The sequence below is a fragment of the Acinonyx jubatus genome, chromosome C2 (genome assembly GCF_027475565.1).
Source record: "Acinonyx jubatus isolate Ajub_Pintada_27869175 chromosome C2, VMU_Ajub_asm_v1.0, whole genome shotgun sequence".
Lineage (NCBI taxonomy): Eukaryota > Metazoa > Chordata > Mammalia > Carnivora > Felidae > Acinonyx > Acinonyx jubatus.
The window spans coordinates 12917208-13060138 of record NC_069384.1 but is presented as its reverse complement, the minus strand read 5'-3'; the positions used below and the strand labels follow the sequence as shown (position 1 = coordinate 13060138).

The 142931-nt window shown below is 48.0% G+C and overlaps 1 protein-coding gene across 2 annotated transcripts; it reads left to right on the top strand.

Moving 5' to 3' along the window:
• Window positions 1-25576: 25576 nt before the first annotated feature.
• On the top strand, window positions 25577-139091 carry HUNK (hormonally up-regulated Neu-associated kinase). 2 transcript variants are annotated; one of them, XM_053220637.1, is made up of 11 exons: window positions 25577-25967; window positions 70264-70556; window positions 83597-83652; window positions 89682-89817; window positions 102822-102949; window positions 109547-109682; window positions 115358-115520; window positions 119511-119594; window positions 124727-124774; window positions 129466-129646; window positions 132424-139091. In XM_053220637.1, the coding sequence occupies exons 1-11, from the start codon at window positions 25707-25709 to the stop codon at window positions 133080-133082; spliced, it is 2145 nt and encodes a 714-aa protein (XP_053076612.1). In that variant the 5' UTR covers window positions 25577-25706; the 3' UTR covers window positions 133083-139091. The 2 variants fall into 2 exon arrangements, with proteins under 2 accessions (XP_053076612.1, XP_053076613.1); XM_053220638.1 differs by lacking the exon at window positions 119511-119594.
• Window positions 139092-142931: the final 3840 nt, after the last annotated feature.

Here is a 142931-nt window from a genome sequence, read left to right as displayed (position 1 = left end):
ATTAGTTATTTTGTCTTCATTCCTCTCTATTTGTTAGCGTCTCTACTGTTGGCTGGACCATGGAAAATGTGTCATAGGAAACACTTAACAAAACTGTTTAATAACAATCCTTAACATTTAAATTTATTTTAAATTTTATTTTGACTCCAATGTAGTTGACATACAGCATTATATTAGTTTCAGGCCAATCATTAAGATCTTTGATGGGACTGTAATTGGAAAGATACAGGAATGGTGGGCTACAACAGGGTCTGAATCTTCACCATCTCTGCTCTTGTCCTCTTATTCTACATAGATGTGAATCTGATCACTGAACCTGAACCCCGCTACTGGACTATACTGTTACTATGCGAATGTTCAACTCTGCTCTATAGAACTATACAGCTCTCCAGAGAGTCCTCTTTAAGGACTCTTTATATCCTGTAGGAAATAACCTATCTGTTTATTTATTCAACAGATATTCACTGAGTGCTGGCTAGATGTCTGGCACTGGGTTGAGTGTGGTCATTGGGGAGATAGAACCACCAAGTTTCTGGCCCTCACTCTTTCAACCAGAGCAGCCCTGTTGGTATCTGTTTTCTAGTTGGCATTCTGGGTAAGGGGGTTCTGCTGTGTAAAGAAAGTTTGAAATCCTCTCTCTGTGATATAGCGCCCTTATTTTAAAAGAAGTTTCTATTAAGCAAAGATATTTGGGGACCATGGCTTAATAGCTGTATGTATAAATAAATTGTACACCCAGCACAATGATGAACACCTAGTGGGTATGTGTGTTATTCAGGGTGGCTATCATTAGCTGCTATAAAAAAGTGACCCCAAACATATAAGGTTTATTTCATGTTCATATTATATGTCCATTGCACATCTGTGGCTGTGTTTCACGTGTCATCCTACTTTGGGACGTACGCTGACAGAGCATCCTCTATCCTCTTTCCTGGCCCATGGCAGGGGTGAAAGAACTTGCCAGAACCTATATTGGCTCTTACAACTTCTGCCTGGAAATCACACATGCCACTGCTATGGACTTTTCACTGGCTAAAGCCAGTTATATGACTTTGCCTGATGTCATTGGCACAAGGAAATATACTCTTCCCATAGGGAGGGGCCGCAAATATTTGCAAATGATAATGCAAAGTGCCGTAGCACTCAGAAAATATTTGTTGATTAAACAACTCTATCTAATACATAATAATGTATCAATGCATTCTCAAATCCCAGCCAGAGGAGTCAGTCTCTTTGAGTAGAAATGCACAATTGTGTGCTTTTGTGAATTGTGAGAAGAGCTGAACTCAGGTTAAGATAATCTCAACATTTTTATTACCACAACACAGTAACAACTACTCTTCAACATCAGGTAAAGAAGCCATAACATCCATCCCCCGGACCCCACATCCCTTCTGCCTTTTCAAAATGAGTTCTAAATATTAGAAGGAAAAAGGTCTGGGACTTCTAAGGATTAAGAAGAAATTTGCATCAGCAGAAAGTCAGGCTGTAAACCCCAGGGAGTTGAAGAGCTTAGTTCCAGAGCCAGATTGTATAAAACAGGGCTTAAAAAGTAATCTGGAGCCATCCTATGTAAAACAAATGGTCCGCCAACAGGAAGCCTCAAAGGGTTGCAAAGTATGAAGGAATGAAATGATTTCCAGACTACCAAGAGGATTTTCTTGATTGAACCAAGACCAACTTATGGAGTCATGTTCTCTGTGAAGCTATGATTTTCCCCTTTTGTGCAAAAGCACGAAGGAAAGCATATAGAAATTTTTGCCGTAGCTGGACTACACAGAGGGAACATGTATCTCGGTGCAAAGGGAAAGCTATGATTGGACTCATAGTGCAAGTGATTGAAATTTGACTCAAGTCATCTTCAGCCAAAGGGACTCATACTGGTTCTCAAAGCTGAAAAGTCCAGGGGTGGATTTGGCCTCAGGTATGGCTGGATGCAGGAGCTCACGCAATAATGTGTGGCCTTTGTCTCTGTCTCCCCGTCTCTCCTTATTTCTGTTTGGCTTTATTCTGCAGGCTGGGTTGTATCCATCTGGGTCTTGGATTTTGCATAACATACCTGCCTCAGCCGAGCATTCAAACATCTCTGCAGAATTAGGTCTTAGCCTGCTGCGGGCCTGTGTCCGTCCTTCCTTTGTAGCTGATAGGAGCCTCTCTGTGAACGCCCACCAAAGCCCTCTGGCTCCTGCCACCTGCCATTTGCTGCTGGTGACCAGCTATCCATTTCCTTCTGCGAGGCGCCAGCATGACTTAGCGTCACTTAGCCAACGCTGCTCTCTCTGTAGGTTTTGTCCCCCAGATTTTTAAAAATGCCCACATCATTGCACCTGTTACAGAAGCTTCTTCCACTGGGACATTTTCCAGGCTACCACTGGTGAAATCTAGCAAGTGGGTTGCTACCTTGAGGCAGACTGTCCTTCCCCCACCTACCAACCCAGAGGGCATCCTCTCCGCCCACCAGGTGGCAGGTGGGGGAGTCACAGATTCCCACTTTCCGTCTGTGCTGTCTGACCTCTTCTGGCCACCACCGAAGCTAGCCTGGTCCTCCAAGAAGCAGACATTGAAAGGGGCTTAAGCGTGCAAGGATTTTATTAGGGCAAATGACTGTGAGAAAATGGGGAGAGAGACCAGCCAAAATTTGGGAGAGCTTGCAGACCTTGAGAGAAGGGAGGAAAGGTTGGGTGGGAGTGTCCCAGACCGATTTGCAGCTTATGAAGGTTCTGCAAGGATGCCAAGTAGTCCTCAAGCCCATTTCGGCGGGGGGGGGGGGGGGGGGGTCACCAGTCTGCCAGGCAGGACCAGCTACATGATTTGTGGGGCCCAGGCTGAAACGAATATGCAGGGGCCCTTGTTAAAAAGTGGTTAACCACCAATCACTAAACCAAGCACAGATCTTTCTGAGTGTGGGGTCCCATGAAGCCAGCCCTGCTCCCAGGAATTGGCTGCCTTAGTGTCACCACTGTGCTCAGTCACTGCCCGAGAACAGGCCTCGGGAAGGGTGGCCTCAGCTCCATGTGTGATGAATTGCAGAGCTTAGCAAGCAGGGCCCTGGGTCATTCATGCTTCCCCATAACTGGACGTCTGTGAGACACATTCTCACAACCTCCACAGATGGGGTCACATTTATCTTTTTTTTTTTTTTGGTGGTGGTTTTTGCTTTTTGTCTCTTAAGAATGCTGAAGATGAACATATTATCCTCCATTTACAGCTAACACTTTAAAAATAGGGTTTTACTCCTGACACAATTTATTTAAGTGGGGATTTAGTTTAGGTTTTTTTTTCCCCCTTCAAGTGATAACCTTGTGTCCTATCTCCATTTCTTAAATGGCCAGCCCTTTCCCTCCTGATTTAAACACCCACTGTGTCAAATGTTAAATTCCAGGGGCGCCTGGGGGGCTCAGTCGGTTAAGTGTCTGATCAGTGTCTGAGTTTTCCGCTCAGGTCATGATCTCACAGTTGTTGGGTTCGAGCCCCATGTCAGGCTCTGTGCTGACAGCTCGAAGCCTGGACCCTGCTTTGGATTCTGTGTCTCCCCTTCTCTCTGCCCCTCCCCTGCTCATGCTCTGTTTCTGTCTCCATCTCTCAAAAAAAATAAACGTTGAAAAAAAATATGAATTCCACCTATACATAGGTGACAGGAGGTGATAATGCAACAATTTTGTCTTATTTTAGCTGGCTTCTGAAGAGAGCAGTTTCCACATCTCAGGTACCGTGTGGGAATGCCACAAAGGGGTGGCAGAAGGGTGACTCAAGCTAGGTTTTGTGATCCCGAGCGTCTCAAAAATATCGGGTCTGTAAAGAAGTAAGATTGCAGCAGCAGGAGGATTTTCCTAGAGAAGGTTGGTGAATTTGGAATCTCTCCCCGCTTTAAGGGTGATGGGAGGCGCACTCCTCTAGGGGCTCCCGTGGGACCACTCAGCTTGCTCTGTATATCCCACAGATGGAGGGACCTGGCAGGCGGGTGTTTGACTTGAGCCAGGAAAACCTCAAGCTCAAGAGTGCCGTGGCAAGCTGGCTGCTCTCTGGGGCAAGCGGAGGTGGCTACCCTGCGTGGTCCCCTTCCCTTCCCCACCAGGGCTGCCCTCAGCATTCTCCACCCTCCTTGGGGCTTCTTGAAGGACACCACCCGGCTCCTTGCCCTCTGGATTCCCATTGGGTTTGGGCATCAGGAGGCCCCAGGGGCCACGGAGAGAGAGGAGGGGAGACTTTGCCCCCCAGCTGCCTCCCTGGTGGGTGCTGTTGATGAAAGGGCTGCAGTTGTCCGCCTCAGGCCACGGCTTGATGACATCCGTCCGTGTTCTTGTTCCTCCAAGTCCCAGGCTGAGAACTGTCCCCTCTTTCCCCAGCCCCAGCAGGCTTCCCTTCCCTTCCTGGGACTTTCCCTCAGCTCTGCCCACCCTTTAATTGACGATCCTCCCTTCATGGATTTATCTTCCATTTTCCCTTCCCGGTGTGCCAACTGTTTCTAATGGCAAGGAACTTCAATGTGACGCACTTTTATATTTTAGACGATGATATTTATCCCCCCCCCCCCCCCCCCAATTCACATCATCTTCCAGGTCTTCTCTTCTGAGCTCTGGGTTTGCATGTCCAAAAGCCTACTTACATCCCCCTGGTGTCTGATGGAGCTCCTGATCTCTGTGCCCAACTGTGCATGCTACCCTCCACCAGACACCCTGCTCCTCACCAGGCTGGCCGGTGGTGGCCAGGCACCCCCCACCCCTGCCCGGCTGCCAGAGCCCCACACTCAGGGCCACTGCTGACTATTTTCCGTTTCTCCCCCTCTCCCCTCTCCCGTTGTCTTGCCCACACCGCATCTCTCATGAAGTCCCGTCAGCCCGATTCCCAAAGTAGATGTCAAATCTGTTCCCCTCCCGCCACTCTGTGTCCATGCCACTCCCCCCAGGGGCCTTTGTCACTCACTCATCTGCACAGGAGCCTTTTTAGGGCCTTCCCGCTTCTGCCCGTTTCCGAAAAGCCAGACTCGCATTGTCAAAGTGTGGGTCAAAACTCATCACTCCCGTTGGTCCTAAGAACAAAGTCCAGGCTCCTTATGATGAGCTATGAGCAAAGCCATGGGGTACAGTTGGGCAGTGAGGGTCCTGCTTGGGATGCGTGGCCGACGTGGTCCGGGGGCTGACATCCCACCTGACCTGTTTTGTGTCCTGCCTGCTGGGTGAACCTCCACTCCCAGCGGAAGGTGCCTTTCTTGAACTTGTGCAAAGCTGCCTTGGCTGCAAGGCTCTAATGGCCGCCTTCTGCTCTCTCTCTGTCACCATCTCTCATTGCCCTTGTTCCCAGGGCTCGAGCCACAGGGAGCACCTTCCTTCTGTGAATGTGCTCGCTCCCACCTCTGTGCTGTGGCAGTCGTGGGTCTCTTTGTCTTCAAGGCTCTTCACGTGACTTACTCCTTCTCAGTCTTTGGGTCTTGGTCCAGATAAATTGCTACCTCTGAGAGGTCTCCCCTCCACACCCCAATAAAGTGACTGTCCTAGTCAATTCACACGCTTACTTCGTGATTCCACAAATATCCAATAAGTGTCCACGATGTGCCGGGCATGTTTTATGTGTCGGAACAGTGGATCCAACAGATAAGAATAGCTGCCCACAGGGATGTTACTTTTCTAGGGGTGAGGGTCAAACAACAGATGTGATTGTTAATTTTTTTTAATTATTATTTTAGAGAGAGAGAGAGAGAGAGTGCAGGCAGGGGTGAGGGGCAGAGGAAGAGAGAGAATCCTAAGCATGAGGGGCTTGATCCCACACCCCTGGGATCATGACCTGAGCTGAAATCAAGTGTCAGATGCTCAACCGAACGAGACACTCACGCACCCCTGTGATGGTCAATTTTGTGTGCTAACTTGGTGAGGCCATGGTGCCCAGATTTTTGGATCCAACACCAGTCTAGATGTTGCCACGAAAGTATTTTTCAGGTGTGATTAACAAGTAGATCCGTAGGCTTTGAGTAATGCAGATTATCCCCCACCGTGCTGGTGGGCCTCACCCAATCAGTTGAAGAGATTGAAGAGAAGAGACTGGCCACGGCCGCAGAAGAAAGAAGTCTACCTCCAGCCTGCTGCAGATGTTGGGGTTGCCAATGCCTCCATAATCATGTGAGCCAATTCCTTAAAATACACCTCTCTCTTTCTGTGCACACACACACAAACACCACACCCTATTTGTTCTGTTTCTCTGCAGAATTTTGGTGAATAAATAGACCAGATAAATAGGCAAAATAAATTATACAGTACAGCAGATAGTGAGAAATGCAACGGAGAAAACCCATAGCCTTCTATTTTCTCCATCACTGCGATCATCTGTAACTGTCTCGCTTGGTTTGCACGCAGCTGAGACTTTGCCAGCAGCACCTAGGCATGGCCTCCCATGGGACCTGGGTGTCTCATAGGGTGTCTGACAGGACGGGTTCATAAAGGAAGTTTTCGAGGGCTGTTTTTGGACACTGAGGCTTCAGAGAGAGCCAGGCAGGAGTGGCTTGGCCTGTTATGACCTAATTTCAAAAGCGTATCACCTCTGTCGTACTCCAGTGGTGGCAACCATCTTGGACTCAGATTCAAGAGGAGAGAGCACAGATCTCTCAATCAGAGAAGATTTTAAAAAATTGATGAAAAAAAGATGTGGCATATACACTAGAATATTATTCAGCCATAAAAAAGAAGGAAATTCTGCCATTTGGGGACAACATGATGGACCGCATGAGCACTATGCTAAGTGAAATAAGTCATACGGAGAAAGAAAATGCTGTATCTCACTTATTGTGGAATCAGAAAAAAATCCCAAAGCGTTGACACATAGAGTACATCGGTGGTTCCAGGGGTTGAGGGTTGGGAGAAGTGGGTGGTGATGGTCAAAGCATGCAAACTTCCAGTTATAAGAGAACAAGTTCTGGGGACCTAATGCACAGCGTGGTGACTCTAATTAACAATACTGTCTTGTACACTTGAAATTTGCTAAAAGAATCGATCTTAAGTGTCCTTGCCCGACCTCCCCCCCACCCAGAGTAACTGTGTGAAATAATAGATGTGTTAACTAGCCTTATTGTGTTAATTATTTCATTATTATATATATACCAAATCATCACATTGTACTTTAAACTTGCACAAAGGTCTATTTCCAGTGCGTTTCAACAACACTGGAAAAAAAATTTCAGGTGATATGTTCACACTATCTCACATGCTCGGCACCTAACACGGTTCCTAGTGCATAGAAGATACTCAAGAAATGTTTGTTGATTGCATGCACAGAAAAGCCTAAGCCAAACAAAATAAATGTTACTTATTCTACTCCCTAGCGATAATTGCTATTAAAATAGTTTCTCAACACATGGACTGTCTATGTTCTTTTTGCTCAACGATTACTTCTATAAGTGCCATTAGCATTATAATGTTTTCCACTTAACATTATGACTTTCCCACGTCCCCAGGTTTTCTTCCAGTCCAAAATAGGGCTCTGTAGTTGCACGTTTTTGGAAGCACCGTATTTTATTTATTTGATCTGCTGGTGTTAGGCAATTGGATTTTCCCCAGTACTTTGCGATAAAGTAAATACTACAATAAACATATTTGTGTGCATGTCTTTGAACTCTTTTCTAGAAATTCTTTCAAGGACAAATTCCTAGAAGTAAAATTTCTGGGTCAAAAGGGATGTGTGTTTCCAAGATCTCGGAAATATATTCAAACACCATGATTTTCTCGCTTTTGAGGAATCAAAACTGAACATTCAACAAAAGTCTTTTTTTTTTTAATTTTTTTTAACGTTTATTTATTTTTGAGACAGAGAAAGATAGAGCATGAACGGGGGAGGGTCAGAGAGAGAGGGAGACACAGAATCTGAAATAGGCTCCAGGTTCTGAGCTGTCAGCACAGAGCCCGATGCGGGGCTCGAACTCACGGACCGCGAGATCATGACCTGAGCCGAAGTTGGACGCTTAACCGACTGAGCCACCCAGGCACCCCATCAACAAAAGTCTTATAGCGAGTTTTGACATGCATTTATTTTCTTTAAAACAATAAAGCATAAATGTATTTTCTTCTGTTTTTAAATGTTTATATTTAGGGCTTTTTTTTTTATAGTTGATATTGCAATAAAATCAGAAGTGCTTCTGAAAAGAAACACCAGGAGGTTGTCTAAAACTATCACATCTTTGCAAAAATGTTCGGATTTAAAATGGAGTGTGTCCCCAGTAATTGAATCCCACTGCAAACCAATTCATCTCAGTTCTAAGGAGCAAAGAAAATTGCACGGTGAGAGGCGTGACTGTTACACATTACCCATGACTTGTAAACTTGTTTGAACAAGATCCCAGAGTCTAGATGTACACTAAGAGAAAATTCAAGTTTTTAGTTTCATGACAGTGGTCTTGACACTTTATTCCTTAGAACACGAGAGTAGTCCGTGAGTTTTAATCTTGTTGGGGATCATCCAGGTTCTTTCATTTTTGCACACCCTTAGTTATATTAATGGTGGGTGTTATACTGATACATAATCTAGTTTTTATAGTCTCACTAAAGTTTCAGAGTAAAGAAGTATGTTGTCACGTATTGCATCATATCATCGTATCATAGCATATCTCATATATCTTAGGTGGCTATAGCTGCAGTTACAATTTATGATCTATGTGTAATCAAGCTCTCCCTAAAGCGGTTTTTTAAGTTCTACATGCTTAAAATTTGCACATTCTATGAATCAGGTGGTTTCATAGCTTAGCCAGTGTGATGTCTAACTTCTTTAACGTATCGGGAAGATGGCCTCTAAAACACACATCTATCTGTTTGCATGTCTCTCTATCTTCCTTAGAGCAAATGAGATTGGTGACATAAAATACTAAAGGCTCCAAGTCTTTATATTAAATATAAAATGATTTATAGTAATTTTCTTTTTGCCCAGTTCTATTGAAATGTAATTGACATATAACATTGTCTTAGTTTAAGGTGTACAATATAACGATTTGACATATGTAGGTATTGTGAAATGGTTACCACAACAAGTTTAGTTAATATCCACTACTCATACACAGGTAGTGACTTTTTTTCTAGTAATGAGAATTTTTTTTTTTAGTTTTTAAAATTTTTTTTTAATTTAATTTTTTATTTTTTAAAATTTACATCCAAATTAGTTAGCATATAGGGCAACAATGATTTCAGGAGTAGATTCCTTAGTGCCCCTCCCCCATTTAGCCCATCCCCCCTCCCACAACCCCTCCAGCAACCCTCAGTTTGTTCTCCATATTTATGAGTCTCTTGTGTTTTGCCCCCTCCCTGTTTTTATATTGTTTTTGTTTCCCTTCCCTTATGTTCATCTGTTTTGTCTCTTAAAGTCCTCATATGAGTGAAGTCATAGGATTTTTGTCTTTCTCTGACTGACTAATTTCACTTAGCATAATCCCCTCCAGTTCCATCCACGTAGTTGCAAATGGCAAGATTTCATCCTTTTTGATTGCCGAGTAATACTCCATTGTGTGTGTGTGTGTGTGTGTGTGTGTGTATATACATATATATATATATGTATATATATACCACATATATATATATATATGTATATATACACACACATATATATATATATATATATATACCACATCTTCTTTATCCATTCATTCATCGATGGACATTTGGGCTCTTTCCATACTTTGGCTATTGTCAATAGTGCTGCTATAAACATGGGGGTGCATGTGTCCCTTTGACACAGCACACCTGTATCCCGTGGATAAATACCTAGAAGTGCAATTGCTGGGTTGTAGGGTAGTTCTATTTTTAGTTTTTTGAGGAACCTCCATACTGTTTCCCAGAGTGGCTGCACCAGCTTGCATTGCCACCAACAATGCAAAAGAGATCCTCTTTCTCCGCATCCTCGCCAACATCTGTTGTTGCCTGAGTTGTTCATGTGAGCCATTGTGACAGGCATGAGGTGGTATCTCAGTGTGGTTTTGATTTGTATTTCCCTGATGATGAGTGATGTTGAGCATTTTTTCATGTGTCGGTTGGCCATCTGGATGTCTTCTTTGGAGAAGTGTCTATTCATGTCTTGTGCCCATTTCTTCACTGGATTATTTGCTTTTTGGGCGTTGAATTTCGTAAGTTCTTTATAGATTTTGGATACTAACCCTTTATCTGATATGTCATTTGCAAATATTTTCTCCCATTCTGTTGGTTGCCTTTTAGTTTTTCTGATTGTTATGAGAATTTTTTTTAAGTTTATTTATACTGAGGGAGAAAGAGAGAGTGAGAGTGTGTGGGAGGGGCAGAGAGAAGGAGACAGAGACAGAATCTGAAGCTGAACACAGGGCTTGATCTAACGAACTGTGAGATCATGACCTGAGCTGAAATCAAGAGTCAGACACTTAACTGACTGAGCCACCCAGGCCCCCATCATTGTATAAAATGATACATATAATATATAATCTCATTTTTATTCATTCATCTGTGGATGGACACTTAGGTTGTTTCTATGTCTTAGGTATTGTAAGTAATGCTGCAATGAACATGAGAGTACAGATATCTCTTAAGATAATTATTTCATTTCCTTCAGATATAACGTCAGATGTGTATTTGCTGGGTCATAAGGTAGTTCTAGTTTTAATTTTTTGAGGAGGCTCCATACTATTTTTCATAGTGGCTGTGCCAACTCACAGTTCCATCAACAGTGTACAAGGTCCTTTTTCTCCAAATCTTTGCCAACATTTGTTATCCCGTGACTTTTGGATGATAACCATTTCTTTTTTTAAAAGTTTATTTATTTATTTTGAGAGAGAGAGAAAGAGAGAGAGAATGTGCATGAGTGGAGCAAGGAGGAGAGAGAGAGGAAGAGAGAGAATCCCCAGCAAGCTCTGCACTGTCAGAGCAGAGCCCCACGTGGGCTTGAACTCATTAACCATGAGATCATGACATGAGCTGAAACCAAGAGTCAGATGCCCAACTGACTGAACCACCCAAGATCCCTGATGATAACCATTTCTAACAGGGGTGAGTTGATATCTCATTGTAGTTTTGATTTGCGTTTCCTGATGATTAGTGATGTTGAGCATCTTTTTATGTACCTGCTGGCCATTTGTATATTTCTTTCAAAAAACATTCGTTCAGTTCCTCTGCTCATTTTAAAGTCAGTCATGTTTTTTGTTTTGTTTTGTTATTCAGTTGCACATGTTTTTTATATACTTTGGATATTAGCCCCTTATCTATTATATTGTTGGCAAATATTTTTCCCATTCTTTAGGTTGTCTTTTTATTTTTGTTGATGGTTTCCTTTGCTGTATAAAACCTTTTTTAGTTTGATGTAGTCCTAATTATCTATTTTTTCTTTCATTGCTTTTGTTCTTTGTATCACATCCAAGATGTTGTTATCCAGGACCTCACTGCCTATCTTTTCTTCCAGGACTTTTATGGTTTCTTATTTTCAAGACTTAATTCCATTTTGAGTTGATTTTTGCTTATGGTGTAAGATTGTGGTCCAGTTGCATTCCTGGTGCGTAGACACGATCTGTGCAGATTTCCCAACACCATTTATTGAAGAGACTGTCCTTTCCCCATTGTATATTCTTGCCACCTTTGTCATTAATTAATTGATCATAAATGTGTGGGTTTATGTCTGGGCCCTCAGTTTTGTTCCATTGACAGATGTGTCTGTTTTTATGCCAATACCATACTGTTTTGATTACCAGAGCTTTGTAATATACTTTGAATACAGAGAGCATGATTCTTTCAGCTTTATTTCTCTTTGTCAAGATTACTTGAGCTATTTATGGTCTTCTGTGGTTCCATACAAATTTTAGAATTTTTTTCTTTTTCTGTGAAAAATACCATTGGAATTTCGATAGGGCTTGTGTTGAATCTGTATATTGTGTTGGGAGTATGGGCATTTTAACAATATTAATTCTTCCAGTCCATGAGCATGAAATATCTTTTCATTTATTTATGTCTTCTTCAATTTCTTCCATCAATACCTTAAAGTTTCCAGTGTATAAATATTTCACCTCTGGTTAAGTTTATTCCTAGGGTTTTTTTGTTTTGTGTTTTTTGTTTTTTGATGCAATCGTAAATGGGATTGTCTTCTTAATTTCTCTTTCTGACAGTTTGCTGTTAGTGTATAAAAACAACTGATTTTTATACATTGATTTTGCATCCTATGACTGTATTGAATTTTTTATTAGTTCTAACAGTTTTTGGTGGAGCCTTTAGGGTTTTCTATATATAGTATGCCATCTTCATATAGTCGTCTGCAAATAGAGGCAGTTATACTTCTTATTTTCTGGTTTGGATCTCTCTCTCTCTCTCCCTCCCTCTTCCTTCCTTCCTTCCTTCCTTCCTTCCTTCCTTCCTTCCTTCTTTCCTTTTTTCTTTCTTCTTTCTTTCTTTCTTTCTTTCTTTTTTTCTTTCTTCTTTCTTCTCTCTCTGTCTTTCTTTCTTTCTTCCTCTCTTTCTTATTACTCTTTCTAGTAAGTACCATGCTGAAAGTGGAGACTTTCGTCCTGTTCCTGATCTTAAAGGAAAAGGCTTCAGTTTCTCATTGTTGAGTATGATGTCAGCTGTGGGCTTATTATACACGGCGTTTCTTATGGTGAGGTATGCTACCTCTAGACCCAGTTTATTGGAACCTTTTGTCATGAATTTTGCCAAATGCTTTTTTTTTTTTTTTTTTTTTTTGCATCCATTGAGATGATCTGTATTCTTTCTCTTTGGCAGTATTATAAGAGCAGCAGATGACTACTCTGTAGCAGCGTTTCAAATTTTCAATGATCTTGTCACTATTCTCGATGTCAGCCTCTAATGAACAGTATTGAGATCTTTGTTCAGCTGGGGTTTCCTACTATGTCTTTCTAAATTCTTGCCCTTCTAGCGTGCCCTCTTTTGTGTTAGTTACGTGATTTTTGATATCATGAGGAATCCTTTGGTGTAGTTGGAATCTTGGTTCAGCCACAGTTTTCTATGAGTGAGTTTGTGACTATGAGCTCACATCTTGCTTTCTTGTTTTCCTGACCGGTACCTTAGAGGAATTGGCACTTTCTCCTAGTTACTTCTCTGATTCTGGAAAGAAGGTGAAAATTTGTGCATTAAGGGGTATACATTGAGTTTAAAAAGGTAAAATTTAAAAAAAATTGAAGATCTTTAAAAAAATTTTTTTTAATCTTTATTTATTATTGAGAAACAGAGACAGAGCATGAGCGGGGGAGGGGCAGAGAGAGAGGGAGACACAAACCAAAGCAGGCTCTAGGCTCTCAGCTGTCAGCACAGAGCCCGACACGGGGCTTGAACTCACAAACCATGAGATCATGAACTGAGCTGAAGTCAGACGCTTAGCCGACTGAGCCACACAGGGGCCCCGAAGATCTTTTTTTTTTAAATATTTTTTTTTCTCAAATTAGTTCAAATTAGTTCATGTAAATTCATTCAACTGATTGAGGCTTTTTTTTTTTTTTTTTTTTTTAGTCAGACCAACCAAATCTCTGTTATACCGAAGCATTTGTACTTTGTATCAGCTAGGACTTTGGGACTAGAATCACTCAAGGAGTATGCATTTGTAACAAGGTGTCCTAGCTGGGTGAGGTCAACAGGGATTCTGGGATGTTTGGGCTCTGAAGGATAACCATGGATACTTAGGAGTGTTTGTACTATTTCCTGTCATTTTTATAGGATCCAGAAGTCCCTTGGCAAAGAAGTTCACTCACCCTCATAATGATGATGGTTTATATCCATAACTCAGATGCCATGAAACATGGCAACGCAAGTGTCTCTCCTGCTGCCTGTGAGAAGTTCCACATGTTTCCATAGTCCCCACACCAAGTTTCAGGTCCACATGATAGTTGTCTGATCCTGTTTAAAGTTTGCAAAAATTATGAAAAATATTTCTAAAATATCTTTATTCTTTAAAAAAAATTAAAAAAAAATATTTATTTATTTTAGAGAGAGAGCATGAGACAGAGTGCAAGCAGGGGAGGAAGTAAGAGAGAGGGAGACACAGAATCCGAAACAGGCTCCAGGCTCTGAGCGGTCAGCACAGAGCCTGACGCGGGGCTCAAACTCACTAACCGTGAGATCATGACCTGGGCCGAAGTCAGACGCTTAACTGACTGAGCCACTCAGGTGCCCCTAAAATATCTTTATTCTTAATTAAAATTCCAGGAAGCCCAGGAACTCATGGACAGCATAAATAAATTGAAATAGAACTACTCCACTCTCTCAGCTCATGAATGACAGCTCCTTCTCACATTTCTGGGGGGGGGGGGGGGCGGAATGCCCAGTATCTCCTCTCAGAGTATTTCCATTGAGTTTTTGCTTTTACCTTGGTGCCTGGATTTTTCTTCCTCAGTAGTCTTCAACATTCTCTTAAGGGCAGACGCAGACCATTGGCCAGTCACCACTATTTTCTTTTGTACTATGTAGTGTTATCACTGAAAAGCTATACTTCAGGCTGTAAATAAGGTAGACCTCATTGAAATCTTTAATACATGTTTTGCTGCAAGTCTGGACTCTGAATTGGCTGTTGTGCATATAGATTTGTTTGTGCAAGTGTCGATGCACCTATTTTTTATTGTTTCTCTTTTGAGGTTAGTTGTTGCTTTGAATTTTATGCTTTTGATCTAAAGACAGCACTTAGTGTTCGCATTTCTTGGGCACCAGAGAACTCATAGTCTCATCTCCCTGCCTAGGGCTAGGACAGCCCCCTTGCTGGAGGATGATGCAAAGCCTAATCCAATCTCCCTTCCTGGCCAAGAGGCCAGTCGCTAGGGTTAAGTCACAACCTAACACAGCCGGTGAAGGGCTGGTCTGAATAAGGGAGCAATGTGACCATATGTTGAAGAAGCTGTAGGACTTAGCCAACATGTGTTGGCTGAAGCCAAAAACAGAACGGAAGGAACTGGATTGGCAGGTTCTGGATCAGGGAGAGTGGAACATAAAGTTGGATAAGGAAGAGCTTATCAACTTGGGAGCACTCTCTTGGGATATTGGGCCTAACAAGCTGGGCAATGATTATTATTATTTGGGGGGGGGGGGGTGGATCTGACATCAAAGGCATAAGCAACCAAAGTAAAAATAGGCAAATGGGACCACACCAAACTAAAAAGCTTCTGCCCAGCAAAAGAAACAATCAACAAAATGAAAAGGTAATCTACGGAATGGGAGAAAATATGGTTTATGTACCCGAGAAGGGATGAGTCTTCAAAATGTACAAGAACTCATGCATGCAACCCAATAGCAAAGGAACAGACAACCTGATTTACAAATGAGCAAAGGACCTGATTAGACATTTCTCAAAATAAATCACACAATGGCCAACAGGTACATGAAAAGGTGCTCAGCCTCACTCATCATCAAGGAACTGCAACTTGAAGCCACAATAAGATACCACCTCCTACCTGGTAGAATGGCTAGTTTCAGAAAGACAAAAGATAACCAAAGTTGGAAAGGAGGTGGAGAAAAGGGAAACTCATCTCTGCACTTCCGTGTTCATTTCAACAGGACTCACAAGAGCCAAGATATGGAAACAACCTAAATGTCCACAGATGAATAAAAAAAAAAAAAAAAAGGAAGTGTATATATGTAATGGAATGTTATTCAGCCATTAAAAAAAGAAAGAAAGAAAGAAAAAAGAAATCCTGCCATTTGCAACCACATAGGTGGGCCTGGAAGACATTATGTGAAGTAAAATCAGCTCGATGCAGAAAGACAGATTTTCCATGCTGTCATTTACATGTGGAATCTAAAATTGCCAATCTTCGGGCACCCGGGTGGCTCAGTCAGTTAAGTATCCGACTTCAGCTCAGGTCATGAACTTGTGGTCTGTGAGTTTGACCTAGGTCGAGATCTGTGCTGACAGCTCAGAGTCTGGAGCCTGCTTCAGGTTCTGTGTCTCCCTCTCTCTCAGCCCCTCCCCCACGCATGCTCTGTCTCTCTGTCTCTCTCAAAAATAAACATTAAAAATAAAATAAAATAAAATAGCCACTCTCAAAGAAACCAAGTAAAATGGTAGTTACCAGGGGTTGGGGGAAGGGAATATGGGGAGAAGTTGGTCAAGGGGTACAAAGTTTCAGTTATTTAAGATAAGGAAGTTCTGGAGATCTAATGTACTACAATGTGACTATAGTTAACAATGTTGTATCATAGACTTGAAAGCTGCTACATGGGAAGATCATAAGCATTCTCAACCACAGGCACAAAGAAGGCAAGTAGGTGCGGTGATGGACATGTTCATTGACTTGATTGTGGTGAATATGTCAGTGTTTAATATATAAAACCATCAAGTTGTATTCCTTAAATACATGTAATTTTAAACTGTCAACTAAAACAATAAAAGAGGGAAGATGATATTGAGGCTTCTACCTTGTCTTTTCTTTAAAAAGACATTTTTTAAAATGTTTATTTATTTCTGAGAGAAAGAGAGGCAGCACAAGCAGGGGAGGGGCAGAGAGAGAGGGAGACACAGAATCCGAAGCAGGCTCCAGGCTCTGAGCTGTCAGCATAGAGGCTCGAACTCACAAACCGTGAGATCGTGACCTGAGCCAAAGTCAGACGCTTAACTGACTGAGCCACCCAGGAGCCCCTCCACCTTGCCCTTTCTTAAATATCACTGCATATGCGGGAAGCCAACTGCTTTGTCATGAAGACAGTCAAACTACCCTTTGGAGAGGTCCTATGTGACAAGGACCTGAAACTACCTGCTACAGCCGGCATGAACTTCCCAGCCATGCATCCTGGAATAGGATCTTCCAGCCCCAGTCAAGCCTTCAGATGACTGTAGCCCCAGCCCATATCTTGACTGCAACCTAATGAGAAACCCTGAGCCAGAATCTCCCAGGTAAGTGACTCCCAAGTTCCTTATCCATGGAAACTCTGTAAGATAATGAATATTTATTGCTGTTTTAAGCCCCTACACTGTAGGAATCCAGTGGTCTGAGGCCAGCTGGAGTGTGCCCTCTGTAATAAAGGACGCATGATTGCACCTCACACCTCCCACGACAAAGAAGGAAGCACAATGCTTGTAGGTCCTATAATTCCTGGAGGTGGCATATTCCATACCCGGGAATATTCTTCTGACCCACAGACTGGGTTACACAGCAGGCTGCCAGCTGCTAGGCCCAGAAGGAGGGCTCTGGAGGAGATCCAGGCTGCCGTGCAAGTGTCCCTGCTTGCATAGACCATACGAGCCAGCAGACCCCCAAGTTACTAGAGACATCGGTGGTGAGAAAAGACCACTACGTGCAGTTGACAATAAGTCCCAATGGGAGAATCATAAAGCAGACGTCTCGGATTCTGGAGCGAGGCCATGCAGTTGCCATGGGGGAATTTCACATTCTTCAAAAAGGGGCTCCTGGTGCATCATCACTACTGGACCCTGAGAGAGATAGAGCATCTGTATATGGGACACCAAGTGACCATACCTCCAGAACTGCTATTCATAGGCTGGATTCTATCAGAGTCATGAGGTTATAAGACCCCCTGGGCTCAGCAGCCTCCACTGCAAGATAGAAGTTCTGCCTCCAGAACTGAACATGTGTGTGTGTGTGTGGGGGGGGGGGGTCCAAGCAAGCTATATAAGCAGGCAGCTTAGACCTCCATAACCTGCGCCATTGTTTGCAGAACCCGCTGTCCACACCTACGGCTACATTGGGAAGGGAAATCCCCTATGACACATTGATGGAGGAGGAAGAAGCAGGAGCTTGGCTCTTGGATGGTGTGTGTGGGTAGAAGCCAAAAAACAGACAGTGACTACACTGTGCCTGCCCGCAGCTTGGCCTTAAAGACAGCAGCGAAGTGAATTCCTTCTAGTGGGTGGAGTTTCTGTGGTACACTTGCTTATACCTGGTCTAGATGGGGAATATCTATCACCCATCCATCTATCTTTCTATACACAGAGACCCATGGGCAGCAACAAATGGGTTGGCCAGTTGATCAGAAGCCTGGAAAGAGAAAAATTGGAAGATCGGGATTAAGGAGGTCTGAGGTAGGGGCATGTGGTTGGACCTAAGTCAGTGGGCACAAAGTATAAAGATAGTTATAGCCATGCCAGGGACCACCAGAAAACGTCCCCCCTTGAAAGGAAGGGGCGCTAAACAGCCACGTCTTGTCAACTCTTCACTTTATTTATTTGTTTGTTTAGTTCGTTACTGATTTTCAAATTTATTGTTTTCTAATCTATGTCCCAGACACCTTTCCATTTTGACATGAGACAACAATAACCAAGATAGTCTCTGTTTTTGTGGCGCATTCACCTGTGTTTGCCTTATTTTATCCCTGCAAGTGTCCTGGGGGCTAGGAAGGACAGACAGGAGCTATTAGATGGAGAAAAACTGACGATCATAGGTGGGAAGCGCCCTGCTCAGAGTCACAGAGCCAGCTGGTGAGGGAGGTTCCGGTTTCCACACTGGTGTTCTGTCCGTGGTTCCTTAGGGCTTCCTCTCGGTCCGTGGAGCGAAAGCAGAGCCGAGTCAACCGGCAGGGGGCGCCTGCCTCTCCTCAGCTGCGTCTGGCCACCTGACTGCCCAGAGCAGGCTTCTGCCATCAGTCTGCCCCAATGCCCCTCTTGTGACTGGTGACTATTCTCAGTTCCAGAGGGCTCTTCCTCTCACCCCTTCCCCACCCCCTGGATACATTTTAGAGTTGCCCCATTGCGTGTGCTCCTTCTCTGGGTCCCACTGGAGATGCTTAATGCTGCCTGGTTCTGCCTAGTCGCCAGCAAGAAATGGACAGGCAGCAGCACCCATAAGTGGAGGCCATAAGTTTCAAGACTTTAGTGCTAATAATAGCCTTTCCCTTCCTGCCATAATACAAATGTGGAGCTTGGTATGGAGGTTTATCTTTGTGGCATGAATATTGATTTTTTTAAAATGTGTCTTTATGACGCATGCTTTCTCCAGCGGAACTCGGTTTTGTCGTGTTTCTTTTTTTCTACTTTCTCGTGTATTACAGTCTTCTCTGCAGCGGGAGACCCTGTGAATTACAAATTCATTCAACCACAGCAAATCTGTACTGAGTACTTCCTAAGTGCATACAGCACTTAACAAAAATCCCAGCCCTCATGGAACCTCCATCCTAGGAAGGAAGACAGATCGTCAGCAAAATAAGCAAGGGAAAACACAGCTTTTGTCACATGGTGTTAAGGGCTGTGAAGAAAAAAAAAGCAGAGAAGGGAAAATAGGGAGTTGGGGGGGAATTTGCATGGTAAATGAAGAGGTCAGGCACAGGTTTGCAGAGTAGGGACGCTTGAGTGAAGACGCAAAGGTGGTAAGGGAGCCCGGTCTTCAGATATCTGCAGGAACAATATTCCAGGGGACTGATGACCATGTAAAGGGTCCACTGCGGTAACCCGTGGGGAGCAGCGTGCCGGCCAGTGTGGCCGGGCAGCTTGAACAGGGAAAGTGAGGTCAGAGAAGTGAAAAGACAAGGAGCTTGGGTCCCTCATAGGGCAGGACGCTTCGTAGGTCACAGGAGTGATGCTGGTAGTGACTTTATTTTTTTTATAAAAATTTTTTTTTCAACGTTTATTTATTTTTGGGACAGAGAGACAGAGCATGAACGGGGGAGGGGCAGAGAGAGAGGGAGACACAGAATCAGAAACAGGCTCCAGGCTCTGAGCCATCAGCCCAGAGCCTGACGCAGGGCTTGAACTCACGGACCGCGAGATCGTGACCTGGCTGACGTCGGAGCTTAACCGACTGCGCCACCCAGGCGCCCCACCGGTAGTGACTTTATAGAAGATAAGAAATTCAAGCAAGGAGAAACGGTCCAGGGGATTGCGTGTGAGGCCCTCTTCCTGTAGAATATTCTAACCTTCATTCCTTCTTAATAGCCTCTGTCTGGAATTTGGAAGATGCAGGCAAACCTCAAGATGTAGAGTCCTAAAGCCTTGGGTCCCCTATGGCTGGGAGGTGGGAGACACCTTTTTCTTACAGAAATAGCCATGACCTTTGGCTCTTCAGGACTGAGGGAAACCAATCGTGGTGACAGGCTGGCTCTCCTAGGGGCGGCCATCAGCACTTTGTTCAAAGAATGGGCCCTCCTTGTCCTGAACATCAGCTCAGTGCTGCTGAGAAGCAGCCATAGGAGGGCAGACTTGGAGCCATCCATGCTCCATCACGCTCCAGGCGCCATGCCACCCAAAGTCCAGGGGCTCTCTCCTCTCTCCCAGAGCGGATCAGGAGTTAGATGACGTTACACATCATCGGGTGTTGAGCACCCGCAACATGCCAGGTGTGCACTCGGGTTGGGATTCAGAGAGGTCCTGGCTTCGTGGACCTTAAGTTCCGCAGGGAGTGAGAGGCAGTAAACATATAAGCTCATGTGCGCTCTTCTGTAGCTCCTGATGAATGGCTCGAGGAAGCATTGCACAGGGTGTGGGGGAAGAGGACAGCTCTCAGATCGAGACAGCAGAGCCATGAGTGAAGGGAGGGACAGACCATTCAAAGTTCTAGAAGAAACGTGTTGCTGGTGGAGGGAGCAGCAAGGACAAAGGATCTGAAGTGGAAACGAGCTTGGTGGCTTGAAGGAAGAGGGAGAGGGATGTGCAGCTGGTCTTGGGAGGCCAGGCACTGAAGGGGGAGGCAGGGTCCGCCCCAGAATAAGCCCTTCAGGGGATCTTTTTGTGGTGGGGGCCCATTAAAGGATTTGGGCTGGGGAGCTGGTGTGAGCTGATTCCCATTTTTAAGAGATGGCTTTGGCTTTGGTGTGGGAGCACGGCATGGCAGTCAGGGGAGGAGAGAGAATGGCGGCTTGAAGGGGGTGCCAGAGGTGAGGGTAGTGCGAAGAGGTCAGGTGCGGGGGTATCATGAAGGCAGAGCCCGTAGGATTTGCTGAGGGTCGGGAAGGACAGGAAGCAAAGGCTGAACCTTAGATTCAGGGAGCAATTGGGGTGAAGCCCTAGGAAAGGAGCAGTGTGTGTGTGTGTGTGTGTGTGTGTGTGTGGGTGGGTGGGTGTGGAGGTGAGCCCAGGTTCAGTCTGAGATCCCAGCAGCCTTGTGAGATGAAGAAGACTGGCTACACAAGTCTGGATTCAGGGAAGAAGTCCAACCTGGAGAAAATGCTTTGAGTTCCTCAGCAACAGAGACAACTGCGTTGGTGGAATTCTGGGGCATTCTCGCATGACTTGTCTCAGTGTTGAGATGTATTAATGTAGTATTAATTAATTATTAAGTAATTAATCACTAATCATTAATATTTTAAATATGTATTAACATTATTAATATTAATATTATATAAATATTATATATAATATATCATATATAATAAAATATATAAATATAATATTTATTAATATTTTAAAATAATTATTAATTAATTAATTAGTATTAATTAATTGTTAATGTACTATTAATAAAGGTATCAAAAGGAGTATTGATAATGGTCACTAGATGCTTATAAGTGCCAGGCACCAGGCTGAAGGCCTTGGGTGCACAATCTCAATCCTCGTACTTCCTTAATAGCGCAGCTTTACAGATGAAGGAAACCGAGGCACAGAGAGGGGGTGAGTCACGATTCATTTCCAGAGAAGTGCTTCATTGTGGGGTGTGGCAGGCAGCTTGCTCTCCAGCACGACACTAGGCCGCTTCCACACACGCCTTTATTTCTGAGGAATCCTTCCTTCCTCAGCCCTGCACGGGGCGCATTCAGCAGCTGGATGTTGCGACAGAATAATGGCGGACATGAACTCTGGGGACATGGGTGCAAATCCTGCCTCTAGAATTTATTGGCAGCTTCGCTGGGGGAGAATTAACGAGTAAAGCTCACAAAATGTCTTCCAGGCAGAGTTTATTCGTGCCTGCTGTCTTTGCTTCACTCTCGGTTCCTTCTCCAGGCACCAGCCAGCTTCTGCCAGCCTAACCCCCTCTAGCCAACTTTCATTTCCTGGCCGTGCCAGCCTGATTACTTCTAATTGTCTTTGACTGCTTCCAGCTGGGTCTCCTAGCTGGTGTTCTGTGGGAGCACACAGACAGTCGCCAGCCATATGGAGGGAGGGGATGGGAAGGAAGGAGGCGGCTGGTAGGAGTCCATGGGACAAAGCTTTTTGTGGCTTTCCAGGCCACCGTAATCGGTCATGTTTCTTACAGGAGTCACTCACCCAAGTTACTCACTGGCTCATCTTTGGCAAGACAAATGGTTTCAGTCGACCCCTCAATGGCAACCAACAATCTAACTGCAAATGCTTTTAGAACTTACTAGAAATGTTCCTCCCCGGGACAGATGGAGTTTTGCTGTCAGGAGCCACGAAACTCTACTCACTGGAGAATTAGCGAATGGTTACTTTCATTCATTTATTCAACAAATATTTATTGAATAAGGACTGCGTCTTGGGCACCGTGTTAGGTGCCCTGGGGCAAATAAAATATAAATTAAGGCACAGCTCCTTAGGTTCTCAGTGAGCCTAAGAGGGGAGAAAGACACTCGTGGTAAGTAATGCAGTACACACAAGTATGAAATGAGTGATATAGAGTAAAAGAGGTTGGAGCAGTGATGAGCCCTTGGTAGGGTATCATGGGACAGGGAACGTCTGTGCTGGGTAGAAATGGGTCGGCAGCAGACTGGTGCGGTGGGTTTGGCATAAGGAGAGGTGCAGTGGTGAGGAAGCCCTATTCTGGATGAAGATCACTGAAATGCAGTGCCCAGGGAGATCCCTCAGGAGGATGAGAAATCTAGTTGAGGACAATTCATAGAGAATCTTCAATGCTGCACGGTTGCTTTTCGACCACATGTTTTCTGCACATCTATGAGAGCAATAGATTGTTTGGGGTACTAATTTGTTTTACATAAAGGAATTTCTGGGGTGTTTCCTTTTTAACCAAGACCACTTCAGAGAATAGGACCTATAGTTCAAATGCCAGTTCCTAAGCTCAGGCAGGGGTAGGATTTGGACTTCTCTTTGGCATTCATCCCAGCTGATGGAATTAGCAGTGAACTTGAATCAAACCCAGGCATCAGGCTTGAAAAAGATTTAATGGGCCTGGATTTTCTCTCTTCTTCTTCTTATTTCTTTTTACATTTATTTATTTGTGAGAGACAGAGACAGAGTGTGAGCAGGGGAGGGGCAGAGGGAGAGGGATACACAGAATCAGAAGCAGGCTCCAGGCTCCGAGCTGTCAGCACAGAGCCCGACACGGGGCTTGAACCCACGAACCATGAGATCATGACCTGAGCTGAAGTCAGACACTTAACCGACTGAGCCACCCAGGCGCCCCTTCTTTTTTTTCTTTTTTCTTTTTTTTTTTTTTTAATTTTTTGATGTTTATTTTTGAGAGAGAGAGAGAGAGAGAGAGAGAGCAAGCATGAGTGTGGGAGGGGCAGAGAGAGAGAGAGAGAGGGAGACACAGAATCCGAAGCAGGCTCCAGGCTCTGAGCTGTCAGCACAGAGCCCGATGCAGGGCTCAAACTCACAAACCATGAGATCATGACCTGGGCTCGAACTCACGAACTGTGAGATCATAGCCTGAGTGGAAGTCGGATGCTTACCCAACTGAGTCGCCCAGGCGCCCCTGGATTTTCTCTCTTCTTCACCCCTTTTCTGACCTCTACCCTGAGAGCATAATTAAAAGGAAAGAAAATCTCTACTGTAAACATCTTCAACCATTTTTGTGCCTGAGGCTAACTTTTTTTTAAGGCCAAGAAGATAACTTTGTCTCTGAAATTTGCCTTATACCATAATAAAGGAACCTCCAAATTTTCATATACAATGTCCTAAAATTAAAAAAAAATCATACTTTATTAATAAACAACATTGGGGGAAACTCCAAAACGTGATTCAGAATGGTTATGACCCCAAAGGGAGCTCTATATTCTTCATTCACTAGACATTTGTTGGCCATTTTACTTTGCATGCACTAGCACGGGTCATACAGCGCCCCCCCCCCCCCGCCCACCTCCCCCCATGTAACTGTCCTCAAATTTGTTGAGTCAAGAGGCATTAAAGCGATTGGACTGGTTTTGCAGAAATTGTGGGGGGTAGGGTGGTGGCACAGCCTCGTAAGCATAGCAAGAAAAAACATTCGAAAAACATGTAACATTGGAAAACGGGGACAATGAGAAGCCGGACAGAAAACACAAGCTCGGTCATTAACGAGGCTGGTGACTCGTAACTTGTGAGTAGATGACTACAGCGTGTTCCACATTAGATCTATTTAAAATAGGCGTTTCTCTGCGTTGCCTTTCAGATGGGGCAAAGGACCCCCCAAGTGAATCAATGACAGCTGTGCCCCACCCGCCCCAAATCAGAGCACTGACGGGGATCGTGCCACACTCATTCACCGAGGAGTCAATTAAGGAACTTGATTAGGACCGAATCCTCCTTTTAACTCTGATGCGATGCCAGGGGTTAAGTATGCATTAAACGCCAGCGCCTTTTATCTGGCTGCTCAACAGGTAGTATTTTGTAAACGCTTCCCTTCACGTACCTCCCCCTCCCCCAAGCTTCTCCCTCCCGAGATTCTTCATGTTTGGTTCGGGAAGGCGTTGGGGGTGCTGGAGAAAATCAGAGTCGTCTGGGCAGCTGCACTTGTTTATGAGAGATGAGCACAGTCACGGCGCGCACAGAACAAAAGCCTTCAGGAGCAGGGGGCGCGGATCCACCTCCTCCTGCAATCACCGGCTTCGTTTCGATGGAAAGCAAAGGTGTAAACGCACAAGCAGAGGCAGCAAACGCCCAGGTTCCTACGTTGCTGCCGCCACTATTATTGTTGCGGCTGCTCCTCCTCCAACCCAGCGATCGGGTCTGCGCGCGAGCCCGGACAGACCCATCTATCCAGGGTCCACAGGGCCCTACTGTGTGCCAGGCCCCGGACTGGACACCTAGCACCTAACCCCAGTCCACTGGCTTCGAGAGCCCTCCCTCGGCCCTCCCTTCCTCCTGCCCCGGGTGGGTGCGGCTGGAGGTGGGGGTTGGATTTCATTGCCGAAAGGTCCAGAAAGCCTAAGCCCAGAATCCGGGCGAGAGGCGCAGCCGGAGGAGCCCGACTCCGGCGGCCCGGGAGCGCGCGTCTGCGAGGCCGCGCGAGGTCCCCCCGTCTGGCGCTCAGGTGCCTCCGCCGCCCACTCCGCCGCTCCCCTCCCCGCGCCCTCCCCTCTCCAGCGAGGGTCGAGTTTGGCTGTTGCGCGCGGGGGAAGGAGGGGCTACGAGGGATTTGAAAGTGCACAGGCTGCGGAGCGGAGCTCGCATCTGTTCCCGCCGCCCGCGACCGGATTGAATTTCTGCAAATTCAAACTGAATGGGGCTTTCTTCTGCTGCCTTCCAGAGGGCGCCTGCAGCCCGCCGCGCGCTGCTCTCGGGCGGGAGCGCTCCACCGGCGCGCAGCTAGGACGAGCGAGCCGGCCCCGAGCCCGCGCGGGCCAGCCGGCGGCGGCAGGGCGGAGGCAGCGGAGGCGCCCGGGCTCCGGGACCCGGTACCCGACCGCGCCCCCCGCCAGCCCGGCTCCTCGCGCGCGCGCGAGCAGGGCGACTGTCATCAGCCGCCGCACGGGACCCGGGCGGGGGCCCGGGCGACCCTCCGAAGAAGAACTTCTTGGGGGCGGGTCCCCGACACCCCGTCGCCGGCTATTGTCTGCGCGCGGCGCGCGGCGGCGGCCCGGGGCGCGGGAGACGCGGGCCGGGCGGGGCCGGGCCCAGGGCGGCGGCGGGAGGAGCCCGGGCGGCCGGAGGAGGCGGCGGCGCCGGCGGCGGCGGAGGAGGAGCCGCGAGCGCGGGAGCCGAGCGGAGCCGGCGGGCCGCGGGCGAGCGCGATGCCGGCGGCGGCGGGGGACGGGCTGCTGGGCGAGCCTGCGGCGCCCGGGGGCGGCGGCGGCGCCGAGGACGCGGCCAGGCCGGCGGCGGCCTGCGAGGGAAGTTTCCTGCCCGCCTGGGTGAGCGGCGTGCCCCGCGAGCGGCTCCGCGACTTCCAGCACCACAAGCGCGTGGGCAACTACCTCATCGGCAGCAGGAAGCTGGGCGAGGGCTCCTTCGCCAAGGTGCGCGAGGGGCTGCACGTGCTGACCGGAGAGAAGGTGAGCCGCCTGGGGCGCGGGCCCCGGGGCGGGGTGGGGGGGGGTGGCGGCGGGGACCCTGCCGGGAGCACTGCGCGGGGAGTCCAGTTCCGTAGTCCCGGCGCCTCCCCTCATCCCGTTTTTTCCTCGCGGGTGGAAAGAGGGGACGAGCCAAACGCGCGCGCGGGCCCCCGGGGCCGAACTGCCGGCCTGCCGGCCTTTCCCGGGGCGGGGGGCGGTCTGGGGTCGGCTTCCCAGGTGGGGGCGGCTCGTTGACCCGCGAAGCCGCCTGCTGCCTTTTTGCTCCTCGAAGGGCGCCGCCTGGTGGGCACCAGCGCGTGGGGGGGGGGGGTCGTGGAGGGGTTCTGCCCTTGGCGTCCGCAGGGGCCCCAGATCTGCGGAGCGACAGGAGCCAGGCCATTACGTTGCGCGCGCGGGCCACTATGTTGAGGGTGGGAGAGCCTCTTGGGGAGCTGCGAGTCCGATTTTCCCTCCTGGGCTTAGGAGCTGGGAGAAGGCTGAGACCCCAGGGGCCTTTTCCACCTGCGGGCTGGGGGCAACTAGGGAAGTTTTTCGTGCTCAGACGAGGGTTTTCACATGGCCCCCCTTCACCCACCCGTTCCCTCCCACTCCTGCTTTCGGGTATCTCCCACCCCTCCACCCTCAGCCATTCCCATCTCCTTCCCTCTATCCCTCCCCCGTTCTCCTCAGCCCCTGGGTGGGAGCTTCAGTAAGGACCCCGCTCCTGCAGGGAGCACACGGATACCCCCAGATTTCAGGGCTTGGGAGTCGCCTTCATATCTTTGGAGAAGGGAAAGCAAAGGAGGAGACCCAGAGACCTAGAGGGGCACCCTCTCCGGACTTGTGAGAAGTTAGACGGTTGTGAACCCTTGCTAGGTGCTGCCGAGGTAGATCTCAGTTGTGACTTGGAACTGCGAGAACCCCGAGATATGATGACTTACTTTGGAGGTGAGAGGCACGGGGTCACCCCAAGCGGTGAGGCTGCCCCAGCCTGGGGGTTGCCCAAGTTTTGGGGCAAGCTCATGGTCGTCTCAGCCTCAAGACTCCCCTGCTCTCCTCTGAGGCTTGGAGTGGCTCATTGATCAGGGAAGCATCAGCCCTGTGGGGGGGATCGGGAAGCTATAGACCTCCTACCTACCCTTCCGCCCACTGACCTGGGGTCGTCCGCCCAGCCTGGGTGTCCCTGGGAATGCCATACACTGGACCCCTGATGCCAGAGCCAGCTGGCCTGCCCGTCTGTCCCTAGCCTCACCAGCTTCGGTTTCCCTCCTCCTTTCTCCACTGTGCCCTGAAGCCCCTTGCATTTGAGTGCAGGTCTCTATCACCCTTGTCACTGGCCATCTATTCCTACCTGCTGCTCCAAGTGGGGTACCTTTGTTTTGGGTAGGTGGGGTTAGAGTGGGTAGTTTAAAAAGTGCCTCTTGCTTGAATTTCCATGTAAAACAGGAGTGTGCGGAATGAACTCACCAAATTGAGTAATTCTTCAAAGAAGAAGAAAAAACACTCCTAACCTCATTCTAGTCCGAAGGGAACACCGCATACTTCACTCCTTTGGCTCCAGGAGGACTGGCCAACTTGTGCATTCGGCAGAGGCCGCCCCCCCCCCCCCCCCCCCCCCCCCCCCCCCCCGCTTGCTAACTACAGTACGCTCACTTCCCCATCCCTGGGCAAATCCCTGCCAGCATGGGTGGTAGAACTTGATTTTCCTTTGAGACATTTCGGAATTCAGTCTGGTTGTGCATGTTCCCGCTTGAACCTTAGCAGAAAGGGACGAGACTTTATATCGACGGCATATGGGCAGCGTGACGAGCACATTCATCTTGCCTGCCCTACCGCTCAGCCTCTTCTGGCTTCTCTCCACTTTCCCATGCCGCGTCGTGCCTCCAGCTCCTCACCGGTGCATTTTTGCTCCGTAACATAAGGCCGTTAGCCTTGGCCGAACTGGGCGAGGGTGCACTCACAGCTCAGCCCCGGTCCGGAGCTTCTGGAGCTCTGTGCTGGGCCCCCAGGACAGCCTGGATGCAGGGAGCTCTTGCCCAAATGGGGTCCTGATGAGGAGCTTTCTTCACCCTTAGGTGTTCATGCCCTTTCTCTGCCGTCCCATCTTTCATAAATGATGAATTCCACCTCATCTCAGCAGGGGGTGTGTGGCACTAATTGGATATAAAATTGTCATTCTCAGGCTGTTGGATTGGCTCTAGTCACTGAGGGTGGTTCCTAGGGTGGGGGAGGATGTTGGGGAGATTATTCTCCCACCAGGAGAATCAGTGCTTCAGGGGGTACAAGCATCGTGAGAAATCTGGATTTTAGTTCGCTTAATTGCCTGCTTTAAGGAAACAATGGGTGTCATTCATAGCTTTTGTCTCCCAAATCCAACACCTTTGATGCTTAACTAATAGATTAGGGTTTTGGCAGATCGTAGAGATTAAAATTGTGTGTGTGTGTGTGTGTGTGTGTGTGTGTGTGTGTGTGTATGCACGACTTTGGGAAGGATTGCTGAGTTTGTGAGTCCCCATCCACACGCGCTCTGGATATTGTCTTCCGAAAGCCAAACGAAGGTGAAGTCAACCTCCTACTCTGTGCAGCCTTGCCCTCTTTTTACTAGGTGAGCTAGGAAGAGGCTTTTCAGGCTGGAGACGGGGTACTCATGGGAGCCTAGCAAGGGGAGACCTTGAAGTGACAGTACTCTGGGGGAAGGGAAATGAGGTGTCCCTCACAGTGTGATGTCAACGGCCCTGGAAAGCCTCTCATCCCAATACTGCCCCCCTTTATGGAGTGCATACTTTGGATAGAGCACGCCACTTTTGTCCTTTCCTTCCTGTTTTAAAGGACATAGATCACAGTGGGAGGGGAATGAAGTCACGAACACTGTAGTAAGAAATGGATGCATGCCCTGGTGCCATCCCCTCAGTGGCAGGATCCAAGGCAGCTTTGTGGGGAATCAGCCCTTGAAAAAGTTGAAAGCCGGGGTGGAGAAAGGGAAGTACACGGGGTACCCATGTTTGGCCTTGGCCTTCACAGGTGCAGTCTCAAACTATGCTCTGTGTTTTGGGTGATTCATACCAAAATCCAGGGTACTGCTGGTTTGGGACACTTGGGGTGCATGAGTGTGTGTGCGTGTGTGTGTTGCATTTTGACTTGGTGCACGTTTCCAAAACGATTTGGGCAGGAACCTCCCCGTGCCTTGCCGGATGTTACTGCCCAGTCCAGATGACCGAAAACCACCCTTACCTGACTTTCAATTCTGTCTCATCAAGAGGCTTCCTTTCCCGCCACTATCTCCCGGACAGCAAGTTGCCAGCCTTTCCTCTGAAGTGGTTTGTTTGAGAGTCATTTGAATCTAGATGGCCTTGTTACTGCTTGACAAGAAAGAATGGGTTTGGGTGACACCCACTTTTGCCTGCCTTCGGCTTTGAGTGGACGTCCTCTCTGTTAATACGGCTTTGAAAATAAATAATTCACTTGGGCATGTGAGGCTCTTAACTGGTCTGCTCTGAGGACAGTGTCTGTGACTAAAGGAGCCTGATGATAGGAGGAGGAGGAAAACTGACCACAAAATCAGATTTTGAAAAGTGTTTTGTGTGGCGTTGAGACCAAGAGCAAAGTTGTTGAACGGGGGTTGGGGGGGGGGGGGTGGTACTGAGTGATGACTGTGAAAGAACCAGAGAGGTTGGGCTTGCTGTCACTGAGATTGTTCCCTGATACCTATGAAATGCATCATTTGGGCACATAATAGGTTATTGTTACATTTTTTAAAAACTTGGTAAAATAAAGGAAAGGCTTACAGAGAAAAAGCAAGGTAGATCTCAGGTAGAGAGCTGGTTTTATAGGCAGTACCGCACCAAGGGGAAAATGGTGGAGGCCACAGTTATCTCCTTTTGTGATTAAAAGTCTTTCTAAGGTACAAGGGTGGGCACAGAAATGATTGGCTAAGATGTCTCAATATCTTGTCCTACCCTTTGCTTAAAAAAAAGGAAAATAAGGCAGAGCTATTTTGGGGCTTAAAATAAGGGTTGCCTGCTTCCTAAGTTGCCGGTAATGATGCTTTGAGCACGACAGTGCCAGATACCTGGAGTGAAGGAGTTACTAAAAATAGAAATTACTATGTGTTGCAGAACAGGAAATAGGACTAATTTTAGAGATGGCCTTTTGGCAGATCTGTTTTTAGCAAGTATTTCTGAAACAAACAGGTGCTAAATCCTGTGGGGTTTTTTTTTTTCTTTTTTGAAGTGCTAGAAATTTAGGGGTAATAGCTCTGAGGAACAAGAAATGCTTCGAGAACTGGAAATTCCTATTAATCCTCAGCAGGGATCTCTTGGCAAGAAGGAGGCGTTTGGCAAAAACACCTGCTCTGTGTGTCGCGTGTGACAAGGCAGCGCCTATAATTTCCGAGATTGCACGCTGCAGTGGCGGGCGCATTCTTTCTGAACTTCCTGCCCTGTCTCATCTTTTTCAAGTACGTGTGAGTGATGGAAATTGGCACGTAGGGCTCAGTTCTTCGTGCTCATTGATGCTCGGGTCCCGTGGACTTCAAAGGGAGCCTTGCGTTGGCACAGCAGTGCTGAGCGGTGCCCAGGAAGAGCCGTGCAACCCTAAATTTCGTCCGCAGGTGTGGAGTCACCGTACAGGCTGAGTTCGACGACAGCGTTCTGTTCTGGCTGTTCCAGGGCGGGATGGCCGCCTCCCCATCGGGGTGATTGTCCCCCCTGAAGGCATGGGGAGCGGCAGCTGTGTCTGCCCCAGAGGGATGGGCAGGCTGGGTGTTCTCTGTGACCAGGTGATTTGGGCACGAAGTATCATTTACCTCCTCGGGATCTACACCCCCCTCTGGATTATTCATGGTAACCAAGTGACCTGCTCCCTTGGCTAATTGAAACCCATAGATAAACCCCCAAGCCTTATTTTTAGCAAACTGGTGAAACCTCTTCCTCTGCTCAGCCCCAGGGCCCTGGCCGCTTTGAGTGCTGACCTGAATTGAATTTCACGCTCTCCGATGGGGGGCTTGCTGGCTGGTAAGATGACCAGGAGGAAGGAGGTGAACCTTGGGGCCTCCAGCCCCGGAGGAGGCTGATAACCTCTACAAAGGTGGGCAGCGCCACTGCATCTCCTGTATCACGAGTGCCACCTCTCCGTGGTGTGGCGCGTTTTGGGGCTTATTTGGGGTCTTCTGGGCATTTTCTCGCTATATACTTGCGGTGCCCCTGAGCAGATGGGAACCAACTTGCTGGTGTTCATACCTCTGTTGATGAAGCAGAGGAAAGCCCTGAGTAGGTTTTCCTTCTGGCCTTCACATCTGTGCTCTTAGGGCTTTGGAACAAATAGCCATACACTAGGGGGCTTAATTTTATCCCATCACAGTTCTGAAGGCCAGAAGGCGGGGGGCCCGGTGTCCACTGCTTCCTGGGGGAGACAGGGCCAGGGCCCCAGGTGGGAGGGAGTCTGAATCTGAGACCTGGCTGTTTCCATAAAGAAAGTGGACAGCTTTCCCGCCCTACCTTGCTGACCCGTTGTGATCCCTCTCAACCTGAAACGAGGGAGCATCCACGGGGTCTCCACTCCAAACCCTCTCAGTGTCTTGGGAAATGTTCTGGCTGCAGGTTTCTCTTCGGTTGGAATTCTTGGGGGCTCTGTTGTGTGTGGGTGTGCGGGGGGGGGTGCTTTTAGGATACTTTTACATGTTCTCTGTGTTTTCTCTGGAGAACGTTGTGTCAACGGAGTTTGGCTAACTTGTCGACCAGTGTGTCTAGTTCAGAGACAGTGGGAGAGACCCCCCCCCCCCGCCCCCAATCCATTCTGGGCTTTGGGAGAAGTTGTTGTGGGAAACTGGACTGTTGTCAATTAGAGTTAATGATTTGGGACATTTGGGGGGACCAAAGACTACTTGGGTCAGAGCCATTTCTTAACGTCCACTTACCCCTCACTATGCTGGCCCTTCCCTACTTAACTATGCACTTCCTCGTTAGTGCGTTCTTTTTGGTTTTTAGTCGTTTTTGTGTTATTGTAAATGTATAGAAAGGTATACTTTTTTACACCGTAAATGCTGTTCAGTGTCTTGCCTTTTTCGCTTAGTAATACGTGTTGAACATCCTTCCCCCAAACGACTATGGGATTGCCTCATTATAATTTTTTTGTTTATTTATTTATTTTGAGGGAGACAGCACAAGTGGGGGAGGGGCAGAGAGAGAGGGAGAGAGAGGATCCCAGGCAGGCTCCACATTGTCAGCACAGAGCCTGACGCGGGGCTCGAACCCATGAAACCATGACATCATGACCTGAACCGAAACCAAGAGTCAGACGCTTAACTGACTGAGCCATCCAGGCGCCCCCTCATTATTTTTAATTGCTGCATTTTATTCATGGTACGGAGCTAACGTATTTACTGTATTATTCCCTGTTGGTGAAGTCCATGGACGTTACTTAAAGAATTAAAGGCAATTAAAGAATGGACATTTAGGTTGTATCCAATTTTTTGTTATTCTCAAACCCTGCTGCAGTAAACATCTGTGCTCATTATTTTGTAAACGTTTCAAGTATAGCTGAGGGATAAGTTCCCAGTCTTTGGTGAACGGGTATGACTGTTTTTAACTATTAATAAATACTGTCAAATTGCCTTCCATAGAGTTTGGCCAGTTTCTGCACATGTCAGCCTAACATGGCGGGGTGGGGTGTGTGTGTGTGTGGAGGGTATCTTTCCATATCTTTGTCAATACAAGGCACTCTTTAAACTTTTTGATCTTTGCTAATCTAGTAGATTAAACAAGGTATCCAGTTTTCCTTACAGTTTCTCTCTCTTTTTTAAAAAAATTTTAACGTTTATTTATTTTTGAGAGAGAGGGAGACAGAGTGTGAGCAGGCGAGGGGCAGAGAGAGAGGGAGACACAGAATCTGAAGCAGGCTCCAGGCTCTGAGCCATCAGCACAGAGCCCGATGCAGGTCTCCAACCCACGAGCCGTGAGATCATGACCTGAGCCGAAGTCAGATGCTCAACCGACTGAGCCACCCAGGTGCCCCTCTTTACAGTTTCTCTTATTCACAAGGACACTGAGCATATTTTCATGTTTAACAACAATTTGCATGTCATTGCTGTTCGTTGTTCCTGTCCACCATTTGCGTCTGGGTTTTTGGTCTTTTTCTTCTCGGTTTATAGACACCCTTTGTATGTTAAGGACAGTGACAGATTTTGCAGCTATCTTCTCCTGCTGCCTGCTTAATCTTTGTCCTTGTTTCCTGGTGATTCTTGCCATCACAGAGGTTATATCCCTGGCCCCCACAAACTAGAGAGGGAATGTAGGTGAGCTTTGCAGGTCTATGAACCCCTGTAAATTGTTTGTGGATAATTATATTTCCGGGGAGAGCGTCCATGACTTCCATTGGATTCTAAAAGGTGTTATTTACCCGCAGAATATTAAGAGCCAATGCTTCGTTGCCCACCTCTGTCGACTCTGCTGACTGAATGGAGGTTTGTGCATTGTTGGAATGAAGATTTGAGTCACCTTGGTTTGCTAGCTCCTGTGCTGATTGGGCTGGAATTGCAGATAACACTCAGACCAGGCAGGCTGGTTCTACAACTATGACCTTGGACTAGGCATGTGATTCTGACCCCCTGCTCCCACTATGCCTGGGTCATGGGCATAGGGCTTGATAGAGTGTAGACACATCTTTGGAAAACCTTGACTTTTGCTGGGACGACTCTGAATCCTGGTCCCATGATCTCTTCAGGAGAAAGTCAATAGAAAGAATTTTTTGGTGGGTGGTTGATAAGAAAGAAAAAGAGGAATATGGAGGGAAATGAAAACTTTTGCCACTTAACTTGGACATAAAGTGCGCTAAGTCAAGGGTAGGCACGGGTCAAAATATGCCTTGGGACCCTGTGGGATCTTTTGTCTACCCATAAGCCCTCTGGAGAGTGGTGCTCGTGGGCTGAACACCTGGGCCCTGGTGTTTGGAACCCTAGAGGTCAGCATGACCTTGTTCTGATGACGCTTGTCGCTTTCTGCCCCTTCTTTACCCTGCTTTGTCTTTCCTCAAAGTGCTTCTCATCCCCTCTATTAGTTTGCTGGGGGCTGCTGTGCCACACACTGGGTGGCTCAAACTTAAACTTACTGTCACACAGTTCTTTTTTTTTTTTAATTTTTTAATGTTTATTTTATTTCTGAGGGAGAGAGAGAAAGAGAGGGAGAACATGAGTGGGGGAGGGGCAGAGAGAGAGGGAGACACAGAATCCGAAGCGGGCTCCAGGCTCCGAGCCATCAGCACAGAGCCCCACATGGGGCTTGAACTCACAAACCATGAGATCGTGACCTGAGCTGAAATCAGACGCTTAACCGACTGAGCCACCCAGGTACCCCCCCCCCGCCCTTTTTCCTAAGTTTATTTTTTATTTTGAGAGGGAGAGAGAAAGCACGCATGAGAGAAGGGGAGGGGCAGAGACAGAGGGAGAAAGAATACCAAGCAGGCTCTATACCATCAGCATGGAGCCTGACATGGGGCTCGAGCCCACGAACTGTGAGATCATGACCTGAGCCAAAACCAAGAGTCGGACACTGAACCGACTGAGCCACCCAGGTGCCACATTGCCACACAGCTCTGGAGACTAAAAGTCCAAAATCAAGGTGCCAGTAGGGCTGGTTCTTTCTGAGGGCTGTAAAGGGGAATCTGTTCCAGGCCTCTCTCGTTGGCTTGCAGATGACTGTGTTTTCCCTGTGACTCTTCCGTCATCTTCCTTGTGCGTGTGTCTCTGTATCCTCATTTCCCCTTTTTAGAAGGACGCCAGCTATATTAAATTAGAGCCCATCCTAATGATCTTACTTTAACTTGATTACCTCTGTAAAGGCTGTATGTCCAGGGGGCACCTGGGGGGCTCAGTCGGTTGAGGATCTGACTCTTGACTTTGGCTGAGGTCATGATCCTAGGGTCATCGAATTGAGCCCTGAGTTGGGCTGAGTGTGGAGCCTGCTTAAGATTCTCCCTCTCTTTACCTCTGTCCCTCTCCCCCACTTGTGTTCTCTCTCTAAAAAAAAAAAAAAAAAAAAAAAAAAATTAGGAAAGACTGTATGTCCGAATCAGGTCATAGTCTGAGGTACTGGGAGTTAGGACTTGCTATCGTCTGAATGGTTATGTCCCCCTAGAATTCATATGTTGGAGCTGAAGCTCCAGTGATGGTGGGATCTTTAGGAAGTGATTAGGCATGAGGGCAGAGCCTCCATGAATAAAACTGTAGAAGAGACCCCAGAAATCTCCCTTGACCCCCCGCAAGAATACAGCAAGATGACTGTCTGTGAACCAGAAAGAGAACTCGCACCAGACGCCCAATCTGTAAGCTCCTTGATCGTGACCTTGAAGCCTCCAAAACCATGAGAAATAAATTTCTGTTGTTTGTAAGCCACCCCATCTGTGGTATTTTGTTAATCTCGGACAGATTAAGACAAGACTTAAAGACAGGAATTTGGGGAGGACAAAATTCAACCCATGACATCATCTGACCCCCTGGTAAATATTTATGTGTTGATGTGTTTGTTGTTTGTCTCCCCACTGGACCGTAAGCCCCGTGAGGAAGGGATCGCCGCTGTCTCCCTGGTGTCTGGAATAGTACCTGGAACAGACAAGGTGCATTGTGAATATTTTCTGGATGCATCAGAGAATGCTTTGATGTTCCCAGGACCCGAAGGTGGTCTGTGGATAACCTGAGCTGGCGGGGACTGGGTCCTCAGGTGCTGTCTCTCCAGTCCTTGTAGTGTGTGGGTACGCATGTGTGAGGGATGAGGTGATTGGACAGGTTGTCCAGCCGGCGTTCTTTGGGAGAAAACCCCAGCCCCGGAACAGCTGTGCCTTTTGCAGGGATTTGTTAAGGAAGGCACCTAGGTAGCAGAGTGACAGGTGACCAGCCAGGAGCAGAAGCATATCTTGCCGTGTCATGGGGCTGTTGATGGACCCTCAGCTCTTCCCAGAGAAAATATGCCGACACCGTGACAGATGGGCAGAGTTGCTATTTGCAAACATACATTTTTTTTTGGATGTTGCCCATGGAGATATATGGAGGTTTGGATCTGTCTCTTGGACTATAATTTTTAAATAAGTGGATCGGTCTCCTAAACCAAATCGCTGCCAAAACATTTTGCCACCCTGCTTGCTTCTCCTGCCCGTTCTCTGAGCCATTCGATTGCTTTTCGTCTCCCTCTTTGCGTTACTTCTGCCATTTTTATCCCGTATTGAGTTCTTGTGCGGTTACATCCCATCCCGTGGCTTTCCGGGAAGGCATCTGGCTTTCGTTCTGCCTCTGTTGAGCCACTCTTGTTTCACGAAGGCGCTCTCTCGGTCGCTTCCTGCTGTTTGCCGAGCTCTGCGAATGGAACACGGGAGAGTGGACGGCAGTGATGGGCACCCACTGAGCACAGAGCGGGGTGCTGAGGGCAGAGGAAGCAAGGGCATGTCATGCCCTCCAGGAGTCTTAACTATTTCTGGGTAGGGATGGTCGGATGCAGTCAGATCCCAGCGAATCCTTCGTGTGTGTGGAGCAACCCAGGGATTTCATGACCTTCCGAATCACCGAAAACCTGCAGCAAAGCGATGAGTGCTTGCTCTTTGCTTTCAGCACGTGGATGTAATACTGATAACAATAATAATCATAAACACTTACGGATCTTGTACCATCTGCTGGGCTATGTCCTAGATGCTTCGCTGCATGATGTAATTTCTTCCTTACAGTGGACTTTTATGGTAGGTTCTGTTGTACTGATTTTGCAGCGTGACTGGCCATCCCGTGGGGCCCAGGACTCTCAAGTTTAGCAGGATTCGTGACTCTGGGTCCCACATGGGGTGAGCACAAGCCCCGCTTCTCTCTCTTTCCCTCTCTCTCTCTCTCTCTCCCTCTCCTTTCATTCTCTCTGCCCCTCATGGGATTCTCTTTCTCTCTCTCTCTTACCACCCCTGCTCACTTGCGCCCTCTCTCACTCAATAAAAACAAGTTTTTTTAAGCATTAAAAATTATTTTTAGGGGCGCCTGGGTGGCGCAGTCGGTTAAGCGTCCGACTTCAGCCAGGTCACGATCTCGCGGTCCGGGAGTTCGAGCCCCGCGTCGGGCTCTGGGCTGATGGCTCAGAGCCAGGAGCCTGTTTCCGATTCTGTGTCTCCCTCTCTCTCTGCCCCTCCCCCATTCATGCTCTGTCTCTCTCTGTCCCAAAAATAAATAAACGTTGAAAAAAAAATAAATAAATAAAATAAAAATTATTTTTATTAATTTTTTTTTTTTAAAAAGAGAGAGCATGAGCAGGGGAGAAGAGCAAAGGGAATCTTTTTTTTTTTTTTTTCAAGTTTTTAATGTTTATTTTTGAGAGAGAGAGAGAGACAGAGTGTGAGCAGAGGAGAGGGTCAGGGAGAGAGGGAGACACAGGATCTGAAGCAGGCTCCAGGTTCTGAGCTGTCAACACAGCCCCACGTGGGGTTGATTCCACAAGTTGTGAGATCCTGACCTGAGCCGAAGTCAGATGCTTAAGCAACTGAGCCACCCAGGTGCCCCAGGAATCTTTTTCTTTAAATTTTTTTTTTCTTCAGAAAGAGAGAGAGAGTGAGAGAGAGCATGCACAAGATTGGGGAGGGGGCAGAGAGAGGGGGACAAAGGAGCTGAAGCACACTTTTTGCTGATAGCAGAGAGCCTAATGCAGGGCTCAAACCCATGCATGAACTGTGAGATCATGACCTGAACCAAAATCAGATGGTTAACTGACTAAACCACCCAGGTGTCCCGAGAGAGAGAGACAGACGGAGAGAGAGAGGGAGAGAGGAAAAGAGAGAGGGAGAAAGGGAGAGAGAGAAAATGAGAATGAGAATGAATCTTAAGAAGGCTCCACGCTCAGCACAGATCAGCGCAGGGCTCGATCCCACGATCCTGGGATCATGACCCGAGCTGAAATCAAGAGTCAGATAGATGCTTAACCAACTAAGCCACCCAGGCACTCCTCAAATAAAAGTTTCAATGAACAGCTAATTAGGTCATGAATCAGCAATGAATAAACCAAAGCCCAAAGTCATAGACCTAACTGGGGTGCTTGTTGTAGATGACAGCCTCTGCGTGTGGTCCCAGGGGGTGAAGCGTGCTTTTCCTCTGGCTCTACTGTGCCAGCTTCACAGCGCACTGTGAGTCTCAAAGTGTGGGCAGTGGTTCTGGTCTGGTTTTACAGGTTCACTGTTAATTGAAAAGCTTGAGCCTCGCATATGTGTTTATGTGTAAATCATACACACGTAAATGTATGTATGTGTATACATATACACAAACGTGTGTGTGTGTATACATATTAAATAGAAGTCATAGAATACTATGCTAAATAGAAATATAAATGCATAACTTCTGGCAGCAGATTTTCTTAATGAAGGAAATAGGGGCACTGGTAGCTGCGTTGAGTAGCTCTGGTTAGCCTTCAGTCTTAGCTTTTGTGCTGGAGGGGGAAAAATATGAGGGGAGAGAGGAGTTTGAATCGTGGTCAGCTGCAGGTGCCTGTCCTGTGTAGCCTACCAAACAGCCCCTAGGAGTCTTCTTGTTAAACCCTCCTACAAGAACGAACGCAGATTACTTATGAAAGACAAAGCAAAACACGGTGCTTTCACTTTACGTGCTATGCGGATGTTCTGGACCTCGACCTGCTTTTCCAAGCTCCCTTTGGGTCGAGAAGGGGCATCGGAGGCAAATGGAATGAGGAAGTGCCCCGGTGAAAAAGAGACCACAGGGAAAGTTGGCCGTGGAGTCTGGGGTCAGGCTCTTCTAGCATTTTATCTGAACTCTACTTGGGTGAAACCAAACGGATAAAGATAAGTGTTATCACTTCTGTAATCTGGTCTTTAGTTAGCATTACTGCTGCTCTGATGTAGAAGTCTAGCTTTCTAAGTGCATTCTTTCTTCCAGGGTAAAACTTTAATTAGAGATACTGGTCTATGACTCAGTTCTCAGTTGAACATTTATATTTAGTAATACTAATAAAAAAAAACAACCCAGATTTGTTTTGAAAACACTTCTCCAGGTTTGTGAAGTGTCATTCCCACGGGATGACATTGTATTCTATTAAAAACTAGCATTGTGAGCAGTAGTTGTAATTTCAAGCCCAGTTTGACGTAATGAAATTTGAATTTCCCTCTGGAGGGATTGGCTACATGACTGTGGTGCTGTCGCCGAATTCATTACTCTGAGATGCTTTTTTCCTAGATCCAGAATGATTTTTTTTTTCCTTTTTATCTTAGAAGGCCGTTAAATTAAAGCACCTGAGAGTGTGTGAAATGACAAATGTTCCTGTCCAGTAATCAGACTGTCTTCCAGATTGCAATGGGGCATATGTATTTAAAAATAAATACTAATCACCTAATATGAAACAGTTGTTTTTCATATAATCAACTATGAATATTTTTTAAATAATTTGTAAAAGGATTTTTGACCGAGTATTTTGTGTCTTAAAATTCTTTAAACTGGGCCAGTCACAGGTACCTTCTAGAGTATTTGAGGTTATTAACCAATCAGAATAAATCCTGAGCTAATATTTATTCATCGCTATGTCTTTTTTCTTGCGTAGCTACCTACATACACCCTCTTTATTAATAATGCTGCCACACTTTCCTAATCACATTTCATTTTCTACTCCCTTTTTGTTTTAAATACCTTAACAGTTGGGGCGCCTGGGTGGCTCAGTCGGTTAAGTGGCCGACTTCGGCTCAGGTCATGATCTCGCGGTCTGTGAGTTCAAGCCCCACATCAGGCTCTGTGCTGACAGCTCAGAGCCTGGAGCCTGTTTCAGATTCTGTGTCTCCCTCTCTCTGACCCTCCCCCGTTCATGCTCTCTCTCCATCTCAAAAATAAATAAACGTTAAAAAAAAAAAATTAAAAAAAAAATACCTTAACAATTGTCCCCTTTTTTAAAAAAATAATTAAACGTTTTTGTCTCTGGTTACTTGTGGAAAATAAACAGAAGCACAAAGAAGAAAATAAAAATCACCTGTCATCATACAACCCAGCAATAATCACTGTGAATATTTTTAGGTGTTTGGGCTGGGCACGTGTGATATGGAGATATGTACACATATACATATATACATAGAGGTGATTTTTTTTTCTGCTTTGAACCCATATGTTACAAAATTGAGAAACCAATGTTCATGTTGCAATTTTACTTTTTTCCCCTGTCTTAATATGTAGAGAACATTTTCTCATGTTATTAAATATTCTTTAAAATTTTTTTTTTATTTTAGAGAGAGAGAGAACACGAGTGGGGGAGAGAAGGAGAGGGAGAGGGAGAGAGAGAGAGAGAGAGAGAGAGAGAGAGAGAGAATCCCAAGGAGGCTCCACTCTCAGCATGGACCCTGACACAGGGCTCAGTCCCATGACCCTGGAATCATGACCTGAGCTGAAATCAAGAGTTGGATGTTCAACCCACAGAGCCACCCAGGCCCCCCTAAATATTCTTTTAAGATTTGATTTTTGGTGATAAATAACATTGCATTATTTAGAGTTACTGTAATTGTACAAACTAGTTCCCAACTGCCGTGTATTGAGGTTATTTTTAACATTTTCCTACATAAATGATACTGCTATTACCATCCTTATAGGTACATCAGTAAGCCATTCCTTAGGATAAATACTCAGAAGGCGTGAGTGACATGTTGCAAATTGCACTTCAGAAAGATTATGCCAAATGACACAATGTATGGGAGTGACTTTTAAAAAGTGCATTTTGGTAACTAGTAGGGGTAGTCATAATTTGTACACTTGATTGAAAATTTGTGTTTCTTCTATTACCTACCGTTAATGATTTTCCCCGTTTTTCTCCTGTTTCTCTTATTGATTTATGCAAACTTTTAACATATTAAGGATATTAGCTGTTTATTTTTGGTATGTTGCAAATATTTTCTCCCAATTGGTCATTTGCCTTTCATTTCATTTTATGTCTCCTTTTTGTTGTTGTTGTTGTTGTTGTTTTGAAGGGGGTCATATACAGATTTTAATTTTGTTTAGTTAAACCAATTAGTCTTTTTCAATTTTTTTTAGTATTTTCTTATTTTTTATGCTTAAATAAACTAGAGGGTTTGTTATTAGTTTTGCTTAATGAATTTATTACTGCTGACTAAAGTATGAGTCTTGTCAATGTTTCATTGTTGTCTGCAGAAGATCCTTTGTGTTGTGGGATGGGGATTTTTGATTGTATTTTCTAACCTGTTGCAGTTGAACCTAATGGTATCGATAACACAGGCTTTAGGGGCCAACAAACAGCCTTGGTTCCTACCGCCTTTCTGCTTTTTTTTTTTTTTTTTAATGTTTGTTTATTTTTGAGACAATGCGAGTGACAGAGTGCAAGCAGGGGAGGGGCAAACAGAGGGAGACACAGAATCTGAAGCAGGCTCCAGGCTCCGAGCTGTCAGCCCAGAGCCCAATGAGGGGCTTGAACTCACGAACCATGAGAGCCGAAGTTGGATGCTTAACTGACTGAGCCACTCAGGTGCCCCGCTTTCTGCTTCTTAGTAGCTGTGTGATCTTGGGGAAGGTATTCAAACCTTCCAAACTTTAGTTTCTGTGTTTGTAAAATGATAATACCTCATGGGCATTCAATGGGCATTTGATTTTATACACACACATACATACAGATGCCTATGCATAAAAATATACATATAGATAAAGTACATACATATTCATGTATATAATATACATGTATATAATATATGTATAATATATGTACATACAATGTACATACACATAGTTTTTTTTATTCTTTTAATAATTTTTTAATGCTTGTTAATTTTTGAGATAGACACAGAATGTGAGAGGGAGAGGGGCAGAGAGAGAGGGAGACACAGAATCTGAAGCAGGCTCCAGGCTCTGAGCTGTCAGCACAGAATGACGTGGGGCTCGAACCCACAAACCGTGAGATCATGACCTGAGCCGAAGTCAGCCGCCTAACTGATGGAGCCACCCAGGCGCCCCCACATAGATTTTTCTTTCTATGTATCTGTGTAAAGCACATATTTATCCTGAAAATGTATTCAATGTTAGTGTGTTAGTGAACAAACCATAGTTGGTTATTCTCTTCTCTTTGACTTTCGTGTTTATGGTTAACCCTTAAAGGCGTGTGAATGAGGGTTTTTCAGATAGTGAGAAATAGATCCTCGCTGAGTTTATCGTGGGTGATGAAGTTTTATTTCAGAGATAAGGGGAGGTGAGGAAGAAAAGGGGGCTGCATCTCTGAGCCCCACAGTCAACACCTCCCTGAGGACATGCCTGCCACTCAGGGCTCCAGGGGGCCTGGATACCTGCATTCCATAAATTCCACTTCCCTCCTATGCCTCTGCCTGGGGCTTCCAGCAATTTCCATGGCTCTTACAGAATATTCCTCTGTCTGCCCTCCCCTCTGCCTCACAGCTGCTTACTATCAGTGGTTTCTCTGCTGACTGGTTTGTACTTTCAGCTCTCTCTCTCTCTCTCTTTTTTTTTTTTTTTTAATTTTTAATCTTTATTTATTTTTGAGAGGTGGGGAAGGGAAGAGACAGAGAGAGAGAGAGGGAAACACGGAATCCAAAGCAGGCTCCAGGCTCTGAGCTGTCAGCACAGAGCCCCACGCGTGGCTCGAACTCACAAACCGCGAGACCATGACCTGAGCCAAAGTCACATGCTTAACCGACTGAGCCACCCTGGGACCCCATTTTCAGCTCTAAGTATTAATTTTTTTCCTTTGCATTTCTTCGACCGGTGACAGAGTGCTAGGAAGGTATGATCATTGATTCCTTACTGGCCTTACCTTCTTGTCACCGTCTCAGCACAAAGCATCCTTCAACGGTATAAAGTTATTTTAACAGTGGAAGAAAGAGTAAACCTATAGATAATTCTCCACAAGTTCCCAGATGGGCATGGTGTGGAAAAATTTATTGGACAACGTAATTCCCCGTGTTTGGGTTTGGTAGCCAAATCTTTATTCAGCACTCAGCAAAATATTTTACTGTTCCGATTTCTTCTGTGTTTGTGTTTGTGGTTTTGGAGATATGATGCTACATTTGTTAACCGACCCTTTGCTAGAAGTCCCCAGTATTTCCATGGTGATCTAAGGCTAAATTCCAAGACTGAGTTGAGAATTTTGTCTTGGATTATTATTGCCAAAATTTCTGTGTTTCTAGTTCCTATGGTGTCCCCCAAAGCTCCCCCCACCCAAAGGCTACTTTGTTCATGTACCTTTTTCAGCTGCATTTGGCTCCCAGTTTTGTCCCAGGATGGGAGAATAGACTTTTGATTGTTTCCTGCTGCCTCTGGGACGGGAATACTTCTTGAATTAGGGCTAATTTTGGAGTTTTAGGTATTAAATGTCAAATACTGAAGAAAGCACGTCTGTGATCGCTTTGTTGTGGAAGGGAAGGTCATCTAAGGCTTAGGGGAAGGGAAAGGAAGAAAGAAAAGGGAAAACAGAAAATGGCTGATGATTTCTTGCTTTGTCAGATCATTCCCTCTACACCCCTTGAAAACCCTTCCTGTTTTCAGAACCTCCTTTTTAAGACTGATTTCACATCCTTTTTAAGATTGATTTCCTAACCTAAAGTCATTTGCTAGGTGTACCATAAGGTCAGAATGGTCACTGCTGGAGAAATTTCCCACTTGTAACCAGTTTTTCAAAAAAGCGTTCTCTTTACTTGGCCATTGGAGATGATCGTGTGTTTGTGCATTCAAACACTATTGATTGCCTTCTTCATGCAGACCTGCTGCTAACCCGTATGGGCTTTTGTACAAATTAGAAAAAGATATGACTAGGCGGACCGTTTAGAAAAAGGCATCCCCCCTGGGTAGACCAGTTAGAAAAAGGTGCTCTCTCTGAGTGGCTTCAGTGCCAAGGGGCATGGATTGGTGAGCAGACAGCATTTCAGGGGCACCTGGGTGGCTCGGTTGACTCAGCCTCCGACCCTTCATTCCGGCTCAGGTCATGATCCTAGGGTCGTGGGATCGAGCCCTGCATCAGACTCTGTGCGGAGTGTGGAGCCTGTTTAAGATTCTCTCTCTCCCGCTCTGCCCCCCTCCCCTGCTCACTCACATTCTCTCTTGCTCTCTGAAATAAAAAATTAAGAGAAAAAAAATTCTTAAAAAAAAAAACCAAAACATTTCCTCCAGGGTACACAGGGTGGCAAGCCAAGTGAGGCCTGGGTTTCTGTCCCAAACGGCCCCCTCCAAAGGATGTGTTTGTGTAAGGCACCAAATGTGAGTGGGCACAAGAGTCAGATCGTCCCTCCAAGAGTCCTGGGTCCCGGAGTCCGAATCGAGCCGTGAACCACAGACAGAACGTATCGTGGTAACGGTGACAGTTTTTCCCTAACAAGTGACAGATGGCGTATCCTAGGCTTTTAGGGCATCTCCAGTAAAACTCTGCAGGCTCAGCCCTGGTGCCTCTCTGGGAAAGTCCACTTTGTTGCTTTGCTGGAGAGAGAAAGATAAGCCTGATGAGAAATCAATTCAGGTCTGTTTGTGTCACTCACTGCCCAGGAGACACAAGACATATTCCGGCACACGTAACCAGGGAGATCTTGGGGGGAAGTGCCCTTCACTGGAGCCACGAGACCTGTGACCCCCTGTCTCCTGAGTCATCATTCAACCTGACGGAGGGGCCCCGGGCTGAGACTTCCTGTGTGTTAAGAGCTATCACAGCTGTTCAGCTGGGGTCTGAGAGACCCCTCTCTGTGAGCTCAGAGAGAAAACTCCCCCCAACATGCTGACTGCCCATCAGCCCCTGTGCACCATTCCTTCCTTGGATGGGCGGATAGTGTGACCGTTTAATAAGGGGTCAGTGCCCACCCCTTGCAAGTGGGGAGAAGAAAAGCGAGGGTCTTTGAACGTAGGTCCCCCATCCCCTACCCCACTCCTGGGGAAAGGAACGTGATGGTTTTGGGTTTCTCTGTGTGTAATCTGAGAGGCTCATCTGTCTCCGTGTGACAGAGGAGAATTTCAGCATCAGGAAAGTCACTTCTGATCCAGCACAAACAGCTGGGTGGGCCGTGCCTCATTGGTGCACACCACACGCAATCTCTTGAATATCGTGGCTCAGCGTGACTTCTGCCCCCGAGAGGGCTTGTGAGCTGCCGTCTGGTTCTAAGGTGGTTGTCAGGCCGCTGTCGCCTTGACCGTCCTCATGTGGAGGCCCCCCTCTTGGATCTCTTGAGGTGTTTGTTTGGGCCGAATTGTGTGCCCCTCCCCCGCAAATTCCTATGTTGGAGTCCTAACCCCCCTGTCGCTCACGAGGTGACTGTATTTGGAGATGGGGCCTTTAAAGAGGTAATTATGGCAAAATGAGGTCGTGGGGGCGGGCCTCATCCCATCTGACGGTGTCTTTATAAGAAAAGGAGAATAGGACACAGACACACACAGAGGGAAGACCACGTGAGGACACAGGGAGCAGAGGGCCACCTACAAGCCAAGGAGAGAGGCCCTCCGAGGAAACCGGCCCTGCAGGCGTCTTGATCCTGGACTTCCAGCCTGCACAACTGTGAGAACGTGAATCCTGTCGCTGAAGCCTCCTGGTCTGTGGCCCGGCAACCACACACGGCGTTTATACATCCAGATTCGCTAGGTGTCCTGAGAGCCAGGACCAGCCTCAGGACCACGTGGGGCAACTTCACTGTAGTGAATTGCATTATATCCAGATAGTATAATACCTGGAAACAACGCCCTCCGCTCAGTAAGGAGATTGATCTTGCTGACTGAACTCCTGATTTGTTGTCGTTGTGTGGTGTTGCCTGCCGTCTGGTTCCACGTAGGAGTCGTGTCATCAACCAACCAGCCAGCTAACCGACCCTCTGAAAATACTCAGGGCCGACATTACTTCTGTTTGCCTGGTATATTTATTTCGACAGCCTTCAGAAGAGTACAGTGTTTCACGTTTCTACTAGGATTTCCTGAGGGACACATTTAAGTATACGGAATTATGAAGATGGCCCATAGAGGTACTTAGATTTTGTTTGTTTATGAGATGTTGACAACGTGGCTTATAAATAATTCACATATGATTTGTGTGAACCGACAAGGCTATTCTGTGTACCTCTTGCAACGTTTACGTTGAACATACTGTCGTTGCTCATAGTATTCTGTCACATGTGTTAGCTTGCCAAGGCCGCCATAACAGAATACCACAGACTGGGTGGATCAGACAACAGGAACTTATCATCTTGAGCCAAACCAAGCTTATTTGGTTCTGGAGGCTGAAAGTCTAAAATTGAGATGGAGCAGGGGTGGTTCCCTCTGAGGGCTGGGGGGGGGGGGGGGGGCAATCTGTTCCAGGTCTTTCTCCTAGCTTCTGGTAGCCTCGGGTATTCGTTGGCTTGTAGATGGCATTTTCCCTCCATCTTCCCTCTCTGTGTGCATGTGCCACCGTCTGTGTCCAAAGTTCCCCTTTTTATAAGGACACAGTCATGTTGGATTAGGGACCACCCTAATGGCCTCCTCTCCATCATCTGCAAAGACCCTATTTCCAAATAAGGTCGTGTCCACAGGTACTGGGGGGTGAGGACTTCAGCATCTTTTGGGGAGACCCAACCCACTCCATAACATCATGCTAGGATTTTTCTCCTTGTCCTGTCTCATTCACTCACTAGCCCAGAATGGCCTTTGGACCCTCAAAGCAAAGAGCAAGAGATAGGCAAGGTCAAGGGGACGGTGAAGAAGATGGAGTGGTCAGGACCAAAAGATACACTGCCTGGGCATTGGTGTTCCTTGGGCTGTGGGTGGAGAGCACTGCCTAGACCTTCCACGGTGCTTCATCACCTCTGACCCCTGTGTTCTAGCTTTCTGGGACACTGAACTTACTCTATCCCTTCTGGGATGCTGGCCACTGTTAAGGGTGCTTGGGGCTCACTGTGGAGTGACAGTTGACTTGGGGGAGAGAAAGCTGGGAGACCAGGTGGAATAGAGAGGTGCTGTAGAAATGCAGATGGTTATGCTGACGTTCCCGTCGAGGATGCACCAGACCCTGGACACAGGGCTCTGAGTCCCCTAGGTGGGCTGGCTTCCGTAGAAAGGCAAGGAAGTGAGCAACACAGGGCAGTATTTCGCAGCCTTATTGTTACCCATATGGCTATGGGGAATCTGTACCTGGCACGACCGTTTTATGTTTTGTGGTTATTATCAAGACAAGCTTTGTATTTTGTGGTTTTATTGGGGCAAAGGTAGGAGTGTTGAACATGCATTTTGTGAGCTCTCTTTTCTTCTAGATGCTGGAGGCCCGTTCTCTGTCTCTTGGTCACCCTCGTGGAGAGGTCCAGCATTGAACTTTGCTGTGGGGTGGGACAGGGCGGGTGGGGGTAGGAGAGAGGCTTCCGGAAGCATGAAGAGAGGCTGATTGTTAGACTAGCTTTGTGTGAAGCAATGAATTTGGGAAGTTTGAGAGAAAAGGCAGTGTCTGTCCATCCTGAAAGAGGCTGGTTTGAAAGCGAAGCCTTTAATCCCCACAAAGCGTCCGATCCGTGTCCCTTGAAGACATTGGCAGGGGTCTCTTGAGGAACACCCTTCATGAACTTACTCTCTTTGACGGCTTAATGTTACACACATTTATAATGTATGTTGTAGTGGAGGCAGTCTTAATGATTGCAAGTTGCTCTGAAGTTATCACCCCCTTCCACTGCTCTCTGTAGGCAGATGAGCGTAAGGAGAGAAGCTTTTGCTGCCCTTGATGCTGTGGCGGAAGTGATTTTGAAGCTGGCAGCAATTTCCTGCTGAAATGACCTCCCTTACATCTGTTCTTACATTATTCTGTGTTACTTTCCTGGGCCTGCTGTGACACAGCGCCGCAAACCAGGCAGCTTGGAACAACAGAAACGGTCTCGGAGCTCTGGAGACTAGAATGGTCCGTGTGTCCACCGAAACGTGGGGAAATCTTCCTTGCCCCTCGCCCAGCCTCTAGTGCTTTACCAGCAACCTTCACTCTTCCTTTGCTTTCAAATTCATGGCTCAGGCTCTGTGTATCTTCACAAGACCTACTCCACGTGTCCGTTCTCTTCTTCTAAGGACACTGGCCATATTGGCTGAGGGACCCTTCCTACTCCTGTCTGATCGCATCTCGCTCTAATTACACCTGCAATGACCCTGTTTCCAAGTAAGGCCCCATTCAGAGGTACAGAGAGTTAGGACGTTAACCTGTTTGGAGGGACATGGTTCAACCCCTAATTGTCTGCTGCCACTGACCACGGTGCCTCGTGAGTCCCCTCTCTGTCCTGCCCTGCTGCTCCCGTTCAGTCTTCGCATCTCCTGTGAGTTCTAGCTCTGTGTTGCTTTAAAAAAAAATTTTTTTTTTAATGTTTACTTATTTTGAGAGAGAGTGAGCAGGGGAGGGACAGAGAGGGGGACTGAGGATCCAAAGTGGGCTCTGCACTGACAGCAGAGAGCCTGATGTGGGGCTTGAACTCATGCACCGTGAGATTGCAACCTGAGCCAAAGTTAACCGACTGAGCCCCCCGGGCTCCCCTTTGCTCCGTGTTGCTTTTTGATTTCACTCCTGCCAACCGGTCCCTGTGCCCCATTCAGATTTAGTCCTTGTTAATCCTCTGTGTCTCCTCGTTCACGGCCATAACCCATCTTCACCACTTAGAAAGGAACTTTACTCATGCCATAGGCCTGCTAAAAGAAAAAAAGCCCTCGATTAGTTGGCTCCCTTCTTACCTACAGAGTGGATTCCACATTCCGTCCCCTGCATTCAGGGCTCTGTGTGCTCAGGGCTGTGTCCTCGCTTCTGTCCCAACACCGTTTGTGCGGGTCCAGGCAAGGTGGGTTCTCTGTCTTCTGAGTGTCCTTCGTGGGGGCCTGCTGGCGCGCCTCTGCTCCCCGCTCGCCCCTCCTGCCCACCCTCCCTTCTAAGCCCCCCCGAAATGCCCCATTCTTCCACGGGGACTGCCTGCCCCGCTCTGCCCCCAGTCTGAAGCCTTTTCTAACCTACCGCAATGTCACCTTTTACATTGCACATGGCATTTTGGACATTGCCTCCTCACTAATTTGTAGGATTAATTAGGTAGAACCAGGTGTTAGGCATGAAAGAAGAAATTCTCATCTGTGCCTGGCCTGATGTTTCCCAAATGGTGGTACTTGGACCGCTCAGTAGAATGGAGGTCTTCCGTGGAGGCTCTGGCTGCATTTCGAAGGCTTTGTCACAGGCCAAAGGTTTCCTCTGGACAACATCCCTCCATCGAGCCCTGTGTGATACCTCAGTTCATCAGTACTCTGGAAACAAGCCTTTGTCCAAAGTCAGCCACCGGTTTATTGTGGTTTATTTTTAACTTCCTGATGGATTTGGATGCAGAGTGGCTGGAAAGAATTTCCCAGGTTTTGGAACGGACGGGATCCTGGTAACCTCAGAGTGCTGTGTTCGTTTCCCGGGGCTGCCGTAACCAAGTACCGCAGCCAGGATTGCTTAGAACCACAGAAGTTTATTCTCTCTCAGTCCTGGAGGCCAGAAGCCTGAGATGAAGGTCTTGACAGGGGCTCGCTCTCTCCGTAGGCTCCAGGAAGGATCTGTTCCAGGCCTCTCTCCCAGCTTCCAGCAGTTCCTTGGCTGGTGGCTGCCTCACCGTGACCTTCGTCTTCATCTGTGACCCGTGTGTGTGTCTCCATGTCCGAATTTCCCCCTTTTTGTAAGGACACCAATCGGATTGGATTGGGACTCACTCTAGTGACCTCATCTTACCTAATTACATCTGTTTCCAAAAAGGTCATATTCTGAGGTCCTGGGGGGCTAGGGCTCCAATGTGGAATTCTTTCTGGGGGGGAGACACAGTTCAAGCCATAACAAGTACTAAGCTCCAGCCCTCCCTGGAGGGGAGCGTCCGCTGGATCGACTTAGGTGAGGCACTGAAGCTCGCCAGATTAGGCGGGGGGCAGGGGGGGTGCCTTCAGAGAAGATGGAGGTGAGGAGAACGGGCTGACCATTCTGTCCTCACTGTTCCCCTCCGTCCCTGGGAAAACAGGCCTGGCTCAGCTGTTGATGTGGTGACAGCCATTGTCCTGCATGGAGGCCTCAGGCTGCTGGCAAGAGTGACGGGCCTGGCCTGGGGGGACAGGCGGTGGTCGGCCCTGCCTGTGTGGTCGGCAGGGCTCGTTGGGCCCTTGAGATGTCAGAGGTGAGGACCTGACATCAGTCACACCGGTGTTTAGCCCCCGTTTGAACTTGTAACTCGCTCTTTTCTGTTCACACTGAGCCACGGGTGCCGTTGCTTCCTCTGCTCCCCAAGTTCCGGTAACAGGTGTGATCGAACTACTTCCTCGAGGCTAAGCATGTCTCATGAGCCAGTGGGGTGATGTCGCGGTTTGGGAATTATGTTTTTATTTTTATGTATTTGCTTATTAAAGTTTATTTATTTATTTTGAGAGAGATAGAGACAGCGTGAGGGGGGAGAGGCAATCCCAAGCAGGCCGCGTGCTGCCAGGCAGAGCCCCACGCGGGGCTCGAACTCACAAACCGTGAGATCATGACTTGAGCAGAAACCACGAGTGGGAGGCTCGATCGATTGACCCAGCCAGGTGCCCTGGGGGATTATACTTTTAAAGTGACCGCTGTGGGTAGTAAGATAAGTTTTTGTGTTTCTTGGTTACATTGACTTTCCTGATTTAGCTATTTACAATAATCGAATAACCCACTGGGTAACCGGCTTGGGCCCCCAACACAGATCACATAGCTCTTCTAAATGGCAAGAAGCAGCTTTGCTGTGGGTTGGGAGTCAAATCCATGTTGCTCCATGTCCCGTCTGGGTGACCTACGTGAAGATTTCTTAATCTGTGTAAACCAAGGGTTTTCCCGCCTACAAAAAGGGAAAACAATAGGGTTTTCTTCATAGGGTTGTGGGAGTCTCAGGGGACAACGTGCAGTAATATGTCCTGTGGAGTGTGGTTTGTCAAGTGCTTGCTGAATGGGACTGGTCCCAAGTTGAGATTTATATGGCTTGGTGACTGTGGTCTACACGTGTGCCTTTTTATTTGTTTTCACACTCTGCAGTTGACAGACAAATGGCAATTGTCCAAATAGCTCATTAATTTTATGCTTATAGATAACTAAACTATGTAAGTTAGATCACTAAATGGATCCCCAGTTGGCTCGATTATTTATAGAGCTTGAGTTATTCAGATAGTCACCTACATTGATTGATTGATTGATCTAGACCATGGAGACCCATGCCTAATTACAGCATGCATTTTTAATGCTATTTATGCTATTAGTTAATATTTTCTTTACGTAATGAGAAAAATGTGTTCAATCTAATGAGATTATCACTATTGATCTACTTTAAATAGCTATGGTAATGATCAAAGTGTCTAGCTTTTTGTTTGTTTGTTTTGTTTTTTGATGGAGGGGGAGAGGTGAGGTTTGCAACCAGTATATCTTGTCTCCTATAAAAGACACTATTAACATCTTTCCAGCCTGATTTTGACATAACAAAGCTCCATTAATTTTGATGGAAGAAATAGATAATTGGCACTTGACCCAAATTCACAGTAGGGACCCAGTAGCACAGGAAATCACAAACTAAGAACAATACCCCAATCACAGGAACCCCTCTGTGAAAAATAAAAAAAGATAGCTCAGAATTTAAAACGTATTTTCAGAGTCAGTGATCACATACTTTTAAGTGGGTAACAAACTTTTGAAGTCTGTGATAGCTCTCTTGAAATGATTCTTTTATTGGACTTGACTATATAAATATTCATGTTGTTGTATGTGTATATCTTATATTGTTTCATTAGTTACTTTTTTTGCCATTGGAGTAGTAAAAAAAAAAATGTTGTTAGGTACTGAAAATAGTATTGAGGTGAAGATTATTTTAATTATTGGCCAGATTAACTTATTCTTGCCAAAAAAATAACCACCTTTACAAGAAGGCAGTTGACTGAATAATGGGTAAAAACGTCTACACTTTTTACAAGAGTTCTGAACATCGATGGCCTGGATAGAATCAGAATAATTGTGTTCCAGTCTGGGAATTGCCACATTGTGTCACCCTGGGCAAGTCCCCACACCTCTATTAAATATGGTTTACCCCTCTCACTAACAGAAACAAAACTGAACTCCCAATCCTTTCTTAAACAGTCACATTTTTCAGAGGGATCGGCTAAGAGAAATGCACTTTCACAAATGAGAGAGGATTTAGAGAAAATACGAGAAAGGTTTTAGGGAAACTCTAAAACACACTCAGATTGTATCTAATGGGATGAACACTATTCAGTAATGACACGATTTAAGAACACTAGACAATAGCAACAGAAAATACAGCCCCTTTGGGGATGGGTGTGACTTTCTCATCTAATAGTTGCAGTTACTGCCAGAGGTTTAAAGACCTCTTGAAGGAGCCAATTCTGTTTCTTCCTAAATGGTCTTGAGCACCCCCGCCCCGTGCCTGGAAGCTAAGCAATTAGTCCTAGTTTAAATTTTTTTTTTCCAACGTTTATTTATTTTTGGGACAGAGAGAGACAGAGCATGAACAGGGGAGGGGCAGAGAGAGAGGGAGACACAGAATCGGAAACAGGCTCCAGGCTCCGAGCCATCAGCCCAGAGCCTGACGCGGGGCTCGAACTCACGGACCGCGAGATCGTGACCTGGCTGAAGTCGGACGCTTAACCGACTGCGCCACCCAGGCGCCCCTGTCCTAGTTTAGTGTTCAAGTCATGACTGTTCACTGCAAAGGGCTTGGTTTTTTTTTAATGTTCAAATATTGAAATTCTGGCAGATTTTTGACATGGATTTGCTTCAGGAGATCTTTTTGGTTCTACTTTTGCAGCCCCTTTCTGTCTCTGCTTTTTTTTTTTTTTTTTTTTTTGCTAAACTTTAAATGGACCAGTGGTAAAGAGTGCGAAGCATATTTATCTGATGTTTCCTAAACTTTTTGCATTACTAAAAGCAGCCAGAAAAGACAAGAAAAAGAAGAAAAGACCGCTGTGACAAATGCAGATGAAAAGATGGCAGCCTCCTTAAGAGCCTAAATGTCCATCAACTGATGAATGGATAAAGAAACTGTGGTTTATATACACAATGGAGTACTACGTGGCAATGAGAAAGAATGAAATATGGCCCTTTGTAGCAACGTGGATGGAACTGGAGAGTGTGATGCTAAGTGAAATAAGCCATACAGAGAAAGACAGATACCATATGGTTTCACTCTTATGTGGATCCTGAGAAACTTAACAGAAACCCATGGGGGAGGGGAAGGAAAAAAAAAAAAGAGGTTAGAGTGGGAGAGAGCCAAAGCATAAGAGACTGTTAAAAACTGAGAACAAACTGAGGGTTGATGGGGGGTGGGAGGGAGGGGAGGGTGGGTGATGGGTATTGAGGAGGGCACCTTTTGGGATGAGCACTGGGTGTTGTATGGAAACCAATTTGACAATAAATTTCATATATTGAAAAAAAAAAAGATGAAAGAAAAAGATGGCGGCCTCCTTTTCCAAAGATAAGCAGGAAGTGGATATGCAAAGGCGAAGTTAAGATGTACAAGATATGCCTGTTTGTAGTAAAGTTAATGATTTAAAGTAATCAGTATATTGAAACTCATTAGCAGGGAAAACAGGTGACAGATAGAAAGAAGCTGCAAGCACTGTGATTGTTGGACTCGAGCTTACTCAAATCGCATTGCCTCCACTTGGGAGTGGAGGTGTCTCCTTTAGACTGCCTTTCTTATTGCTAAAATTTATGAGAAGTTTGGCTGGGAGTTGTCTCCCCCTAAAATTCATGTTGGAGTCTTAACCACCAGCAACTCAGAAAGTGACTATGTTTGGATATGGGATCTTTAAAAAAGAGTTTTTTTCACGTTTATTTATTTTTGAGAGGGAGAGGGGGAGAAAGGGAGAACGAGTGGAGGAGGGGCAGAGAGAGGGAGACACAGAATCCAAAGCAGGCTCCGGGCTCTGAGCCTGACGCAGGGGCTTGAACTCGTGAACCTCGAGATCATGACCTGAGCTGGAGTCAGACGCTTAACTGACTGAGCCACCCAGGCGCCCCTGAATGTGGGATCTTTAAAGAGGTAATTACTTTTAAATGAGGCCTTTAGGGTGGGCCCTAATGCGGTCAGACTGGTGTCCTTATAGGAGGAAATTGGGACACACACAGGCACCGAGGGAAGACCAAGTGCGGACTCAGGTGTAGGGCAGCCATCTACAAGCCAAGGAACGAGGCCACAGAGGAAACCTGTTGACACTTTTCATCTCAGACTTCTGGCCTCTGGGACCGTGAGAAAATAAATTTCTGTTGTTTAAGCAGTTACGTTATGGCAGCCTTCGCAAACGAAGACACTGGGACGTGTTTATTAAAATGATGGAAAGCACAGTCTGTGTTTGAAGAAAGAAAAGAGAATCGAGCGCTCGAGCGTTCTGGTTTCACCCAGGCCCTCTCCCTGCAGCCCTCACCACCCCCCCCCCCCCGTGCACACGTGCGTGCTAACATGCACACGCCTCCCACCGAGTTCCCTGGTTATCTGCTTGTGAATTCCTCGCCCTTCCCGAGAGCGAGCATTCAGTATTCCCAGTGAGTAGGAGGCCAGGAGGATTTATGGTGTCATTGCAGGAACACACATTCTGCTTTCATACAGATTGACACCGTAAATGCACACGTATAAATCAGAGCAGAGTGGGGAAGAAAAGCCCTAGCTTTCCCTTTCTGATGAACACAGGCACTGGGGCCAGCCCTGACATGCAGCGTGTGATTTCAGTGGAGGGGAAGGAAGCCTTGTGAGCACGTGGCGTGGGGAAACCATCTGCAGATGGTTATTGAAGACCTCGTATGAAAGGGCTCGCTCGGTCCCAGGCGCAGGAGATGGGAGGGCCGATAAGGATTCCTGTGCTCAGTTCATGCATAGCTGTCATTTCGACTCCCCTTTCCTGGAACCACCACATCTGCCCCTCCCCCGGACCTTTGCCCTCCCCCACTTTGTAGGGGGCGGGGTGCTGCTGAAAGTCTTTTCCACCTGGAGCAGCCCATCCCTCCAGGTTTCCGTGAGATAGCCCTCTGTCGCTGAGCGGTACTGGCTTTCTTTTCTTGCCCCGTTAGCACTCTCTGCAGAGAGCAGTGATATCCCACCCCGCTGTGTGGTCCGCTGTGTTTGCTCAGTTTTAACTACAGCTCGTGAAGGGTTACCATGTACTGAGCACATGACTGTGACAGAAGTTGGTGGCCGTTATTACCCCCAGTTTACTGATGAACAGTCTGAGGTCTATTGACGTTAGGTTTGTTTTTTTTTTTGTTTTGTCCGGGATTTCTCAGTTCTGGGCTGCTGCCTTGGTTTTGCTCCGAGAGGCACAGTTTCATCCTCACTGCAAATTTGTGTGACTGGTAATCTCCTACACAGTTGGTAGAGGAGACGGTGGAGCATTTCTTCACACATTCATTCATTCACCAGATTTTTGTTGTTCTTGTTGTGTGCTGTGTCTCAGGCAGGCAGTGTGCTGCTTCTGGAGCTCAGAGGGTTAAATGACTTTGCCAGAGCCATGGGGTCAGGACAGCACTGGCCACTGGCCACATGTAGCTGCTGAACACTGGAAAAGTACCTTATCTAAACTGAGATGTGCTCTAAGTGTAAAACACACGTCGGACTTTGCAAAGGCAGCGTAAAGTATCTCATTAACAATTACTCACAGTAGCCACGATCAGTTTGTTCTCTGCAGTTAAGAGTCTGTTTTCTGGTTTGTTGCTTTTTTTCTTTGTCTGTCTTGTTTCTTAAATTCCACATATGAGATCATGTGGTATTTGTCTCTGACTATTTCACTTAGCATTGTACCCTCTACGTCTATCCATACTGGTGCAAATGGCAAGATTTCATTTTTTGTGGCTGAATAATATTCCATTATCTGTATATACACCACATCTTTATCCATTCGTGTATCGATAGACACTTGGGTTGCCCCTATAATTGGGCTATTGTAAGTAATGCTGCTGTAAACCTAGGGGTGCATATATCTTTTTGAACTAGTGTTTTTGCATTCTTTGGGTAAATACCCAGTAGTAGAATTACTGGATCGTATGGTAGCTCTATTTTTAACTTTTTGACGAACCTTCATACTGTTTTCCGTAATGGCTGTACCAGTTTTTCATTCCCACCAACAGAGCACAAGAGTTTCTTCTTCTCCACATCCTCACCAACACTTGTTGTTTCTTGTGTTTTTCATTTTAGCCATTCTGACAGATGTGAGGTAATATTTTGTTGTAGTTTTGATTTGTGTTTCCCTGATGATCAGTGATGTTGCGCATCTTTTGATGTGTCTGCTGGCCATCTGGATGTCTTCTTTGGAGAAACATCTGTTCGTGTCTTCTGCCGCCCATGTTTTCATTGGATTGTTTGTTTTTGTTGGTGTTGAGTTGTGTAAGTTTGTTATGTATTTTGGATACGAACCCTGTATTGGATATGTCACGTGCATAGTTTTGTTGATTGTTTCCTTCATTGTGCAGGATGTTGTCCTAATAGTTTATTTTTGCTTTTGTTCCCCTTGCCTTAGGAAGCACATCTAGAAAAATGTTGCGATAGCCAATGTCAGAGAAATTACTGCCTGCCTTCTCTTCTAGGACTTTTATGGTTTCAGGTCTTGCATTTGGGTCCTCAATCCGTTTTGAGTTTATTTTCATGTGTGGTGTCAGAAAGTGGTTCCATTTCATTTTTCTGCACGTACCTGTCCAGTTTTCCCAGCACCACTTTTTGAAGAGACTGGCAGTTTCAGTTTTGCAAGATGAAAAGTGTTCTGGAGATGGATGATGGTGATGTCCGCACAACAAATACGAGCATACTTAATGCCGCTGAACTACATACTTAATAATGGCTTATTTTCTGGTAGGTGTCTTATCAAAATAAATAACAGAAGAGAACAACCAAGACCTTAAGGACTCACTGTGGTCTCACTGTGTCTCACTGTGACTATTATGTGAAAATATTGGACTGAAAGTGGCTGGGTCAGTGAAAGTTGGTAGGATGGTTGGAATAAAATGTTCAAAAAAAAAAAGAGGAGAAAGTAAGGAGGGGCTGGTGCCAGATCAAGAAGGATTTTTCAATTTCTCATTAAGGAATCAAGTTTATTTTAAAGGTCTCTGAACACAGCAGATGATCATAACCATTCTTAGAAAGAAAACTCTAATGCCTCAATGTAGAGAAGGGGGCAGCCCAGAAAGAGTGTGTGGAAGCCCTTAGAAGGCTGGCCAGACCAGTAGACATGGCAGGGAAGGAACCTTCTGGAAGACTTGGTGACTGGTTGCTGGGAGAGGAGGCAGGGGAAGAGTCAACTGCTCAGGCAACAAATGAGGATGATGATGGCCTCCGTGACAGGAGCACAGAGAACAGTGACAAGTGTGATTTTGGAGAGGCTGGTCAGGGAGGGCTGGGGGGCAGGTTGTCCACACAGGCAGTAGGAAGGATGCTCTTCTCGGCACATTGACAGCGATCGTTGGCCGGGGATAGTCATGCCGAACCAACCCCGTTATCTTTTGGATTCATGTATCTATTTGCTTTTAGATGATGTAATTTGAGGCTTTCTCTCCACTGTCACCAACTTATATTCTGGGTAATTAAAAACGGGGCCAAACTGGAAGAGAAATGCAGCAGAAAGGGGATGCTGGGGGATCAGAGTCGAAGGGTATTTGAGACAATTGGGTATTTTTAGTTTTTTAACCTAGGTATTTATCGATTCAATACATTTGGCCTTTCAGGAGCCAGGCATGCTGGGGAATGCCAAGATGAATTATATGCAGTGTCAAAAAACTTATAATCTGTTCCTGAGCTGGGCCTTTTGACCATTTTCCAAAACCGAGGAGAAATGATTTTAACACGACCTGTTTTTGTTCTTGTTTTAATATTCATTTATTTTTGAGAGACAGAGTGTAAACGGGGGGAGGGGCAGAGAGAGAGGGGGAGACACAGAATCCAAAGCAGGCTCAAGGCTCTGAGCTGTCAGCACAGAGCCCGACGTGGCGCTCGAACCCATGAACCGCAAGATCATGAGCCAAGTTGGATGCTTGACCGACTGAGCCACGCAGGTGCCCCCCAGCACTACCTGTTTTAATTCCTACTTCATCTCCCTTTAAGATTCCTGAGTTGTGGGGAACTCTGGGCATGGAATTCGGGGTCACTTTTATCCTGTGGATGATAAATCTGTTTTGATGACAAAGAAGCATGTGCATTCTGTCTACATAGATGGGCTTTTGATAAGAGTTCCAGTTGTGCAGCTACTGCCCACATGGGTACGCAGCTGCCCCAGTGCACCTTGCCGTCTGAAAATTCTTCAGTTTGCCTTTTTCCTTCCTTGCAGGAACCCAGTTTCTGGTTTTCCCACCAGGAGGATGTTTCTAGGGCGTCGGGACGTGATTTGCTTTCCGAACTGGAGCTGGAGCCTGGGCACAGAGAATCCCAGTGACAGTGGCTTCAGAGCCCCGTGGGGTAGGCGTGCCTGGCGAGCTGACTTTGTTTTTTTTCTTCAGCCAGAGTTCAGCTCTTTACCCGTACCCGGCGCCGGGTTCTGTTAGGGTTGCCAAATCAGTCCTAATGAGCTCTGTTGTTTAAATCGGGGACGGAAACTTTTTCCCCCTCATTTACAAGAAGACAGATTTTAGTGCACAGCAGCGGGAGGGTGGCGGGTGGGGAGCCAGGGGTCAGGAGCTGTCGCGCTCCACTGCATAAAGAGCAGCAATTAATGGGCCCCTATAAAAGACAGCGATGTGTGTTTGCTGTCTAGCACCGTCTCTCTGTGAATTGGAGCAACCCTGAAATTAATTATAAAGCCGGCAAAGGATATTTTCTGCTTTCTGTTAAATAAGTATCCTCCACACAGGCGCACGTTCCACTCGGATGCATTTACGTGTATCGTTTTCCTGGGAAGAAGGCGTGAAACCAGTTTATTTTCAGAATTTCCCACTGGGTCATGCTAATCACCACAGTTATCAGCCTTTTTACATCCACTCAGGCTTGGGCTGGAGCCTGGAGCCTCAGAGCCCTCTGTCCCTTGTCATTTTTTTCATGGCTTTCGGGGCAGCCCCTCCAGCTGCCCGATTTGCTTCGTCCAGCAGTGCCACCCAGACTTGACTGTCCTAATGCGATTTACAAAGCAAGCCGCTCTGTTATTACTAATCACTTTCGTGAAGGTTCTGTATTACTCTGCTAGAGCCGCTGTAACAAAATGCCACAGGCAGGGGCCTTAAACAGCAAACACTTATTCCCTCCCAGTTCTGGAGGCTGGAAGTCCAAGATCAAGGTGCTGGCAGGTTTGGTTTCACCCTAGGCCTGTTCGGCTTGCAGACATCTGCCTTCTCTCTGTGCCCTCACCTGGCCTTTTTTCTCTGTGCTCGTGAACCCCTGGTGTCCCTCCTCCTCCTCCTCCCCCCTCCTCCTCCTCTCCCCCTCCTCCTCCTCCCCCCTCCTCCTCCCCCCTCCTCCTCCTCCCCCCTCCTCCTCCCCCCTCCTCCTCCCCCTCCCCCTCCTCCTCCCCCTTCCCCCCCTCCTCCCCTTCTCCTCCCCCTCCTCCTCCTCCCCCTCCTCCTCCTCCCCCTCCTCCTCCTCCCCCTCCTCCTCCTCCCCCTCCTCCTCCTCCTCCCTCCTCCTCCCTCCTCCTCCCTCCTCCTCCCTCCTCCTCCCTCCTCCTCCCCTTCCTCCTCCCTCCTCCTCCCCCTCCTCCCCCACCCCTCCTCCTCCCCCTCCTCCCTCCTCCTCCTCCTTTTTTTTGAGAGAGAGAGGGCACAAGTGAATGAGGGGCAGAGAGAGAGAGAAGCAGGGCTTGTTTTCATCCAATGCAGGGCTCAAACACACGAACCGTGAGATCATGACCAGAGCCAAAGTCAGATGCTTAATGACTGAGCCTCCCGGGCAGCCTCTTCCTCTTCTTATAAGGACACCAGTCCTGTTGGATTAGGGCTCCATTCCTATTTTCTCGTTCACTTATCATTACCTCTGTAAAGGCCCTGTCCCTTTAGAGTCACATGAGGGGTTAGGCCTTCAACAAATGAATTTGGCAGGGAGACACGATTCAGTCTGTAACAGATTCTGGTAGTTTTAATAGAATCTTTTTCTTCCAACTACACCTTGTCATCATTCATTCATTCAATCATTCATTCAAGAAATGCTGGAGTCCTGTCTATGTGCCAGAGACTATTCTGGATGCTGAGAGCATGTCCGTGAAGGAGACAGAGGACGTGCCTTCCTTTCTGGAGCTTTCAAGGGCCAGGCAGATTCCACATGCTGTCAGTGAGCTGGGTAGGATTTAAGGGGTGACCAGCACTAAGGGGGGAGAATGGGCCGGAGGAAGGGGATTGTCAGTGGCAGCTGGCTGTGGCTGTAAACAGGTGAATCAGGGAAGCGTCTCTGGGAGGGGACATTTCAGCAAAGTCATGGAGGCGAGGGGGTCAGCACGTGGCCCCAGCTGGGAATACACCTGTCGCATCTGAAGAGCTACGAGGCGGTGGGTGAGCTGAGGGAACAGGAGGGAGGCCGGGGGGAGGCGAGGTCAGAGAGCGAGCTGGCTGCCTGATGGGGACCCGCGGGCATCCTTGGCTCTTTGGCTCCTTCCTCTAGGAGAAACGGGGGTTGGTCCTGGATTTGGGGGAGCTTTCCTGTTCCCCCAGACTAGTTGCTCTCGAGAAGGTGACAGATGGGAGACAAGTTTGGGGGGGTAGAGAGGCTAGCAGGCAGGTGCACAGGCCAGAGTTAGGTGTTGGGCTGATCAAGGGTCGTAGGGTGGCACAGGGGGGTGGCTGGCGAAAGTGACGGCTCTTCTGGGCTGCAATGCCACGCTTTAACGCTGGTTGTGGCGCCTCTCCAGGGTTCTCCCTGGTGACTTCTCCATACTCAGCCAGACGCTGAGGAAGCCAGAAAGGGCTTTATGCAGTAGGGTGGTGGGATGGTTCCAGTCCATGCTGGAGCAGGGGATGTCAGTCCACTGCCTTTAGCTTGGCAGCCACCCGGGCTTTCATTTTCTCTCCCTGACTCACCCAGAAAGGGCCACTAGGGACACTCTGTTCAGCGTCCTCTGATCTGCTTTCGTTGCCATTTAATCTAAGTCACATGGCTTCTGTCCTGGCTGCAGTGGCATCCACAAGTCACACAGGTAATGGCGGCAGCCGTCTGTCCTCCCTCCCTCCCTCCCTCCCTCTTTCTTCCCTTAACCTTCACACACATCGGCCGTGTCGTTACTCTGGTCCATGTTTATTGAGCTCCTGTGTTCCTGACGCTGTGCCAGACATTGGGCCTGCAAGGGCAAGCCACCGTTTGAGGTGACAGTGGGGCTGGGGCCAAGAAGGAGGTTCTAGAAGAGGGCTCCAAGAACAGGATGAGGTTTGGAAAAAGGTGCAAGGGGTCCAGCAGGGCGGATCCCAGAGTCTGGGAAGGGGGCCTGGAGGGGGGAGAATGTTGTGCTGCAAAGGAGCGACGGCCTGTGAAGAGACAGAGGAAGGGGACTGTGAGTGCCCGGTGGGGGCAGAGTGCGGGCGCATGGCCGGAATCAGGCAGGTCTGGGAAGCCTCTCAGTGAAGGTGACATTTCTCCAAGGTGGGGGGGGAGTCTGTGTCTCTGCATCAGTCACACAGAAGCTGAAACACGCCCATAGGTGGCATCACGTCTTATCATTTTAATGGTTGAAGGGAAGGATTTTGGTCTGCCCGTATCCTAGCTGAGGGCGGGGAGGACTGGCGAGGTTACACCTACCCAAGGCAGGAGTAGATGTGACCAAGAGGTCACCATACTGACCACCTGTGGCAGACTGGTCGGACCTTCCTTCCTTCCTTCCTTCCTTCCTTCCTTCCTTCCTTTCCTTTCCTTTCCTTTCCTTCCTTTCTTCCTTCCTTCCTTCCTTCCTTCCTTCCTTCCTTCCTTCCTTCCTTTCCTTCCTTCCTTCCTTCCTTCCTTCCTTCCTTCCTTCCTTCCTTCCTTCCCTCCCTCCTTCCTTCCTTCCTTCCTCCCTTCCCCTTCCCCTTCCTTCCTTCCTTCCTTCCTTCCTTCCTTCCTTCCTTCCTTCCCTCCCCCTTCTTCCCTTCCTTCCTTCCTCTCTCCCTCCTTTCCTCCCCACCTTCCTTCTTTCCTTCTTTCTCTCCCTCCCTTTTTCTCCCTCAAGAGCTCCCCATGAGCCATGCACTGACCTAGAAGCTGGGAACACAAAAGTGAGGAGACCAGATACAACTGCTGCCTTCTGGGAAATTCCAGTGAAGGTGTCCCAAACCGTTAAGTGTGTGTGATGAGCATGACAGCTGAGGAAGCACCCGGTGACCTGAGCCAGTCTGGGGTGGAGAAGGAGGGAGCGGGTCCTGGCCAGGGAAGAGTGCTGTGTGGGAGGGAATTCCAGGCAGGGGTGGGGGGAGGCGACCCAGGAGGGGCGGTGGAGGTGCCCACAGGCAGTCAGCGCTCGGGAAAGAGGCAAGCAGGACATAGGTGTTGGGGGGTGTGAATACACAGCGCGTGGAAGTGGAGGGGCTGGAAGTAGAGGTGGATGGATGGCATGTTGGTAGGGAGGGAGGAGGCTGGAGGAGGGAGGAGGCGGGGGTGGGGTGGGGGGAGGCTGGGAAGGCTGAGCCTTGGGGAGAAGCAGGAGGCACTGCTCTGACCTCCTGACTGGTGGTCTGAGGGCCCCAGACCTGCAGTGAGGACCAGGGAGCCGTGGGGCTGGGTGCCTCTGCGTCTTCTTCCTCCTCGTCTCGCACAAAAATGCAGCTCCTAACAGCGATCGCTTCCCGAGGGCTTTCCTGAGTGCGGCTGGTGCTCAACACCCTGGGTGGCCTCGCTCATTTCTCCAGCATCCCTGTGAGGTGTGCGTTAGTGGCCCTCCCTGCGTCGTTTTAAAAAGTGAGGACGCTAAGGCTTAGAGAGGTCCAAGCTACCAAGTGGCAGAGACCGGCTTTGGAGTCCAGGCTCCCGGCCCCTGAGCCCGCAGGCCCGGCTGCCAGGCTGCGCCACCCTGTCACCCGCCGCGGTGTGGAAAGCGGCGGAGATCATGCCAGGATCTGTGAGGTCTGGCCCCAGGCCTCGGGGAAGGGACAGGAGCCTTTGGCTCTACCTTTTCATTCTCCTGCAGGATGAGGGAACCCCGTGGTAGTATGTGATGCTTGGATGGTCAGGTGGTCCTCTTGGCTGCCGTAACCAGACCCCACACACTGGGGGCTTAAACAACACACACTTATAGTCTCTCAGCCCCGGAGTCTGGACGTGCAGGATCACGTGCCAGTAGGGTTGGTTTCTGGTGAGACCTCTTCCTTTGTAGATGGCCGTCCTCCTGCTGTGTCCTCATGTGACCTTTCCACTGTGCAGGTGCAGAGAGAGAGATATCTCTGGTATCTCTTCCTCTTTTTTTTTTAATGCTAATTTATTTTTGAGACACACACACACACACAGAATCCAAAGCAGGCTCCAGGCTCTGAGCTGTCAGCACAGAGCCCAACACGGGGCTCAAACCCATGAACTGTGAGATCATGACCTGAGCTGAAGTCAGACGCTTAACTGACTGAGCCACCCAGGGACCCCTCTCTTCCCCTCCTTTTCTCTCTTTTTAAAAAAAAGTTTATTTATTTATTTTGAGAGAGACAGAGCATACACAGCAGGGTAGAGAGAGGGAGAGAGAGAATCCCAGGCAGGCTCTGCACTGGCACCATAGAGCCTGATGCAGGGCTGAAACCCATGAACTGTGAGACTATGACTTGAGCCAAAATCAAGAGTCGGACGCTTACCCGACTGAACCACTCAGGTGCCCCTCTTCATTTTCTTATATGGGCACCAGTCCTGTTGGATTAAGGCCTTACCCTTATCATCTCATTTAGCCTTAATTACCTCCCTTTTCCCAAATATAGTCACCTTGGGGGTTAGGGCTTCAACATACAAATTTTGCAGCGGGGGAGCACAATTCAGTCCGTAACAGACGGTGATCTTGAACCACTCCAAAGGATCTGAGTTATCACCGTGAAAGAGCCCGAAGACCCGTGTCCCTTCCTTAGTGTGCACTTGGCACATGGAACAGTGCCAGATACATTTTAGGTGCTTGATAAATGTTTGCTGAAGAAGGAAAGAGTCTTTTGAGTTTAATGTAAATTATTCATTAAGAGACCAAAGCAGGGTATCTGGGTGGCTCAGTCAGTTAAGCATCCGACTTTGGCTCAGGTCATCATCTTATGGTTTGTGAGTTAGGGCCCTGTGTCGGGCTCTGTGCTGACAGCTCAGAGCCTGGAGCCTGCTTTGTATTCTGTGTCTCCCTCTCTCTCCCCTGCCCGACTCACACTCTGTCTGTCTGTCTCTCTCTCTCTCAAAAATAAAAACATTAAAAAAAAATTTTTTTTAATTAAAACATAAAAAAAAAAGGAAACCAAATCATTCTGGAAGAAAGCTTTTTTTTTTTTTTGGCTAATTTCCATGTAATAAGAAAATTCAGTTGGTCATGGCCTCTTACTCCCTGTGCCTTCTGATTATCTAAAACATTATGGTATAATAGCACTGTGATTAAAGAAAGGCTGAACTTTCAAAAACACAGCACACACCGCAGAACGGATAAGACGTGGGGGACATACATGTGTGTTTTTGTGGTATTAAAGAGGGGGTCTGTGGTCAGCATTCTTTTTCTTACTCATATGGAAGATCCATTTTATATCTGTCTTTTCATTTTAGAGATTAGACACATGTATGATTCTTGATGTGTTTGAGAGTCATGAATTTTAAAGGCAGTGGAGGGTGATCAGGGATGAAGGGATGAATTTTAAATCCTGTTAACGCTGATCCTATGTAGACAGTCTCAACTAAGTCAATATTTAAAGAAGATGAGAGAAGTAGGCTGATATTATACCACTGCCTCGGGATTTAAAAGCAGCTCTATTCCAGAGAGTTCGGGACACTGAAATGGGGTTCAGGCTTCTTTTTTAATCTGCTGGGGAGGGAAATGCACATTTTTTTTTTTTTTTTCTGAGCTGAACCAAACTGGAGTGCTTTTCCACCCTCTCTCTATAGGCTGCTTCCGTGAATGTAGAATGGTAACACTAGTAAGAGCGCCAATTTAAGGAGCATTTACTATGTGTCAGACATCGTACTGAGCACTTTCTGCACATTATCTTAGGTCCCAGCGTGTGCCGTGGCGGGGTCAGATGCCTTTGTGCGTCCCTCATTCTGAGTAAAATTCAGTGTTGGATTTTTTTTCTCCTACTACATGCCATTAAGCACAAACTCCTTTCTGTACCTGTCTTCCTCCTGATGGATTGGGATCCCAGTGCTTGTGCCCCCCCCCCCCCCCCATTTTCTGTGTTGGAGGGCAAGCAGGCTCTGTGCTATCAGCACAGAACCCCACTCGGGGCTCGAACTCACGAACGGTAAGATCGTGCTCTGATCCGAAATCAACAGTCTAACACTTAACCAACTGAGCCACCCGAGCGCCTCAGGAGCTTAGACATTTAAATTTGCTGATCTTACCCGTCACTGATAGGCATTTTTTTTTTTCTTTTTGGTGGGAGCAGGGTGGGGTGGGGAAGAGGGTGGGAGTTGCCATCTTGTGAGAAATGCAATTTCTTAATTAATGAGAGAAGTTGGTGAATAATCTGTTTTCAACTGTGGTTCACGGGAGCCGTGTTAGTCTCGCTCTGATGTTTGCACCACCGCGAGACTCGGCTGCGCGTCTGGGAAACATGGCGGCAATCTTTGAAAACGGAGGCCTTTGTAAATTTCGAGAAGCTTTGCAAGCTTGAGTCTGTTGACGATCTGGAGCTGTTTGATTTACCTTTCACAGCAGAATTGTTTCTCTTGATGTGCTCACGGTGACATCCAGGCTGCCACGCTCCCTTGACATCACTCCCCGCCCCCCCCCCCCCCCAGCCCCCTTCCCCAAACACACCCTTCCAGTTGGGGTCCTTGGACTTGGTCCTGAGTGAGTCTGCACACATTTAATTTTTACTTTTTAAAACTCGCCTGACTGAAGCAGTTCATCCTTTCGGCTAGAGACCCATCACCATGCCAAGCTTCAACCTTGTAGAATCAGCATTAGATCTACTCTGCAAATGTCCGATTACCGTCAAATTAAATTAGATGCCTTCCTTTGCTGATCGTTGACTGCCTTTTCCTTAATTTTCCGTTCAGCGTTTCTCATGTTAGTTGTTACAGATGAAGCTGGTTAAACATTCCATTTTCAGTATTATCGAGGCGGGGTTGGTAAGTTTAGGGGGTGGATTAAAAAGCCCAGGGATGAGGTGGTGTGTGGAAATGGAGAGGGACATTAATGAGGTGGCTTTCGGGCTCAGGGGTCTTCACCGAGGGGCTCTCAGAAGCCACAGAACATGGAAAACAAGATACCAAATGACAGTGGGGCACATGTGGCGTGCTGGCTTCCTGGGGCCGCTGTCACAAAGCATCACAAACTCGGGGGCTTAAAACAACAGAAATTGATTCTCTCACAGTTCTGGAGCCTGGAAGTCCCAAATCCGTTTCACTGGACCAAAAAAGCAAGGTGTTGAGGGGGCCGTGCTCCGTCCGATGACTCTGGTGGCTGCGGCATTCTTTGGCTTGTGGGCCATCCTCCTTCTTCACGCAGACTTCTCCTCTGTGCGTTCGTGTGAACCCCCCTCCCACCCCTCCTATTTTATAAGGACAGTTGTGCTGCCATGTAGGGCCCGCTCAGATGGTCCAGGTTAATTTCATCTCAAAATCCTTCACTTTTTCCAAATAAGGCCATATTCACATGTTCTGGGGATTAGGATTTAAAGTCTTTGGGTGGTCATTACATAATCAACTACAGGCAATTAAAGAGCTAAGTAAATTATCCTAATAACCATTGTGTGCTCTGTTGAAAAAGGCAGATTGTATTACTGCCGGGCTGTCAGACTATTGTTCATTCATAGTACTTTTAAGAATTTCATTGCCAAAGGGTGTCATTTTTAAACCATTGCAAGCAAAGCCACAAGCAAAGACAGAGTCTAATTGTACTTTTCAGCATCGCTCTTTCTCTCCACCCCCACAAGACAGTGGCTATATTACATGTACGTATGCGCACACATACACGCGTGTATATGTGGTTATGTATGTACGTGTGTGCACATACATGGATGTGCGTATATATGTGTATATATACTTTTTTCTTTATCTTTTGGTCACGGGTGAGTACAGTTTTTACAGCTTTCAGTCTAGCATTTAGTTGTGGGGGCCAAACTACAGCCTGAGTGTAACTTTAACTTCTATGGGAGGATTGCATCCCTATTGGCTGATTGTCTTTCTTAGTTATATCTTTGGATTAAAGACCTGAAAACCCCCATCAAAATGGGTGAAGGCACAAACTTCCAGTTATAAGATAAATAAGGCTAGGGATGTCACATATGGCATGGTGGCTATCGTTAACGATACTGTATCGTATATCTGCATGTTGCTGACACAGAGCATCTTAAAAGTTTATATCACAGGGGCGCTCGGGTGGCTCAGTTGGCTGAGCCTCCCGCTTCGGCTCAGATCATGAGCTCATGGTTCATGAGTTTGTGAGTTCGAGCCCCGCATCAGGCTCTCTGCTGTCAGTACAGAGCCTGCTTTGGATCCTCTGTCTCCCTCTTTTTCTGTCCCTCCCTCACTTGTTCTCATTCTCAAAAATAAATGTTAAAAAAAGTTCGCATCACACTCACACACACATACACAAGTTGTAACTGTGTGTAGTGATGGATGTTAACCAAATTTTTTGTGGTAATCATTTTGCGGTACATACGCCGTATCAAATCAGTGTATGTTGTATACCTAAAACTACTGTGATGTTGCATGTCAATTTAAAAATTTTACTAAAATACAAATGACTGTCCAGAAGAGATAATAGATTAAGGTCTTGGCAGCTATTTTTGCTTCCGTGGTTAAAAACAAAAAAAGGTTCAGTGATTTGCTCCAGCTGGTCCCACACTGTTTATGCAGTGTTATGCATGATGGGAGGAACGTGGTTCCTGCTTCAAGGGCCGCGTGCTTTGAATGGGGCCCCAGATGGTGGCTATGGTGGGCACAAGAGAAAGAGAGCTGAAGCACCCCCTGGGAGGGAGGTGGGATTTGAGTTAGTGGCTCAAGGACTGGGGCATCCAGTTGGGTGAGGGGGTGGCCTGGGCTCAAGCTCGGAGAGTAACCCAGTGTGTGTTCAGGAGAGTGAGGAGACTGGCCCCCAGGCCATCCCCTGATGCTATGTTATTTGTTTGTTTATTTATTTATTTTTTATTTATTTATTTATTTAAATAATTTTTTAATACCTATTTATTTTTGAGAGAGAGAGAGAGCGAGCGAGTGTATGAGTGGGGAAAGGGCAGAGAGAGAGAGAGGAAGACACAGAATCAGAATCCGAAGCAGGCTCCAGGCTCCGAGCTGTCAGCACAGAGCCCAGTGTGGGGCTCGAACTCACGAACCGTGAGATCATGACCTGAGCCGAAGTCGGACACTTAGACTCAGCCACCCAGGCGCCCCTGATGCCATTTTAGATAAGGTGTTTCTCCTGGTACGGGGAAATAGCACTTTCTTAGGATTCTTGTGAATAGCTAGGGAATAACCTTTGCTTGCAGTGTCTGACAAGAGGGAGAAGCCTGAGTGGGCCAGGGAGTGTGGACCTTGCCCTGAAGGCAGCAGTGAGCCCCAAAGAGCTTTCAGCAAGAAATCAGAGTTCCAGACCCATGGATTTTGAGGCAGAGCATAGAGTGACTTTAGGGGGCCAGGAAAAGAGGTAGGACATTAATGTAATGGTCCAGGTGATTGGACTTTGTTTTAGTTTAGTTTTTTAGGTTTTTTTTGTTTTTTTTTTTTAATGTTTGTTTGTTTTGTTTTGAGAGAGGAGAGGGAGACAGAGCGTGGATGAGCAGGGGAGGGGCAGAGAGGGCGAGAATCCCAAGCAGGCTCCATGCTGTCAGTGCAGATCCCCACATGGGTTTTGATCCCACGAACTGTGAGATCATGGCCTGAGCTGAAATCAAGAGTCGGGCGCTTAATCAGCTGAGCCGCCCAGACGCCCCTCATTTAGTTTTTAATCACAAACCTGAGTCAAGAAGTAACATTTGAGCAGCTCACTATAAATATTATCTATCAATCATCTATCAGTCAAGCATTCATTTATTTATTATTTCTTTATTTTGAGAGAGAAAGCAAGCAAGCGCAGGGGAGGGGTGGAGAGAAGGAGAGAGAGAATCCCACGCAGGCCCCTCACTGCCAGGGCGGAGCTGGATACGACATCCCCCTCAACTGTGAAATCATGACTTGAGCCCAGACTGAGAGTCGGATGTTTATCCTACTGGGCCACCCAGGCGCCCCTCAATCATTTATGTTTTTTTATCTGTGTCATAACTTGGTAGTAATATATGGGGTATATTATGAAAGTGACAAAGTACAATCACAAAAAAAGGAAATAAATAGAAGTGGAAAACCCACTCTTTTTTGTCCTGCGGGGCCTCTGGCTTGAGAGCCTTGCACGGGAATGTCCCTTGCTTTGGGAATGTCCCAAACAACTTTGAGTCACAGAAATGGTCCGTCTGGGGGATAGGAGGCACAGTCCTAAATGAGCCTGACCGGTGGCATGGGAACAGAGGAAGGACAGGTGAGGAGGCATCAGCAGGAGGAAGCGACATGATGTCACCGACTGGTCTCCTAGCGAGAGGAGTGAAGACGGGAGAGGGCAAAAACAGGGGTGTGTTTTAGGTCCTGGTGAGCTGGTGAGCAGAGAGGTGAAGCCCGCCAAAGGGAAGGGGTGCAGATTTGGCTGGGAAAGACCATCTCCACCCCCGTCCCTGCCTTTCCCTGCCTTTGCAGGAGGCTGGAGGGTCTGTGCCTGTGACACGTTGCTTGTGAGGGCAGTGACCCAGGAGCGGTGTCCTGTGAGCAGCTGAGACACAATTGCGGGCCACCAACTGGCTGCACCCTGACATAGGGGCCAAGAGCTAACGTGAGCCATGGCTCGCCAAGGGAAAGAAAAGGACGCTCTTCCGTGGCGGGAGGAAGGAGAGGGCATTGCGTCCTCCACCTGGAACAAAAGATGAGGGCAGATTTGACTGTCAGAAGTGGAGGCCTGGGGGAATCCAGCCCCCGGATGGATGACGGCTCAGCCTGAGAGGGAGCCAGGAGAGGCCCTTGGCTGGGCTGGAACTTGGCATTTCACGCCGGGGATAACCAAGTTTGACACTGACTCTTCACTGAGCCTTCCAGACCGTCCAAGTTGGCCTAAGTGAATTTCACTCTCTTCCTCAATAATCGGGTCTGGTTCCTGATGTTACATTTTTGGGTTTTTTTTCCCCCTGGATGCTATTTTTAGATGAGGGGGTTGTCCCCCGGTACAGACGAGTAGCTATGTATTTTCCTAGGGTTCTTGTGCCTAGTTAGGGAATAACCTTTGCAGCGTCTGACAACAGCCATGTTCTCGGTGTCTCCTCAGGTGGCCATAAAGGTCATTGACAAGAAGAGAGCCAAAAAGGACACTTACGTCACCAAAAACCTTCGGCGAGAGGGGCAGATTCAGCAGATGATCCGCCACCCCAACATCACCCAGCTCCTTGATATCTTGGAGACGGAAAATAGCTACTACCTGGTCATGGAGCTGTGCCCTGGAGGCAACCTGATGCACAAGATCTATGAGAAGAAGCGGCTAGAGGAGTCTGAAGCCCGCAGATACATCCGGCAGCTCATTTCTGCCGTGGAGCACCTGCACCGGGCTGGGGTGGTCCACAGGTAAGGGCCGTGCCACGCTCACGATCACCGACTCTGTGCTGAGCGGACAGCACAGCGGGTCAGTGCACTCTCGGCAAGGCTGAATTGTTGCAGCATGCTGTGCACCGTCTCCGGATTTTTGTGTCGGGGGATTGTTTTGTGAGCTGGGTTGGTGCCATCGTGGGGTGGAAAGAGTGACCTCTGAAACCAGGGTGCCAGGGTTTGCATCCTGGCTCTACCCCTCCACAGTTGTGTGACCCTGGGCAAGTTACTTCACCATGCTGAACTTCAGTCTCTTCTTCTGTAAAATGGGAAGAGGAATGATGCCTTGTCTCATGGTTGTTGTAAGGGTCTGTGTAGAGAATGCAATGAGTTAATCTATGAAAAGTGCTGAGAACAGTGCTGGGTCCATACATGTAAGTGTTGGCTGCTCAAATCAATGTTAAGGTGGCATGGGATGGTTTTTCAGCTGGTGCTGCAGATGATGCTTTTGTTGTATTTGCTTTACATATGGTAGTAGCTGTTTTATTCAACAGAACTGAATCACCATTTTTTTTTTTTCTTTTTTTTTTTTTTGAGAGAGAGACAGAGCATGAGCAGGGGAGGGGCAGGGAAGGAGAGGGAGCCACAGAATCCGAAGCAGGCTCCAGGCTCCCGAGCTGTCAGCATAGAGCCCGATGCGGGGCTCAAACTCACGAGCCTGTTAGGTCATGACCTGAGTCGAAGTCTGATGCTCAACCGACTGAGCCACCCAGGCGCCCCTTGAATCACCGTTTAAATTGTGAATTTGCTCTTAAAAGTAAGGGGTGTGTCTCATGAGCCAGACTAACCTTGCAAATGATTATGAAAGTCAAACTTTTTTTTTTTTTTTAACAGTCTGTTCCCTCCTGAGGGGGAGCACCACAAGGAAAAGTGAATGGAAATAGCATGCCTAGCAATGTTGCCGTGGGTGGTGGGGGCCTATTTTGAGTGCTGTATTAAAATACAATGAAAGCAAAAGAAAGAAAAATATTTAAAAAGTGCCCTTTTTTTTACCCCCAAGAAAATGTTGACTTTACCAATAAATTCATACTTCTTCCTTCTTGCAATTATAATCAGTAATTACTCTGGGCTGTTGAGAAAACTTAGGGTCACATTTAATTGATTATCATTTTATTTATTTATTTATTTATTTATTTATAAAAGTTTATTTATTTTGAGAGAGACAGAAACAGTGTGAGCACAGGAGGGGCAGAGAGAGAGAGAGAGAGAGAGAGAGAGAATCCCAAGCAGGCTCCACGCTGCCCGGGCAGAGATCGACTTGGGGTTCAGCCTCACAAAACTGTGAGATCATGACCTGAGCCGAAACCAAGAGTCAGACACTTAACCAGCTGAACCACCCAGGTGCCCCATGTTTAAAAATTGTTTTGTATCGAGGTACAATTCACATACCACGAAAGCCACTATTTTAACGCGTACGGTTCAGGCATTTTTAGCATCGTAGCAGAGTTGTGCAACTATTGCCACTAATTTTAGAATATTTTCATCACTCCAAAAAAGAAACCCTGTACCCATCAACAGCCACTCTCCATTCCTGCCTCCTGCCAGCCCCTGGCAACCACTAATCTACTTTCTGTCTGTGGATTTGTCTGCTCTGGACATTTCTTATAAAAGGAAACAAACAGCTGTGGGGTTGTTTGTACCTTTGTCTATTATGAACAATGCTGTTATGAACACTCATTTGCAAGTTACAGCATGAACATGTGTTTTCACTTCTTTTGAAGAATTCTGCTTTTAGCAAAGGAGCTGCTAGGTTATATGTTAACTCTGCATTTGACCTTTTGAATAAACACACGTGTGTGTGTGTGTGTGTGTGTGTGTGTGTTTTAAGTTTACTTATTTGTTTTGAGAGAGAGAGAGTGTGTGAGCGTGTGCAAGCGGGAGAAGGGCAGAGATGGGGAGAGAGCGAGAGCGAGAGAGAGAGAGAGAGAGAGAGAGAGAGAGAATCCCCAGTAGGCTCCACGCTGTCAGCACAGAGCCCGGCAGGGGGTTCAGGCTTAGGAACCTCAAGATCATGTCCTGAGCTGAGAGAGATTAAGAGTCGGACGCTTAACCAACAGAGCCAGCCGGAGGCCCCAGTAGACACATATTTTTAAAAATTCAGCTTCTAACGGTGCATTTTATGTGTTTGAAAGCCATTCATATTCTGATCAGTGAAGAAAGCAGCTCTAGGCCTTTAATTAACGGAGCTTGTAGGCTTTCAAGGTGAAGAGGGCCTTTCCTTACTAATGGGATTGGATGCTCTACCCCGTGGTGCTTAAGCCTGTGGACATGGTGGGGGAGGTCCCCTGGCTCAGAGCGATTCCAGGGCCTTGGCCAGGCATCATTCAGGCAGATCGGTTCCTCACTGAGGTGACAGTCTCTCCGTGTACATGTTTTCTTAGTCACACATGTTGTCATGAAATCACGCCTCATTGGAACTCTTTGAGTTCCGGTCAGCAGGGAAGGGAACGTTCGGAAATTTTAAGGTAATAACACTATTTGTGGCTCTTTCCATCAATACCCTGGTGCGGCCTGCCGTGTCACAGCTCTGCCCCTACAGGAGAACAATGGCCGTGAGTGTGCCTGGTTCTAGCTTTGTTTATTAAGCAGACAAAGGCAGAGACCTCACGAATGAATCAGCTTGGGTTACTGACTCTGCTGGTCAGAGTGGCAAATAGAACGGGGGGTCCAAGCTTTCTGCAGGTCTCGGGGTGTCATTACAAGGGTTTTGAGCTGTCAAAAACCAGCTGAGCGCCCAGCTTCGCAGGATCCTGAGGACAACAAAGGGAAATCCAGTGCATGCTCACCGTCTTCTCCCGCAGGAAATTCTCAACAACGCTTTTAAAGTCATTTTAACAGATTCCCATCCCTCTCGGCACAATTACTGTCAGGACGTCAAAGGAATGAATTTAATCATGTTTTGATAGCAAAGACGGTGTGCTTTTCTTCCTCTGATCTCTGACATTCTCCTTCTTTTTCTGTCCTTGGAAAGGTGTTCATAAGCCGGCGATGGTAGAGGCTCAGATCTTTCAAAGTTAGGGGAATTTGGAAACATAGGTGTCGTTGAGGGAGGAGTCCTTTGTTTTTCTCTCTGGCGATCATGTTAATGAGCACCAGTGCGCACGGACGTGGGTGGTTAGGTGGTGGAGACATCACAGGAACATGATCATGCAGGCGAGACTCATGGGCTGACTCTAGCTGAATGTCTTGACTTTCCCAAATTCTGTACCACTAACAGCATACATGACCTAGTCACCGCTGGTATAGCCTTTACTGTAGCCCTTTCCCATGGTGGCAGCTTCTCTCCTGTAGGCTGCAAAGAAGAAATGGATTTCTTTTTCTTTCTTTCTTTCTTTTTTGTATTTACCAGAGTTTTAAATTATTTTTTTAATGTAATGTATTGTCACGTTGGCTAATGCACAGCGTATATGGTGTGCTCTTGGTTGTGGGGGTAGATTCCCGTGATTCCCAGTGCTCATCCCAACAAGTGCTCTCCTCAATGCCCATCACCCATTTTCGCCCCCATCAACCCTCAGTTTGTTGCCTCCCTCTCTGTTTGAAACTGTTGTTTCATAAATTATTTTGAAGTTAGATTCTTCGAATGAATAAAAGAGTATGGTATTTCAGAGATGCCCTGGGAGTCCCTCGTGGGAAGATTTCTGAGCAAATAGACTGGATCATCATCCCAAAAGGATTTAGGGTGAGTTTTGGTGACTGTGCCTGTCCAGTGATTTAAAAGGCTTTTGGTTAGTGTGTTAGAGGATGCTCTAACAGCACAGTTCCTGATTAGGCTGATACTATATCCTTGTATTCTCATCAGCTTAATGCTTGGCAAAGCCCTTGTTTCCTGTGATATGAAATCTAAATATTTAATTGTCTACTCGGAACTACTGAAATATCCTTTACAGGCAGGAAATCTTTAAAAATCATGTAAATATTGTAAGCAGAAAAAGAGAAAAGGAAACTAAAGCTGTATATAGCAAGGTTCCCTTAGCAGCTGGCAGAGAAATTCATTTTACACTGGGCCTGCCGGCTTGTCTTTTGCTATCGTATGGCTGTGGCCGACTTTTAGAAAAGTAGAGTATGGTCTGATTTCTTCATTACTCCGTGTTAGGATGGCCTGAGAAAACTCCACGTTTAAAATATACCGATTTTTTTTTTTTTCTTTCTCTCAAACGTGCTCGCCCAGCACGGTGCCCAAACCTGATGATCTGCCTGTTGTAGATAGAGCGTTGACTCTTAACGTCAGTCAATGAAAAGTGTGATTCCGAGGACAGGCTAATTTGAGATTCATCGGTTCATTCAAAATAACAAAGTCCAATCAAACCGTACAGACAAAACGTAACAGTGTAACACAATACCGCCATCCCTGAGCAGGAAGAGAGGAGCCGAGGGGGCCCGCAGGACCAGGGCTGAGAGACACATGATCAAAGGGAGTGTGAGCCTGTGTTTGGATGTACGTCAACACTGCCACTCCCAGGGCCGTGACCTTCCTCATTCATCAATATCAAGAAAGGGCCCTCTCTGCTCAAGAGGAATGTGGTGGAAGAGAAGGGACACTCCTTTGTTCTCTTGGGCCTGACAAGAAGCAGGCACACCACGCAGTGGTGGGGCATTGAGTTCTTTTAACTTGCAGGTTTTCTTGGAGAGGGGAGGGCAGGAAAGGTGGACGAGGAGGGGGTGACTTCTGCTTACATTCAGCAACTGTTTGGGATCCCTGGGCCTTCTGCTGAGAGACCGCACACACCTAGAGACGCTGGTCACATTTAGCAAAGGTTTTGTGTTGAGCTGGGTTTAAAAAATCGGATCGGAACTATGAGATTTCACAAAGCTCTAACGCAGCAACTTTATGGAGCGGGTTGCAGGGTGATCAGCGGCATTGATTCCGAAGCCAGACCGCCTGCACCCACGTGCTGGTTCTGCCACTTAAAAGCTGCCCTGGGCAAATCGCTCAGGCTTATGTGCCTCTCTACACAATAGGGATAATGGGTCATCCACTTCACGTGGTTGTCATGAGGATTCAATTAGTCCATTCACGTTAAGTGTCCAAACTGAGGCAGTAAGTATGGAGTACCTCATCCTGCCCTGCTCATTCTTCAGGTCCTTGTTCTAAGATCACCTCCTCCAGGAGGCTCTCCAGGCTAGGTCCCTGGTCCTAGACCCACACTGCATTTCTACTTTGCTTTCCAAACTTTTCAAACGGTAGCTTTCTTGTTTGGTATCTGTTTTCTGCACAGGCCACAGGTAGCCCAGCGTGCAGCCCAGGAAGCATACAGCAAGACTTCGTGGAATGAATGAAGGCCAGTTGAATGACTACAGCTAGTGTCAGAGTTAGCACTGGGATGGAAGCTTTTTGGCAGCCAGTTCATTCTGGAATATTCCATATCGTCCCTAGAATATCAAAGGAGTTTCCAGGCGCCTGGGTGGCTCAGTCGGTTAAATGTCCCAACTCTTGGGTGTCGGTTCAATGCAGAGCCTGCTGGGGACTCTCTCCCTCTCTCTTGGGCCCTCCCCTGCTCGTTCTCTCCCCCTCTCTCTCAAAAATAAGTAAACTTAAAAAAAAAAAAAAGCAAAAAAAAAAAGGGGGGGGGCGTTTCTTCATTGACTTAGTACCAGTTTGTTTATTTTTAGGCCCCAATTTGTAGAGTATCATCTTTTTAGTGAGTGAGTAGCTCTTTCACTTTATAAACAGTTCATATCTGGAGCATTGGAGGAATTCAATAAAGGTTTCATTTTGAATAAATAAATCAGGTACGTGCTTCACAAATTATTCTTGTGTTTTATCAGAATGCCCATATTGTAAGTAAATCCGTGATTAAGAAATCATTTGCTTTTAATACAGTGCTTTTGAAGATAAACCTAACCCCCCAAAAACTCGTTTCCTGCAAAATGCCTATGGCCTTGGGGAGTTAGGTGCTTTTCTTGGATGCTTTATTCTTTTTTTTTTTTTTTTAATTTAAATTTTTTTTTTTAACGTTTATTTTTGAGACAGTGAGAGACAGAGCATGAACGGGGGAAGGTCAGAGAGAGGGAGACACAGAATCTGAAACAGGCTCCAGGCTCTGAGCTGTCAGCACAGAGCCCAATGCGGGGCTCGAACTCACGGACCTCGAGATCGTGACCTGAGCCGAAGTCGGCCGCTTAACCGACTGAGCCACCCAGGTGCCCCTTGGATGCTTTATTCTTAGCTTATTGCTAAAATCAATCTCCACAGGCACCAATGTCTCCTCCAGACCTGATCCTGTATGAGCTTGCTCTGGCCACCCCCTGGGCTCTTTCTCTCTGACCTTTCCGTGGAGGGCTAATGGCCCCCAGTGCTGTTTCCTTATCACCCAATTAATCACCTTTTTAAGTCTTTTCTGGGCTCTCCTCCAGAGGAGGGCACTTGGTCTTAGCACCTTTATTATCCTCATCTCTGCCAATGGTAGGTTAGCCTGGGAGTGGCCACAAGACAGTGGGGCTCAGTTTCCCTCCTGCTAAGGGCCCTGCCAGGTAGCTACTCTTGGGACGCCGTTTTTCAAAGCAGAATCAGATGCTCGGAGTTTAAACTACTTGCCCAGGGCCACGGGACGGTCAGTTAGAGAGCCTGTCGGTCCTTGTCTCCAGCTGCCAGGTCTGGGGCCGGGACTGTGCTCAGCGTCTCTGCCCCGGGTCGCTGCCCCCCTCTTGGAGGCGCCTTGCGCTCATGTCTTCACTTCCATCTTTTGTCTCCACCCGAGTGGCACCTGGGGTCTCTGTGACTTGGCCTGAGGTTTGTTAGAGGCCTGACCTTTGACCGTACTGGCTGGAAAGGGCCTTGGGGAGGCCGGTGGAGAGCCCCTTCCTTCACTTCCTCCCCAGTGTTCTGGTTGTATGTGCGTGCACGCAAGTGCGCTCATGTGTGCACGCGTGTACACGCTCACCTACATACACAGAAGCATGCACACACGAGCACGCACACATGCACATATGCATGCAACACCACACGCACGCACACACACATGCATGCCCACATACACAATGATCATCCGTGCACACACATACGCGCACGCAGACATGGCCACCCACAGGCACACCTGTGCAGGCACACACGCCCACTCTCCACCTCCCCAGTACTCTCCTGGCCGCCTTCCCTGAAGGGTCCCAGCGGCTGCTTCTCCTCTCCTCACACACTGAGCGCCAGGACCCCTTATGTTTGTTATGGCAACAGAGCCCTCCCCAAAGCACACCCCTCTGTCTGGGAGGGCTGTGGCTGGAGTTCTTGGCGGCTGGCCTCCAAACCTTGGAAGGTTTGGAGGTTACCATGGTTCAAGAAATGCAAGGAGAGTTTGGGTGAGTGGGTGGGTGCAGGGGGAAGGAAGGCGAGGGGCACACTTGGTAGCCTGTGGGTGGACCTTTAATTGCTAGTCACGGCCTGTTGGAGCTTGTGCTTTTGAAATAAACTAGAACAAAGGGCTGGTGATTAGGGCTCTCCCCTCGGGCCCTCTCAGTCTCCCGAGAAACACCCATCAACCCCTCTCAGTCTCCCCCTTCCCCAAGCTTAGTAGAGACTGAGACCCGGTGTCAGGTCTCCAGAGCTCTGTGATGATGAGGCCCTTGGGCATTGCTCCTGGAACAGCCCGGTGTCCAGAGAAGGCTCTGTGCCTGGGCCCCTGGTGGTCTTTTCTGGGCCAAGCTCCCTCCTTTGTTCCCAAGACACACAGTAATTGCTTTTGGTAAATTCTCAAGACTCAGGTGCCCCGCCCCAACACTGTCCAGGTAACCCGATCCTCTGGTGCCCCCTTGTATTAGGCCACGCCCCATCCCCTCTCTCTGTCTCCTCTCTGAAGCCCCTTTGGCCAAGAAAAAGCTGTTTTCACCACCCCCTGCCTGCTCCCGCCATCCAGGGACCACTTTCTTTCCTTCTCTTCTCTTCCGAGGCTTAAGTTCACTCCGAACTTGCAGTTTGCCAGCCACAGGGAAGACCTGCTCACACTGCAAGACTGTGGGAGGAGCCTCCTACTTCTCTCTCCCCTCCATAAAGTGATGAATCTGATCGAGGGACACTGCTGTGAAATTGAGGATTGCCTCCCTCATCAAGTGCGAACCAGTCCGCTGTCAGAACGTTCCTTCCCAAATGGCAAATCTCACGCTTACCAGAGCCAAATATCTTGTTCTCGGGGATGGGGCTAGTGTAAGTAGCATCTTTTCACAGGGACCACAGGGCGGTTTTCTGGATAACAGAGGCCTGCCAGTATTTTTGTTTGTTTGTTTTTAAAAAGATGCAGTGAAATATGCTACCGCTAAAACCTCATGGATAGATTCATCCCTCTTATTATTCAAGAAGATGTCTCTCAATTTTGTGGTCTCCTGGGAATATTTGTGGTCTCTGGGGTCAGTTGTTGAAGAGCTGGGCAGAGGGTCTGAGTGGTCCACTGTGCCAAATGGGGCTCGTAATTAATTTCAGGTGGTAAGGGTTCCCCGAAGTGAACATCCTGAGTGAGGCACTTGCTTGTAGCGGTAACATTCCTAGTACTGATCTCCTAGGAGGGGAGAAAAATATCCAAAAGCTACTTTTAAAGAGTTAATAGATTTTATTTTTTTTTTAGAGCAGTTTTAGGGTTACAGAAAAATGGTGCTGAAACTGTAGAGTTCCCACATGCCTTCCCACCCCCCTTCCGCATGGTTTTCCCGGTTAATATCTTGTGATAGCGTAGTACATTTGTTAGAATTGATGGACCAATGTTGATGCATTATTATTAGCTAACGCCCATAGTTTACATTAGGGTTCTCTCCGCCCTGTGCAGTTCTGTGGCTTTTGACAAATGCCCGATGTCGGCATCGTAATAACTTCACCACCTCTGAAAATTATGGGCCACCTCTTCTTCTCCTCCTTCAGGCAACCATGGATCTTTTTACTGCCTCCATGTTTTTGCCTTTTCCAGAAGGTCATATGGTTGGAATCACACAGTACGTAGCCCTTTTCAGATTGGCATCTTTCACTCAATCATATGCATTTAGGTTCCTCCGTGGCTTTTCATGACTTGGTAGCTCATTCCTTCTTATTGCTGAATTAACTTTCCCTTGTCTGGGTGGACCACCCAGTTTGTTTACCCATTCATCTCCTTGTGGACAGCTTGGTTGCTTCCAGGGTTTGGTAATTATGAATAAAGCTCCTATGAACATTCCTGTCCACAAGTTTCGGATTCTTGGGGCGCCTGGCTGGCACCGTCGGTTGAGCATCCCCACTCCCGACTTCAGCTCAAGTCATGATCCCAGGTTTGTGGGATCAAGTGCCACGTAGGCCTCCGTATTGAGCGTGGAGCCTGCTTAAGATTCTCTCTTTCCCTCTCCTATAAAGTAAAATAAAAAAGTTTTTGACTCTTTTGGGTAAATACCGATGCAAAAGCTACTTTTAAAAACATGATGTTAAAGCCTTTCTTCCTGAAGAGAAGGAAAATATTCTCCCCCTCCTTCTAGATGTATTTCAAGACAAGGCAGAAGGTAGCAATAGATAAAGCCAGAAGTTGTGGAATGTTCCTTTCATTTGGGTAGATGAGGTACACTCCTTTCCTGAACAGAGACTAATGTAGCTCACCTTTAGTCCTGGAAGGTTTAGGCAGTCTGAAACATTTAGAAACATTGGCAGAAGGGTAATAAATAGGTAAACAACCGAGTAACAGGTTTGTTCTGAGCATTTGTCCTAAGGGTAGGTACTATGGGATCGGTGGGTGGAAATGAAAACTGATTATATTTTTCTCACTTTGCCCAACAATTACATTTTATACTTACTCCCCTGGTTTTATGACATTTCCCCAATTTCAAAAGTGGGCATTTTTTCCCCCTCTTTTGCATTTTTTCTTATTTTTAGTCTTCCATTTATATCATTCTTCTCATCATTGTGGTTGTTCACTAGGCTTTTGTGGGCCCAGAATTATCCAGCTTAGCTTTGTAATTCTTGGCAGTTGCTTTCTTATACCTCACCTCTCTCAATTGTTTTTCTCCATAGTGTATGTTCTGAACCAAATTTCTCCTTTAATGCCTTAGTGTGGCTTCCATTCTTTCCAGGGAAAGAGGTTTAATTTCGCTGGAAACAAACTGTGGCCTTCCTTTAGATTTAAATAGCACAGCTGCTTTATAATCAGTTTGCACAGGATCACAGTTTGGGCTATTGCTGGCCCAGTGTTTTGTGTGTACGTGCAGTTTTTTTGGAATTACCGTAAATGCTTGAATAGAAGGTCAAATTAGATCATGTCCTACTTCTCTTCAGAAAAGAGGAAGTGTCTAATTTTCACTATTCGTTTCACCCGAGGAAACGAATAGAAAGGCAGGCCAGGACGTTTTACACGGCTTTAATAATAACTTTCAGGGTCATAACCTCACAGTTGTGAGGGTCTGCGACAACTCTAAAAACAATTCATCGAGTTGTTGATTTGTAGAGATTTTAAATAGGTGCTTATTATTCAAATGGCTTGTGCTGAGACTACCCGCCAGTATTCACAAAGTGCATTATCACAAACATCCAGTCCACCACAAGGTCATGCGACCCTGGTAACACCAAAGGAAGGCTCTGTCATCCCTGTCCTGACAAGTTTCAGTAAAATTGTTTCATGAAATGTGAGGGTATAGGAACAATATTTTTTTTTTATTTAAAAAAAAAAAATTTTTTTTAACGTTTATTTATTTTTGAGACAGAGAGAGACAGAGCATGAACGGGGGAGGGTCAGAGAGAGGGAGGCACAGAATCTGAAACAGGCTCCAGGCTCTGAGCGGTCAGCACAGAGCCTGACGTGCGGCTTGAACCCATGAACTGTGAGATCCTGACCTGAGCCAAAGTCAGACGCTTTACCGACTGAGCTGCCCAGGCGCCCCTCCATGATCCCTTTTAAAGGCTGACATAGGTTTTATATAGTCTGTGCATTGTTTCCACTGGATTGAAGCGAAGGGACACAGATCTTCCTCCCGTTGGTGGGTGCATGTGGGTGGGGGGATATCCATATGCCCTAGCTGCGGGTTTCAAAGCAGACCTCCCCTTTCTCACCCAAGTATGCAGCCCTAAAGCTACCAGCCACCTCCCAATTTTGAAAGACGTTGGATGTTTTATAGAGCTCACCTTTTTTTCTCCCTTGACTCCTTTTCTTCTCCCAACTTGAAATGCTTCCCTTTATTGTTCCTGTGACAACTGTGTCCCGGGCTTTCCCTCCCCCCCCTCCCTTCACCAGCATGTTGTCCTTGGTTCTTCTCCCCAACCCCCAACCCCCAATCTCCTCCCCCCCTGCCCTTCATCCTCTCCCTGGGCGATCTCCTGTCCTTTCAAGGCTCAGCTCCCCAACTGAGGTTGAAAATTGGTAGTTTGCCGGAGGTAACTTGCCTGCAAGTTTGGCCTATGCAATGTGGCTGTTACTGTTTTAAATGTGAATTTGTTGCCAACATTTAAAAATTGGGATAAAGTCCAGATTGCTAGATTCTCTTGGAGAAAATGATGAGCTGGCGGTGTTAGGACTGAGCTGTGAGCAACTGTCCTCGTTAAATGGGACACTGCTTTCCCGTTTACCAAAAGCCCTAGCGAAAGCTCCCTTTTGTCTCATGACTTTGACGTAGTATTATCGGTTGCCATTTTTGCTTATCATGATTCTGCTATTCTATTCCTTTGGTAGAGATATGAGGAAGAAGGATTTCTTTTGCCTGTGCCTCTGTTCAAAAGTGGGAAAAATAAACTAGACCAAGAATGCTGTGGGTTTCAAAACAGTGGAATAGAGCGCGCGCGCGCGCGTGTGTGTGTGTGTGTGTGTATAAAAGAATATTCTTACATATCTAATACTCAAGGTGTGCCTGAGTGGACAGGCTACAACTTAAAGATGCTTGGACTGTAATCATCGGCCTCAATGGTTTTGATGACCACATGTATACTTTTGCTCCATTTTCTTCTTCCAAAATCCAAAACAATCTCTTTGGTAACGTAGATTCATTCGTACTTACTGAGTACCTGGGATGTACAAAGGCACTGGGGGTACAGTGGTAAGCAGGGCAGACATGTTCCCTGCCTTCTGGGAGCTTACAGTCAGCTAACACAGATACCGCAGGCACCTCTCACTCAGCATGACCCTGAGTACACTTCTCCCTTCCCCCTCTTCAAGCCACCTTAGTGTCAATGATCAGAGTCACCCACCGGTCCGTTAACAATCTTCATTCCATTTGCAAACTTCATTCCCTTTAGGCATGTAACAGTTAACCTTTACTCAAGCATAGTATAAGGGATTAGGACCCTGACATCTTTGGAGTCCATTTTTCTGCCCACCGCAATACCTGCCTGCTTAAATAGATTATTCTTACCTGCCAATTTGTGGATGACACTGGGGCTCCAAGCATGGAGTTTGTAGGACTGATAAATGATGTCAGCTTTCAACATGTAAAACAAATTATTTTTAATGTTTATTTATTATTGAGAGACAGAGAGACACTGAGCATGAGCAGGGAAGGGGCAGAGAGAGGGAGACACAGAATCCGAAGCGGGCTCCAGGCTCTGAGCTGTCAGCACAGAGCCCGACGCGGGGCTCGAACTCACAAACCGCGAGATCACGACCTGAGCTGAAGTCAGATGCTCAACCAACTGAGCCACTCAGGTGCCCCACAGTATTTATTTATTTATTTATTTATTTAGCACCTTCCCCAAATGTGTTCCTTCCCCGGGCTGGTGTTACTCACTGTCTCACAAACATGTGGCCACATGTGTATTTCTGCTCAGGCAGCGCCTGTCTTGAATGATGCCTTCCACTCTCTTCCAACCCCGTCTATTTAAATTCCAAGTTTCAGCTTTGATCCCACTTCTTCCGGAAACTTCTCATGATGTGTTCTGCCCTTAGTGCTCTCTGCTTTTCTGAAACCCTTTGGCTTCTTCGGCCTGCAGCAATTAATTATATCATGTTTGTAAATATTTACTTACCGCTTGTGTGAGTTTTGGCAGAGAGCGTTTTGGGTTGGTTCAGAGCGGCTCTAAACGGTTTGTTTGCCTTCAGAAGAAAAATGTTATTCTACTATTTCAAATGTCTATCTGAAATATGCTGTGGTTTTGTTTATTTCAGGGACTTGAAGATAGAAAATTTGCTACTGGATGAAGACAATAATATCAAGCTGATTGGTATGACTTTAAAAAAAATCTTTTTTTCAGTTTATTTATTTATTTTTAAAGAGAGAGAGAGAGAGAGAGAGAGAGAGAGAGAGCATGAGTGGGGTAGGGGCAGAGAGAGAGGGAGAGAGAATTCTAAGCAGGCTCTGTGCTGACACAGCACAGAGTCCGACACAGGGCTTGAATCCCACGAACCATGAGATAATGACCTGAGCTGAAATTAAGAGTCAGATGCTCAGCTGACTGAGCCACCCAGTCCAGTCATCCATGTACGAATTTTTTTTTTTTAAGGCAAGACTATTTTTTTTTTTTTAACATTTATTTATTTTTGAGACAGAGAGCATGAACAGGGGAGGGTCAGAGAAAGAGGGAGACACAGAATCGGAAGCAGGCTCCAGGCTCTGAGCTGTCAGCACAGAGCCCGATGCGGGGCTTGAACCCACGGACCGCGAGATCATGACCTGAGCCAAAGTCGGACGCTTAACCAACTGAGCCCCATGGCAAGACTATTCTTTAAGTGTTGTGTTGTCAATTCTCATTTATTGCTGGATTATTGACTTTGAAAAGTATCCATAGGGGCGCCTGGGTGGCTCAGTCGGTTAAGCGTCCGACTTCGACTCAGGTCACAATCTCACTGTTCGTGAGTTCGAGCCCCGCGTCGGGCTCTGTGCTTACTGCTCAGAACCTGGAGCCTGTTTCAGATTCTGTGTCTCCCTCTCTCTCTGACCCTCCCCCGTTCATGCTCTGTCTCTCCCTATCTCAAAAATGAATAAAACATTTAAAAAAATTAAAAAAAAAAAGTATCCATAGTTTATTTCTAATCCCAGATAATACTCTTGATCATCTCCTTTACCTCCAATATTCAATAATGGTTTTGAAAATGAAAATTGCTTTTAATAATGAACGTAATTAGGAAGGTAGATATACTGTAATGTGACCATAAGATGAATTTCACAGCTACAAGTAAGTATTTGTTGGTTATGTGTTCTTGGGATTATTCAGACATCAGCTTTGCATAACTTCAGATAGATCTGAACTTTTAGAGGGGCTATTTTTGTTTGGATTAACCATAAAACTTCTTTAAAACAGTGAAAAATGCTATTTAGTTCAGAAGTACTCCTCCTAGCTTAGCCATGACTTAATTCACTTTTCAGTGAATACTGGGGTGCTGAAATCAAAGGGAACCCCAACTAACCTTCCCTTTTTATTATAATCTTTATTGAAGCCCCATTGTACATTGGTGGTTGTGCAGAGAGAAGTCCCCATAGAGGGATAATTTAGAAGGAAGGTAATCATAAGGAAGTTCCAGGATAGAGTGAGTCATAATTGGTTCATAATTCAGGGTCCATAAGTGAGTTCACTCCATGACTCATTTGTTAGAAGAATTCCGTTTTTGTTTGCCTGTATGATTGCTCTTGGCAAAAGTCTCATGGCATCATTTTTACACCCAGATGTTAGCGCCATCATCTGTTCCGCTCTTTCTTTCCTTTCCCACCTCAAGTGCAAGTAATTTCTTCCATCTCAATAGCCTGAAAAAGGCTTTATATTAGGAGGAAAGAGAAAGATCAATAGAATGTTGTGAGTTTAACTTTCGTACCCAAGAAGGAATTTTGTTTGGCAAATACTGAAATCCATTTCTAGACTCTCCGAAACGTTATCATTCAAATAACCACTTAGATTCTTTGGACTCACAATTGGCTCCCAAAACCCAGTAAAGAGGCAAGGGGCTGCTGGGACTCCAGACCCCTTGGCTGGGTAATTAAGCACCACTGATAGGTGTTAATGAACGAATATACGGATTGTTAGAAAATTAACAAGGGGATACCAGTTTTTTTTATTCCCCCAAAAGATTTTAAAGATGATATTCTTTAAAACGGACAATTCAAAGAATTATTTTCTTATCGTTTTGCTCTTACATTTTAGTCGTCCTGAGGGCCAAATATGGAAGCATTCAACAGGACAGCCGTTGACATGTCCGTAGGATGTCTTTCTGGTCCTTGTTTCTGGGATCTGTGGCATTAAGCAAAGGCCTGACCTGGTGGGGGGGTGGTGGGGAATGGAGGAAAGCGGATCGTTTAGGTTCTCTGGCAGGCTGACCTGTAACTTGCCTTCAGAAAATGTGGAGGTGACAGAGATGAAGTTGCCGTCACAGCAGCAGATTGTAAGGAAACAGGCCACGTGAAAGCCGGATGTACATTATATAGTAAAAGCTAAAATCACTCCCTTTGCACCGCGCATCGTCCAGACTGAGGCTGGTTGTTCTAGCACGATGCCTTTCACCAGGGGGTGATGCTGTTTGCCACCTACAGCTTCTTTCCTTCCCTCTTGCCTCCCTCCCCTTCTGGGCTTGCTCTCTCTTTCTCCCCAAGCGATAGCCCTAGCTCATCATGTCTAAAACTAGAAATGTACTGTGGAATGAACAGTGTTGGAAAGCACAGAAATTTTAATTGGCTGGAAGTTTGCTCAGAAGATTCTGGAAGAACCAATCTCTGTACCCAGTGGGATAGGTTTATAAGTAGTTCACAGATTGGCCCGGTAGCAAACCCCTCTTAGAGTGGACCTGTAGAAGTAAGAGGAACATGATGTACCTAAATGAGAGCCCACGGTTCCCCTTGAGGAGAGTGGGCTGGTGGCTCTTTAGGTTCCAGGGACCCTTTTGTTCAAATGCCTCCAAGTCCTCACCGCTCAGCTTGGCAGCTGATTCGGCACCCAAGCCAGGACTGAAGTGGGTTCTGTCAGAAACTGGGAGTCAGAAACCACAGTTTTCCAAAACTGCTGGAAAGGAGGCTCTGATCACTGGATTTCCCATTATCTGCACTTTTATGTGGCTCCTGGTTCTGTCGTGAGCAGCAGCGTAAACCAAAAGCCTTATCTCACATTTGTAATCAAAACAGACATTATAGTACCCTCCCCCACCGCCCCCAAGGGCAACTGGGCATTGCCTTGTGTTTACCAATATCTACATTTTCTCCTTTTTTCCCTATGGGTCAGTCACAAAGGCAATAACTGGGGGTGGAGGGTGCTGGAGGGAAGGAAGGCCCAGTGTCTCATACGTTTTCTTGCCCCCCCCAATCCCCTTCCCTCTCCAACCCCCCCCCCCCCCCCAGCTTGGGCCATTTGGATCAAATGTTTCTATAACTGTCGCTTTGCAAGTTGAAAGCTCTTGAACCTTTTCTTCAAAGGAATTACCTGGTTGTTTTTCAAAGATGGATTACAGTTATTTCCATTTCCCCTTAATAGTTTCCTTTCTTTGAAATAATTTGGTTTAAATAAATGTACTTAAAGCTGCGTCAGCTGCGTTTCAAATGAACTGGAGCTAACTGGGAGAAAGATCTGATTTCATCAAGATTTTTTTTTTTTCTTTCCACAAAAACAGTCTGATGTCTGATGGTTTAGGTGATAATGGGAGAGCCCCAGCTGAGAACAGTTTTGCACCGCAGCGTTCACTTGGGCGTTTTGTGAGACTCATTTTGGAGCCTTCAGAAAACTGAAGATGTTTCGCTTATGTATGTTTGCCAGATCTAACTTGAGGCAGACCCATGTGACATACTGCAAGGCGGACTTCTCTCTAGTTTCTCGATTCTGATTCTAGGCATATGCGTAAAATTTTAATAATTAGCCTTATGAGTGTGAAAAGGGCCGGTTATTCCTCTGCAATATATTTTAAATGAAACCCTTCTGGCTAGGTCAACACTAAGTCATTTAAAATGCAGATTTTATCTCCTCCACTCACCAGATCCTCTGCTAATTTATCTTCTTGAAACATTCCTTCAGACCCGGCAAGACACTGTGTTCTCGAGCTTGCCTGGGAGCAAAGGGTGGGGGGGGAGGGGGTGGTGACCTGCTCTCTATCTTCGCCCTGCCCTCTTGGGATCAAGCAATTCTTTACAGACCGCAGTGGAGGCTTCAGTGACCTGAATGAGGCAGGTCCTTTGCTGTTAGCGGAACCCCATTGAGATTAGACACGGAGTCTTTTGATTTCATGTCAGAAATCTGGAGATAGATTTTATGGGACTCCTAGGAGATTGGGCCTTCTCACATGAGTGTTTATGAAACGTCCCTTAAAATGTTGCCCCGAATAGTACAATCTTTATTCCATGGTGCTCTTTACGCATTTGTTGTTTTATTAAAATTCCTTTAGGTTGATTTGCAAACCCAGAGCATTTAAGCCACCGTCCAATTTCAAGCATGCTATGATTTTTCCTCTTACAACCCCCCCCCCTTTTTTTCCCGTGTCGGTGATACTACAGGGTGAGGTCTGAGAATAGGGGCCCTCAGATCCTCTTGTACAGAGGTCTCCTACGGTGGGAAGCCAAGAGTCCTGTGGCTCTGGAAGGGGCCTTCTTGGGCAGGTTATGGGGGGACCTACTGGTGTGGGCTGGGCTGGGTGGGGGAAGGAAATGGAGGCCGGGCGGGGGTAGGTAGCAAAGGGAAGTTATGAGATAAAAAGATGGAATCATAAAACACACAAACAAAGGAAGAGTTAAAGGTGTCCACATCCATCCCTGGGTAGATTCTGGGTCTTCATCTTCAAGCCCAGGGCCTTCAAGAGTTTTCTGAGCTCTGCCTGTGGCGGCGGGGGGACGGGGTTCTCTTTGGGAACGCTCTGTCATTATACAGCCTAAGCCAGTGACTGTTGGGAGAGTTTCTGGTGGTGCACGTTGACCCATGGTGTGAGTCACTTCATGGCCTCACAGTTACTTCACACCGCGTCCCGTGTTCCTCTTTTCCTGAGCTATTACAGCGGTCATGTGCTTTGCAGGTGGAGACACGTTGGTCAAGGAGAAAACACAGTAGTGAAATCAGATAGAAGTCCTGCCAGTTGAGAAAGTACAGGGTTTTGTTCGAGACGTGGAGACAGTCCAGGCCACTGAGCCCTGTGGACAGAATCTCCTGTTTGGGGAACTAGAACCATAATATTTACATGGAAGTTCAAAGAGAACCCATGATCTTTTTTTTTTTTTTTTTTAGTAAGTTTATTTTCAGAGAAAGAGTGAATGTGAGTAGGGGGGAGGGGCAGAGAGAGGAAGTGAGAGAATCTCAGGCAGGCTCCATGCTGTCAGCACAGAGCCCAATGGGGGGCTCAAACCATAAACCGTGAGACCTGAGCTGAAATCGAGAGTCAGATGCCCAACCGACAGAACCACCCAGGGGCCCCTAAGTCATCATCTTAATTCTGGGATCAGCAAAGATTCAGGGAAGGTATCAGATGAGGACCGAGACAGCTCTGATTACCTGTCAGTTGCCATATTCATAGGCTCAAAAAAGTAAACACGACACAAAAGGCTTTGGACGCAGCATAGCTTTGGACACAGTGGCCTCTTCTGTGTTTTTCCCGTTTGCCGTAATCATCTGGGAACAAGGCAGTGCTACGAGGTCGCTTAGTTCGGTTCTCATTGCTGTCTTCCTGGCGTTAGTTTTCCAGCCAACACTTAGCGTTTTCTAAATCATTGGGTGTGTATTTTTTTCCCTCTTTAAATCCCCATACGTTGCCACACGCACAGGGAGCATTTTTAAGGGACTTGCATGAAACGAAAACGTTGAACCGAACAAGTCAACTCTAAATGGTGGGATCGCATGTCACTTGGGGTGACTCTGACCCCAGCCAGGGAAAATGGATCTTTCTTCAGCTTTTTTCCCCACGTGGCCACTGGGAAGCCAGATTGCTGCCTCCAAGGCCTCTGCTCGTTCTCTCTTCCCGCCCCAGTCCTAGAAAGCGAAGCCTTTCTTTTTCCTGGATGACTCATTTCCAAGGTTTGATGAAAATATGTTTTGGTTCAACATACTTTCAGCTCTAGCTGGATTTTATAGTGAGGCCTGATAGAAACGGTTTCCAGTCTTGAGACCCATATCCGGCGATGAGGGTCTGCCCCTGCTGGTTTTCCTTTGGGGATGCTAAATGATGTGTTAGCCTGAGAGAATATTTCCTTTCCTGCTGCCCCCTGGTTTTTTTTTGTTGGTTTTTTGGGTGGTTGTTTTTTTTTTTCTTCTTTTTCACGGTTTTCTCATTCGGAGCTGGTTTTGTCTTCCTCTCTTTGCAGACTTTGGTTTGAGCAACTGTGCTGGGATCCTGGGCCACTCGGACCCGTTCAGCACGCAGTGTGGCAGTCCAGCCTATGCCGCCCCCGAACTTCTTGCCAGGAAGAAATATGGCCCCAAAATCGATGTCTGGTCCATGTGAGTTATGGTGCTTATAAAAGGGGATGCTCTCTTTGGTTGTCTTTACTCTCCCTTTCTTATAAAATAACCTTTGAGTATTTGATGAGGACGTGTTCTATTCCAGGCTCTCAGATAGATACTTGGTGATTTTTGGGGCGGGGGGCAGCTTTCCCGCTCTGGTTCCTTCTGGTCTGTTCTCCATAGACCACCGGAGAGGCTTTTACCAAAATTCATTCCGTTGCTGGGGAGACAAGAAAACCAAGTCCTGAACTCACAGAACTCACGATCTGGTTTTATGAGTCACTCGCATCCTTCCCCTGCTTAAAATCGCCCCTTAGCTTTCCATCAGCACCAGAAGAAAACAGCCCCTGCCTGGCCCACGCTCCTGCCTCTCCACCTCCTACCCTACCCTCTGCTCACGGTTCTTCAGGGATGCTGGCCTCTGTTTCATCTTTCCCACCTCTGGGCTTTGCACTTGCCATTTCCTTTGCCTGGAATATCATTTCCCGGCTCTTCAAATGGCCCGTCTGTTCCCATGTGACCGTTTTGATCCAGTGCCACCACTGCAGAGACCATCTCGGGTTCCCTGTCGGGAGGCCCCCCACGACTCTGTCTCCTCGCCCTTTCAAGTCCCAAGTCCCTCTCACCCATCACAGCCTATCATTTTATTGTCTGTCTCCCCGATCGGGAAGGACACTGAACGGAGATGGGGACCTTATTGGTCGGCTTCCCCAGCGTCTCACCCGGTGTGGGCCACCGAGGCAAAGTCAGTCAACCTTGAAGGGACGAGTTGCTACAGGGGCTCTGGTTTCTGAATCCAGGTCCCTTGGCGTCCTCATGCCGAGCAAGCCTCTCGTCATCATGCGTGAATGGTGCAGGGAACCGTGCCGGGTGCTGGAGTCTGCGGTGGGGACTAAATTCCTTATCAAGAGGAGCTGGGCTGTAAACAGAGTGGGCTCCCGAGTAAGAGGGAAGCTGGAGGTGAGAGGGGCTAATCGAAGCAAGGGTGTGTTGATCCAGTACATTTCTGGACACCTCCTACTTCTCTCCACCCTCACTACACTTCCCTTGTCCAGATTGGAAACGACCTAACGTTTGCTACATGCCTGGCACACGGCAGGCACCGTGCCATTTCATTTTCATGCTAACCCAGTGAAACCGTTACTCTCTCTTCTCCCCATTTTACGGAAGAGGAAGCTTATCACAAGAGAGATTAATAACATTTCTTAGGGTCATAGGGTTACTAAGTAGTGGAGCTGAGATTTGAACCGAGGACTTTAGGGTCTCAAAGTACTGAATTCTGAACATGGCCCCATTGCCTCATTGGAAGCTATACTCTCTCTCTCTGTCTCCCTCTCTCTCTCTCTTTCCCCGCCATCCATCCTCTAGCTGTTTCCTGTCCCTTGTGTGCACTGTTCTTTTAGCCAGGAATTCTTTCTGGTCCTGTCCTCGTTTTCTTTCCCTCTTCTTTTCTGGGATGCCACTTCCCCTGGGCAGACCAACACTCCCCCCTCCCCCCCCCCCCCCCCCCTGCCTCTTGCAGGCTGGCCTTGAGCCTCTGGTGTCTCGTTGGTTTCCTGCTCCCTGCTTCCCTGGTGCTCGCCCTGCAGTCACAGCTCACCTCCCAGGACCCCCTGCACTGTAGGCCGATGGCACGGAGCCTGGCCAGAGAAAGGAAGGAAAGGAAGGCAGCTAAGGGAGGGAGGGACAGGCATTTCATCCTGGAGAACAGAAGCTATGGGGTCAGGGGCTATAGTTGGCAGAGGAAGCAAACAGAGGAATGTGACCCAGTACAAGGTTCTGGAAGTCAAGGGAGGTCAGGAGGCTCCAGTTGGAGGTGAGGGGAACCAGAGCCCAGCATGAGATTCTGAGGACCACAGGATCCCCTGGGCTCTGGGCACAGCTGGCCACAAGGCACTGGGGAGTTCGCTTCCATTCCTGGGCAGGCCAAGTGCTCAGAGGTCATTTGACCCAGATGGGAGAGAGGCCTGGCGGTGCGTGTGTAAGTGGTGGGGTGGACTTTGCACTCCGGGCTCCTTGCACAGAAGCCTGAGCCCCCGGTTACTTTCCTGACCTCTCAAGAGGAGGTGTGGGCAGGGCTGTAGACGGAGAGCATGCTCTGTGTGTGCTGATGACCCCCTGCAGGGGGCCGGGCAGGGGCTGTCAGGGGGATGGGAATGGTGGCAGGAAACCCTGGCAAAGAAGCTTTCTCTTCGAGGTCGTTTGGCCGGGTTGTTTGGCCGGCATCGCAAATTCACAGACTCTTTATTCTGTGCCCAGAATAAAGGGCCTCAGAATCCTTCTCAACACGGCTGTCAGGACGCACTGCCAATGAATCAGAGTCCACACTTGAGATGGAATCTGTTCTTGGTCCTTTTCAATGCTTAAGAATTTTCACACATGTCTGGCACATAATCTGCCCTCGGTAAATAGTTATTAGTGGATGAATATACATGTGTGAGTCTATAATCACCTTCTCTCCTCAATAGGTAGGGAACTCCCTTTTGCTAAACGGAGAGCTACGCAAGGGACGGTTTGCGTACCCGCACGATAAAGGCTGTGCGGAATAGGGAGCCTGAAAGACCAGGAGGTTCCGAGGCGTCATGTAACTGGAGGGGGTGGGAGGCATCATGACCACAGGGGAAGAGGAGTTGGCGGTTGGAGAGCAGGGGACAGTTTACAGCCTGGTGTCCTGCTCTCCCGGGGACTGGAGAAGCGTCATCACGAGTTGTCATGGCAACGAGGCTCAGCCTACAAAGGGGGACCTTTCCACTCCATGACTGGCGAAGCCGGTGGCTCCTCACGGTCTAGAAGTGTTGGTAGAAGGAGGGAGCCTGGTGGGCCGTCAGAGCTGGAGGGGAGCTCCCGGGCCTGCATCACCCGCACGGGACCTCTCGTCCCTTCGTGCGGACCATAGGTTGGGAGTAAATCATTTCTCCCGTCTAGGGAAATCCGAGGGGGACTGAAAAGCATGGCGGCAAAAGGCAGCACCGTGTGAGGTCAGGTGTAAGCTCAGACCCTGTGCCCGCCCCACCTGCCAAGTCCCTTGACTTGGGAAAGGAGTCCGAATGTAACGGTCACGGGTGCTCTGTTTCTCAGTCTCGGGGCCCCATGATTGGAGTCAAGGGACCTGGTCTGCTGCCACCTGTTTTGTGTCACTCTTGACCCAAAACACTCCCTTCCCTCCTCTACCCTGGCTTCTGGGTGGGCTGTCTGGAGCAGCTGGACATTTCTTTGCTAACCTCCACTTAGTTGCCTCCCCCCGCCGCAAGAATGTGACGTGTAGCTTAAGGTCTCCTGAAAAGCTCTGATCAGGCCTCATTCTTAGTCCTGGTGCCACAGAGTGACGTATGGGAAAGTCTTTGATAACTAGGAACACCCCCTGCAGAGATGTTGGTCTTTCAGTGGGTTGTGGCATAGCTCTGGAGTCTGACGTGGGGTCTCTACATAGACTAGCAGCTGCGAGCTCACGAGTCCGTGTTCCGGTGCCCCGTGGTGGGGGGCTGGGGTGGAGATTCTCACCCTTGTTTAGCCACGAAGGGCCTTGTTTCATTCTTATCAACCAGGTTTCCCCAGGGCAAGTCTGAACTAGCCGACCTGGGACGTTCTCTAGGGGATGAGGCCACATGATGCAAGTCTGGTTCACAGGGATGGCGTAAATTAGGCCCCTTTAGAAGCTGCTGATAAAGCTTAGAAAACAAAAAGAAGTCACGTGAGCAACACAGAGCTTACCAGAAATTTGTTTGTTTGGCAAATATTTGTTGAGCCAGGCACTGTGCCGGATTCTGAGTGCGCAGGGGTGAGTCGAAGGGCTTTGGTCGGTCCCTGTTCCTGCAAAGATTATTATTCATGCTCGCGTACCTCCGGTTGAGTGACAGGCAGTGTTCTAAGGGCCTCACAAGTACTAACTCGTCTCACATGCCTAACAACCCTCCAAGGGAATGTTCTGTTATCCCACTTTATGGATGAGGAAACTGAGGCACTAAGAGTCTTAGGCACTTGCCCAGGTAGCACTGCCACTAGGTGTAGAGCCAGGATTTGATCAAGGTGGTTTGACTCTAGAGTTTGCCTTAAATTGCCACCCTCTCCTGCTTTTGCTTCTATTTTGTTGTGCTGCTTATTGTGGGGTTTACATTCTAGTGGGGCAGACAGTTTTTATAAAAGCTATAAGCTGGGTGTGGTGACTGCTGTGGAGAGGTGGGTGGGAGGTATCGAATGGGATGGGGGCGGCCTCTAGCCGAGAAAACCTCAAAGCCAAATCCTCAGGATGAGAAGGGCTGAACTCTGGGAAGAAGGAGTGTTAAGGGAGGAAGGCCCTGGACACAGGGAACAGGATGTGAGAAGGTTGTGGGGTGGGGAAGTGTGGGAAAGAGTTTGGGTTTTTCCCTAAAGGTGGTGAGAGACTGCTGGAAAATTGTAAGCGGGTGGGTAACCAAACGCCACGGATTGAATTGTGTTCCCTTCCCAAAAGATATGCTGGAGTCCTAACCCCAGTGTCTCAGAATGTGACGTTATTTGGAGAGAAGGTCTTTATGGAGGTAATCAAGTGAAAACGGGGTCATAAAATCCAGTATGACAGACATGTTTATAATGGGGGGGGTGGGATTTGCAGACAGAGACACAGGGAGAGCGCCGTGTGAGGCTGAAGGCAGAGATCATAGTGATGCATCTACGGGCCGAGGAACACCGGATTGCCGAGGGAAGCTCTTGGAAGCAGCATGGAGTGGGTCTGCCCTCACGGCCCTCAGAAAGAACCAACCTTGCTGACACTCTCCTCTTGGACTTCGAGCTTCCAGAACTGTGAGAAAATCAATTTCTGTTGCTTAAGCTCTGAAATCTCAGGCAAGCTCCAAGGTAAACTGAAGAGTACAAAACTCGCCGCTCCAGATCCCAAGAGCCATTCTCCTTCCCAGTAAGTGTGAAAGAATCTCTTTTCTGAATCAGGTTCGCCAACAGACACCTCAGGTCGACTAACCGCATTCTTGGTCATCCCTTACCCAACAGAGTGTCAGCCCCCGTCAGCCACCCGGCAGAGAGCACCGCATGGTTTGATTGTAAATCCAAATTCTCAATCATTGCTGTTACTTGTAGGTAATATGTTCCTGGCTGCATGCAAACCAGAAACAAAGAACACCACAAAGAGACGCAGAATGTTGCTCCCTCGATGGTAGAAGGAGTCCCCAGGAGTAAGAGAGGCAAGCCCTCGTGCGTAAGCACTTTCCAAGAAGCCTCTGTGTCACATTTACTAACCTTTCAGTGGGCAAAGCCGGCTGCATGGCCAACCCAGAAGCAGGAGGAGAAAGAGAAGATTCCACCCTGTGATGGGGGAGTGGCAAGGAATTTGTGGGCTTTGGTTTTTTGGTTTTTTTGTTGTGTTTTGTTTTGTTTTTTGCAATTCAACACACTTAGCTACTGCTATGGACTGGAGTATATCCCCCCCAATTCCGTATGTTGAAGCCCTAATTCCCCAGTGTGGTGGAAGTGGAGCCTTTGAGAGGTCACGAGGGTAGCGTCCCCATAACGGGCTAAGTGTCCTCATAAGGAGAGACTCCAGAGAGCTTGCTTGCTCTCGGACAGTGAGGACAAAACAAGAAAACCTGGGAAGAGAGCACGCCACACCCCGGACGTGCCGGCACCCTGGTCTCAGACTCCAGGCTCTAGAACTGCGAGAAGATGAATGTCTGTTGGCTGAGCCACCTCGTCTGTGGTATTTTGTCACGGCGGCCTGAGCTGACTGAGACACCGACTTACCTGCAAACAAATACGACGTGTCAGGAGGCACAGCGCAGAGAACAAATAGGGCTGCAGAGCTGGGTCAGTTCAAGGAGGCATCCGAGGAGGGTTGGATCTGCTTCTGAGACATGAGGCGGAGTTTGCCAGGTGGAGGAGAGGAGAGGAAGCTTTCCAGGCAGAGGGAATAGTATATGCAGAGGCTGGAAGGTGTGAAAACCTGATTGCTGTCATTCTTGATCTTGGAGAAAGTGAAAGGCTTCAGAGCTTCCTTAAGAGAGAAATTCTCCACTGCTTTGGGGTGTTGTGTCTGAGATACTGGTTAGGTTTCTGTTCAGTGCTCAGTGACTTCTCTGGCAGAATTGGAAACGGAAAACCCAAAGAGAATTTAAAAGGCTGTTTAAGAAAGAGTGAAGATGGGACCAATTTTCTTTCTGGGTCAGACGCTGTTATTGTAGAACATCCCTTTTTTATCGCTGTGAAACAACAGAATGAAAAGCTCACTTCCAAAATCAAAAACAAACTTTTCTCTCTCTAGAGGTTTGGACCTTGACAGATGGATGAGGCCGTGTTCCAAGACTTCTGGGACTGTCTTGGGAAGAAAACCAACTTGTGACTCAAGGAAACCGGGGGAAGGAAAGCTCTTCTGACAAATGGGGCCCCCAGGACCCTCCTCCTCCAGTGAATCAGGAACTAACAGTGTCAGTGCAAAACGGTGCACCCTGTCTTAGGGCCCTTCCATTATTTTCGATGGTCTTCATTTTCGTACGTGAATATCTTTCAAATCGTCTGCTTCTTACCTTTAATCGAGATGACGGGAATATCTCGATCTCCAAGTGAACTTTGGGATTTCAGACGCAAAACCAAAAATGTGCGTTCTGTGGTAGTGAACCTTTCATGGTTAACTGACTTCTCCTCAGAGTGACGTATGGGCCAGTTAAAAAAACCCACAAAACTAACGCAGATGTACTTTTTAAATGAAAAGATTAAAAATTGACTTTATTTTCAGAATATGCCAGTGCTCTTTGGAGAACTTTGGTGAATCTCTAACAGTAAGGAAAGTGAAAACTGAGAGTCCGATCCCCAAAGCATTGGAGATGCCAGATTGTTTCAACCAAAGCTCCTCTTTCCTCTCCTGGGGGTGTCTGGGGCGGATGAAGCATTTGTGTGAAGTCCTGGTGTCTTGTGGAGGTCGTGCACAGCACACCCAGAACCACTGTCCCAGTCTCACCGAATCTCTTTTCACTTAGTGGGAAAAAAAAAATCTCTCCCACATGCTGTCCCTTTGGGTAGCAAGTTGGCTGAGAGCAGCCATCTTGTTTTGAGCCCTACTATCCCCATATAGACCGAGGCAATCAGCCCTTCGACTCTATTTTGTAAATAGAGTAAACCAGATTCCACCAGCTACAGCCCCAGTGGTCAAATACGGAAGTTAGCGTTTTCTCTCCATGTATACCCCCTCAAAATGGCAGGAGAAGGATTTGGAAACAGGAGACCTATGGCGTCTTTTAGGTAGCTTAGGGCTTTTGACTTAACGGAGAAATCTCCTTTAGCCTTTGAGATTTTTCAGTTGTAAACTCAGTTGTAAAATATATATATTTGGTAGCTAGTCTGTGCATTTAAAGTAGAAGAGGGGAGGGGCGCCTGGGTGGCTTAGTCACGTGGGCATCAGCTTCAGTTCATGTCGTAATATTGACGTTCATGAGTTCAAACCCCATGTTGGGCTCACTGCTGTCAGCACAGAGCCTGCTTCAGAACCTCTGTCTTCCTGTCTCTGCCCCTCCCGCACTTGCCTCTGTCAAAAATAAAATCAAAAACATTAAAAAAAAGGTTTATAAAATAGAAGAGAGGAAAGAGGAAAGGAAAAAGAAGCAAAAGTCTTAACATCCACAAGAAGGTAATTTCTTGTAGAACACAGACCATTTAATGGAGCAGTCATGACGTTTGACATTTTCCAAATGGACAGATCTGTTCCCACTCTATTTTTAAGACTTTACATTGGAAGTTGTATTGAAAGTTGATACTGGAAGAATGGGAAGATGTTGCTTTTAGGCAGAGAGTCATTCTTTTTTAAAGCTAAACAACATTTTTTTAAAGTTTATTTCCCTACTTTGAGAGAGAGAAGGAGAGAGAGAACGTGCACATGAGCAGGGGAGAGGCAGAGAGAGAGGGAGAGAGAACTCTAAGCAGGTTCCGCTGACACCTGTGGAGCCCGATGTGGGCTCCATCCCATGACCTTTGAGATCATGACCTTAGCGGAAATCAAGAGCCAGATGCTTAGCTGACCGAGCCACCCAGGTGCCCCTGGCCAGAGAGTTATTTTTAATTTTTCGGAGGCAGCTCCTTTTCTGAAGAACCACACAGAAGCAAGGCGTGTCAGCTGAAGATTCTCTCGGCTTCACTCTGCCCTACCCTGGGCAGTTCCCGAGGATCCTGCCCAGCAGCCCTGCATGAACAGCAGCCAGACCCCCCATGGGCCAGCCCAGCTCTGTCAATTGCTTTGTCCCTTGTGTCTTGTTAAAGGTGCCGACCGACTTCTCCAGGAAGGTGTGACTCTGTCTTTCCTCCCTTGGATGATAGGTGACAATCCAGCTTTTCCTCCAGGGAGTGTTTCATTATCCGACTGAATATGAGGACCACCATTGGGCTCCTGACTTAATCCCCCAAATTCCCCATTTGTATTTCATGGGGTCCTATCTCCTCATCTTCTAGTTGTTCTTCATTCACTTTATTTTGCTCTTTTGACTCCACACTGGCCAGTACCTTTGGGTTTTCTGTCACCCAGTGATGACTCAGCCTTGCTTCATTCTGTTTGGAAAAACCCAGAGTATGTCTGTCTGTTGCGTCCTTCATTCCAGTCCGTCATCCTTCTCTTTCTTTAAAACCATTTGTGATTCTCAGGGGCTCTGTGTGTACCATGGAGAGGCTAGAAAGCCCTGGACCATATTTCAAAAGACACGTCAGGAAATTCTGAACATGTCTGAAGACTCCTACTAATTCTACAGGATTACAGAGGTTTATAAACTGCATTCCACATTTTTCCCTTGGTATTCTCACATACTTCCAAAATGTCAAAGGGATGAGATTTCTCTTTATCCCGATATTAAACATGTATGAAAACTCTGGGGGAGAGGAATGAAAATGCTCAATCTGGTTTCCTTTACCAAATCTCCTGGGACTGGATGCCTCTTAATGTAGATTTCCATCATTATTTGGCAACGGGACGCAAATATAATTGTAGCTCCGTATGTGTTATTTTTAAAAGTTTTGTGATGAAACAACAGATCACACTTATCAGGTACTGAATCTGCCCGGCCCAGCATCCAGTACTTTCTGTGGCTTCGTTCATTTGCCCCTCATACAACCTGAGAGGTAGGTACTGTTGTCACCCACGTTTTGTAGACGAGAGACCCTGGATGAGAGAGCAGGGTCCTCTTTAAGGACTTGTGACTGTTTTTGTTGATGAGAACCTTCGCCAAGCAAAATGAAATCCTGCAGCCAGTTTCGTAACCTAGTCAGTTATTATCAAAACCACTTGCTCGGTTCTGGTGGGACTACTCTGAGCAGGTGCACCAGCACTGTCTTTAACACAAGCGCTTACCTTTATCTGTGGTCCCGGCCAGATACTGGAGAAAGGCAGTGCCCGGATGTCGTCTTTTGAAGCCTGTTGGTGGCAAGGAGAGGTCTCAAAGACTCCTCGAAGAAAGAAACTTTCATAAAGGTTTTAGACTTGCTTCTCTGGCTTCATACTGCTTACTACATTCACCCAACTCCTTCAGTTGGATTCCCCTCCATTACCATAGTGTATTACCTCTGTAACATCCTGCACTATTTTGTGCACTCCACCTGTGACAGGAAACTCTGTGTCCCCTAAAGATAAAGGGAAATAACAAAAGATCATAGGGCAGTGGCCTTTACACTTGAGTGTTATATACTCTTCTTTTAAAATTTTTTTTTTAAGGTTTATTTATTTTTGAGACAGAGAGAGACAGAGCATGAATGGGGGAAGGTCAGAGAGAGAGGGAGACACAGAATGTGAAACAGGCTCCAGGCTCTGAGCAGTCAGCACAGAGCCCGACGCGGGGCTCGAACTCACGGACCGCGAGATGGTGACCTGAGCCGAAGTCGGACGCTTAACCGACTGAGCCACCCAGGCGCCCCTATACTCTTCTTTTAAAGGAAGGACATTCTTGGTAACCCCCGGTGTTGACTCAAGTTGTTTTTATTTAAATTGTGCTTAATGTACATGAATGTAAAATTAAATTCTTTTCATTTATGGCTGTGTACAAATAAGACCCGAAAACTGATTTACAAAGTTAAGTATAACCAAGGCTAAAAGAATCGCAAAATATTAAAGCCAGCAGCATTAGTTAGCTGCCGTGGCTGCTGCTTTGTGGGGACTGAACTGCTGGACGCGTTCTGGGTGTAATTCTTGCCGGGCACAGGCTCTGAGCTGGTCAGCACATGGTCGTGTGATCACCCAATTCTCCCACCATTTTCACCTTCCAGGGGCTTTCAGACCTGACGGTGCATCCAAAGCACCTGGCAGGCTTGGGAAAACCCAGATTGTGGAGTACCCCCCCCCCCCCCGCAAAGTTTCTGATCCCATGAGTCTGCGGTGGAGCCCAAGAGTTTGCAGATCTAACATTTCCAGGTCACGCTGCTGCCCTACCGAGCACCACACTTTGGGAATCACCCCGAAGCCCATTTATGTTCTCTTCTCGTTAGCCTGTGACAATGAAAGTGATATATTTTGGCAAAGATGGTGTGTTGGTAAACACGAATGCAAAAGCAAGCACTGAAATCCAGCGCATAGTTGGTTATAAGATGGAAATCCAGTGTGTACTTAGTTATATGGTGGCCGTCCGATGGCCCGGGTTGAGATTTGCAGGATGTTCTAGTATATCACCAAAAGAAAATAAAAAACGGAGCTGCTGACCCCCTGAGGACATGTCCTGTGTACCTCAGTCTGAGAAAAGAAAACATTTACCTGTGGGGAAAAATGATATTGTGTAAGTACCAGGCTCTTCAGCTTTAGGTATGAACGTTGGACCGAGACAAAGGTGCACAGAAGCGAGCAGGGACAGAGAGGACTGGGCTTGTCCCTTAACCTCAGCGTAGAAGAGAGGGACCACAGCTTTGTAGTGAGAAGCCTTCCTTGTGCCCAGAGCTGCCCTCAATGGAATGAGTTGCACTGGGGAGGTTGGAAACCCTTGTCTTGAAGGTTGCTGAGGGGCCTCCAACAACAACTTTGTGGATGTTTTGGTGGGGGGAGGGCGCTCTTAGTTACAAAAGCCACGTGTCCAAGACCCTTTTGGATGCAGACATTCTACAGTTGGTGGGGGGGGGGGGTAGATTTTAGTTTTCTCTCTTATTGGTCTCCAAGAATCCCTTAAGCTGGGACGTTTAGCTGTATCTCAAACATATCCACGGTGCAGCATTGCGTGGTAGGTCCCCAAACGTGTCACCAGCCCCGGTACTCCGTCCCTTCCCCTCTCCTCAGTTTCCTCAATCCTGACACTGTTCCCACCATTCTTCTCGCTTCCCAGGTTTGCAACTTGGCACATCGCCTTCAGATACCTAGTGCTTATTAGCCTTTCTCTCTGTGGCCCGCTCTCCCTCCCATTCAGACTTCGCCAGCAGCGTGCCCACTCACTGCCCCTGGCTCCTGCTCCCCATCCTGAGCCCCTGATATCCACTTAATACCAGCTGACTGCTTCCCCAGTCATTTGGCTGTGGCACTTTTATTCAGCTGACATCTGTTCTTATCCTGGGGAACGTGTTCCCCCAAATACATAGGGAAACGCTCTAAAAGGCTCTGTGTATGCCTGGTTCGTTCTTGTCTCCATTTCTTGTCTGCCCAGTTTATTGCCCGTATCCAAAAGACACAGAAGCTCACACGCGTATACTCGCCCCTCCCCCCTCAGGCCACCTGTCTTCAAGTACTTATCGTAGACTTCTTCCTCCCCTAATTGAACCCTCTGTGGTCAGAAGCAGCAGCGTTCATTTCTTAACTCCCCCACTTTCGTTGCTCCTTGAAAGGATTGTGCTTAGTTATTTGGTTACTTGTTGACCGTCTCTCCCCTACAGGCCAAGATGGCAGAGCTTTGTCTGGGTCAGCCCTACCCAGCACCCGTAGCACTGCCTGGGGTTGGGGGGGGGGGGAGGGGGAGAGCCAGCCAGCAAATGTTTGTGGACAGAATGTATACGAATCTGTGTAACTCTACCGTGAGTTACACCCTCTTAGCCGAGGCTTAGCGTTCTGTCTGCGATATGAGAGTGATTTCTGGCTGGAGCCCGCGGGCTCTGTACCTGTCATGATCTGGGGCCCTGTAATTCAGGGGCGCCTCAGTGGAACGGACCCCCAAGGGTTTTAATTTCCATCAGTCTCATTGGATTTGTTTTGACTGGAAATCCTATTGCCTGTTTTTAAAACATATTCCCTTGGGCACTTTCAAACACTTGAGACCTCTTGGCAGGCAGGCATTTCATCCCCATCAGGAAATCTCATCAAAATGATATTAGGTTTGCACATCAGGAAAATGAAAGTCCTCCAAGAAGATGTCGCTAGGTTGGCTGTGGATGTAAGCAGTTAAGCCCATTTAGAAGGTATTTCGACCACATCTGACGTTTTGGGCCCGGGCCGGGTGGCAGGATCTCACAATGAACAATGATATAAAAAATAAGAGTGGGAAGGAGACACCTCCCCCTCCCCCACCCCCCTGAGGGAATTCTCTAGTTACAAAAGCCCAAACAGCATTCAAGGGAAGAGCAACCGGCCAGTTTTGGGTATGAGATTTTTGTTTCAAAGGGCTGAAAGGTAACCAGGCCTGCTGGCTAGGCTGTGGCTTGCCTTCCGTGGCAGGGTCTTGCCCTATATTTTTTTGTCTGGCCGCCTCCAGGCTGCATCTTGTAAGCCACAGTTGGAAAACCACGTAACGGCAAGACAACTTTTATTCAAGGGTCCTAGCATACTCCTGGTATTTTTCGCATAATTTTGTCTGGACTTCCTTCCAGAAGGAAGGACCTGGTTTCCCTTCCGTAGGGGGTAGCTCTTGAAGTTTCTTAGACTCCTTTGATCTCCATAGTCCATTGTCCAAGTCTACAAGGAAGCTTTTACCCGTGCCTTTCACTTTTGCTGCTTCAGTGTGGTGCTGAGTTTTCTAGAAAAAAGGCCCCTTGAGGTCAGCATGAAAGGGACAGGGCTGAAGCTTTGCCAAGCCTGTGCCCTATCTGTCTTCCCTTCCTGGGGGCCTCAGTCTGGTCTCATGCTTTGGTGTCTCTCTTTTCAGAGGCGTGAACATGTATGCCATGTTGACTGGGACCCTGCCTTTCACAGTGGAGCCTTTTAGCCTGAGGGCTTTGTACCAGAAGATGGTGGACAAGGAAATGAACCCCCTCCCCACCCAGCTCTCCACAGGTATTGTGCCGGCTACTCTTGGGTTCCTGGTTTCAGGACTTGGGCGCCTACCAGGTTTGGTCCATCTGTGAAGTAGTATTTGTTTTGCAGAAATGATATTAGGCCTTTTCCTAGGATTAAACGGTGACTCAAGAGTGGTTGAGTTTCCCATCGCTAAGCAACCCTTCATCTCACCTTGGCCCTTTTCTTCTCCATTATAATTCCGAACCCCTGACTTCCTTCTTCCTCCTTCTGCACAAAACCGATATTTCAAAAGGATCTTGGAAAAAGAAATGCAGTCTTGATTGCTTTAAAACTCACCATATTGTACTGTTGACTTTGAAAAAAAGCTTTTATAATCACATGTCCATTGTGTTTTGCTTAGTCAATTCACTGTAAAGAAATACTAGATTCATTCAAGTTTGGTCTGTGATTTGTCTTGCTATTTGAGGTTTTGAGCCTGTTCAAAATCTTTGAAATATATATAGTTTCAGTAACTCGATTAGACTAAATCATCAGGTGTGTTTGGAAAGTATTCTCAAACTTTACGTGGTTCACATTTCAGTAAACAGGTTGTATTAAGATTTGGTTTCAGATCCTGTAAATTAGCACAATTCATTCTTTTGTTTTGGTCACAATTCACTTCAAGTTCCTGGCCTCAGGTTGGTCCTGGTGATCATTTAATTGGCTCCTTCGAATAAACTCAGCTTCACTGAGATAAGGCATGTGACAAAAAAAAAAAAAAAAAGTAATTGTTTAATTTCAACTTACGATACACGGTTAAAATACAACATTTTTATTTTACTACTGTTACGCATTTTTCTCTTGAGTTTATAAAGCATCCATGAAGCCGACCTTGAATTTATGTTTGCCAAATGGAATCCAAGCTGAAATGCATTCTTTTTCTAAAAAAAAAAAATGTTTATTTATTTATTTGAGAGAGAGAGAGAGAGAGAGAGAACATGAGCAGGAGAGGGGCGGAGAGAGGGAGAGAGAGATTCCTAAGCAGGCTCCATGCTGTCAGCACAGAGCCTCATGTGGGGCTTAAACCCAGGATCTGTGAGATCATGACTTGAGCCAAAATCAAGAGTCGGATGCTTGACTGGCTGAGCTACTCAGGTGTCCCATGAAATGCGTTCTTGGATGTAGTGATCTAGTTTGGTCTGTACTTCCCGTTTGCTAGGGAGGATAGAATCTCTTGTACCCTCATGCCTGGAAAAGGCAGACAGGGCTCACTTTGAATCCCCGTGAGATCCCGAGGAACTGGAGAACTGCTTCTCATTGGTTCAGTCAGGATGGGCCAGGTTAATGCACAGTAACAAGTAGCTCCCAAATCTCAGTGGCTTAAGACAACAATGACTTCTTTCTCATTCATACCACGTATCTGTGGAGAGTTGACGCAAGAGTTGAAGGATTCTGCCCATCCTAGTCAGTCAGGGTCCCAGACTGGTGGAGCAGCCGCCATTTCAAACATATCTGGTCCATGCGGAGGAAAAGAAAAGTCTAGAACCACCTCTCATCAGCAATTAAGTCTCCCACCAGCGTTTCACTCACAACTCCCAACTTTCTGAAGCATGTCACCTGGCTTCACCTAACTAAAGCAGATGGGGAAATACAACCCTACTGTGTGTCTAGAAGGCAGAAAGCCAGAAGCATCTGTTGGACATCATGAGTGTGAGTCACAGGCTGTGGGAGGAGGAGCAGATGGTCCGGCCTGTGATACTCCCCGGGGTGGGCCGCACGGCAGGGCAAGGCAGGTAGATGAGCAGCCCAGGAACTCATTCTTAACTGCGTTAGAACCAACATTGTTTTAACCCTAGTAATACTACCTGGACTTAGCAGGCTGGGCTCTAAGTGTTTTCTGATGGGGAACTTTAACTTTACCTTAAAGAAGTAAAAGCTGCACCCCTGAAGGTATTTAAAACATAGTCCAGAGGAACTTCCAAAGAAGATGCGTTAGAAATGTTCTGAGTGATTTTAGCCTCCCTGGAATTGGCTCGTAAGTGTTTCTCCTCGACTAGGGCTTTACCGCTCTGTGCTAGGTACCAAGCATAGTGTTTACACAGAGTAGATGCTCAGGGAATCTAGGTTGCTTACTCTGCTGGCAAAGTGTGTGGCCCAGGAAGGCACAGATCCGCCCAGCTGCTCAGGGATGGGACTTGACCTGATACGCTGGGGCCCAGAGCTGTATGCTGGCTGCCGGGGCAGTGCAAAGGATGTTGGCTTGTTTACGTAGTGAATGACTTCAGTTTTGGGGATCACTCCCATGCCTTCTGACAGCCCCCGCGTTCTCCAACCCTTTGCCCTTTATGCCCTGCCAGCTTTACCTCTTCTCCTTCCCGACTAGCCTGGCCCCCCGTCATTTGTGATACTGTGTGGCACCATATTGTTTACATCCCCAAATACTCACTCACCAGTAACAAGAGCAGCTGAATGGCCAGGTATAAGTGCTTTGTACATTACCATTTACTCTCGTAACAACCCTGCAAGGTAAGTACTCTCATTCCCAATTTATCAGGGAGGAAACAGAGTCTCAATGAGCTTATGTGACTTCTCTGTTTCTGATTTTATGTCTGCTTCACCCCCAAACCTGGATTTGCCTAATATATCAGGCTGCTTCTCTCCCTTTCCTTATTTTATTTGCTATAAGATGCTTCCCCTTCCTCCAGATTTGGGGGGCATTATCTGTCGTTTTTACGTTTTGAGTAATGTCAAAATTGAGATGCCCAAATTGAAAATACGCCAATCTCATTAAATGTCTTGCCAACACATCTTTAATTTAATGATTCTATCATTCGTATTTGTAATGATCTCTACATGTGTACCGTATAATAGTACAATTAGATTCAGTTGGGAGAATTTTGGCCGAGTTAAAAAAAAACAAAACAACCTCAGTGTTATTGCCCTTGTGAGTCTACTATGCATGCTTTTGAAGAATTGCCCCTCATCTCTACTATGTAGTTTGAGAACTTAAGCTTTTGGGATATTTGCAATTCTTGCTTCTAGGCAGTCTCTTTCCGCTTGTTGTTGGCACTTGCCTATCACAGGGTCGGGAATGCCTTTCATGGCTTACACGTTTTTCAGGCAATTTACCTTTACATCACTACATCTCAGTGATGGTACTTACACATTCCAAACAATCACTTCAGATCTAGAGGGTTTTGCACCATGAAATCACGGAAGTGAAGCTGAAGGTGAGTTGTTCGCGTTTTGTAAGGGTTGAGCCAATGCCAGTTGAGATTTTTGAGAAGGTTCAACCGTCAAATTCTTGTTCTTGATGCCTTTGCCTAGGAAATGATAGGGAAGGAGACTTGCGTGGGGATGGGACTCCACTTGCAAGTGATGGGCTTTCCACTGCAAAAAGTCCGATGGCTCTGCTGTGTCCTATAGCCCTCTCCCTGGGCACAGTGTCACAGCACTCACACAAACCAGTCCAGACTCTGGAAAGTAGGAGGAAAGTAGGTTTTGCACCAGAAGTGTATAATGTATATGATGTGGAGCACGGAGAGGGAGCTCTCTGTGTGGGTCAGCCCTACCCTTGGACCTGAATGGAGACCCCAATCCCTAGCTTAGAAGACTCGGGGGCAGGAGTGCCTGGGTGGCTCAGTTGGTTAAGCATCTGACTTCAGCTCAGGTCATCCCATGGTTCGTGAGTTCGAGCCCCGCATCGGGCTCCGTGCTGACAGCTCAGAGCCCGGAGCCTCCTTCGGATTCTGTGTCCCCCTCTCTCTCTGCCCCTCCCCCGCTCACACTCTGTCTCTCTCTGTCAAGGGGGCAAGGAGTGGCCATGCCTGCCATGGCTTTCCAGGAAAATGGAGAATTTTAATCCCTTTGGGGTCACGAAACAGGGATTTTTAAGGCCCTGACACAAACTTTTTCAAAGAACTCTAACGATATTTTCAAAGTCCTTTTTGGATAGTAATGCCACGTTTGTGATGTCCAAAGAAATAAAATTCATCAGTAGAGATCAGAACTAAAAATTACTTGTGCTCATCAGCAGTTTGTGAAGGTGCAGAGTGCGTGGTTCTGAAAATAGAACAAAAACGCACATCCAGTCTGTTCTTAGCTCTTCTGGTTAATCATACTCTGAAAAAGCCTGGCAGTAGCCTGGCTTGTACGGGTCCTTTGAGGGTAAGCGACAGAGATGTCGCAGAAACATCCGGAACTCACAGCCTCCGCATTTCAATTCATTAAGGCCGCATCTTTTTTTATTTGATCAGTAGATGTCCCTGATTAGGCATCCAGATGACTCTTGCAGTGTACGGGAGTCGAGAGAAGAGGGATAAAGGTTCCAAAAAGAGAAACGCCTTTTTTCTTTCTTTCCTTTTTTTTTTTTTTTTTTTTTGTTTGACATCTGTTTGCTTTTCAGACCATTGAACAACATTTTAGGAAAGTTTTATTTGGAGACTCAGCTATAAATCTCAGAGTATTAAATGTCCCTCATAACTGTGTCTACACATGTACTTTTTACCTGCTATACATTCTTAAAGAGAAATAACCTGATGACCACACCAACTGTATGGAAACCCACTGGAGGAGTTACTTGGTGGTAAAAATTGTTTCTTTTGGGTTGATTCTGGCATCACTATCAGCCCTCTTTTGATGGCTTGATTTCTGCCCTATGGAAGACAATGACAGAAAACACCCACCATTCTCTAAGAACGGTATCGAAATGACAGCCAAAGCCTATGAGGATGTGGGAATTCTTACGGCTTTTCTTTGAGAGGTTAGATTATGTTAGAAAACTGAAAGATAGCTTTGGGGAGAAGGATAGAAAAGTTTGGGGACCAAGCAAATCGGGATTCTTTTCTGGAATCTATTACTTGGTATGTTGGAATTTGGGTATCATGTGCAAGGCTACATAAAAGAATATTATTAGAAAATTATTTGTAATGTTTTTCTTTTTGAGAGAGAGAGAGACAGAGCATGAGCTGGAGAGGGGCAGAGAGAGAGGGAGACACAGAATCGGAAGCAGGCTGCAGGCTCCAAGCTGTCAGCACAGAGCCCGACATGGGGCTTGAACCCACGAGCCACGAGCTCATGACCTGAGCCGAAGTCAGATGCTTAACCTACTGAGCCACCCAGGCGCCCCAAGGATATTTTTTAAAGTGCCAAGATGATACGACAGTAAGATAAGGAGTACAGAATAAAAACAAAATTACAGTCCCACAACTCAAGCAAGACAGGCCATCTCCATTTGGAAGTAATCAGTCCCTGGCATTCTTTGTCTGTATGTGTTCATGCCTATTGTCACACTAGCGGCTTTGGAGCCTGTGACCTTCCTGTGCATTATTCAAATATTTTTTCCACGTCGTGTAGTTATCTCCATTGTTATGCTCGTAAAGGATGGAAATGTCTCCTTAGAGATGAACCAGCTTCCTATCCCTAGTGCCTGGCTGGACAGCAGGTGCTTTGTAAATGTTCATTTAATAAAGGACACCCAGGACATTTGAAAAAATCACTGTGGCTTTTGCCTGGGACGGAGGGGAAGGGGGTGTGGGGATCTTCTGGCTTCTCAGTTGCTTCTCATACTCTTTCCTTACATACCATGCTCAGCCTAACTAACGTGACCACAGCCAAGTTCAGTAGGCTGCCAGATAAGGACAGACTTTTTTGGCAACACAGTCTGCCCAAGCTGCCCCTTCATTTTGAGGGAATGCACAAAAGGAAAGGGCCCCTCAAGTAGATGTGGTTTTATAGTGTGGTGCTTTCTGCAACATTGTACACAAACTAAGGAATTTAAAATTTGAGTTACAGGGGTGCCTGGGTGGCTCCTTCGGTTAAGCGTCTGACTTCTGCTCAGGTCATGATCTCGTGGCTCATGGGTTTGAGCCCCGCATCGGGCTCTGTGTTGACAGCTCAGAGCCCGGAGCCTGCTTCGGATTCTGGGTCTCTCTCTCTCCCTCTCTGACCCTCCACTTGTCACTCTCTTTCTCTCACTCCTTCAAAAATAAATAGACATTAAACATTTTTTTTTTTAAAAATCGAGTCACAGAGTTTACTTACACCGTAACCCAGACTGGCCCTCCCGATTGGCCTGGCTACACAGGCGTGGGCTATAGCTGATCTGGGTGCTGTGTCATCAGTCCAGAGTCCGGGGACTAAGTAGATGGCCATGCAAAATGGCTTTAAAAGAAAGGACCAGAAAGAGAGCACAACCTCCCTGGGTCTCAGGAAGCTCTGTGTGTCACATGGTGAGGGTCAAGTTAGAGGGCAGAATTTTGAATGCCTTCATTCTCTGGTTCCTTTCTGAGTACTCAAAAACCCACCTTGAGGCCAAGTGTTTTCTCTTTACTCCCTTTCATCCCTGTATTACCAGCCTGTACGTCGCACATCCCTCTGGCTCACCTTTAGAGATGGACCCGCCAAGCTAAGACCGCAGTATTGGGAAGTGCAGGGCACGGGGAGAGACCTGAATCGGCTCTTACTTTACCGTGTACCAGTTGTATTCCTGGGACAGATACCTTAAACTCGTCGGACTCGAGGCACCCGGAGATCCAGGGAATAGGTCAATGCTGGCAATGACTCCGGAGAGGTGGTCGGGCACCTGCCTTGAGTCTCGGCGGCCTCTGCATTCAGCCTGTGACGCGGATGTCTGTTTGCCGAATGTCTCCACAGGGGCCATCAACTTCCTGCGCTCTCTCCTGGAACCGGATCCTGTGAAGAGGCCCAATATCCAGCAAGCCCTGGCAAACCGCTGGCTTAATGAGAATTACACGGGCAAAGTGCCGTGTAACGTCACCTATCCCAACAGGTAATCGAGTGTATGCAGAGGGGGCCCTTCTCTCGGGCCACACGAGGCCGCCTTCTGAGCCCTGACCACTTCTGGGCAGGAAGCTGTGCGTGATTCAAGGAGAAGCTGCATTTTCCCTTGGCCGCCCCCTCCCCTCCGGGCCCCTACAGCCACCGACTAGCCCACCTCCGCGCACGAGAGGAAGTGTAGACGGGGTCGTCCCGTGCAGCTGTGCAGAGCGCACCCTGCACGGGGCACCCAGTAGAGGGTGGGTGGAGGCTGCCCTCCACACCCCATTCCCCTTGTGAGACGTGCCCCGGGGGCCTACGTCTTCTATCTTCACAGAGTGGCACCTCTTTCTAATTCACACAAAGGGACCATTTAGGCTTGCTGTGGCCCGAGCGAGCGGGCGCGTGTCTGTGCTGAGCGTGTCTGTGGCCGTATCTGGTTGCGTGTGTGTGTGTGTGCGTGTCTGTGTCTGTGAGTGTACATAGTTGTGTTTGAGTGTGTGAGATCCATCCGTGGGCTCGCCTGCCAGCTCAGGCAGAGTCCAGCGGGATTGCCCCTCTCCCCTTTCAGACCACCCCTTGGGCTCCTCTTCTGACACTTGTTTGCTCTGATGTTTATTTCAGCACCGAGTCCCTTGCCTTAGAACGTTGGGGTCAGGAAGAAAAGGCAGTAGGAGGGGTCAGCCGCTTCAGGCCGTGTTTCCCTGTGGACTTCCTGTGAAGGCTTCACTTTAGCAGCTTCCATGAGGAGAATGCTTTAAGGCAGGCTTGCAGGCAGGGGTCCGCGGCATGGAAATGCCGAGGGGCACCTCGTAATGGCCCGCACGTCTCTGTCACTGCTGTAGTGACTACACATTGAAAAACAAGTATAAGAAAACATTAGCTTGTACTTCCTTCCTACTCATCGGACATATTGTTACCCAACCCGAGTGAAGGCATGAGGACCCTCACCTTGGTTCCCTTAGAGCAAACATGAATACCACGAAGGTCAAATACCTTCCGGGACTGGGACCCACACGCCGGGTCCCGGGCCTGCTCACTCTAGTCTGAAGCTCAGATGAGGACAAAAGGACCACTGATGAAGGGGGGACAGAGATTTTCAACATGTCCAGGAAGGTCTGGAAACATCCATCAAGACTTAGGAAAGCTGTCACACTGAGTTCTTCAAATAGGATGGGCAGGCAGGGCTCTGTCTTGGGGAGAAAGTTCTAGAAGAACTTAAGAGGCCGTGGGTGGAGTCCGTATCCATGCCACCGAGCCAGATTTACACTCACCAGGGCTGAGGTGGTTTCACTCACCGCCATCTAGAATTCTAGCATTTGACTCATGAGAAGTAATTTAAACAAAGTCTAGTTACTTAGGTTACCAAGGGAACCTGGAAATAGACTGCTCGTTTCCAGCGCTGGCTCCCCTCGGCCCGTACCTGAAACAGACACCAGAAAGATTACCTCAACGTGAGCTGGAAAGCCAAGCCGAGGAGCCATGCCTCATTACCAGGGCTCACGAAACATGGCAGCACACAGGTATGCTGTCTGCTAAGGGAAGGGGCACTGGTGGCAGCCACAGGAGTCATTAAGTGAATGTGATCGCTGCCTAAATGAGTATAATCAATCCACTCAACATGGCAGCTGTTGGAAGGAAGCGGCTCTGGTAGTAGAAACACAGCCTGCCCCTCCCTGATGGCCGCATCTTCATTCGCAAGGAGTCGTTCCGGGGCACCTCATTCCGTAGCTGTTCCACAGGTCGCAGATAGGCGTTTGTGGATTACAACTTCGACCCAGGTTTCGTCTGCTGGTTTTGCCAGATCAGTGATTTTTGCATTTGGATTTGGTCAAAAGCATAAAGGCTGCACGTGAACTAGTTGGGCTGGGACCACCGTTAAGGTCCTGTATATCAAAGAAAACAGCAGCTCGCTGCCTTCCGTTTACGTGTGGCCCGTCGCTCATTTTGTACCAGAGGCAGATTAATGTTGGGTTGTGTTTTTTTTTACTATTTTTTTTTTTTTTTAGTGTTTTTATTTATTTTTGAGACAGAGAGAGACAGAGCATGAATGGGGAGGGGCAGAGAGAGAGGGAGACACAGAATGTGAAGCAGGCTTCAGGCTCCGAGCTGTCAGCACAGAGCCCGACACGGGGCTCGAACTCACAGACTGTGAGATCATGACCTGAGCTGAACTCAGACGCTCAACCGACTGAGCCACCCAGGCGCCCCAATGTTGGGTTTTAAAGTGCTGGAACCAGAAATCGAAACTCTTGGGGGAGGCAGATGTTGTTTACAGTCTTTATTTTGAAAAATGTGTAAGGCAAAAAATGTGCTTTTGATAGTTCTTTTTTTTTTTTTTTAAGGTTTTATTTTTTAAATTATTTTTGAGAGAGCGCAAGCAGGGGAGGGGCAGAGAGGGGGACAGAGGATCCGAAGCGGGCCCCACGCTGACAGCAGTGAGCCTGAGGCGGGGCTTGAACTCCCCAATGATGCAATCATGACCTGAGCCAAAGTCGGACGGTCAACTGACTGAGCTGCCCAGGTGCCCCTGGTAGTTATTTTTCTGGTTTGACCAGTACACAGGTTAATGGAGTAAGAACATGTGATCAGGGAAAGGAATATAGGCTTTATTATAAAGTATATTTTACAGCTTCTCAACATACCTAGCCTCAGATTTTATTATTTTAGATGTTGTTAAAAGTGTTTTACTTGTGGGGCGCCTGGGTGGCTCAGTCAGGTGACATCCGACTTCGGCTCTGATCATGATCTCACAGTCCGAGAGTTCGGGCCCCACGTCGGGCTCTGTGCTGACAGCTCGGAGTCTGGAGTCTGCTTCGGATTCTGTATCTTGCCCTCTCTCTCCCCCTCCCCTGCTCATGCTCTGTCTCTCAAATTAAAAAAAAAAAAAAAAAAAGGGTTTTACTTCTGGGAAATGGATAAAATAAAGGGCTTACGTTTTGTATCACTCTTCTGTAAAGCCTTTTGTTATGTCATTTGGGCTTCCAAGTTGATCTCCAAAAGGCAAGAGGAAAATATCTTTAAATTGTATATTTACAGTTTAAACGTATAAAAGTACACTTTTTATAATAAATGCTCAAGCCAGTCCGTCAGCAGTTTTGCCATGTGCCAGGCTAGCCTCCCTGTTCTGGGAGCAGATATGTTTATGGAGGTGACCTTGGCTGCTTTCCTCCATCTTCCTTCTGGGGCCTGGACAGTCTCCCACCCCTCCAGTTAGCTCTGCAGATGGGTGGGAGGGGAAGGAGGTCATGGGTAACACAGGAAGGAATTGGGCCAAAGCAGTCTAACACGGGATTTAATGCGAATTTACTTAGAATTGCACCTAGTGTTCCAGAACGTTTGACTAGTGACTGTATTGCCCAAAAAGGAGGAGATGATACAAATAACTGATGCTGCAGAATACCAAATATACATGCCACTTATTGAACATGTTTTTTTTTTTTTAATTTTTTTTTTAATGCTTTTATTTATTTTTGCGACAGAGAGAGACAGAGCATGAGCAGGGGAGGGGCAGAGAGAGAGGGAGACACAGAATCGGAAGCAGGCTCCAGGCTCTGAGCGGTCAGCACAGAGCCCGACGCGGGGCTCATACCCACAGACTGCGACATCATGACCTGAGCCGAAGTCGGATGTTCAACCGACTGAGCCACCCAGGCGCCCCAGAACATGTTTAAAATAGGGGCACCTGAGTGGCTCGGTCGGTTGAGCATCTGACTCTTGATTTCGGCTCAGGTCATGATCCCAGGGTTGTGAGATAGAGCCCCATCTGGGGCTCCATGCATGCACACGCTCTCTCTCTTCCTCTCAAATTAAAAAAAAATAGTACTTTCAATCAAGAGAGTCAGCAGTGTCTTTTTGCAGAGCTCTCCTATTTCTGAAGACAGTGGACATGAAGGGCAGAGTTGGAGTGCCTGCCCATGTTTACTGCCCTCTTTTCACCTCCACCCTTCTCCTAGAGAGCTCTCCCTTCCCCTGCTTGCTCCTGGGGAGAACAGGCTTCCAAGGTGTTGCTGGGTTGATTGGCCAGGGGCACCTTGCGTGGCCCTGATCTGATTGGCCAGGGGCAAGGCCATGAGGCTGTGGTCTGATTGGCCAAGGACAAGGCACACGGCAGTCATCTGATTGGCCAGGAGCAGGGTCACTCCCGTGCAGACATTACTGGGAAGTTGCCAACAATGGAGTTTTCGGCGTTAGTAAGTGCTTTGGCAAACTTCAAAAGTATTATTTTTTTAACAAAAGTTATTTTTTACCAGTAGTCATTCTACTCCCCGCTCTCCAGCCCACCACTGTGGTCTAGAATTTGTGATTTTATGGCCAACAGGGCGAGGAAGGCGGATTTCATGGTTCCTTGGGCCCGTTTTCTTTGGATGGCAGTTACTCATATCTAGCGAGGGAGTGCTGTCATAGGTTACATGGATGGGTGGTGGAAGATGGTCAGCAGACCTAGGTCTGCCCTTGCTGCCCTATTCAGCTGGCTTGTGAATTTGGCAAGTCAGTTTCCTCTTCTGTATCCCAGTGTGGAGTTGTCCTGTGCGGTTTCTCAGGGTGTTATGGTCTGAAGTCCCATAAAAAAATGTCTTCAGACCCTTGGGGGTGAGGGGTGGGTTACAGAGCTCTCGGGCCAGATGTGCCTTCCTTCTGCTCAGAGTGCCCCATCTGTATCTCTCTTAAGGGATTTAGAAAGTTCTATTTGATGATGTACCTGTTACCAACACACATACACTCTGTATTCCTCAGCCTGCTTTCGTGTTCTCCACAGCCATTTGACACATCTGTTTACTTGAGAGCTGGTGAATGTAGAGGTTTAGCATCTAGAGTCTGAGCTAGGCTGTCAGGGTTTGTATTGTGGGGCTGCAACTTCCTGCCTATGTGACCCGGGGCAAGTTACTTCATAGCTGTGGGCCTCAGTTTCTTCCATTGGTAAAATGGGGAAAATAACAGTACCCTACAGCCGCGCCCCAGACTCTTATTTGTGAATGTGGGAGCTCTTGGTGCTTCTTTAAACACCGTCTGCATTGGCTTCTGAATGCACTCCTTTCCTAACCCACCTTACACCCAACTCAAGTGTAGGCTCCACCCGTGTCCAAGAAGTACATTTTTAGAAAGCAACGCCAAAGTGTAAACAAATTTGGGGACAATTGGGGAAATCTGAATATAATCCAGATATTAGAGAACACCAAGAAATTATTAAAATTTTGTTGGGTGTGTGGACGGTATTGTGATTCTGCAGGAGATGCCCTTGGATCTTAAAGGTGCACACCAGCGTGTTTAGGAATGAAATGTCATGATGTGCGTGATTCAAAATACTTGATAATAATAAATAGGCAGTAAATAGACTATATATATATATATATATATATATATATATATATATATGTATAATAAATATAAGCAATAAACAAGAAAGGAAGAAAATATGGCCAAGTGTTAACAGCGGTATATTCTGGTGTTGGGTGCACAAAGGGTATTTATACTGTTCCCTCGACTTTCCTGTGTGAAATTCTTCATCACAAAAAGCCAAGCGAAAGAATGAATGAGTTAATGAATGAACGGGTCTGAGTGTCTCCAAGGGCCTGGGATGGGGAGGGGGGCTGTGCTTTGTGCCGCCATGTTTGTGACCCCACTAAGGAGGATCCAGAACCTCTCGGTGGCCGTGGAGAAGTGACCGGTTCTCTCTCTACTGTGCAGGATTTCCCTGGAGGACCTGAGCCCGAGTGTGGTGCTTCACATGACAGAGAAGCTGGGTTACAAGAACAGCGACGTGATCAACACTGTGCTCTCCAACCGCGCCTGCCACATCCTCGCCATCTACTTCCTCTTAAACAAGAAACTCGAGCGCTATTTGTCAGGGGTGAGTGGGGCCCTGGTGGCTGTTTTCTCTGCTCTCTGTGGAAAAAGGAGCTCTTCTTATACCTCGAGTGTTTCTCAGTTGCTGACACTTGATCTAAGCTGTTAATTTGAACTAATGGAAGGCTGAGTTTCTGAATGTGGGATAAAATAGTAGCTGAACTTGCTTCTCAGGTAGCTCTCGCTTTTTATCTGAGGTATTTTTCAAATATCCTCCCTCGGAGTTAAGCCCCGGGCAGCACTGTGAGAGAGTCAAGCCTCTTTTCCCTTCAGTTTCTCCGTTGCCTTCTCTGCCTACCTCTTAGCTCCTTGGGTTCCCATGTTAAAGGCATTGGGGATTTCTGTGGTCGTAAAAGTTGGGGAGCAGAGCCTCTCAGGCATTGATCTCAAAAGCATGATTTAATGAGGAAGGCATTATTTATTGGTACTTCTCCAGAAGGTGAAAATGAAATTGAGCTTTACTGGCTTGACCCCGGTGCCTTCAGTCTGGATGACAAAGCACAGGTGTCCTGTGTCCCACGGGAGGAAGCGTGGGAGTCTTGCAGCCTAGGGTGGGGTGGACGGTGGTACCCTCATGCGTCGGTCGCCTTTGGTCTTCCGTCACACGTAGTTCATGTGCGCCTGGGGAAGGAATTGACATGCTTCAGTGTCTACTTGTGACTAAATCCTCTCTCCACTTAAAAAGAATTCTGCAAACCACTCCTGTTTCTCCTACTCCGAATAGAGGAGGCTGACCAGTTCTGACGGGAGGTCAGCCTGCTACAGAGATTGAGACTTGTCAGGAAGCCTGTCGGAAATTTGATTTCAGACCCACGGTCACGAAGGGTGACCATCACCCTGTGTATGTGGTGCCCTGAGATCTGATGGTATGGGGCTGTCAGTGTTAGGAACACATGTAGAAAACAGAACATGAAGAACTTCTAGTGCATTTTCAGGGCTATTTAAAGTCATGTGAGAGTCAACCCAGTATCTCGCAAAAGGCTTAGAAACCTTTTGTGAAGTTTCTAGATTAGAGCTAAAATGAAAATCCACCTACAGTTGGGGAAATGATATTCTCCCTGTCTGACAGAAATGACCACACAATAAGGCCCAGAAGGCGAGATGGTCAGAGTGTGTCTCTTTAGCAAATGGATTTGGGAGATGTCTACAAAACATTGCTGAATAGACGCAGAGGCTCTTTGGGAGGTTTGTTGAACAGTTGGATGAGAGTGCAGGTGTTTCTAAGCTGAGTCAGCTTAGGGAATTTGCTAGATTTTGCTCCAGTGGGAAATTATCCACCGAAGTACTTTTTGGGTGAACCACCAGAGGAAAAATTGTACTCGAGAAGAAACATTCTGAACAAATAAGAGGCTTTTGAAAATAACAACAGTGTTTTATTGGGGGGTGGGATGGCAAATACATGTCCCATGTAAGCCCTGCTGGGATGATACTTCTGATGGGGACAAATCTGCAGCTTTGAGACTGGATGTGAGGGATGGTGTCACGGTCACAGGAGAGGTCTCCCTGTGGGAGACCCTCCCACAGGTCTCCCTCGCAGGAGAGGAATTTGAGGCCAGAAAAACAGGACCTTTGACACAGTATATATTTTATATCATTTTATTATAAGGAATGATTAGGAGCATCTCTTGTACTGTGCCCAGGTTCTCTGTCCCACCATGATGATGAACTTAAAGATAATTGGACTTGAAGCTACTTCTCATTTCCCTTTTATAAGAAGACCACATGCCCCTGTTTCTTTCTTATCTTTTTATAATTTTTTTTAATGTTTATTTATTTTTGAGACAGAGACAGAGCGTGAACAGGGGAGGGGCAGAGAGAGAGGGAGACACAGAATCTGAAACAGGCTCCAGGCTCTGAGCTGTCAGCACAGAGCCCGACGCGGGGCTCGAACCCACGAACCATGAGATCATGACCTGAGCCAAAGTCGGATGCCCAACTGATTGAGCCACCCAGGCACCCCAATTTCTTATCTTTTTAAATCCCTATTTGGTTATATGTTTTATGATGTACATGATATGTTAGTACAGAGGTGCATGCTTATAATTTGTAAACAAATATGCATATATTATAGGTCCCTTCCTATACCTTTTCCACTCATATGGGTTCAAGGTCACACCATTTGGGGACAACTGTGGTAGAAAACAGTAGTTAAGAACTTATTTTTTTATTTTTATTTTTAAAAATTTTTTTTTAATGTTTATTTATTTTTGAAGGACAGAGAGACAGAGTGTGAGCAGGGGAGGGACAGAGAGAGAGGGAGACACAGGATCTGAAGCAGGTTCCAGGCTCTGAGCTGTCAGCCCAGAGCCCGACGCGGGGCTCAAACCCACGGACTGTGAGATCGTGACCTGAACTGAAGTCGGATGCATAACTGACTGAGCCATCTGGGTGCCCCAAGAATTTAAATAGCTGTCAACTAAAAGGAAGGAAAGAGGATCAACGCACTGATTTTTTTCTCAAATGATGACTGTTACTCAAAAATTAGTTTTTAAAAAGTGCCTCTGCTGAAACTGACTATAAAATTCACAATTTCATGTTTAAAGGAAAAGTTACTACTTTCCTAAGCAAACATTCTTTTGGCAGAACTTCTTTGGATGCTGATCGATAATGTGCGGGGACTTTAGGGGTCTTTTGTTTTGTTTTTTAAAGATTTTGTTTTTAAGTAATTGCTACACCCAACGCGGAGCTCGAACTCACAACCACGAGATCAGGAGCCACACATTCCACCAACTGAACCAGCCAGGCGCCCCAAGGAACTTTAGTTTTTCAAATACTTTCCTTCCTCTGTTCTGCCTCCACAGCTACAGATACGAACTTTGGTTACTCACGCTCTTCCTGAGCAATCCCTGAAGCTCTCAGGCTGTGTCTTAATTTGTCTTTGTTTCTTCCCATCTGCTGGTTTCGGCACCTCCTCTCTGCCTGGCCTGAGCATCGGCATAAAGGTTGCGTGCAAGTCTTGCAAAGCTGAGCATGGCTTTGTCTGCTGAGAACGTTCCCTGGAAACTCAGCTAATGTAGTTCCAGCTGGAGAAGGTTATTTTATTGTGTCTGTTTCACACTTAACCCTTAAAGCCTAGGACGTACCTGTTCTTGAGAACTAGGGTCTGGGCGAGTGGCTGCTTTTAACTAGGGTGAATGAATCCCCACAGACAGCTACAGCCGGTCCGCTCAGTAATTTCCACACACGGCTAATTTAACTGCCCTGTGTGCACTGTCCCAGCTATTAATCTCATCAACCAATTACTGACAACCCATGTATAATTTTAAGACCGAAACTCGTGAACTGACAAGTAAAATACCTATCTTATCTGTCATTTCTCCCTTTCTCTCTTCTTTCTTGTTTTCTGTTTCTAAAACCAAGAAGCGTAGATTTTGTGTTGGAGAGCCTGGAAGGCCGTTCCGTGACTCTTTGTTGGTTGGTAGATGCATCAGTTATTTAATTCACCTTTCTCCACACAGGCCGGCACCTCAGTCGTGCACCTAGATCATCCTAGATACGGTTTTCTGTCATCTGTAAGCTGTGTTATGAATTGCTGTGGCTCACTGGGCAGGGGAGGGCAGGGATGTGGGCTGTTTTTCACTAAGGAAATAAGCAAGATCTGTATCTTGTTTGGTAGGTCAATAAAATGAGTTATTCTTTCGAGCTCACGTATCTGGTTTCTGCTTTCACATCTCAGAGTAGTCTTCATCGTACAGATGAAAGAACTGAGGCCAGCAAGGAGCAGTGACGTGCCCAGGGTCACCTGGCCCTGTCCTGGCAGAGCCATAACAGAAGTAGGTTGCCCGACTCTGGGTCCGGGGCTGTCCCCTCGCTGCATCATGCCTGCAGGCCACCCTCCAACGAGGCTTTGCATTGCGATTACCTGGCTTGCCAACCACTTTCATTCGGCACTTTCTCAGCCAAGTGCTGGTTTCAAAATTAATGACTGCTTAACGGACACTTCTATTTCCTGTGAGTTAAGCCATGCTTTTTCCCTGCCTTTCTCCTCGGATAGAAATCTGACATCCAGGACAGCGTTTGCTACAAGACCCAGCTCTACCAGATAGAGAAGTGCAGGCCCAGCAAGGAGCCCTATGAGGTGAGTGACCCCCTCCAAAATGAAATCCAGGATCGCTTAGGAAGAGCGGGTTTCCATTTTGAGAGCAAAGTGGAAAGGAAACCGGTTATTGTGGGCCAGAAAAGCAGCAAGAGACAAATAGTCACTTAACTGGGTCCCCGAAACAATGGTTATGGCCGAGCCACTGTCTCTCAGTTGTTAGACTGTGGATCTTAGCTGTGGCTACACGGTCGAGTCGCCGGGGGAGGGGCGCCTGGGTGGCTCAGCCTGTTAAGCGTCCGACTTGGCTTGGGGCGTGATCTCATGGTTCGTGGGTTCGAGCCCCGAGTCAGGCTCTGGGAGGACAGCTCGGAGCCCAGAGCCTGCTTCGGATTCTGTGTCTCCCTCTCTCTCTGCCCCTCCCCCGCTCACTCTCTGTCTCTGTCTCTCTCAAAAATAAACAAACATTAAAAAATATATAATACATATATAAAAATGTAAACATCTGGATGCCCAGATTGCACCTCACATAATTCTCCTGAAACTCATGGGGCAGGAATGGGAAAGTGGGCACGTGTTAGTAGTTTTTAAAGCTCCCTGGCAGATTCCATGGAGTGGCCAAGGTTGGAAACCACTGCCAGTCCTTCGAAAGGTAAAAATGAGATGCTCAAAACCGTACATGAGTGTAACGCTTGGCATCAGAAGGAGGCAGTAAAATGAGGGACAGGAAAAAGTTTTGGATGAAAACAAGTATTTCTAAGCATCCTAGGACAACTTGATGCTAGATACATACTTAAAATACCAAGATCCTCTGATTTCAGAGTACAAAGTAGTATCATGGGGCGCCTGGGTGGCTCAGTCGGTCAAGCATCTGACTTCGGCTCAGGTCATGATCTCGCGGTCTGTGAGTTCGAGCCCCGTGTCGGGCTCTGTGCTGACAGCTCAGAACGTGGAGCCTGCTTCGGATTCTGTGTCTCCCTCTGTCTCCCCCCCTCCCTCGCTCATGTTCTGTCTGTCTGTCTCTCTCTCTGTCTCTCTGTGTCAAAAACAAATAAACATTAAAAAATTTTTTAAAAAAAATAAGCAGTATCATTTCGCAAGTTGTACCAAATTTGGACCCCAAATATGTGCTTGGGAAGAGACTGTGCCTGGGAATCTGGATCCAGGGCCAGGGGCACAGGATGAGGGTGTCCCCCTACCCCCAACGCCCAGGACTCTTCATGCAGTGCTTTGTCAAATGCGACCCCTCAGCCTTCTCCGTGATCTTCCTGGGAACCCACTTGATTTCCCCTTCGCAACCTCTGCCGTGTGCCCCAACAGTTTTTTCTTTTGAGCAGAAATCAAAAGGGAGCCTTTCTCCATGCCCTACATGAGGCCGATGGGCCTGCCCACTTCTCTCTTCCCTTTTCTGCGGTCAAAGTGGTCAGTGGTGGTGGCCGAGCAGTTAGTTGTCCTGGGCCCTTACAGAGACCAGCTGGGCAGAAGTGGGAAAGGCAGAAAGAGACGGCCTGAGTTCCGGAAGAGGAGAAGGAGGGGAAGTGAAGACAGTGAGCGTAGACCTCTCTGTGGGTGACGTTGGCCCCCCGCCTGAAAGATGCTGGGGTTGGGGAGGAGTGAGGATGGGGGAAGTTGGGCGGAAATCCAGGGATGGCTGGGGTGGGGCTTAGCCTTGACCCCGGCCTGGAGGCCTCCTGCCTCTGAGACAGGCTCCGGCACCTGCATGATGAGGATGCAGAGGAGTCTTTGGGGGGTGGGTCATGCTTGGCTTTCAGGCCGAGGGCAGGAGGTGATGTCAGGACCACACTGCCCTGAGCTCCAGACCCTTCAGGCCAATTGCTTCCTCAGCTTCCTCTTGCGTGAGGGAAGGTGTCTCCAATCCATCGTGCCTGGAGCCCCCAGTGTCTGTCTCCAAATGGCAGCCCCACCCTCGGTATGGGGCAGGAACTCTGGAGGTACTTTTTCACCCCCAGAGCCAGGCCGTCCCCAAGTTCTGCCAGTGTGACTCCTCAACCTCTCAGATCCCCTCCGCCACCTTGGTCTCTCTCCTCCCTCCCCATCCCAGCCACTGTCACCTCTGCCTCTTGCGGGGATGTCTGCCACAGCCCTGACTGGTCTACCCCCTTCTCCGTGAACGCCTGGCTCTCGCTTCTCCGCACTCCAGCCGGAGCTGAGCCGTCCGCGCTCAGACGGAATCACGTCCCTTCCCTGCTCCAGTTAGCACATGTTTACTGAGCACCTCGTGCACACCAGGCATGCCTCCTTAAGCTGGAAGGCACGGTCGGTGACATGGCCACCACGTCACAGATTAGACCGTGGTCTGCTGGCCTCTCGAGCCTCGTCCCCCGGGCCCACACGCGCAGCCCTGCTTCTTGCTCCGTACTCGCTCCTGCAGGCCTTAAGACTTCTGTGCTCTCTTGGCTCCCAGCACCATGCACACCCTGCCCCTTCTTCCAGAATGTTCCCGTCAGCTCTCTTTGCTGATTACTATTTTCTGTCTTCAGATTCCAAGGCAGGGTCATTTCATCCCGGACCCCTGCCATTCTCTGACCTTTGCCATCGGATCACATCTCTCCAGCACAGACTCGCCCCTGCCCGCATCCTGCATCCCGGGGTTTGTCCCATGCGCATGTTTTGTTTGCTCAGGGAGTGTTGGATTCACATCTTTCTCCCACTCTGGACTGTGAGTTCCATGAGAGCGGGGACTGTGTCCCTTTTGCTCCTTACAGTATCCCTAGAGTCTACACAATGCCTGGCATTTGCTAAACGAACAAAGGAAAGAATCAAGTGGGCCTTGACCGGGGTCTCCGGTAGAATTGGATTCCCAAGGGGAGAAGGTGGAATGATCCAGGAAGGACAGCTAGCTTGACTAAAGCAGGGGAATGCCTGGAGCATAGCGTGCAAGTCGTGTTATCCTTACAGATGACCATGCCCCGAAGCAGGGAGGGCCGTCTCACGGTCACGGGCTCTGAGGGCTTATCACCTCGGCTGGCATGCAGAGAGTGCAGATTTCATGGCTAGGCTCCCTTGCCTCTGGATCTGCATTTGACTCTTTAGGGCCTCAAGGAACAATGTGAACAGATGCACCCAGCGTCCCATCTGTGTGTCCTACGTGGCCTCCACTCCACTTTGCTGACGCCCATGTCCTCGGTTGCCCTCGAACCTGACCCCTGCGCTTGTTTGTTTCGAAAGCATCGATGATGGGAAAGGGGCCTTTTCTTTCACCCAGATTATTTTCCTTGGATGATTATCTCATTTGGCCTGAAAACACATGGAGAGCGTTTTAAACATTTGTTGAAATATTTAACGGTTAGGGTTTAAATAGGAACACTAATGGGAAAAGAGCATTTCACTTCTCTGTGATCCATTTGTTTTCTCCAAACGGCAGTGATACTTGTGCTAATTAAATTACGGGCTATTACTGGATCATCCAGCCCGCCTCTGCTGGAACCTAGAGAGTGGAATGGGGCCAGCTCGGAAAAGTGCTAAGAAGATCTGAAAGGGCCCCGGTTTTCTAGGTAAAGCCCACTCAGAGCCTCCGTGGGCTTCTTTCCAGTTGCCGTCGGCCGGTCCTGGAGAAGCCGCCGAGAGGCGGATGGGTTTCAGGTCGTGCGCAGGCTGGCTGGGGAGTGAGCGAGGCCTCTGCGTTGTTCTGAGTCCCAGTTCTTTCTCTCCTCCGAGACAAAGCAGCTGAATTAAGTTGCAAGAACGTCCCCCTTGGGATTACAGTGCTGTTATTGTACGACTTTACCACGTTCTCCACCTCCTCTGCCTTTAAAGGGTAGCAGATATGTCTGTGAAAGTGGGACACGTGTCTCATCCAAGAGCACCTCGAGCATGGGCCCCGGAGACTCCTCTTCCTAAAAAAAAAAAAAAAAAAAAAAAAAAGAGGCCCTCAGGACCGTGGAGATCGAGGCAGGGGGGCCAGTCATCATTTTTAAGCTGGCTTATTAAAGCCGCATAGAGCCAGAGGCCATTTGTGTTACAATCTTTCCCCAAAAATGTTAATTTGTAGAGCAGTGGAAAATAGAGCGGGGAGGGCTTCTGGGTAGCACAGGGTAACGTGGCAGGCTTGGAAGAGAGGTGTGTGGAGGGCGGCAGAGGGACGGCATCAGTGTGACCAGCCGCTGGAGCAAAGTGCCACACACCGGGGGTGGGGTGGGATGGGGGGCTTCAACAGCAGCAGTTTCACTGACTCTCAGTTCTGGAGGCCGGAAGTCTGAGATCAAGGTTGGTTCCCTGCACGGGCTGTGGAGGAGAACCTGTCCCCTGCCTCCTGGCTGCTGCTGGTTGCTGACATCTTTGGGCTTCGTTCCTTGGCTTATAGAAAGAAGCACCACCCGATCTCTGCCTGTACCTTCCCTTGGCCTTCTCTGTGTGTGCGCCTCTGTGTCCAGTTTCTCCCTTTTATGAGAATACCAGACCCATTGCAGGAGGGCTGGGTTACCTCTGTAAAGGCAACACCAACAGGCCCGCTCCCCAAAGGCAAGAGAGAGTGAGCTTTCCATGTGCTCCTCCCCCTTCCAAAGCATCAAAGGGGACACGATAGGCCTGTTGTGACCCTGTCTTCAAAGAAGGTCACGTGCTGAGCTCCTGGGGGTTAGGACTCGTGGGTACCAGTTTGGGGGGGAATACGATTCCACCCATAAGAGGGGCAGTAAACTAGAAGGTAAAATATTAAAATGTTCACTTTGTATCTTATTTCACATCTGTGCAGCTTGTAAAAATAGTTTGAAATCAGATTAGACAATCAGTGCTGTTGGAAATGAGAAGGGTAGTTCCCTTTGGGGACTGGGAGAGGGCAGGGATGGGGGGGAGGGGGTTCCGGGTGGGGCCGGTTGGGCTCCATGTCTTAATCCGGGTGGAGCTCTCATGCACGTTTTTTGCTCTTGGAGAGAATGCGTTGACTGAGCAGCTCAGTCGCCTTGAGAGCACTCCTCCGTTATATGTCTTAGACTTGAATAAAATAGATTTTCTCACCTAGCAAATCTATTCAGTGCCTGAATTAGGACATCTGCTGCCTGCTTGCATGATGGTTTAGGAGTCTCGTTTCTGGTCTCTAAACATTGAAAGGAATAATTCTCAAACCCAGAGTTGCAAGTGGTAGGGGAGAGAGAGTTTAGGGAATAAACAGCAGGTACAGCTACTCAAATTGTTGAAAATGTTGCTTTTCACAGGCCTCCCTGGACACCTGGACAAGAGACCTTGAATTCCATGCTGTGCAGGTAAGAACATGGGAGTTATGATGGGTTAGTCTGAGTTCTCTAGAGAGAACCAACAGTGTCTGTGTGTGTGTGTGTCTGTCTGTCTCATGCTTGGATACCCAGGAAATGGTGGATGTTTCAGCTCAAAATCCAAGGCCTTCTGGAAGCAGAATTCCTTCTCTCTCAGGACACTTCAGACTTTTTCTCTTACAGCCTTCACCTGATTGCACGAGGCCCACCCACCTTGTGGAGGGTCATCTGCTTTACTCAAAGCCTACTAATTTAATCCCATGTGAAAAATACCTTCACAGCAACATCTAGATTGCTGTTTGACCAAAAACTGGGTACTGTGGCCTGGTCAAGTTGACACTTGAAATGAACCATCACATGTGACCCTGAGGGCTGGTGGATCTCTGCTTAGGGCTCTGGATTCTACATACCTCCTTCCTTGCCCTGAATTAAAACGCAGAGTCCAATGGTGAGTGGGTTTATCAGAATCCCTTCAGATCAGACTGGTGCTTTCTTTGTTGACCATTTTTAATTGTCTTGCTGTCACTGCACACTGGGCTGTGCATTCATGTTTTTACCTCTATGAGAAGTGGGGTTTGCAGCAGTCCAGAGCTTCCCAGCTCAGTGGCCTAATTTATGAACGAAGTCCTCTTTTTCTCAGCTGCGTTGTGTTTTTCCCGTGGCAAAATCAGGTCTCGGTGACTTTTCCAAAGCAACCGGCAGGCAATGCCTGGGCACCTGGGCCGCCCCAGGTATTCACGATCCACACCTGATTCTAACGTTCCAAACAGTCACATGAGGTTAGCTCGTCAGCAAGGGGACAGCAGGCTCCAGAAGAGCCCGTGCTAAGCTAGACTATCATCCAAAGAAAACAGCTTCAGCTCACCTGCAGACCCCAGGCTCTTGGCTGCGGCATCACGCCATCCGTGGTCAGTTTCCACCGCGTGAGGGTGCAAGGCAGCCCTTATGCAGCCCGGGGTGGGGAGGAGGTGTGGCCGCCCCTGTCCCTGTTAAATGGCTGTGTTGGCCTTTCAGACTGTGATGCAGATGAGATGTGAGGTTCATGTTTATGCCTGAAGAGCTGACTTTCGGTTGCAGGTGGGGAAACACTTCTCTCAAGGGGCCTGCTGTATCTATAGGAGCAGAGCTGGGGAGGAAGGGGGAGGGCTCTCGCTCTTTGGAACGCAGGAGGCTGGAGTCACAGGGACGAGCCCAAAGGGACGGGCTCTGGAGCTCAGATGTCAGAGGCCAAGAACCTACTTTTCTCCAGAAAGCCCCATGCACCACCACTCCCTGGCTTCTTCCTCTCTTCTATCAAACAGTTGTGACACTGTAAGAGTCTTGAGTAGACAAACCTTTGTGAGGCCACATTTTTTTTGTTTTTTTAATGTTTATTTATTTTTGAGAGAGAGAGAGAGAGACAGAGACAGCACAAGTAGGGGAGGGGCAGAGAGAGAGGGAGACCCAGAATCTGAAGCAGGCTCCAGGCTCTGAGCTGTCAGCACAGAACCCGATGCGGGGCTCGAACTCACAAACCGCGAGATCATGGCCTGAGCCGAAGTCGGATGCTTAACCTGAGCCACCTGGGTGCCCTGAGGCCACATTTTCAAAGTGTCCGGTTTAGTAAATGTCCGTGCACATGTGCAGTGGGTAGAAAGTGGTTTAAAGAAAACCGGAAGCTGTTTTGTGTGGGGCTGGCTTCTGGGGCCTCATGTGGCCCCCTCTCCGATCTGCCTTGGGGAGTTTGGGAGGCGGGGTGGGTGTGGGGAGCACATGAGACTCAGAAGAAAGCCAAAGAGACCGTGCAGGCAGCCGGATTGCTGGGAGGGGAGCACGGGAGTGGGTGTAGGCACATCGAAGGGGGAATATAATGAGTCCCTCTGAAGATCTGTTTCTGTTACATAAGGTGCTTTAGCATCCTGCTCCCTGGAAGATCTCTTGTGGAGAAAATAGGGTATGCAAATGAAAAGGTATAATGGGATGATGGGTTGCATTTGGTCACCTGTGCCTGGAGGGCGCTGAGATTGGCTGGTTGTACAAACACATGTCTTGTGTGGGCTGGTGACCCATCCACACGGACTGATTCAGCCGTGTGTCCCCGGCAGGGGTCTCTTGGGTGGTGGATTCTTGGCATGCCCCTAACAAACTGGTAACTGTGAAATCACCCATTCTTTGGGCTGGACAAGGGTGTTCTGGGAGCTTTTGGAGAAAACACCCGGGTGTAGGATCCTGGGATGAAGTTCAACAGGGTGGCTCCAGCAGGGTTCCTGAGGTCATTTCCCCATCCCTCTGCCCCCATAGCAGGCTGTTTGGTGCTATCCCTTTGTCAGTTCCCAGAGAGGTTTTTTAGAGCCAACCCTGGGCTCTTTCTACAGGGAATTCATGTCCTGTACACCTCTCAGTGCTGATGAACTCTAGCTAGGTGGTGATGCTGGCCCCCCAGAAACTTTGCATCTTGATCCTTTGGCTTTGGAGAACCCAAAGAGAGTTGGGGAGGGGCCAAGATGAAGCCATGAAGCCAAAGGCAGAGCAGCTTCCTTTAAAGTGTAGGGATCACGGAGCACCCCAAAGGAAGCTGTACTCGTCATTCTTTCTCTTTTTTAAATGTTTATTTGAGAGAGAAAGAGAGCGAGAGACGGAATGTGAGTGGGGAAGGGGCAGAGGGCAGGGGGGACACAGAATCGGAAGCAGGCTCCAGGCTCTGAGCTGTCAGCACAGGGACCAACACGGGGCTTGAACTCACGAACCATGAGATCACGGCCTGAGCCGAAGTCAGACGCTCAACTGACTGAGCCACCCAGGCGCCCCTGTACTCACTATTCTAGAAAACAATCCTGAAAAGCGCGGGGTGGGGGGGGGGTGGGGAGGGGGATCTGCAATTTTGACTTTTCTTCCAAACACTGTTTTACGTGGTTTCGTAGAAGTGCATTCAGTTTCTTTTTTACCATTTAAAGTGTAAACAGGTGGAACTGGTGATTTTTCTCATTAGAGCAGAGACAGGAAGAATAGCACCAGAGGAAGAGATTTTGCCAGACTTTTCAGGACAAGCCTGTCACGTCCCTTCGATGCTTGGGGCACAAGGGAAGTGTGACAGCTCATTCCCCTTTGCCTTAGAGAAGGGGGCTGTTGGGGGGCGTCACAGAAACCAGGAGAGGGATGCGGCCTTGACCCAGATGGTCTGGAGCAGGTGGCCCCCTTTCCCGTTCGTAGCATTCTGCCTAATGACCTGGGGCTCAAGCCTCCTCCCGAGAATCCCGGATGCCCACCTGGAACCCTGGGACTACAGCCTGGTCCCTGTCCCTCACCGGCCCGTGTGTCTGCCTTTCTCTCTGCCCCAGACTCATCCTGCCCCAGGCTTCCAGAGGGCGTGAGTTTTCACTCGGCTCCCAGATGAATTATTCAACCCGCTTCTGGCTGTTCGCTGGTCCGTGATGGGGTGACAGCTGTGCTTTGTCCCAGGTCATGCTCTCAGTGCAGCACCTGGCACTCGACGTCCCGTAAAAGGCTCTTCGGATGCTGGGGAGGGAGTTTGTGAAGCTTCACCCCTCCTCTCTTCCCTCCTCAGCCCTCCACTGGGGATGGCCACGGCAGCCCAGGCTTGGAGCCCTAAGGCACTGGGGCCCTCACGGTGACCCTCAGGGTTGGCGTGGCACCCCCACTTCCCATTCCTCCCCTGCCGTTTTCTCCCACCCGCCGATTGGGCATCAGGAACCCCCATCTGGACAGGCTTTGAAAATCCCCATTGGAAGGGGCTGTGCGAGCCCAAGGAGAAGCTTCCTGGAGAAGCTGTTCAACAACATCAATGAGGAGCTGATGAGCTCTCTTGAATTGTAAATATTCTTCACGTTTAAGGCAAAAACCGTGAATCTGGTGGTGAGGTCAGGGATGCGGTTGAATCTGTTGAACAGTAAACATCAAAGTCTTTACGGCTGGAGAAGAAACTTCTGAGTGGTATCGCCCTTCCCAGAAGCTGGAACACAATTTTAATTCAGTTTGGTTTCTACTGGCTTTTTTTTTTTTTTTTTTTTTTACATTTCAATAACTATTAAGTCTTCTCTATGTGCTTGGCTTTATGCCAGAGGCTGTGGGGTTGAAGATACATAAAATAGTAAAATTCACTCCAGTCAGAGGGACACAAGTGACACATAGTGACGCAAGCAAGGGCTTGCATGACCGAGGGCGGAAAAGGGTCAGAAACTCACCCAGAATGACACAGGGCTCCTGGGGTTGCCGTCCACCTCCTTGGCCTGACTGAACACACAAGAGTAAACGTTAAGATAGAAATGGTTATGTTTCATTTGTGAAGTTACCTTTGCAAAACCACTGCTGTGAGCAGAATCCTAGAGCCCTATTCTGAGTAAGACCACAGACTTCCAGAAATCCTCATGTGTTTTGCCTCAGTTCCTTCATCTTGTTCTAGAACAATTGACCTCCTAGGGATGAACTTGCCCTTGCTGGAACACCTTGAAATAGGGCCGTGCGGGGAGCTGGGGATGACAGAAGCCTGCTTGTGGCCCAGGGAGAGGGAGGTGGGTTCCCTGGGGCATCTGCTGGGCCTCTGCTCCTCCCTTGTTCAACGTGCAGCTGAGAACGGAGTTTTGAGAGGCTGGGGTTTCTCAAATCCACTTGGATAACTCTTCAAAGGGGAGTCACGTTGTATATGTCTGTGTGTCTGAGTACCTGTGTTTACTTCTGACTTGAAGGATGAAAAACCCAAAGAACAAGAAAAGAGAGGGGATTTTCTTCATCGGCCATTTTCCAAGAAGCTGGACAGGAACCTCCCCTCCCACAAACAGCCCTCGGCCTCGCTCATCACGCACATTCAGAACACCAAAGCCCTGCTGAAGGACCGGAAGGCCCCCAAGTCCGGCTTCCCCGACAAAGGTGGGTCAGCTCCAGGTACAGTCTAGACCACTCGTGTTGAGCTGCACGGCCATGCGTACCCCTCCCGGGTGGCTGTGCGGACCCACTGGGACATACACGATTCCTGTGCCCTGGGAAAGCGGTGAACACACCCAAGGCAACCCAAGAACACTGGAGGTCCAGACGGGGTGGTATTGGCCACCCGTGCAGGCAGGGTTTGAGAAAGCAGAGGTGGAGTGCATTGCATTGTGGGAGCAGAGATCAGGGTATAAGGTATTTCAGGAGTAGGGATTGGGGTGCACAGTGTTATGGAACGAGGGACGGGTGTTCATTGTTGCAGGGACAGAAATTGGGGATTGGCGGCATGGTGTGGCGAGAGCCTGCCCAGAAGAGCGAACACCTAGAGACACTGAGGCATGGTTGATGGAGTCTGGGCTCTGGGGTGGGGCTGGGGGAGCTCAGAGCCAGCTCTATGGCTTATTGTGGGCTAAGCTCCTTACCCTTAGAGGATCAAAATTGGTTCCCTTACTGGCAAAAGGAAGCCCACCCGTTGGAGCTGCTGGGTGGATTAAATGAGATACACAGGTTGGCTTGTCCGCCTCTTTCAGAGTGTGGGACATCAGGTAACTGATAAATGCGAGGCTCCCTCCTCCGGGGCAGCACTGAGGGATGTGGGGGAAGCAGGAAAGTGTTGGGGAGGTTCCAACAGCACCGAGCACTAGAGGTGTTACCCTAAGAGAGACCTGGCTTCTCAGCCAGAGAGGAAAGTTCCATTTGATTCCGTTTCCTTCCTGAGGTTTCAGAAAGGCAGGGGGTCTCACAGGATGACTCTGCTTGTCCCTCCTGAGTGATTCTCCTTTCTGGCTTTGTAACCAGCAGCAAATTCAGGCCCTTGACGGAGACATCCCATGGATGTCCCCAACAAAGTCTAGGTCAGTGCTGATGCGTTGGATAACTTTGCCACCCCAGAGCTGGATTCCATTCCTGGCAGTTTCCTGGGCCAAGTATCATTTGTTTCTTCGAGTTTTTCCTTCTGAGAGCATGTTAGCTTAGAAGCGTGGACGCCCTATGTAATTGCTAAGACCGAGCTCTCGCCATGGGGCAAGCACTGTGTCAAGCTCTCAGCTCACCCCAGTGAAGTTATTCTCACCTCCGTTACTAAAGCAGAGGAAATAGGCGGAGAGAACTGGCCGAAGTCAGAGAGCTCGTAAGTGGCAGAGTCCAGACTTCCAACCCGGCCGCCTGGTTCTAGAGCTTTCTCTCCTGACTGGTGCAGGCCCCTGCGTCCTGATAGGGATGGAAGGCGAGGAGCCGGCCGGTGCGCTCACAGGGTCGGGCTGGTGACCAGGTCCTTCCTGCCCAGGGTGATGGAGAGTGCCGGCCAGGGCCCTGGGGGGCTGACTCTAGATGGAGATTAGCAGGGCGAAGGTGGGAGGCTTCCTCTCAGGATCTACATCACCCGGAGAAGGGAAGGACACAGGACTGGGCAGAGGGGGACCCTGGGCCACAAATTTGGAGGACACGGCCATCGCAGGAAGGGGAGGGGACGAGATGCTGCGGTGCCCGGCTGTCACACCGGATTCGTCCGCCGTCAGCCGCCGATGAAATTCTGCTTCTCTCTGCTGGTGACTCTCAGGCACCTGTGGTGGCCTGAGGAGGCGATTTATTTTGGGATCTGTGTATTTATTTATACGAGGCCACGAGGATGCCCTACGCCCTCGGCTGCTCCTGAATCACTCTGCTGCTTCCTGTAGCTGAGCCTCGACAGGGGCCTAGAACACATGATGGTAGAAAAGCCAAGCTAAGAGCTCGTTCTGCAGGAACTTGGCTCTACTTCCCTCAGCTTCAGATCTGTGGGGTTTCCCCTCTCTTTTCTGGCACAGTCCGCAACCCTGGATTCCGGTCTGTGCCAATTTGAGATGGAAGCCAGGGGGATTGGCTCATCGCCCTCAAGATATAGATGAGGACTGTTTCACCCCTTCAGAACCGGATGAGGCCCTGGTAAGATCAGGAGTCAGGAGGGAACCTTATAAAGGAAGTCGATTCGGACACTCGGTACATACAGATGAGCCAGGAGGACATTCAGCTGAGGGACACGAGCCAGTCACAGAGGACAGATGCCGTAGACTCCGCTTATATGGAGCACCCAGCGACGTCAGATGCATCGACAGAAAGTCCAATGGAGGTTGCCAGGGGCTGGGAATGGGTGTTACTGTCAAGTGGGTATGGAGTTTTTAGATTCCCAACATGAAGAGTTTTGTTTCACGACAGTGTGAATGTGCTTAACACTACTGAACCATCCACTTAAAAATGGTTGAGATGAGAAATTTATGTTACGTATTTTTTTTTTAACCACAATTTAAAAAAAAAAAAAAAAAAAAGGAAGCATGAGGGAAAGCCTCCTTCCAGTGTTGGATCTGAGGACCAAGTTCACGGTCCTGGGCTGGGTGTGCTCCTAGCAGTTTGGTGGTGTTCTTCTGAGTCGGGTGTCTTTTGATTCAAAGACTCGTTGGCAGGGTCCAGCATGTTAGGCAGCCAGGAGGAGGACAGATGTTAAGGTGGTGCCGTGGGCACATCAGAACTCGGGAGGCCTCCTGTCTCCGGCCTTCTGTCCCCTCCATTCTAGAAAGAACAGCTGGTCCCCCGTGGGGAGCGCTGGACGCGGGGGCCCTTTGCTTCTTACTTCCTTCTGGCCTCCCCAGGAACGGTCTGTCTCGGTGAAGCAGGAGGCCCTGGCAGGCAGGAGAGGGCCCTCCTCACCGCCGTCCTCATGGTCTCCTCTGCTTTCTCGCGTGCAGATTCCTTCGGCCGCCGCAATATCTTCCGCAAGACCTCAGACTCCAATTGTGTGACTTCTTCTTCCATGGAGTTCATCCCCGTCCCACCCCCCAGGACCCCCAGGATCGTCAAGAGACCGGAGCCCCCTCCGCAGGGCCCTGGAGGCCCTGGCATCCCCCCCAAGGAAGACCCCCCGGTGCTGGATATGGTGCGCTCCTTCGAGTCCGTGGACCGCGAGGACCACTCTGAACCACTGTCCCCGTCTCATCACTATCGGATTCTAAGCTCACCTGGGGGCTTGGCCCGCGGGAATCCCGGTGAGCGGACGCTCTCCCCGGCCCTGCTGCCCGGAAGCCTGTCCCCTCTGCAGACTCCTTTGCATCCCACTCTGGTCTCCTTTGCTCACGAAGAGAAGAGCAACCCCCTGAAGGAGGAGGGCGTGTGCTCCCCACCTCCGGCTCCCAGTAACGGTGCCGCGCAGCCGCTGGGGAGCCCGAATTGCGTAAAGAGCCGCGGCAGGTTCCCCATGATGGGCATCGGACAGATGTTGAGGAAGCGACAGCAGAGCCTGCAGACCCCCGCAGACCGGCCCCTGGAGGCCAGCATGCCCCCCCTGCAGCCCATGGCCCCCGTGAGCCTCTCCTTCGACATGCCTGATGGGGTCAAAGGCCAGTGCTAACCCGGGCCAGTGGTGGGATTCTGGGTGTTTCTAAGGACAGCGGTGGAACAGAGCTCCTCACATCTGTCAGGGTGTGAAGATTGAAAGGCCTCATGGGAGCCCCTTCAGGGTCTCATCGCCCCCTGCCATGGAATGTCCCCACTGTGAACCGCTAAAACCCACAGACCCAAAGCCTGCACTCCCCAGGCTCGCGTAGGGACCCTGGAGTCGCTGGGATTTACGAGGAGGGGTGGTTACAGGTGCGGTTTCAACCAGTTGTGTCCTCCTTCTGCCCACCCACCCACGACCCTCTGCCCACTTCCCACTGCTGGGCTTCTGGGTAAAAACCCCACACCGGCCGCTGGGCTCTCAGATCACAGACTGTTACGAGATCTTTCCTCACTTTGTGATCTTCTCAGCAGTCAGCCAGTCACCCGGGGACTGAAGGCGGCATCGCAGAGTGGCTCGTCCAGGCCACCGCTCGCTCCCCTTCCTCTCGCAGACCATGGTCGCTGGTGAGCCTGCTGCCTGAGGAAGACAGGAAGCAGCACCACCCCCTCTGAGTGGAAGGGGGCATCCGGGCAAAGACCGATCCAAACGGTGGGGACCCTGGTGAAAGGAAGGGGCCAAAGGGACACGCCTTTGCCATCTTTTTTGGTTGACCTTGCTAATGGTTCAATGATCTTTTCCCAAGATGGTGTTTCTTTATGTGATGTCAAATTGAAGTAACGTAATTAAAAAAACAACCCGGCTGGAGAGACCATGAGAAGCGATTCTACCAAATTCATGTTTTCACGCAAGGATAAGCGTGGAGGGCACGAAAGCTCTCTCACATGATGTTTTCAGTGGCCGGTGGCCTCCCGTGGCCTGCAGGAGGGCTTGATCGCAGCTGGCCCCGTGTCCCTCCCGTTGTGTCAACATGACCTGATCCTTCTGGAAGGCATAGGACATGGCCACGGCTGGTTATTTAGGAAGAGAAAAGGTTGAGGTTGAATTTGGATGCGTTTGGAAGGCACCATTACCTCTGTGCAGTGTGGCTTTCAAGCTGCCAAGATAACAAGGGTGGCTTAGAGCTGAGTTCATTTGCTGTGAGCTGTGAGAGGGCTTGCCTGGCGGGGATCGTGTTCAAAAATTCAGCACCGTATCCTCTTGGAGGAAAGCAGCATTCCTCAAACACGCTTAGAGTCCGCGCTGTTTTCACGCCTTTCGCCAAGGATCGAACCAAAGATGCGTCTCCGGTTCTGTGTCCACACCATCCCCGTGTGCGCCTTTTGTGGACCTCAGTGTTGTCTGACCGTGTCTAGCAGGAGCTTGCTGGGGTACGTCTCCTCTCAGGGCCCCAGGCCCTGGCACTTGGTGGCGACCACCCGGTCACGAGCAAAATTGGAGAAAGGAGGAATTGGCACAGGCCGGATAGCGGTTAGCTCGGGAGACAGGTGACACAGTGGCTTGAGGTCTTCAGCTGTTGACTGGTGCAGGCGTGAGCAGACCCACAGCTGTGGTCACCCCGGGGCTTGCCCGCTGGTTCGGAAACGGGCCGCGGCCCTTGAGAACAACAACGCCTGCCTTTGTTTCCCCTGGCAGCCAGCCCGTGCCAGAGAGCCCCGGGGTGCTTCCTCAGCTTTTCTCCTTTAGCAGCGGTGACCTCTTCCTGCCCCACACGTTTCTGGCTGAGCAAGGAAAAGCGTGGATATTTGGCTGACCCTAGAAGCCACTGAGATGCCCGGGCTCGGCTGACTTGGCAAGACCTGGAGCTGCTGTGTCCCACCTCGATGGGATCATCCCAGCCCTGGGGCTTGCTAGGAGGGAGCCAGGCTCCTGGCTGTGGTGTCGTTCTTCTGTGTGGCTCCAGACCGGGTTCCAGAACTTTCCATTGGAAGTGGCGCTTGTTAAACAGAGAGAAGAAAAGCATCTGAAAGCGGCCTCTCTCCGCTTGACGTGAAGCGTGTCTGGTTTCCGACCAGCGAAGGAACCCTTTTCGAACACAGTTGCTGGCTTCAAGTGTCGTGCTCTGCCGATTCGCCGACTCGCGGGCTGTGTCCCTGTGCCTTGTGAACTTCTCTCCCCTTATGTCTCTTCCTTGTATTGTACTTTCCTTGAGAACATGAGTGTTTTTTCCGTATCGCTGTCAAATAAGCTCATTGGGACACGCTTTCTGTTCCTCGATTCAGGAACAGCCGCAGACTGTACGACTCACGGACCGTGTCACCATTGGTAGCTTGAACTGTGAACTCAGGTTTATTCCAGACCCAGTGAGAGGTGAGAGTGAGGAAGGGGGGAGGGGTCAACTGTATTTTTTTGTATGTGAGCACCTGACAAATCTATGAAACCGAATGAAAGAGGAAATGTTAAATTCTTTATTATTTTATTATATTTATATGGGAAACTGGACCTTTGGTAAGTACAAAGTATGTTGTCTGTTTGACCCATGACTGTCTCTCATTAGTGTGTGCCCATGACCTCAGTCAGCCTGTAGTCACTGACGGAAATGACTGAATTGTCACCGTGTGAAGTCCAGGAGGAAAAGTCCACTTTAATTGTATGATTTGGTCGTAAGTAAGGACTGTATTTATGTCACCATTAAGTATATGTACTTTTATAATGACTGTGAAATACACTATTCCCTCACCATGACTGCTTCATTCACTTGCATTTGACACATCTCCAAACACTGAGTATGTTGCCATCGCTGAGCTGTCTTCTCCGTAAAGTCCTTGGCCTTGCAACTGACAGGATACGGTGGGAATCGCGCTGTGGGGTGTTTGAGGGCATCTTCTGCCCCCACATCACTGTTTCATTTCAGCTGCAGCACGTGTGATCTAAGAAGTCTCCTTCGACCGACACACAGCCAATGGCGGTACAAGAGAAATCAGCATTTTTTTTTCTTTTTTAGCAGGTTCAGGGTCTCTCTTGGAGATTCTGAAAATGGCACATGAAAAGTGACATCTGTGAGCATTATCTCTAGCTTTTGTCCTTGCCTTAGGGATTGGTGAGGGACGGGAAAGAAGGGTGATGAGGTAGAGTAGGAGGGTTGGATTGTCCTAGCTCTGACTTTATTCATTACCGTTCGCAAAAGGTTTTCATACATAACCACCTTGCTGGAACCCTGGGGTCCCCCTGGGCGGTGTGGCTCAGAGGCTGGCATGGAGGAAGTGGAGTTTCTCTGAAGTTTGATGGGGTTGGGAAGCAACAATGAGTATCTAGTTGTGGTGATGCCATTTTCTTTTAGGGGGCAGAACATTTTAGAACAGAAAGAGACCTGAGATCAGGTGCTTCAACCCCAACTTTTTTTTTTAATTAAAAAAATTTTTTTTAAATGTCTATTTGTTTTTGAGAGAGAGAGAGAGCGAGAGCAGGGGAGAGGCCGAGAGAGAGGGAGACACAGAATCCAAAGCAGGTTCCAGGCTCTGAGCTGTCAGCACAGAGCCCGACATGAGGCTCGAACCCACGAACCACGAGATCACGACCTGAGCTGAATTCAGACGCTTAACTGATTGAGCCACCCAGGCGCCCCCCAGGTCTAGGCATTTTTAAGTCATTATCAGAATTGTACAGCTCCTTAAGATTCTGTGTATCCCGCTCTTTTCCACCATCCACCACCGACTCTCGAAGACAGAGAAAGACCTTTTCTTTCTTAGCAGATCTTCCAAGTAAGCAGCAACCCCTGGATACTTTGTTATCTGCTTTGGTGTTAAAAGGCTGTTGGGTTTTACTAGATTCAATCAACAAAACATTTTTTAAATAGCCATGTCATGAAATGAAACAAATTCAGAAAGAGTACAAGACTGATATTTTTAAGGGGGGTCCGGAAGCCTCTTAGTTATTGTATTTGTTTTCTTTGTAGGACCCTCTGTGTGCTACAGGCGCAGTACGAATAATTCAGAGCAGTACTGGGAACTGGTTCAATGTAATGTCATCACTTTTCAATGAAAGGAGCGTATTTCCTGAGTAGTAAATGAGTGTATTATTTGTGGCAGCTTTTTCGTCGAGGGAGCTTTTCAGACATCTGGTTCCAAAGACAAATGGGATACATATTTGAACTTCGTTTCTGTGGGCCTGTTTTCGCGACACACGGTTATCTCCGAGATCTGATGTTTGTGGCACCAAGGGACTGGGGTGGGGGAAGCGTGGGGAGCGTTTCAGGCTTGGCAATCCCCTTCCACGGGTAGATCTACGTCGGAGCTGACGTGTGGATAAGGAGGCTTTTTGGGGAACCAGCTCTGTCATTGTAGAGTAGCTTGATGTGGAGCAAACCCAGGGGTCAGCTGAAGCTTAGTGACATGAAACTGAACCATGGCACGGGGCAGAGAGGACGGCGTCAGGAGGCTGCGTTATTCACAGGTGGACGAAAAAGATAGGTCTGAGCTGTTTAGACAACATACGCCCTGCTCAGACGACCCATTAGCTATTTTGCAAGGAAAGTCTTTGGCCGGCATTATAAACCCTTGGGAATAAGACAAATATATCTGTTCAGGCCTCGTGACGAGAGCCAGCTGAAAAGGGTGCGAGCCTGTGACGGGAACGAGGCTTCTCGTCCAAAGTGAGGCGGTGAACTCGTGGCAGGTCTAAGAGGAGAATGCCCTCCGTGACCCCTTCACCCGTGTTCACGTCTTCTCTGGCAACCCAGCCTGTGGGATAGGTGAGGCTTTGCTGTGATAACGACGTAAACCCCCAATGTCTGTGACTTGCCCGATGAAGGGTTATTTCCCACACATGCTTTGATGCCATTTGGCTGAGTCCCACAGCAGCCATCTCCATGTGGTGACTCGGGGGTCCAGGCTGCTTCCTACCTATGGCTCCATCCACTCACCATGATTCTCTGGCTGCGAGCTAGAGGGTTCTCTGCTGCCCTCGAGTGTGCTGTGAGGGCTGAAACTAGTCCTATGGCCCTCCTAGGAGCCAGAGGCTGAGAAATGTGGGGGCGCATGTGGACATTTGGGGTACAGCTGCTGTTTCTGCCACAGGGAAGGTAAAGATGCTTACCACTTAAAGGCCCTCTAAGACTGGACTGGTCTTTCCCATAGTTACACGTATAACGCTTCTTCATGTTGTATGGATTATTTGTTTTAATTAAAGGGATAAGCCTTGTTAATTATTAACGTTTCATTTAATTTAAGGGAGGGGGTGTTATGGGCGGAACTGTATCTCCCCCAAATTCATATATTAAACCCTTAACTCCCAAGTACCTCAGTATGTGGTTGTCTTTGGAGACGGGGCCTTTAAGGAGATAAGTTAAAATAAGGCCACCGTTAGGGTAAGACCTCATCCAATCTGACTGGTGTTCTTATAATTAGGGGGCGCCTGGGTGGCTCAGTCAGTTAAGCGTCCGACTTCAGCTCAGGTCATGATCTCACAGCCCGTGAGTTCGAGCCCCACGTCAGGCTCTGTGCTGACAGCTCAGAGCCTGGAGCTTGCTTCAGATTCTGTGTCTCCCTCTCTCTCTGCCCCTCCCTGGCTCACACACACTCTCTCTCTTTCAAAAATAAATAAACACTAACAAAAAGAAGAAGGAGGAGGAGGAGGAGAACGAAGGAGAACGAAGGAGAAGGAGAAATGTGGACACAGAGAGGGACACCAGACAGAGGAAAGACCATGTGAGACACAAAGAGAAGGCAGCCGTCTGCAAGCTAAGGAGAGAGGCCTCAGGACAAACCAAACCTCCCAACACCTTCATCCTGGGCATCCAGCCTCTAGCACTAAAGATAAACCAATTTCTTTCTGTTGTTGATGCTGTGGCACTTTGTCACGGCAGCCGTAGAAGACTAATGCGGCAGGGAAGCCACTTAGAAACACTTATATAGGCCACAAATCACATGCTCCATCCCATTGACCATCTTCTGACAACTAAACTACTCTCAGGAGGTCCTTTTCTTTTTTTGCAGTGAAATTCCACCTTCCCAAATGTCCCCGGTGCTCTAGGCCCTGGTGGCATTTATTTTAAAGCATATTTCTTCCTTTAATCCAGAGATCCACAGACTTTTTCTGTAAAGGGCCAGGTAGTAAATATATTTTGTATTTAGTGGACGATCATGCAGCCTGTTGTGTATTCTTCTTGTTTTCAGTTTGTGTTTGTTTTTATAACTCTTTAAACAATGTGAAAATAATTCTTACCTGGTGGGCACATAAAAACAGGCCACAGCAGACTTTGACCCTTCAGCTTCCTGCTGTCCCCTTCTCCAGAACCCGGAACGTGGTCGCGTTGTCTCCTGCCCGTAAGTTTAGGTAGTTTGCCTGGTCCGCACAACCAGGACTGGAGTCGTATGCTACAGGTGTTCGTTTTAGGAACTCACCACCCGCAAGAAAGAGAAGAGCTTTTTTTGTGGTATCTGGGCCAGTAGGTGCTTGGAAGGAGGCGTCATTCATAGTAATGAACCGGAGAAGGGTGTCGGGAAGGGACTGGACCTAAGGGGATTGGGAGGTGAGGAGAGAACCTGGCCTTCCTCTTTGCTGCCCCTTCCTGTATTGCCTTCAGTGGATTTCCAAGGCTGGTTGCCATCCGCAGACGTGGTGATGCTTCAGGAGAGCTGTCCTGGTCAGGAATCTGCCCCTGCCACTTAGTCCTCACCCTCAGATTCAGCCCTGCCTTCATCTGCACAGAACGGAGCATCGCTCTGGTACACAAATCATTTTCCATTCAAGCCGTGTTCCTTTTCTCTTTGTGAATGGCCTCTCGAAAATGGGTTCTTATTGCTTATAAAGAAAGAGCTTCCCGAAAGTCATAGGGAACAAGTCTAAATCTAGAAGAGACATGAAGCTGAATGATGCCTCATAGGGGAATCATCACCATTACTCACACCTGAAAGATGCGGTGTCACCACAGGTTGGACAAGTGTCCCCTGTACTAAAAGACGGATCGTGTCATCTGAATCAACGCCAAAGAGCCCATTCAGAGTCCTTCCCCTTAAGACCGCTTCGATTACATGAGCCATTCCCGCTTTCGGAACATTCAGGCCCAAGCCGCAGAATCGCAGGGACCTTGGGGGTCACCGAGCCCTAGGCTCAGTCCTCTGGAATTTGGGGCAGTCCTCTAAAGGCACCAGGAAATGTGGGTTGTTAGAATAAGCACAGAGCAATTCCTTGGAGCAGAGTTTTTATAACTTCCTGCTAATTTTTTTTTCTTACTTAGGACTAATGTGTCATGTATTCAGATACAAAGTCAGTGTGAGTCTTGTGACTCCAACCCTCAGTGGATGGATGGGTGAGTGGTAAACAGATAGACTGGAGGGTAGGTGGAGAGCTGGTGGATAGGTGGGTGGGTGGTTGGATGGATGGATGGGTGGGTGGATGGAATGAGGAATGAATAGGATTGAAAATAAATGTTGAGAGGATGTAAATGATTTAGATTAGTGAATGCTTGAAAGGCACTTAAGGGAGAGGGAAATACTCCCCTAATTCAGGGTACTAGCCCTCAAAATACTTAATAAACATAAAAATGATGGGCCCGGAAAATAAAGAGGGCACTAACTTTGAGTACCAATGTCCTTCACAGAGGGCAGCCAGAGAAATGCCCCCTCCTACTGTAAGTCCATTTGCTACCTGGAAACAAGTAATCCTAGGCCTTGGCTGTGTGGCAAAGCCTTTGTCCTCATCTGCCAAATGCCCGTACGTTCACTTGACGGTTTAACTTTGGTGACCTTACAGAGATTTGGCAAGAAGATGAGGTAACTATAAGAGAGGCTGGGACAGCTCCCTGGCCTCCCTCCTCCACTCACACAGTGTTTACTGGCCAGTGCACTGAGGCCCAGACTGTTCCTAATGCTGACCCTGAAATACTGATAACCTCATTCTCCCATCTCGTCACCCCAAGTTTCCGGCTCTATTGCGCACAAAGCATCTAAAAACTGCAAACGGATAATGCGCTTTGACGAGGCTGGTGTGTGGCTGATGGAGGCGGCATTCTCTGTCTCACTCCAGCTGACCTTCTTCCACCCACGTGGGCCGCGTTGTGTTCTCCCAAAGTTCATCTCTTGAAGCCTAGCCCCCAGTATGGCAGGATACGAGTGTGTTTGGAGACGGGGTCTTTGAAAAGGTGATTAAGTTAAAAACGAGCAGCTGTTAGGGTGGGCCCGAATCCAGTTGGACGGTATCCTTCTAAGAAGGGGAGATTTGATTACACAGACACCAGGGGTGCGAGAACACAGAGGAAAGACTGTGTGAGGACAGCGAGAAGGCTGCCATCTGCAAGCCCAAGAGAGAGTCCTCCGATCTGCCGGCACTTTGATCGTGGACGCCCAGCCTCCAGAGCTGTGAGAAAATAAATTGCTGTTGTGTATGCTTTCAAGTCTGCGGTATTTTGTTACGGTAGCCATAGCAAACCAACACACCCACAAATCGCAGGTGTGGAAATAAGGGAGACCGTCCAACGAGAACAAACAGAGGCTATTTATCAGAGCTTTGCTATAGCGAAGGGGACAGGGCCATCACTTGTGTCTGACAGAGACTCCGCGGCAGGCAGGGGAGTGGGAAAGCTTCACAGTGGGATAAAGGGAAGGTTTCAGGCGTGCCCTGATTGGTTGTCATGGGGAAGCCGGAAGCAGGCTAACTACAAGGGGGGCGTCCCTTGTGATTGGTTAGGGGAGGACATCTGGCTTTTTCTGGTTGGCTCTGAGGTGGAAGCAGGGGCAGTCACTGACCAAGGCCTAATTGGGCTGATTGTTGCCGAGGGGTTGGGCTTCATAGGCTGGTTACTGCGGCGGTCGCGGGTCAGGGTTCTGTCGTATTTGATCTGGCCATCGTCCATCTGTGCATTCTGTATGTCACAGGGTGGTAGGATGTCTTCTCATCCCATTTATCGGGCCGCGTTAGTTTCTTGGGACTGCTGTAAGAGATCACAAACTTGGTGCCTTCCAACAGCGGAAATTAATTCCCTCACGGTTCTGGAGAAGGGAAGTTTGGAATCGAGGTGGAGCAGGGCCAGAGTCTCTCTCTGAAGGTTCTGAGGGAGGGTCCTTCATTGCCTCTTCCAGCTTCTGGTGGTTCTAGGCAAACCTTGGTGTTCTTTGACTCCAGGGTCTAATTTTTCAATGTTTGTTCCATCTTTACGTGGCATTCCACACGAATGTAGAATGTGTGTCTTGGCATGACTTCGAAAGATACCGGCCTCTGAATTTAGAGCCATCTTAAATGACCTCATCTTCATTAATCACATCTGCAAATCAGATCACATTCTGGGGTGCCAGGTGGTCATGAATTTTGGAGGAGACACTCTACGACACACTATACCGGTTAAGGGTCCTATTCTGCTGTCACCAGGGCCAGAAGCCTGGCAGATCTGCACTTGACATGGGCCCTTGGGCACAACAAGGGAAGCCAACTCTGCAAAGTCTTGAGATGTCCAGAATAGGGTATGTCAGCAAGTGACATTTTAGGGGGAAACTTGGGGATGCTTACAGGTGGAAAAGAGAGGAATCCATATCTGACCACATGAAGTGCCTGGTGTGCCCACCCCAAGGAAGGCAGACATTGAAGCAGGTCGACGTTCTGGTCCCCTCCTGACACAGACTTTCGCAAAGGAACCCGAGAGAGGGACAACTAGGGGGTGGGGTGCTGAATTTGGGAATGCTGTGCCCAGGGGTTTATGGAATCTTGACGTGACCTGTGATCCCCCACAAAATCCAGTTCAAATCTATTGACTCATCAACTCTATCTTTGGAACAGAATATTCTCTGGAGCTTCAGGCATGTTTATCAAGCTCCAGAGAAGGTTCACATTAACTCAGTATATTCAAACTAAATGATCTCATGCCCCACACCAGCTTCTCCTGTGCTCCCTCCCGTGGTAAAGGGCATCCCAGACTCTACCTTGATGCTCCAACCTGGGCATCATCCTGGACCACACTCTCCCCTCACCTCCCACATGTGGCCCATTCAC

Bases quoted from the DNA above. Each gene is read 5' to 3' on its own strand.
- HUNK (XM_053220637.1), top strand. From the start codon at position 25,707: ATGCCGGCGGCGGCGGGGGACGGGCTGCTGGGCGAGCCTGCGGCGCCC. The intron at 25,968-70,263 runs GTGAGCCGCCTG...GTGTCTCCTCAG, and splicing joins ACGTGCTGACCGGAGAGAAG to GTGGCCATAAAGGTCATTGA. The intron at 83,653-89,681 runs GTATGACTTTAA...CTCTCTTTGCAG, and splicing joins CAATAATATCAAGCTGATTG to ACTTTGGTTTGAGCAACTGT.